Raw genomic sequence first — 144179 nt, 5'->3', positions numbered from 1 at the left:
CCCATCTATATATTATTAGCAGGTGTGGGGATAAATATTTTCAGCAGTCATGCTCTGGCTTTCTTGGAGGTAATAAGGTAAAATAGGAGGATGCCTACACCTAAGCATAATTTTTGGAGCTGAGAAAGATGGGGAGGGGGGGCGGGGAAAGAGACACAAGCACTGGGCAGAAATAAGAGTCCTCTCGCTCAAAACAACATGTGTAGAGCTGATCCCATATTCTTGCTCTGAGCGATGCCATCTGCTTTGGGCGCAAGGACGGGGAGGTGCGTAAGACAGGAATAACGGCGTAATGGCAACAGGAAGCCCGGCCACCCCCAGCATCTCATTTGTGTTCTACACATCCTTTTTTTCCCCACAGTGGTCTTCCTTTTTCCTCCGGGACAGCCGGCGTCCTCAAGCCTTCTCGCCCCTGCGCAGTTTATCAGAACTCCTTCTCAGCTGCGGAACTTACAGCCTCACCCACACTGGGGAATATATGGCGAATAAGCCGCCCGTGGTGGCTTTGCCAAAAAGTGTGCCTTAAAAAAAGTGATGATTTGCTTTTGTGTTTCGATATGTTGATAATTTCAGATGTACAGAAAAGTTGCAACAATACAGCCTATGCTTGGAGTCACCGATTGTTTACGTTCTGCCTCATTTGCTTTCTTCTTCTCCTTCTCCCCTTCTCCTCCTCCCCCTCCTCTTTCTCCCCCTCCTCTTCCTTCTCTTCCTCCTCCTCCCCCTCTTCCTCCTCCTCCTCTTCCTCCTCTTTCTCTTCCTTCTCTTCCTCCTCCTCCTCCTCCTCCCCCTCCTCCTCTTCCTTCTCTTCCTTCTCCTCCTTTTCCCCCTCCTCCCCCTCCTCCCCTCCCCCTCTTCCTCTTCTTTCTCTTCCTTCTCCCCCTCATCTTCCTCCTTCTCTTCCTCCTTCTCCTCCTCTCTCTCTCTCTCTCTCTCTGTCTCTAGCTTATTTGTTAATTTTGGGGGGAAACATTTGAGAGTAAGTTGGTGACATCAACCCCTTTTCCAAATACTTCAGCGTGCATTTCCTAAGAACACAGACACGTTCTTACATATCCAAGGCACAGCGATCAGAATCGGGAAATTTAACGCCGACACAGTGCTATTGTCTAATCCCTGCTCCGCATTCAGATTTCACCATTGTCCCGATGTGCTTTAGAGCTATTTTGTCTCTGCTGATCCAGAATTCGATTCAGGATCATGCATTGCCTTTGGTTGTCATGTAACCCCAACCTCCCTTAAACTGGAACAATCCGTCAGCATTTCCTTGTCTCTTTTGGCCTTAGCATTTTTGCAGAGTACAAACTATTTTGTAGAATGTCCCTCGGCTTGGCTCCGGCTGGTGTTGCCACGTGATCAGATCCTCTGAACGGACCACCACAGAAGCGAGGTTGCGCTTTCCCAGTGCATCATAGCAGGAGGCACACAGCGTTATTTTGTCATAATATCGGTGATGTTAAATTTGATCCCTTTGTTTAAAAGGGTGTCTGCTGGGCTTCTCCATCATATAATTATTATTTTCCCATGGTAATTAATAAGTGCTGTGGGGAGATTCTGTGAAACAATGTAAATATGTCCTTCATCCAATTTCTACTCATGAGATTTAGCATCTGTTGATGATTTTCTAACTCCATTATGCCTTCCACATTTATTGGTTGACATTCTACTCTCAGGGGAAGCTTTCCCCTTTCCCCCTGTTTATTGATAACAGTATACATTCCTAAGACTTTATTATATTCGTTGGATGAGAACCTATTACTGTAGTTATTTATTTTAATCTCAAATTATCCAAGATTTTACCAGTGGGAGCTCCTCCAAGCTGGGTTCTGTGAAGTCCCCTCTATTCTTCGAGCACTTCCTTATTTTCCAGCCTAACAAGATATTTCAGGATCATCTTCTGCTTTCTATGCCGCAGCCCTGGAATCACACATTTCTCCAAGGAACCCAGGTCCCGTCGAATGGAGAATGGGATTTAGAAAACAAGATATGGCACTGGACATATTCGTTGTCCCTGATGTGTCCGTGTTTCTAGAGCCTCTCAGAGAATAGAGCTAAGACAGATAAGCATGTACGTGGACATCCAGGCACACGCACGGACACACACATGTGTACACAGAAGATTGTGATTTGGGCTTAAGCCAAAAGGATGAAGCATTAGTTCAAATTTTGTTCTGTACCACGGTGAATGGAAGACGGCATTTTAAGGAGCAGGACAAGCCTTTTGCACCTGGGAAGGAGTTGGAGGCAAGCGTGACAAATGGAGGCTTTGTCTTTGGAAGTAGGAAGAAGGGAAGGAAGGGCAGGCGCCTGTAAAACTCAGGAGAAAGTTAGAAATCTGATCTCAAAGGACGAAGAAAAACGTGGAGGGATGGTGTGGAAATATTTTAGAAACAAGACTGTGCCGACATCAGAGCGAAGCTGCTGATGAGTTGAAGAAGCCACCTGTGTAGAAGTGAGGTCACATTTCTCCTGAGATAGGAGATCACATATCTTTGTGTGTGTTTATTATTTTCTTTGATTACCTGAGGACAAGTGGTCACCGTGTGTTGCTCAACCCTGTACCCCTGAAGCACTTACTACCTGATAGTTGTTCAAGAAATGTCTGCTAAAAGTTTCTTACTTTGATTTCCATGGAATGTCTAAAGTGTCTTTAATTGGCATGCGTCACTTTTTTCTTTAATGTTTATTTTTGATAGACAGATGGACGGAGACAGAGCATGAACGGGGAAGGAGCAGAGAGAGAGGGAGACACAGAATCCAAAACAGGCTCCAGGCTCTGAGCTTTCAGCACAGAGCCCGATGCGGGTTTGGAACTCACGAACTGCGAGATCATGACTTGAGCCGAAGTTGGCGCTTAACAGACTGAGCCACCCAGGCGCCCCCGGCCCATATAACTTTTGAAGCGACAATTGTAATTTAATTTTATTAGAAACCTTTAGTTTTGTTAATGACAATATATCTAGGAAAAAGAATGATTATAATATCTTAGACCCATGGGCTGCCTTTGGAAAAAGAAACGCACTGAGTGAGACAAATATTAAGTTCTACACTCAAAACACCTTCCCACTGGGGCACCTGGGTGGCTCAGTAAGTTGAGCATCCGACTTTTAATTTCAGCTCAGTTGATGATCCCAGGGTTGTAGGGTGAAGCCCTGCACTGGGCTCTGGGCTGAGTATGGAGCCTGCTTAAGATTCCCTCTCTCCCTCTGCCCCTCAACTCCACTGGTGTGCTCTCTCTCTCTAAAACAAAAACAAAAACAAACACAAACAACAACAACAAACCCATTTTCCCACTTAAAAATAGTCCAGTTGCAGAGGGAGGCTGCCATGCGATCATTGTGCAAGCTGCACAGTGGAGTTCAATGTCATCTGCCCAGTAGCTCATAACTGCATGATCTTGGATAGATTCCATGACCTCTGGAACTCAACTTCCTTTTCTGTAAAATGGAAGCAACAATACCTGACTACTATAGCCTGAATGTGGCTCCCCAAAATTCATACATTGAAATCCTGCTGCCCACATTGATGGTATTAGGAGGCGGGGTCTTTGGGAGGTGCATAGTTCATGAGAGTGGAGCCTTCATGAAGGAGAGTAGTGCCTTAGAAAGATTTTATTTTTAAGTAATCTCTGCACCTGATGCGGGGCTCAAACTTACAACCCTGAGATCAGGAGCTGCATGTTCTACTGACTGAGAAGAGTAGTGCCTTATAAAAGAGACCCAAAAGAGATCCCTAGCCCCTTCCCTGTGAAGACACAGGAAAAAGGAGTTTGCTATGAAATAGAAAGAAAGGTCTCATCAGAATGTGACCATGCTGGAGCCTTGATCTTGGACTTCCCAGTCTCCAGAACAGTGAGGTATAAATCTCTGTTGTTTATTTTTTATTTTTTTTTCAACGTTTTTTTTTTTTTATTTTTGGGACAGAGAGAGACAGAGCATGAATGGGGGAGGGGAAGAGAGAGAGGGAGACGCAGAATCGGAAACAGGCTCCAGGCTCTGAGCCATCAGCCCAGAGCCTGACGCGGGGCTCGAACTTACGGACCGTGAGATCGTGACCTGGCTGAAGTCGGACGCTTAACCGACTGCGCCACCCAGGCGCCCCTATTTTTTATTTTTAAAAATTTTTAAGCTTATTTTTTGAGAGACAGAGAGAGACGGAACATGAGCAGGGGAGGGGCAGAGAGAGAGAGAGAGAGAGTCACAGAGTCCAAAGCAGGCTCCAGGCTCTGAGCTGGCAGCACAGAGCCTGATGTGGGGCTTGAACTCATGAACTGCGAGATCATGACCTGAGCCAAAGTCAGACGCTTAACCAACCAAGCCACCCAGGCACCCCTAAATCTCTGTTGTTTAAAAGCTACCCGGCCAGTGCAGTGTTTTGTCATAGCAACTTGGCAGATTAAGACACACTGATTTATAGGGTAGTTATGGGAATTAAGTGGGCTAATGTGTGTTGGAGATATTGCATGTCTCTTTAACGTCCTCCAGGTTCAGTTGGAAGGGGTGCTGAAGGCGATGGGAGGAAAAGGTAGGGGGTAGATTCTTGGGATGGGCTTGGCCATTGCAAAGGAAACTTGCCCGACTATACAGATGTCCCTAGACATGTTGGAGTCTGTATTTTTCACGTTAGAGGGAATTAGTTTTCTAGGGCTGCCATTGTAAAGTGTCACAAACTAGGTTGTTCAGAATAAAAGAAATGTATTGGCTCACAGTTCTGGAATCCAGAAGTCTGAAATCAAGGTATTGGCAGGGCAATGATCCCTTTGAAGGCTCTAGGAAAGGATCTGTCCCAAGTTTTTCTCCTAGCTTCTGGTCACTGCAGACATTCCTTGGTTTATAGAATGGGTATCTTCTCCCTTTGTCTCTTTACATTGGGCATGTCTGCCTCTGTGTCCAAATTTCCCATTTATGAAGACACTAGTAACATTGGATTAGGACCCACACTCAACATCTCTAAAGACCTAATTTTAAATAAAGTTACATTCTGAGGCATTAAGAGTTAACACTTTAACATCTATTTGTTGGAGGACACAATTCAACCCATAACAGAGGGGAAATGGAAAGTCAAGTCTGATCCAGGTGGCTGGATATTTAAGGCATTTGGAGGTGTGTTCTACATGAGAGAAAGGGTGAATGAAAGGAGGCATGCAAAGCAATAGGCAGCTTTCCGTAGGGAAGATTCTTGCTGTCAATCCAACGTGCTGGATGAAAAATGGCCACAAATTCTCTGGCAGTTCTTTCATGGAGAAGTGAGGTCTGCTGAATCTTGGCTGAACTGTGATTGCTTTGACTAATAGAATATGGCAGAAGTGATGCTCTGTCACTTCCAGATGTAGCCTTTAAGAGGACTGACATTTTTTTTTTTGCTTCCTTCCTTTTGAAGCCCCGAGACATCAGTTAAGAAATCTGACTACCCTGAGGCTACCATGCTGTGAGGAAGCCCAAGCTAGCTTGTGGAGCGTTCATGTGAGAGGAGAGACATAGACAGAGAACAGAAAGATAGCGACTCAACCAGTCTCCCACCATTGTATCCACTAGATGTACAAATTGAGGGTCCAGACTTTATAGAGCCATAATAAGCTTCTTCTCTGTGTCCTGTCTGGATTCTTGACCCAGTATGAGCTATAACAATAAGTTGTTGTTTAAAGCCACATAAGTTGTGTTTAAAACAACATAAGTTGTTGTTTAAAGTCTGGAATAGTTTGCTGAGTAGGAATAGATAACTGGAGCAGCCAGTCACGGATCTCAGAAATGGAGATATTCAGGGGCGCCTGGGTAGCTCAGTTAAGCATCGAACTCGGTTTCGGCTCTCATGGTTTCATGAGTTCAAGTCCCGCAATGGGCTGTCAGCACAGAGCCTGTTTGTAATTCTCTCTCTCTCTCCCTCTCTCTCTGTCCCTCCCCTACTCACACTTTCTCTGTCTCTCTCATAATAAGTAAATAAACTTAAAAAAAAGTGTTTTAAAAAAGAAATGGAGATATCCAGTGGATGTGAAAGTAAAGATGGGGGGTCTGGACGTTGGTTCTTGAGGAAAGGGTCTTGACAGTGTGAGTTTCTCTTTGGACTATGGACTGGGAGGCAAGTCTTTGCTGCTCAAAGCTGGAAGGGTGTGGGTGGAGGGATGGAGGCATGTCTACTGGGCTGGGAAATGGAAGGCCGGGGGGTTTCCTGGGACAGGAGGGGGCTGCAGACCTTACTCTTGCACTTCAGGGAAAATAGAAGGAAGGAGATCTAATGGTGCCCCGGAAACACATGCAGAGGAATGGTTCTTCAGCCTGTCGTTCAAGCTGTCTTTAACCTGGCACCCACCTGCCTTTTCTACATTGCTCTCCAGGGTTGTCTTCACGCATGCCGTGTTTTCTGTATATGACACCCACTTCCTTACTTTGATGCTTTCACTCAAAATGGAATTCCGCTCCCCCCCCCAGCATCACACGTCTGGACCTTGGATTCCTACAAGAGGCCCTTGGAATGCCACATGAAGATCGTCTCTGATCCCTCAGCGTGGAGGTAACCATATACTTTCTGAACTTCTAGGATGCGTTGTCTATACACCGTATGGATAAGAAAGTCTTGCCTTGTCCTTCCTTAGAGCCCAGAGACTTGGAAACAGACCTCATATCACTTCTGAGACTGATCAAATGCTATGACCCTCACATCAATCCAAGGTCAAATAAACCCTCAGAACATTTTATCGAGTTGGTGGTGGGAAGTAAATGTCCCGACATTCAAAAGGCCCTGATATTTTAAAAAATGGAAATATTTTAGAACTCAAACAACTCTCCCATGTCCATACAGCTAGGGAGGATAGTTCTAGGATGCAAACCCAGGGTGTGGGGCTCCAGAGCCAATGCTCTGAAACTCTGTCCTGTCTATCTGGAAAATATCTTATTTTGACCACGGATGATTAAATTAGCTGAACCCGTTAAAAGCGATCACGCCCATTATAAGTTCTATCTGGTTAACCTTGACTTTCATTCATTTGCAAACTACGTGCAAGATGGGTGGGATGGCTCTGCCCTCAAAGATATTATACTTGAATGTGCCTGCAGAGGCCCATGCTGAATCATAGTTCTAATTTCTGGTGTGGGAAAAAAAAAACCCTCATCTGATTCAACCTGCTTTACTGCAGCTGTTAACAGCTTGCCCGTCTCTGAAAATTGGCTGTGTCCATTTTTCCTCTTTGGAGACCCTCTAGACTACCCGGTTTGAGATGCCTGGACCCTATCTCAAGTCTCTCTGCATCACTGCTATTACTGAGGGGTATGGCTGGAAGCAAAAGAGAGACCAGGTAGAGGCTTTAATCTTTCCACAAAACCCATCTGGGGTAGGAGCTCTGCGTCCAGGGGGGAAAGGGAAGATGGAGGTAGACAAGAACAAGTACAGGTGAGAAGTTCAAAGAAAGAGCAGCAAAAACAAATGATTGAAGAAGGGAGCCCAATGAAAGAAAGATTAGAGATGGAGAAAAAATGGAAATAAAACGAAGTAGAGGGTAAGGGAGAAAGCGCTTTGGAAACAAAATGAGAAGACTGAAAGGTAAGCCGACAGGCAACAACAACAACATTGAGAGTCAAGTGTGGTTTATTCATAGCAGTGTTGCCCAAATGTAACTGTCCATTTATTCACTATCTTGACTTCGTGAGATGATGTGCTTGCATCATCCCCAAAATGTTTGCACTTAGATGAATGGATCCTCCCTACAAAATGTTTCCACGTCTCTGGATTTGACTATTCTAGGCACCTCATATAGGTGGAATCATACAGTACTTGTCTTTTTGTGTCCAGGTGATTCACTTCAGATGATATCTTCAAGGTTCATCCACATTTTCACATGTAGCACAATTTTATTCCTTTTTTCTAAAGTTTTTTTAATGTTTATTTATTTCTGAGACAGAGAGAGACAGAGCATGCGTGGGGGAGGGGCAGAGAGAGAGGGAGACACAGAGTCCGAAGCAGGCTCCGGGCTCCGGGCCATCAGCACAGAGCCTGACGCGGGGCTTGAACTCACGGACCGTGAGATCATGACCTGAGCTGAAGTTGGTCGCTCAGCCGACTGAGCCACCCAGGCGTCCCACAATTTTATTCCTTTTTAAGGCTTCACGATATTTCATGTATGTATAGACCACATGTTGTGTATCTATTCATCCAGTCACATACACTTGAGTTGTTTCCACTTTTTGGCTGTTGTCAGTAATGCTGCTGTGAACGTTGCTCTACAGGATGGCTTTCTGCCCTAGTGAAGTGGTACCTTTTAAACTTAGGAAAGAGATGCAAAGTGGGCTTTTAGGAAGCTTTGGTTCTAGAACATTGAAGCTAACTTGGCTTGGGTAAATGAGCCATCTGTGGAATCCAGCCTATTATCAGAGCTTCCTTCACATTTGGGTTTGGAAGCAAAATGCTAGTTCGTAATCAAGTTTTACTGAGTCTCACTTTGCAAGTGTTTTTGTTTCTATCTTCTGAGGTCCTTGCAAGGATGAAAGACAGATGAGTTGAAACAATGTCCTTGGATCTCTAGCCCAACACCATCGTATCATGCCTTTGTCGTATTCCATCGTAGCCCCAACTGCAGGGTCTTTCTGGAGCCAATAACTGCCCTTCTAGAAAGAAAAAGATGATTTTGACATTTACTCTAATATGTATTTTTTCGTAGAAAACAATGGATTGGACCCTGGCCCACCAAATTGGAATTGTGCGTCTACCAGATTTGGCCATTGTGGTGGGGAAAGGTTCTTTATTGGTGTGTGGGGTTTTCTTGTTGTTGTTGTTGTTCCCAGCGTTTCCCAGGATTTGGGTAGTTTATTCAAAAGTAAGGAGGGCCACTCATAATCTAGAGAGCTCCTGTTGAAGTGAATTTTCAAATTTCATCCATCCATAACAACCCAGGAGTGATTCTCTCTTAGGTTGAATTGGGTCTCCCTTCCTGGTACTGCTGCAAATTCTTATATTGAGGTCTTAACCCCCAGGGGACATCTGACTTTCACCTGGCCAGAGCTATCAGGAGCACCCAGCGCTTGAGGATTCTCAAACATGAGCTTGTATCTCTATGTTTATTGGAAAACGCCTAGCCTGCGCCTTCTCTTAAAAATTTTAATATTCTGTGTGACAAAGTGAGAAATACGCACAAAGCACTTCTGTCCACTAACATGTGATAGTTGTCTGAAGAACAAGTAGTTGTACAATTGAGTCGTGAGCTGAACTAGCTGCCTTTTTCATGGAGGCCCATTTTCACTTGAACAAATAACTGAGAGACAAATCACGGTTATTCGGACTTGGGTATTTGGCAGATACATTTTTTTTTTTTTTTGACAATGAACAAAGTGAGTTTGTTATTTCAAGGAAAACAACTGACGGTGTTTGTTGCCAAAGATAAAATTCCAACTTTCAAGAGAAAATTAAAATTTTGGAAAGCTTACATCCATCACCATGTGCCTGGCAGCTTCCCAAACTTTAAAGACGTTTGCTGTTGAGATTAGTGTTGATATTAACAAATACGATTTAAAAGTTTTTGTGTCATGAAATGTGTCAGCATTTGGAATATCTACATAACTTGGTGAACCAATATCTTCTAAATGACCAGTTCGTAGTTTTCTAAAAGTATGCACGGGGGAAAAAAATGTATTCCACGCGCGAGACGTCCGGACGAATTTTAATGTGATAGAGAATGAAAAGCTCACTGACGGTGGTCTCGGATTCCATGTTGCAACGAACCTTTACAGGACTCTACACTTTGTTGCATTTTGGTGTAGTATCTAAAACAGCTATGAAAATACTCCCTCCCTTTTCCAACTACATGTCTGGGTGAGCTGGATTTTGTTCATATGTATGCTTCCATCAAAACAACATATTGCAACAGCTAGAATGCAGAAGCAAATATGAGAACCCATCTGTCTTCTATTAAGCCAGATGATAAAGAGATTTGAAAACAAAATAATGCCACTCTTCTCACTGATCTTCTTGGTTTGGGAAGAGAAAAAAAAGTTACTTTTCACGAAAATATTTTACTCGTGTTAAATTGTAAAACGGGTATCGTTGTTATTTCAAAGGTGATTTCTAAATAGATATTTACAATATTTCTCGGCTCTAATTTTTAATATGGTAAGAGTCAACAGATATAAGCCACATAAGCCAAGGCTCATTGGGGTCCTAAATAATTTTTCGACCCTGTCAGGGGATTCTGGGCTCCAAAAATTTAAGAAGTGTTGGCCTAGGTGACCCAGGACAATGGTTCCCAAAGTAAGGTCAGGGAACTCTTTGTATCAGAGCCATCTGGGTAGCTTGTTGTAAAACGCAGATTCCTGGGTCTTGTCCCAGATTGACTTGGGCTTCTTAAAGGGCCAGCCTGTATTTGTTTTCACATATTGACCTTTCCAAACAAAACGAAACTTGGGTTGAATCAAGTTAGTGTGGCCAGGTTTTCCAAGATCCTATACAACCAAACTGAACATAATACTTGTTCGACCGGAATTCCAAACCTCAGGACTTAACGGCCACCCTTGTGCAAAGGCAGTGACGGGAATTCATTAGAATAATATTTTCTGCAGAGATGACTTAGATATGGAGAGAGAGTGACATATGGCAGTGGCATGCATTTGACACATTTTCTCCAGCTTGTTGTGGAGCCAAATATGTATTCCTTTTCCTTCTTTCTGTTCCAGTATTGAAGCCAACCACTGTGGTGGCCATTTGAGATGAGACGGGGCGGGGTGGGGGGGGATGTGCAATGAGGCCGAGTTAAGCCCAGAAGAGTGGATCTTGGCAACTAAGACACACAGAAGCCAAGCTAAGGAATGTGTTTTTCTGAAAAGCCACATCTGGACCCCTGGTTAACATCCCGACTAATCTTTTGCCTCAGACAACAGGCCAACCACAGAAAAACACAGAATATGGAGATTGGTCCACTCCTTTGATTTGTCACATAGAGTAACATGAATCCAAAGCACTTTCGCCATAGTCATGAAGAAGCGTGTGCATGTATGTGTTGGAGGCGTCAATATTCAACTGGGAAACACGTTTGCTTGTAATCTGCTTCCTGGATCAAACCCAATCTCTTCCTTTATGAACTCTCAAAACAGACAACGCAGCAGGCTCTTGTCGTTGGAATAGCCAAGCAACGGTACCGGCTAGAAGCTAGGGCCTGAAGGTCTGTTGTTGGTCCGTGGTACAGGATTTCTCTTGCTTTTTTCAATGACCGTTTTTGTTATTGCACTGGAGCATGTTTACAGGGCGAAGCTTCTGACATGTGATTCTATCACACTCGATTCACTTGTCCTTTTCCTTTGTCTTACTCATGGATGTTTATCTCCCAGTCCTTCCTCGACCCTACACTCCTGTCCCTGCGTAGACCTCTAAAGTTGGTTTCATTCTGATCAAGGTTTCTCCTCTCAAAGTTCGCCTGCGTCCTGCACAGCACAAAGCGTAAGAGGTTCGGTTGGCTTTATTTTTTCCATAAAGCAAAAAATGTGGCTGGCAAGTCACTTACGTGTTACAGACGCAAGGGACGCGGGCAGGGAACATTGATTTGAGCGAAGAAATCCAGAAAACGGAGTCCATAGCGGCCAAACGTGTTGGAAAGATGAATTAGACTCGTGCAAGCTTAGGATGCGGGTCAGTATAACAGGCTGCGTTTGTGGGTTATTATCATAGTGCTTGCTTCTCCTTTAATACAGTATCCCCTCTGTACTGGCGGGACTGCTGGCCAGAGAATGGTATCTCTGGCTGCTCATGGCTTCCTCCTGCCTTCCCACCCTTGTTACCCCTCCTCTGAGAGGTGCTGTGTGGCCACCCCCCATGCCTCACCACTGCAGAACTGCCTCTGAGCTCCAGAACAGCTTTCCTTCTTCCCTCCAGGTTAAACTTTTACTTAAGGACAATCTCTTCTGGGCCGGACGTTTGGTATGTGTTACTTGACTTGATTCTCACCGCAATCCCATTAGTAGCCCCTTTCTACAAGTAAGGAAAAGTGAGGTTACGACACCTAGTGAGTATCAAAGAATTCTGGGTGTTCATTCCACTGGACGACCCTATCCACACCCACCTGGACACCTTCCCCTTTTGTCATCCCCGAAGTGGATGCAATGAGCTAGCATGATCTAAGCAGCTAGTGAGTGATGAGTTCTCAATGTGCTCCCCACAAGGGTGACTTTGCATTTTTTTTAAATTTAAATTTAAGTTAGTTAGCACACAGCCTAGTATGCTCTGTGGCTTCAGAAGTAAAACCCAATGATTCTTCTCGTACATACGACACCCAGTGCTCATCCCCCAGAGTGCCCTCCTGAATGCCCATGATCCATTTAACCCATCTCTCCGCCCACCTCCCCTCCATCCAGCCTCAGTTTGTTCTCTGTATTTAAGAGTCTCTTATTAATGAAGCAGCAAAAAGAGAAATCAAGGAATCGATCCCATTTACAACTGCACCAAAAACCATAAGGTACCGAGGAATAAATCTAACCAAAGAGGTAGAAGGTCTCCACACGGAAAGCGACAGAAAGCTTATGAAAGAAATAGAAGAAGACATGAAACAATGGAAAAACATTCTATGCTCCTGGATTGGAAGAACACATTGTTAAAATGTCGATGCTACCCAAAGCAATGTACACATTCAGTGCAATCCCTATCAAAGTAACACCAGCATTCTTCCCAGAGCTAGAACAAACGATCCTAAAATTTGTATGGAACCAGAAAAGACCCGGAACAAGCAAAGTAATGTTTAAAAAGAAAACCAAAGCTGGAGGCATCCCAATTCCGGACTTCAAGCTGTATTACAAAGCTGTAATCATCAAGATAGTATGGTACTGGCACAAAAACAGACACATAGATCAATGGAACAGAATTGAGAACCCAGAATTGGACCCACAAACGTATGGCCAACTAATCTTTGACAAAGCAGGAAGAGCATCCAATGGAAAACAGTCTCTTCAGCAAATGGCGCTGGGAACACCGGACAGCGACATGCAGAACAATGGACTTGGACCACTTTCTTAGACCGTACGCAAGAATAAACTCAAGATGGATGAAAGACCTCAATGTGAGACAGGAAACCATCCAAACGGAGAAAACAGGCAGAAGCGTCGTTGACCTCAGCCGCAGCAACTTCGTACTTGACACGACTCCAGAGACAAGGGAAATAAAAGCAACAATGAACCCTCGGGACCTCATCAAGACAACAAGCTTCTGCACGATGACGGAAACAATCAGCAAAACTAAAAGACGTCAGACGGAATGGGTGGCTTTGCACCTTGAAAGAAAGGTCGTAGAGCTGGCAAAGACTGCTGCAGACTTCCGGGGGAGTAGCATATGGTAGGGCACACGTTTGGGGTCCGAAGAAACCTCTCCGGGAAACTGAAGTTGTACCATATAGCAGACGGTCCCAATCCTTGGTCCGTGGCTGGCAAACATTTTATTTGACCCACACGGTGTTTTTAAAAACTTGAATATCTGCCAACATTTCAAAACTAGGCGATTCAACCTAGAAAGCTAGCTTTGTACTTTCTCCTGAAAAATCGGAGGACCTAACACCACCGTATCCATATTCTTCGGTGACGGCAACCTCCTGGAGCTGCCCTCTGGTGAGATCCAAGCTCTCCTGTCATCCCAAGCCCTACAGGTTTTCTGGTCTATTTTGCTCACGTCTGGGCTGCTGTAGGCATCTGAGTCGAAGGCCTCTGAAGTACATGACGGTCTCTTCTGCCCATGGGAGGGGCACCATCCTTGAAGGTTAAGTCTATGAAGACACCTGGAGGCCAAAATACTGTTTGCTTTCTCTTCCATTTTCCTTCCAGAGAGCAGAGAATAAGTACATCAGCCCTCATGTTCCAAGGCTGGGAAATCTCTGACAAAATGAGGGCCCCGTGAAATAAAAAGCGCCCCAGACTTGTGGGCAGGGCTCTGCAGTCTGATGAGGCTGTGTTCTCATTAAGAGTCAGACCTTTGTCTCAATCATAATTAAGGTGCTGAGGCCACGGAGAGCTGGCAGCTAGCTACATTCGCCACTACAATTTAGCTGAGAGAATTGAAAAGTATCCAGGCCCACGAAAATGGCAATAGGCCCATAAAACTCACAGGACCTTACCCACTTTTGTAGGCATTCTTTCTCCCCTAACTTGGTCGTCGCGATGTCCACTCATGGGGAAACCTACTCCCTCTGTTGATCCTTAACTAATCGTAATGCATTTCCAATCGAGGGGGTCACCTAGGAAAAGTCATCACAATTCATGCTGTATTGTAATAATCACAACTGCAATTGTAGCTCAAATTCATCCAACTTCTAGTTTATATCCAGGCGCTGTGCTGAGCTCTTCTAATGCCATATCTCATTTGATCCTTGCAACGATCTCGGAACTAATCATCATTACTCTTCCCTGTCTACGGATAAACAAACTGAGACCAAAGGGGTTGAGCCATTTGCCAAAGGTCGCACAGTTAAAAAGTCTTGGAGTCAGAATTCAGGACCAATTACCAGGGATGGGTACCCTTCCCATGGGCAAAGACGGTCTCCATCTACACTATTAACTTTGGAAATCTTTCATTAAAAACCCACCGTAACTAGAGAAGACATGAGACCAGGCTAATTCTGTCGGCTTCCTTGCGGCAGCCAGTGCCTGATGCTTCTATCCTACTTTGTATTCTTCTTTGCACATGGCTGGTCATCGAGCCGCCAGAGTCCTAATCGTATCTTGGAAATTTCTTTGAGCGCTTTTTGACTGAAGATCGCAAAAGCTGTTCCCATTCTTTGGCTCATTACCACTTGTGCTCAATTTGGCTCTGTGCTCGATCCCAGCGATCAAAGACCTCACCTCACTGCAAGTACACTTCGTTTTATATGCACCACATCAGGAAGCCTTTTCAATCAGAGTTTGATATGTGCTGAGAATTTAGGAGTGAGTGGGAGAACTTGAGCAGATCTGTTGAAGTCGAGACAGTACCAATGATTTCCCCTTTAACGGGAAATGCCTTAAACTTTATATCCATGGAATATGGTGCTCGCGTGTGCCTGGATAATTTTATGTCTCGGAGCGACGTAAACATGGCCGTTATTCTACCAGCCACCGTTCTTCTGTTTTATGTGGGACTTCACAGAATGGAGCAGTTCCATTCTCCTCTTCTCAGAAGGTTGTGATTTTTTTCTCCCCCGCCCAGAAGAAAAATATGGAGTGTGCTGAGTTATGTTTAGGTGGTAGCAAAGAACAAAGGTGCAAATGACAGTTTGAAAAATTTTGGTGTTGAGTGGGCAGCTCTAAAATGTCATAGAAATAAACTCAGCTAGATCTTTGGCTAGAAACCATCAAAATGGATTATCCCTGCTTAGGCTGGCTTCTTATAGCCTGAAACAACGTGGCACAGAAAGGGTATTCAAAGGCATTGCTTGCAGGAAAATTGCTACCCCAAGCGGGGCTTGGGCAGGGTGAGTTTTGGGGGTGGAGGAAAAAGAAACCTCTTTGTATATGGGCCAGAAGTTAAAGAGGAGACGGTGATAAAACCGAGACAGCACTTTTCTGTATCAAAGCCCAGACTTCACCTCTGAATTAGCAAGCAGGTGCCCTGAGCAGGTGGCCTGTGCGGCCACCATCAATCTCTATTGAGCTCTGCAAAGCGTGAGGGGAGTGCGAAGGGTGCCAGAAAGGCCAAGTTTCAGAGTGAGTTAAGGCATGCGGAAAGCACAAAGAACACAAAAAGGGCTCATTTAGTCATACACAAAAGAAATGCAAGGAAGGGAGCTGTTCACCAAACGGGAGCAGGTCACGGGATAAAAGCAAAATGCCCCAACTTTTTTTTTTTTTTTTTTTGCCTTCACAATTGAGAAAAAGGATCTTCAACCTCCCAAATATATAGTCAACAATACACGGAGGGACAAAAGCACCAGAGAATTAGAGAGCTATAAAGAGCTCTTACCCGATAAAATGGATTTAAATTATACCCTGGACACTGAAAGAGGGTGTGAGAGGCTCCCGGAGAATGGGGATGGTCCTATGAGTCTAGTTCCCCGGGAAACAGACTCTGAGTCAGAGACTCACATTAGGGTGTGCCTTCAGGACCAACGCTGGTGAAGAAAGAGGGGAAGCAGAACAGGAAAGAGAGAGAGAAACTGAATGGAGATTCAGTTACAACAAAGACCTGGGTTGATCCCACGGTGGGCTCTGAGGCAAGAGAACCAGGTCTTTACAAACTCACTTCCACCAGTTGACAAATATGAAGATTAACCACCCCCTTCCCCCCACCCAGGAGCGGGAGGTGGCCTTAGGAGAGGTGGCTTCTCTTTAGCAGGGGGCAGTTTCCAGAGAAGGATGCAGCTATAAGCTGTCAATAACCTAACTCCCAGAAGTTGGAGAAATGAGTTCCTTGGTCTTAATGGGGTATCCAGCCGTCCACCGTCAGAGTATCCCGATTTACAAAAGGAAGAGAAATTTAGATTCCAGAAACTATTATACCGGTAGCCTTGATATTGTACCTCAACCAAATTGTAGAAGGATTATCAAATAGATGGTCTTGGGGCCTTTAGAAAAGGAAGTGGGGACCACTAAGAACCTAGGTGGGATTGGGGTGCCTGGGTGGCTCAGTCGGTTGAGTGACTGACTCTTGATTTTGGCTCAGGTCATGATCTCATGGTTCATGAGATCAAGCCCCACATCGGGCTCCATGCTGAGAGTGTGGTACGTGCTTGGGATTCTCTCTTTCTCATCCTATGCCCCTATCCCTCATGTTCTCTCTCTCTCTCTCTCTCTCTCTCTCTCTCACTCAAAATAAATAAACTAAAAAAAAAAGAGAGAGAACCTAGGTAGGATCATTGGGAACAGTGTTACATGCATGAATTTATTATTGTCCATCATGGTGACAGCCCTCCAGACTCCACTTAGCTTTGCCATTTTCAGCATTTTAAGTCAAATGCTTGGCGGAATACATATAAGACACATTTGTCAAATCTGCAGATGACCTAGAGTTTGAAGGCTAGCCAAACCCAAAACACGTCTAACGTATTTTTTTTAAACCGTGTCCAAAACATCAACAGAATGAAATTTAGGAAGAATGAATGTAAAGTAACTCCCTGAGGTCCAAAAGTGCAAGAAGGAACAGATTTGACATAACAGTAGCTCATAATGAAAGGTGACGTTGGCTTTCACATAATTTCAATCAGCGGCGTGACGTGATTGCCAAGAAGGTTAATGCGGTATTGGGATTCACCAAGAGAGATATGATGTCCAAAGCAATTGAAGTAAATCCCAATTTATCAGCAGCTCTATTAGAGAGAGTGCTCTATGAGAGATTAAGTATGTGAGGTTTTTCATGTCTTTAGAGAGAGACCTTCTAAGATCATCACCATGGAGGCAGAAGCAAGGAACCTGCCTCAGAAGGAGTGGTGGCCTTGGAATCCCTGAAAGCAAACTTTCTTATCATGGTGGGACTGAGAACCTTAGAAAAAGGGTGCCAGATAGGCTTTCAGGTGGTGCCTATGATCCCAACCTTCTAGGAGTCACACCTTTCTATGATCCCCTCCCCTTGAATGTAGGCAGGACCTGAGACTTCCCTCTAACTAATAGAACCCTAGCAGAGGTGATGGAATCCAATTCCTGTGGTTGTATTTGGTTATATACCATTCCATCTTGCTAGCGGACTCACTCCCTTCCTCCGTTTCTGACTCTGGAGAAGCAAACCGCCATGTTGTTGGGGTGCCTAGGGAGAGAGCCACGCGGCCTTCAGGAACGGTGGGAAGTCTCTGGGAGTCCAGGGCTGCCTCCAGCTGGCAGCCAGCAAGAACCAAAGCCTGGAATGGATTTGGACAACTTGAGGGAGCCTCTCAATAATAACTGAGCCTTGACCAGCACCTTGATCCGAGCCTGACAGAGGATTCAGCTAAGTCAGGCTCAGACTCCTGACTGATTTCCATAAACTGATACCTTAAGCCGCTACACTCGCAGCAAATTTGCTTCTCTCAGCAATCAGTCAATAATACAGAAGGGAAGGCAGGGTGGAGGAAAGAAAGAGAGGTTGGGTTGGGGGGCTCTGTGTTTGTGAGGTAACAGATGCCCGATCACGTGCCCATACTTGATCCAATCAGTGTGGCCACAGAAGGTGACACTCGGATTGATCAGGCCTGTGTCCTGTAACTACCCTGAACACAGAGTCTCGGAGGGCAGGTAGCGGACCCTGTTAATGCCTTTTCCCTCAGCCCATCTTTAGTCCACTGGTAGCTGAAGTTTTTCAACCTCAAATTCCTGAGCCTTTCTGCTTTTTTTTTTTTTTTTGCCTGAGAGCTTGCTCAGCCTTCCAGTAGGGCAAGCCAGAACTATTAGCCATGTCACACCCCCCCGGGGCCACCTCCAGCTGCTGAGGGATGGGAGTCAACAGATAAATGCTGCAGCCTCCCTCGCCCTTGATGGAACAATTGTGAGGCATGTTTGACACAATTCTTGTGAGGGTCACAGTGGGATTGAGCAAACTACCCATTAACACACCCTTTATTGACTTTCCTCTCTTCCTGTCTCACGTGTGCCTCTGGGACCATCTCCCAAATCAACTACCTACACCCAAGTCCTTGTTTCACAGCCTGCATTTGGAGAAGCCCAAAGTAAGACAGAGGATCAAACCCACTGGCGTCACCTAAATTGACGAGGGGTGGTGTTGAAGAAAAGCAGAGAAAAGGCATTCAGAGCAAACCTGAATACCAGATTTCATGGCAGGATTGATTTCAGGCATTTTGTTGACTTCTCTGTCCCTATTCCATAGGGAATGCCAGCATCAGTGTCCTGTACTTCTAACCCTGGCCATCCCCTTTACTGGAGAAGGCCACTGGCGACTAGAGAGGCCAAGTTAGAGTGCGGGATGGGTTGGAGAAAGCCCATTCTTTCACCTCAAAACACAAGAAGTCAAAATACAGGTTTAGTAGACAGTAGCTCAATGGTATCATCTTTTTATCCTTAAAGGTGAAATTTACAGTTTTCTGAGGTTGAGGCAAATTTTAACAAAGTGTGAAGATAATATTATCTTGCCTACATATACATGCAATCTTATTTTTAATGCTTATTTATTTGTTTTTGAGAGAGAGAGAGCACACACAAGCAGGGGAGGGGCAGAGAGAGAGAGAGAGGACTGAGAGAGGGAGACACAGAATTCACAGCAGGCTCCCGGCTCCGAGCTGTCAGCACAGATCCCGCCCGATGCGGGGGCTTGAACTCACAAGCTGTGAGATCATGACCTGAACCGAAGTCGGATGCTCAACTGACTGAGCCACCCAGGTGCCCCCAGAATATCTTATTTTGATGCCAATAACAAAATTTAGACAACATGTTCATGTTCCCTTGCTTCTATAAAATAATCCAGTGGGATTTAGAATTCAATACTCGGAAGACTGTACTGTTGATTACTAGGCATATTATAGGAGAGATAATATCCATTCTTGCCTTCTTTTACCTACTGGAACCCTGTATTAATGGAAGCAACTATGACCCTGGCTAAATGCTACCATCTGTTACAGATAGGGGCAGCCGATAAGGGGTGCTGATATGATTGGGAAATGTACCTTTCCCCCTCTTCCCCTTTCCTTCCTTTCTGATGCGAGATTGTTGGAGCTCTAGAACCATCTCCAATGATGAGAGAGTCTTAACAAAGGGAGCCGTGTGTTAGGATGAGTTAGAGCCATGTGTTAGAGTCAAGGGACTAAAGGGACGTCGGTCTCTGACATCGGTAGACCTGTTATACCAGTTCTAGAGAGCTTATCATCACACTATAATGTGGGCACGAAATTGGTGTTGCGTCTAAAACATTGTTAGTTGGCTTCCGTGGTAGCTTCAACCAACCTTGATCCTAGCTGCTACATATACCCGCACATAAAGTCAGAAGACAACAGTTGAAAGGCTAGTTTAAAGTTATCAAGAGGGGAAGATGGTTCATTAATATCAGCGATGGGTATGCTTGCACAATGCAAGAATAGTTCCACTGCAAACCGAATTATGATGTGCACAAACATATCCACAAACATAGGCACAGTTGGATAACGCCGTTGTTTGGGAGTATGGTCGAATTCAACAGCAGGATGTTGAGAAAGGGGACCTGTTCTGGACAAAATGTCTGTGTCCCCTCCAAATTTATATGTTGAAGCCCTGGCCCTCAGTGTGATGGCATTCAAAGGTGGGGTCTTTGGCGGGTCATTAGGGTTGGTTGAGGTCATGAGGGTGGGCACCTCGTGATGGGATTCATGCCTTTGCAAGAGACCAGAGTCAGTTCTTTCTCCTTCTGCCATGAAAGGACACAGCAAGAAGGCAGCTTTCAGTAAGCCAGGAAGGGACTTTCATAGGAACTGATCTGCCAGCACCTCGACCTTGGACTTCCCATCCTCCGAAACTGTGAGAAAATAAATGTCTGTTAGTTAAGCCGCCCAGTCTGTGGTCGGGTATAGCAGCCTGAGTTACACCACGAGAATGTGTGTGTTTTCAATTTTTCCCTTCCCCTTGATTATCCGAGACTCAGAGATCTTATATAGCTTGACGTAAACTGAAGCATCTCTTTTAACCCCGTCCCTTTCGAAACGAGAGAGCCAAAGTTGCCCCCTCCAGTCCCTCTGTTACCAAGTTCCACAAACCTTTCTTTGAAACACGGCAGATTTATCTTCTCTTTCTTGTGTCTTCTCCTCACATATCAAACCAGCTCTCACCGCTTCACTTGGGAGAGTCCACTACCCCCTCACTGAACCTCCCTGTCTACGGTCTCCCCTTCCTTCAGTTAATTCTATGCCTTTCTCCTGTGCCAACGATCCTCACAAAACCCTACTTTTGCCCAGCGACTTCCCTTTTAGAGCACCTCCGACAGTCTTCAGTGGGCTAATCAACCCACCACCGTGGGTCCTGCTTTTCCCCAGCTCTAAATTTTATTCTTTCGCGTTCGACTGTGCCCAGAGAAAGCGTTTACATCAATCTTTACTGTTTCAATGGGCTCATTCATCAGTCTCAATAACGGATCCATCAGATTTAGCTGCCCCGCTGCACACTCAGGCATTGGTTTGACTTGCAAACAGGCAGAGGCAGGTTGAGACAGAAAGCAAGGACAAGGAACGGAAGCAGTGTGTGCAAGGACTGCCGCGTCCACAGGGAAATGGGATTCGCCACCTTGCCTTTGATAGCGCTTTGCCGACCCGGTGCTCCTTTCTTCTCTCTGACCATTCAGATTCTGTGACATCCACCCAGAGGAGTCAAGTCCCCTCCTCTCTCTATGACTGTTGGAGGCATTTGGCTGGGGATTTTGTTTTATTTTCCAGCTTCTTATATAGCCTGGTTTGGCAGTAGCATTGTCTGAGATATGCAAGGCCCATCTCTCCCAAATAATGTTTCCAAATAATGAGAACTAGTGGTATGTTGTCGTAGATAGATAGTAGATGATAGATAGATGATAGATAGATAGATAGATAGAGAGAGATGATAGATAGATAGATAGATAGATGATAGATAGATGATAGATTGATAGATAGATGATAGATTGATAGATGATAGATAGATAGATAGATAGAGAGATGATAGATAGATAGATGATGGATAGATGATAGATTGATAGATAGATGATAGATAGATAGATAGATAGATAGATAGACAGATGATAGATTGATAGATGATAGATGGATAGATAGAGAGAGAGATGATAGATAGATAGATGATAGATGATAGATTGATAGATAGATAGATGATAGATTGATAGATGATAGATAGATAGAGAGAGAGATGATAGATAGATAGATAGATAGATAGATAGATAGATGATAGATAGATGATAGATTGATAGATAGATGATAGATAGATAGATGATAGATTGATAGATGATAGATAGAGAGAGAGATGATAGATAGATAGATAGATAGATAGATAGATAGATGATAGATAGATGATAGATTGATAGATGATAGATTGATAGATGATAGATAGATAGATAGATAGATGATAGATTGATAGATGATAGATAGATAGAGAGAGAGAGATGATAGATAGATAGATAGATAGATAGATAGATAGAGAGATGATAGATAGATAGATAGATAGATGATAGATGATAGATAGATAGATAGATAGATAGATGATAGATTGATAGATGATAGATAGAGAGAGAGATGATAGATAGATAGATAGATAGAGAGATGATAGATAGATAGATAGATAGATAGATAGATAGATAGATGATAGATGATAGATAGATAGATAGATAGATAGATGATAGATTGATAGATGATAGATAGATAGATAGATAGATAGATAGATAGAGAGATGATAGATAGATAGATAGATAGATAGATGATAGATGATAGATAGATAGATAGATGATAGATTGATAGATGATAGATAGATAGATAGAGAGAGATGATAGATAGATAGATAGATAGATGATAGATGATAGATTGATAGATAGATGATAGATAGATAGATAGATAGAGAGATGATAGATAGATAGATAGATGATAGATAGATGATAGATTGATAGATAGATGATAGATAGATAGATAGAGATGATAGATAGATAGATAGATGATAGATAGATGATAGATTGATAGATAGATGATAGATAGATGATAGATTGATAGATGATAGATAGATAGATAGAGAGAGAGAGAGATGATAGATAGATAGATGATTGATAGATAGATGATAGATAGATAGATAGATAGATGATAGATTGATAGATGATAGATAGATAGATACATAGATAGATGATAGATAGATAGATGATAGATTGATAGATAGATGATAGATGATAGATACATAGATGATATATATAGATATAGATATATAGATATACATATACATATACATATACATATACATATACATATACATATATTATCACAACAGGGCTTGGCATATAGAAAGTACCAAAGAGATTGAGATTATCTGAATGTAGACAAGATATATTTAACATATACAAATATGTACAGTTGAGAAAATTTTCTTCAATATAACAAATATTCTCTTCAATATAATACAGGTAAATTTGATTTGTATAATATTTTACTAATAAAATTGAACATTCTGTAGTCATTAAAGCTCATTAAAGTCATTAAAGCTATACACTCCCCGGAGGCACCTGAGTGGCTCAGTTGGTTGAGCGTCCGACTTCGGCTCGGGTCATGATCTTACAGTTCGTGAGTTCGAGCCCCATGTCGGACTCTGTGGTGACAGCTTGGAGCCTGGAGCCTGCTTCGGATTCTGTGTCTCCCTCTCTCTCTCTGTTCCTCCCCCACTCACGCTCTCTCTCTCTCTCTCAAAAATAAATGAAGATTAAAAACTAAAAAAAATGTAGACACCCCAATTCTTTAAATCGGCAGAAATTACATCCAACATGTTTCTCACCGTTAGATTGACAGGGACTTAGGGACTCTGATCACACAGATTTCTTTTTCATGAAAATTTACTATATATACACCAGCAGAGCAATTTCAACCTGGATGGTTAATCAGATCATGAAAATAGGCTTGTTATGTAATTATGACAGGTCAGTGGTACTCATTAAGATCAGATTCCGCCTATAATATTACATTTTATAACATCAACAATAGAACATTTTCTCTGCACAACAGAGAAATACAACGTCTGTGAAAGCATATTCCATGGACTGATGATGTTAATGGGTCTTACGTTTAAAAAAGAGGTTCCTTAGTCCAACAAGCTCGGGAAAGCTAAACTGACATCTCGGTGCCTTTTAGATAGTAATGTGCTTTTTGAGTCTCCAAAAAGAAATACGTAGCTACGCCGGCTATCCAAGAACAGGCATCAGACGTGTGGATAATGAAGTCATCTGAGACGCCCCAGCTCTAGCAAACGTCATGTGGAGAAGAATCCAGGAACTCGACCAACAGGTAGAGCCGTGACGGCTTTCTCCAGCCATTCAATCTACTCTAGCTGAGACCTTAGTTATTGTGGAGCAGAGGCGAGACTGCCCCACCGTGCCCTGTCTGAATTCCTGGCCCCAAAGGCTGTGAGATGAATACAGTTGCTGTTTTGTGACACTAAGGTGTAGGCTAATTTGGTAGGCAGCAGCAGATTCCTGGGCAGTTTTGGTGGACATGAGTCCAAACGTGAGGTTTACCTTGATATTTGGCATAAAATGGATGTTCACTAACATGAGTTTCTTTCCTTTTTTTCCTCCAGAAGCCTTCCATCATGTGGCCCACATGCCCATGGTTGACTCTATTCTTATGTAGGTCGTGATGCTGAAAGAGAATAAAGGTGATGACAGGACAAAAGTCAAGATTCCAGATACTGAAAACACTGAAAATGTGGATATCCATGGGGGTGAATATCTGGGCGAAAGGTCTGTCTTAAGATTGACCGGCACTCAGTCATTCCCCACAAGGAATGTAAATTGTCCTCCTCTACTTTCTGGTGTATTTGCAGTGATTTTTAAATATGTCTGCAAAGTTTTTGACTCTCACCACATTGAGAGGTTGGATCTAGATCCCCACCCATTGAAAATAGGTGGGATTTTGTGACTGGGTTGACCAAACAGACTATGACAGAATTAATGTAATGTGACTCTCAAGGCTAGTCATAAAGACGATTCAGTTTCTACCTTGTGAGCTGGAATATTTGCTCTTTTTTTAATGTTTGTTATTTTTGAGGGAGAGAGAGAGAGAGAGGGAGAGAGAGAGAGAACGTGAGCAGGGGAGGGGCAGAGAGAGAAGGAGACACAGAATCTGGATCAGGCTCCAAGCTCCGAGCTGTCAGCACAGAGCCCAATGCGGGACTCAAACCCATGAACCGTGAGATCATGACCCGAATGGAAGTTGGACGCTTAACCAACCGAGCCACCCAGGCGCCCCTGGAGTATTTGCTGCTGAAGCTTTCGGCAACCATCAAGCAGTCTGATAGTTACAACGAAATCCGAACTAGCCCATGTAGAGAGACCACATGGAGAGTCCCAGAGACTCCTGGAAGAGAGATACCTGAACAGCCCCCTCTGTTTCCAATCCAGTCATTGCTCGGCTGCAACCGCATGAGAAAACCAGAGCCAGAACCATTCAGATGAGCTCTTTCCCAACTCTCCTCTAAATTCCCGTCACGCAAAAACCATTAGCAATAATAAAATAATTGTTCCCTTAGGCGGCTAACTTTTGTGGTGGCATGGGCTAATAGCCAATTGGAACTGTATCCTTTCGGGGCACCTGGGTGGCTCAGTCGGTTGGGCGTCCGACTTCGGCTCAGGTCACGATCTCACGGCCCGTGGGTTCGAGCCCCGCGTCGGGCTCTGTGCTGGCAGCTCGGAGCCGGGAGCCTGCTTTGGATTCTGGGTCTTCCTCTTTCTCTGACCCTCCCCTGTTCATGCTCTCTCTCTGTCTCAAAAATAAATAAATGTTAAAAAAAAAGAAAAAAAAAAGAAACTGTATCCTTTCAAATACATTAGTAAAGTGTTAGACTCTTGTTAAATTATGATTACCAGGTGGTGCCCATTTTCCTTTGTGTGTGTGTGATTCTATTAAATTTGGTACTTTTTTTTTTTCTAACCACTCAACTATCTGTGGGCAAATGATATATTTTACCCGTGAGCAGAAAGCTTCCATTCGTTAAGTTAATTCAAACTGCAAAAAACAGTTCTGACCTATGAAATAAAAAGTTACGGTGCGGGGGTGCCTGGGTGGCTTGGTCGGTTAAGCATCTGACTCTTTTTTTGCGTTTTTTTTTTTTTTTAATTTTTGAGAGAGAGAGAGAGAGAGAGCGTGCATGTGAGAGATGGGTAGGGGCAGAGAGAGCAGAGGGCAGTGGGACTGAGGCGCCCCTGACTCTTGGTTTCAGCTGAGGTCCTGATCTCACGTGGGATCGAGGGATCAAGCCCCCACTCTGGGCTCAGTGCCGACAGTACGGAGCCTGCTTGGGGTTCTCTCTCTCTCTCTCTCTCTCTCTCTCTCTCTGCGCCTTTCTTGCTCACCAACACACATGTGCTCTCCCTTCCTCTCTCTCTCTCTCTCTCACACAATAAATAAATCAGCCTGAAAAAAGTTCAAGCGATAATTGCTTTTTACATTTTCAAACGCTCCAATCATTCTGTCTTCCAGTGGGCGCATACTTCCCCTGGGTATTAAGATTTCTGGCAGACCAGAGTCCAGAGTTTGTGGACCCAAGAAAAAGCATTGAGGAGGGCGTTACTCAGACTTCTTTTCTTTGATTCCTATTCAGGAGGACATGAATAAAAGGACTGTTTTTACTCCTCTCTGGGCCATCTCTTATCAGTCTACTCTGTATGGCGAGTGAGACGTGAATATTTTAGAGGGGAAGAAATTTCAAGGAAGGATGCACAAACTCTTAAGGGCTCAGCTAACACAGATCTCCCCTCTTACTATCACATTGAAAACTGCATAGCTTCTCCATAACACTAATCACTGTTTGGCTCATTTGGCAGGGACCCCAAGTCCACAGCCTTGGCAAAACTCAGATTTTTAATTGCTCCTGAGCTGTACTTCCCAATGTGCCTCTCCGCTTTCCGCATGATTGAAAGTGAAAAGACCAGCTGGCTTCTTTACCTGTTTTCACAGAAAATCACCTCCCAACTACGATGACCAAGAGTTCAGCAACTTTGCTGTAGATCTGAAAGGCCGTGGAGGGTTGTGAAGTCACAGAGGACAAGGTGTTCTTTCTCTCCACTGGCTCTCACCCTCTTTCTCCTTATGTCGCTAGATCATCTTCTCTCCTTTTCACATGTACTGGTTTCTTCTCACCCAAAAGCCCTTTTGGATTTTAATTTTTGAAAGTATGCCTTCAAAACTATAAATCAAGGGGCGCCTGGGTGGCTCAGTCGGTTAGGCGTCCGACTTCGGCTCAGGTCACGAGCTCACGGTCCGTGAGTTCGAGCCCCGCGTCGGGCTCTGTGCTGACAGCTCGGAGCCTGGAGCCTGCTTCCGATTCTGTGTCTCCCTCTCTCTCTGCCCCTTCCCCACTCGGGTTCTGTTTCTCTCTGTGTCTCTCAAAACTAAATAAACATTAAAAAAAAATTTAAAACTATAAATCCAACTACAAACTAAAACTTTTGGCGTCTGGAGAGGAATATATAGCCTTAAATGCTTAAGCTGAAAAAGAAGAAAAGAAAAATAATTAACGGGATAAGCATCCGACTTAATAGAGGGTTTATAAAACCAATAGTGAATTCTTTGAAAAGACTCATATATGTGCAAGCTTGTGGTAAGATTGATCAAGAAAAAAAGCAAAAATACAAAAATACTAAGAATGACAAAGGATACAGGGGTGCCTGGGTGACTCAGTCGATTAGGCACCTGACTCTTGATTTCAGCTCAGATCATGATCTTACGATTTCTGAGTTCGAGCCCCACATCAGGCTCCGCACTGACAGTGTGGAGCCTGCTTGGGATTCTCTCTCTCCCTCCCTCTCTGCCCCTTTCTCTCTCTCTGTCTTTCTCTTTCTTTCTCTCAAATTAAATAAATTAAATAAAAACTTTGAAAAAAAGAATGAGAAAGGATACAGGCATTAAAAAGAACTTTGTCCAGGAACCCATGGGGGAGGGGAAGGAAAAAAAAGAAAAGAGAGAGGTTAGAGTGGGAGGGAGCCAAAGCATAAGAGACTCTTAAAAACTGAGAACAAACTGAGGGCTGATGGGGGTGGGAGGGAGGGGAGGGTGGGTGATGGGTATTGAGGAGGGCACCTTTTGGGATGAGCACTGGGTGTTGTATGGCAACCAATTTGACAATAAATTTCATATATTTAGAACAAAACAAAACAAAACAAAATCAGGAAATTATTCTGAATAAAGTATGCATTTTAATTAATAAAAAAAAAGAACTTTGTCCGTACGCTAAAAATTTCAGGCAAAAAATTAAAAATATGACCCAGCAATAGCACTGCTAGGAATTTACCCAAGGGATACAGGAGTGCTGATGCATAGGGGCACTTGTACCCCAATGTTTATAGCAGCACTCTCAACAATAGCCAAATTATGGAAAGAGCCTAAATGTCCATCAACTGATGAGTGGATAAAGAAATTGTGGTTTATATACACAATGGAATACTACGTGGCAATGAGAAAGAACGAAATATGGCCCTTTGTAGCCACGTGGATGGAACTGGAGAGTGTGATCCTAAGTGAAATAAGCCATATAGAGAAAGACAGATACCATATGGTTTCCCTCTTATGTGGATCCTGAGAAACTTAACAGAAACCCATGGGGGAGGGGAAGGAAAAAAAAGAGAGGGAGGGGGCCAAATCATAAGAGACTCTTAAAAACTGGGAACAAACTGAGGGTTGATGGGGGGTGGGAGGGAGAGGAGGGTGGGTGATGGGCATCGAAGAGGGCACCTGTTGGGATGAGCACTGGGTGTTGTATGGAAACCAGTCAGACAATAAATTTCATATTGAAAAAATAAATAAAAATATGTACAAGAAAATTTCAGGAAAATGCTCAAATCCCTAGAAAAATATAAAATTCACTCAAGATGAAATAAAGTGTCTAAAATACTACTTTAAAAACTCCTTTCACAAGGAGGACACGTACAAAGAACATACACATTTGTATAAGTGATTCCAGAAGGGAATTGCCCAACTCTTTTTATGAGACCAGCATAAGCTGGATGTCAAAGCCCACCTTCGACAGCATGAGAAGGGAGAATCATAGGCTATCTGAATGACTGATGTAATGCAAAATACTCAATCAAATACTACCCAATAGGACAGTGTAATGTAAAATAAAAGTAATACATCATGACAATATTGGGTTTATCCCGGCAACGGAAGCTTGGATGAAATAGAAAATCGTCTGAACACACGCAAATGTGTTTAATGAACTTTTAAACAATTCCGAGCAAGGTTCATACTTAATGTAAGAACGGTAAAAGCGTTTCCTTACGGAGCAGGAACAAAAGACAATGGACTGTGTTATCAGAAGTTCTATATCTACAATTGTCATAATGAGCACAGTAAGGAGAGAAATCGAAGACGCGAGGGCTCAAAAACAAGAGATAGTAAACTGCTGTTTTTCAAGAGTGAGATTATTGTCTCTATCGAAAACCCAATGTGTTAGCATTTGTAAAAAGTTGAGCCCGATGCGGGGGAGGGGGGGAGTCGTATTCAAGAATGGATTGCCCTCGACAATAGTTTGTTAATGGATAAACAATATAAAAAGGTGCGAATGGTGACATCCAAAGCATAAAAAGGTGGAGACTCAAAGGGTAGAGTGATCCAAGTTAAGTTGCTGTCAGCTTAAAATAAACCATTATGTCTATAAACAGTGTTATGTAAGCTGCACGGGAACCAAAAAGAGAAAGCCTACAGTAGATACACAGAAGATAAAGAGAAGCGAACTAAAGCATATCACTACAAAAAATCATCAATTCACAGGAGCGCCTGGGTGGCTCAGTCGGTTGAGCGGTGACTTCGGCTCCCGTCGGGACCTCACGGGGGTTCGTGAGTTCGAGCCCCATGTCCCGCTCTGTGCTGACAGCTCGGAGCCTGGAGCCTGCTTCGGATTCCCTGTCTCCCTCTCTCTCTGCCCCTCCCCCACTTGCACTCTGTCTCTCTCTCTCTCAAAAATAAAAGAAACATTACAAGATTTTTAAAAAATCAAGTCACAAAAGAAGACATGAGGAGAGGAAGAGAAGAAAAAGCAGCCAGGGAATAATGAATAAGTGGCATTAATAAGTCCTTACCTATCAATAATTACTTTAAATGCACATAAATGCCTTCAGTTCTCCAAACAAAAGACAAAACTCAGCTATATACTGCCTACAAGAGACTCGCTTCTGTTCTAAGGACACATTTGTTAACGTATCTGAAGGGAGAAATCAGCAGTGGTACAACAGTGTAGGACTTCAGTACCTCACTTTCAACAACGAATGAATCTTCCAGAGAGAAAAGCAATGCAAAGATGTTGGACGTGAACTGTACGTTAAACCGGAAGGACCTAACAGACACACACAGAACATTCCATCCAACGGCAACAGATACACGCTCTTCTCAGAAGCACACATGAAGTATTCGCCAGGATAGGTCATGTTACATCACAAAACAAGCCTTAGCAAATTTGAGAAGATTAAAATCACGCCAAGTATCTTGTCTGACCACAATAATATAAAGCTAGACATAAGTAGCGGGAGGAAGATAAGACAATTGATAAAGATGTGGAAATTAAACACCACGCTCCTAAACAGCCAATGGACCAGGGAAGAAATCAAAAAGAGACTAAAAAAACATCTTGAAAGAAGCGATCACGGAAACAGAGCATACCAATACTTACGGGATGTAGCAAAAGCAGTTCTAAGAAGGAGAGTTATAGTGATAAACACCTACATTAGGAAAAAAGAAAGATCTCAAATCAGTAACCTAACGTTACACCTCAAGGAACTAGAAAAAGAGCAAACTAAGCCCAAAGTTAGCAGAAGGTAGGAAATAACAAAGATCAGAGCAGAAATAAATGAAATGGAGACCAGAGGACAATAAAAAAAAAAAAAGATTAACAACATAAGGGCTTTTTTAAAACACACACACACACACACACACACACAAACCAAATTGACAATGCTCTAGCTAGACTAATTAAAAAAGGGAGAGGACTCCAGCATATAAAATCATAAATGAAAGAGGAGAGATTACAACTAAAATAAATGTGTGTGTCTATAATTAACCAAATCGAGGGTTTCCGGGCCATTACTTTGTTGTTATAAATTTGTATTAGATTAAGAATCTAACAATCCTCCCTGTGAAAAGACACCTTAACCTCTCATTCCTTAACGACCCCCTAGGCCCCCCCCCAGGCCAGTCCCTGAAACAGCTACTCCCCCAAAAAACCCCAGGCCTGATCCCCACCTGTCTTGTCAACAGACCTTAGACCAACCCCTAGCAAAACCCGCAACTGCAAATCCCATTGGAGGGCAACGCATTCCGATGCACCTGCAACTTTTTACTCCTTGGAAATCTTGCCACTGACCCCTCTCTTGATCGATAGTACTATTTTTATCCCCACTGGCCACTCTCTTGATCAATAGTACTATTTTTATCCCCAGCAGCAGGCCAAAGTTCCCTAAAGGTTCTACCTTATAGATTCCCTTATGCGGGCACTTCCTTGAATTCTGACACTATTAAATTTTCGCTAATTCTTCAAACTCTTTCTTCCTGACATCACGTACCCATGATTTTTCTCCTACTTCTATGTAGGGGCATCCTCCTCTGGAGGCCCATCAATAGAGTTTCTCAAGACTCGGTTTGTTTGAGTCCCCTTTTCCCTCTCTCTCTCTCTCTCTCTCTGTAACTCTTCCTATGAGGCAAAGTCATCCACATCCAAGGATGATTGTTATTTTTTTAAACATTTATTTTTATTTTGGAGAGAGAGAGAGCACAAGTGGGGAAGGGGCAGAGGGAGATTGAGAGAGAGAGAGAATCTCAAGCAGTCTCCACCCTCAGCACGGAGCCCGATGCAGGGCTCGATCCCATGACCCTCGGATCACGACCTGTGCCGAAATCAAGAGTTGGACCCTCAAGCTCCTGAGCCACCCAGGTGCCCCCGCAGGTGATTATTAAAAATGGTATAACCCCATCCCAAATCTCCCCTCTAAGATTCAGACCAGTGCATCCAACGTCAGACACCCCAATTCAACGGGTCCACGTTGGACTTTATGCTTTCTCTCCAATGTCTGATCCTCTCTTAGTGCCCCTTACTGTTTTGATTGTTTCCAGTAGGCTCCATGCTGGGTGTGTCAAAGCTCAGGTCAAACTTCATTTCCTGAAGGAAGCCAGGTAGAAATGCTTTTCTACCCGCACCAGAGTACAGGCCAAAGGAGGCCTCCAGGGCAGGAAAGGAAGGCATTTGTAGAACCTTGTTTTCTCATTCTTCCCTACATCTGTTTTATATATTGGTAACTTGGGAGCTCTATTTTCCAAAACTCCCTGCATCTCCTCATATCGCCACAAGGTCACAGCCGTGTTTCCCTGGGAAACACGGGTCCATGGTTTTGCATCATGGCCAACTTGGCAGTTGACAACTGACTCAACTTTGAGATATAAAGGACAAAAAAATCCATCCTTTCCTTGTCCCCATTGATCTTGAGATCAAGGAGCTGTTATTCTTATTAGGCACTAAGGAGCAGAAACCAAGAACTTCCCTTTTTCAGCCCGGATGGACACAGATCTCCAACAGTTCAAGATTGGGTCTAAATTTAGAATTGCTAACATTGGAGTGTTTGCATAGTCCGACAAGTACGCTATTCTCCTGAGTCTAATATTTAAAGCCTACCTATTTGTTTTTCCCATTCACGAATCGCTACAGACTGTGACTGCTAGTCAGCTGGGAGTTCTAATCGTAACTCTTAAAAATGCTCAAGTCATTCTGACTTGGACCCTCTTCACCCAAAGACATAACCAACGTATTTTACTTTAGCAAAACGTACTTACCATTTTCCCCATGCGAGTCTGTCTTACATGTCTCCTGTTTCTCCCCAGAATTTAGTAGTGAAACTGCCATTTATGGGAACACATTTTGCTAGTTGTCCCAGTTTGGAAGAGTCACAGGAGCCACACTGCTAAGTTGTGATGACACATTGGGCTGTGGCTGAACTGCCCCAAACAGGAAAATATAAACTGTAACAATCTACTCCAGAAATGGGAGAATGGGCCACCTCCTTAGATTTGATTAGATATTAATCATGTCAATCATTTAGGGGCCCCCTCCCATTTTTCAATCATTTAGGCACCCCCCCCCCCGTTTTTGCCAGCTTTCTGGAGATGTAATTGACATATGACGTTGTGTGAGTTTAAGGTGTACAATGTCGTGATTTTATATATGTATATATTGCAAAATGATTACCACAATAAGGTGAATTACCTCACCTCCATCACCTCACATAGTTCTGATTTGTGTGTGTGTGTGGTGGGAACTTTTACATTCTGCTTCATTAGCGACTTCCAAATACACAATACGGTATTGTTGTCATGCTGTCCATTACATCCCCTGAACTTAATCACCTTATAACTAGACGTTTGTACCATTTGACTACTTTCATCCATTTCCCCCACTCTACACTCCTCGCCTCTGGCAACCGCCAATCTGTCCTCTGTTTCTAGGAGTTCAAGTGTTTTAGGTTCCACGTATATGCAAGATCATACAGTATTGGTCTGTCTCTGTCTGATTTATTTCCGATTTAGTTCTCTGATTTCTTTAGCATGACGCCCTCAGGTTTCATCCACGCTTTTGCAAATGGCAAGATTTCATGAGTTTTTTTTATGGCTGAATATAAATACAAAGAGTATATCCAGGGGCGCCTGGGTGGCTCAGTCGGTTGAGCGTCCGACTTCGGCCCAGGTCATGATCTTGCAGTTCGTGAGTTCAAGCCCTGCGTCGGGCTCTGTGCTGACGGCCCGGAGCCTGGAGCCTGCTTCGGAGTCTGTGTTTCCCTCTCTCTGTGCCCCTCCCCCGCTCACACTCTGTCTCTCAAAAATAAATGTTTAAAAAAATTAAAAATGAATATATATATATATATATAGTCTTTATCCATTCATCCAGTGATTGATGGACACTCAGGTTGGCTTTTGTAAATAATGCTGCTATGAATATGAGTTTGCAGATATCTCTTTGATATGATGATTTCATTTCCTTTGCATATACACCCAGAAGAGGAATTGCTGGGTCGTAGGGTAGTTCTATTTTTAACTTTTTCAGGACCCTCCGTACTGTTTTCCGCAGTGGCTGCATCAGTCGGCATGCCCACCAGCTCCGCACCAGGGTTCCTTCTCTGTACACCCTCCCGAGCACTTGTTACGTCTTTTTGATAATAGCCGTTCTAACAGGTGTGAGGTGATGTCTCGTTGTGGTTTTGATTTGTATTTCCCTGCCGATGGGTGATGTTGAGCGCATTTTCGTGTCCTTGCTGTGCATTTGAGTAACTTCTTGGTTGTGACAGTTTCTATCGAATTTCTCAGTGAACTCGTTGCATTTCTCAGCTCTTGGATTTCGGTTTGGTTTTTTTTTTTATGGTTTCTATTCCTTTGCTGAGCTTCTCATTATGTCCCTGCATCGTTTTCCTAATTTTGGTGTCTGCCTGTGTGTCATTGTCGTTCGCTGAACGTCTTTATGAGGGTTATTCTGAATTCCTTATCAGAATTCCTTGGCGGTTGATAGATCTCTCTTTCCTCACCGTCAGTTATCGGAGCTTCGTTAGTATCTTTGGCGATGTCACGTTTAGCTGATTTTTTTTCCATGATCTTCGATCCCTTATTCAGATGATCTCTATTCATCTGAATAAGGGGTCTCCTCCTGTATTACAGATTCACCTGGGCGGGGATAGTTCTGCACCACTTGGCTCAGCCTGGCGCCCAGGATGGGTCAGTTGGTGCCATCCTTGGGAAGGCGGAGCTTCCTTTTGGGGGTCTCTATTTGGGCAACACGCCGCAGCCTTGGGTGTGGGGTCTCACACGCTGTGATCCCCAACGGTGCTCTGCGATGAGGCAAGGATTTGCGCCGTGCCCCGGAGTCGGGCTGGGCTGTAGGCTGGGCTTCGTGATCAGGTAGGCCCCTGGTTGTGCTCGGTTGCTGGTCGGGCTCACTGGCCAGATCCTTCGGTCAGGAGGAGCGTCCAGTTGTGTCTTGCAGTTGGGTGGGGCCAAAGACTTGGCTCCACAGTTGGGTGGGGTCACTTTTCCCGGGCTTTTTGTGGTCGTTGTTGTGGGGAGGGGCCGCAAGGAATGCGTCATGACTGGACTGCATCACTGGCTGGGCTCTGGGGCTGGCGGGGGGGGGGGGGGACTGTGGACTAGCTTCTGAGGCCGTCCAGTGTCACTGTTAAGGCTTTCCGGTTATTCAGAGCCAGAGGCTCTATTCTTCACTGTTGGGCTGCACCACCGGCTTCATTTCCTGCCCAAGCATGGCTATCGGATGGGCTCTGTAGCTGCCCAGATTCTTTTGGCAGGTGACACTCCAGGTGGCAGTTGGGGCTTCACGTTGGCTTTCCTGCCCGTGTGGCTCTGAACCAGGCAGAACTGCCCACTATGCTCCCCGGTCATACGGGGGCCACTAGCTCAGCTCTGGGGCAGAGTTGCTGGCCGGAAGCCCTTCTGGAGCACAGCCGGGGCCTTATTGCCATGATGGTGCACGTATCATCCGTCCTGTGCCGGAAGGCTTCGACTTGCTCGTCCATAGATGCTAATGTACTCAGGCCAGATTCACTCACAAAGCCACACAGGCATTCCCGCAACACCACACTGCCAAACACACCAACTTGCGCGTGGTGGGGTGTTGTCCGCGTCTTTTGGTTGACTGCAGTTATTTTAGGGAAGGCCCACCGACAACTTTGCGGCTTGCTACAGCGTAGGGCCTGAATCCATAGGTCATACTCACACGCAGCCTGAAAGGGCACGACTGGATTGGAGAAAAGAACCTGTCCCGATCAAACCGTTAAAGTCCCAAGAGCTTGGCAGAAGAGAGGAAGGAATCATGGGTGGCATCTTCTCAAGACTGGGTTTTCCGCTTGCCGGGTAATCATACACAGGTGAGGGCAATACAAATACATTTTTTCCTGAAAGGTAGGTAAGCTACGGTTACCAACGCCAAGGTAGAAAACAAGACGGGAATTGTTGTGACAAACAAAGAGCCATAAGCAATCGCAGCGCCGCTAAACCCAGAGATCGCGCCAAGCTTCAGGTTATAGGGATGACTCCCTAAGGCCGGAAAGGGTGTGTTATTACTTTAGGTTCAAGTTCTGAGCGCAGTTTTTTCAAAACCAGAAATAACATCCTTTGCAGAATTCAATTTCAACTTGGCAGTGGAGTCACTTTGTTTTCGTGCTGATTCACCCAGAACACGCCGAAGAAAGTACCGGCAACGATGTTCATGAAGTTCTTGATAAGGCAGGAGACGGAGCGAGTGGTCTTTGAGGCTTTTCTGAATGGTTCCTCTAAATTCTTCTTGAATTTGAAAGACGAATCTGCACTCCTTCAGGCTCTGAAGGTCAGGCTAGACCAGTTACGACTTTTCCAGGAAATGAGTCATAGTAGGACCAGGGGACTCATTTCTAGAAGCCGGGAGGGACGTTTCATCCAGAGCCTGTAGGTGGGGTTTTCCCTCACAAAAGACTTCAGGGAGTTCCAGAGGCGTGTGCAAACTTGAGATGGGGATTCTGCCAACTCTCTTAACTCTTGCCTTGGTTTTCCCCACCCGGCGCGGCTGGTCCTTCCCATTCCTTCTCATTCTTCTCTCATTTTCAGCTCACCGTCCAACATTCCTCCCTACAAACTCCAAATCTCAAAACCTGAGAATTCTTAAATAAGCATCATTTAGAATTCTCTCTTCCTGGAAGACATGGGAGGAGGCTGCGACAGCCATGGAGAATTCCTAAGAATCATCGCTGGGTGGCGGCCGGGGGTAGGGGGCTGTGCATTCATAATTCTTTTGAAATTTGTCTTCTCTACAGAGTGAGATGTATAGTTTTTGTGTTAACATTCAGTGAAGCGGCTTCACCTCCTTCCTTCCTTCCTTCACCGAAAATGTATTATGAGCCTACTGTAGGCCAGGTGTGGTGGCTGGGAGATCCCGCGATAGAAGACACAGTCGCTACCCGCGAAGATTTTTATGGCGTGGCGAAGAAGGTAAGGAACATGATAATGATAATTACCCAATTCCTGGAGCCCTGAAAGATGAGTAGTAGTTAATGAGGAGGTGATGTGTATGCGTGTGTGCGCTCTCCTTTCAGTTGTTCAATGTCTCTCCTTCTCATTAGGTTGTGATACTCAACACTGACAACATTGTTTCCAAGCAAAGCCTTGGGCTCAGGAGTCTCCATACGAGGATAGAGCAAACCGATAAGTCATGCTCTCCCCAGAAAAGGGTGAGGAGACGGCGGAGAGATCACAAGGAGGGGAGCTACTGGGATTTTCAAACGTGAGGAACTTCTGGGGTTGCTCAGTTTTACAAAGGCTCAAGTTATCACCCGAAGTCACTTTCTAAAGCTTATGACATGGCAGTAGGATTCTGTAGGCAGAAGAGTGAAGTGGACCAAGCTTTCCTCAGTCTACCTTTTCGTCTCTCTGGCACCCCCAAGTTTTCTTCTCCCTTCCCCCTGCTTTCTTCCTCATGTTCAGGAAAGAAGCAGCAAGTTCAACTCTTCTTTGGGTTGTGTTTTATTGCTTACCCCTCACAGAGACATATGCACGTCAGTAAATGGCAGTGTCTTCATTCAAAGTCGAAATCTGTAACGGAATGTATTTGGAAATCAGAGGTAGGTGGGAGGGAACCCTTCTGGTGTCTTAACCCTTGCCCTGGTAGGCAAACACCTCTTCTGCCCATCCTGCCCATTTCTTGAAGGAATGATCTTGGCACTTAATGGCACTGAGGAGCAAAAGGGAAACCTATCCTACACACCTTCAACTGTAGGTCAGGGTCCATCAAGGTGAATTCCAACGGCTGCCCAAATTCTGTAGCTCTATTGGAATATAGTTGCATCTAGTGTTAGGCAAACTGAGTAAACTTTGCACTAGTTTAGAAATAGCTGATGTCGCGGGACGGATGATCTCTCCAGCTCCAAAGTGCCACAAATTCTATGAATTGTATCCCTATTAAGTTCTAGTTGTGACCTGGGGATAAGGCTAACAGAATAAAGTTAAAAGCTTAAGTTTGTCTTTTTTTCATCTAAGTTTGTATGATGAAGCCATGCACGATAATGTTAAAAAGTCCACCCTCTGATGAAGATACAAAATGTGAACTAAATCTCCCTGCCACTCCTGGTTTCTCTACCCAGAGTGAAACACTGTTAATATTCTCTTGTAGATCTGCTCAGATATTTTCTGCGCATGCACAAAAATCTTAGTCTTTTTAAGAGAAGAATTTTTCCATTATGCAGGACTGCTAGAAACAGACACAATGAATAATATATTTTCTATTTTAGTGTATTTAACTTATTATTCTTTCTACTGTTTCTCGTGTTAAAATTCTTGTTCTTAAAATGATTTTCTTAAAAAACGCATACATATAGGCAGCATAATATTCTCGGATCATTTACATAAACTGGAGAATTTGGGGAACATTCGATTTTTACTGGTAGTTGAGTTCTTTTTCAAAACACACTTACATAACCTCAGATATATTTACACTTAAGTTAAAAGTGAGCAAATTCATGTCAAGCATATATTTTTAATCTGTCTTCAGAAAGGATCACACATGGGGGCGTCTGGGTGGCTCAGTCGGTTAAGCGTCCGACTTTGGCTCAGGTCATGATCTCACGGTTCATGGGTTTGAACCCCGCGACGGGCTCTGTGCTGACAGCTCGGAGCCTGGAGCCTGCTTCAGATTCTGTGTCTCCCTCTCTCTGCCCCTCCCCCATTCGTACTCTGTCCCTCTCACGCTCTCAAAAATAAATGTTGAAAAAAAAATTAAAAAAGAAAGGACCACACACGTCAGGTGGTTTGTATTCAAATGCGGATGTCTCATTCATGGATCCATATTACTTTATAAAATATATAGTTTCCAAAATTCTGTCAGTGTGCCTTCTCGAAACTGTGACTGTTTGACACATTCGTAACTTCCTGGCATGAGGCTTTTTTGAAGGAACCACCCTAGCTCTATTCTAGGTCTTACGAATGACATATTAGATGATATCGGGAAAACACGACAGCATAGTTAATAGCAATTATCAGATAAGATGTGCGTGATTTTTGTTTTGTGGATTTCTAAAGAGAAGAATCCCAGGGAAGTGATTGTTTAGCTTCCTGAAATGCCTTTTAAACAAGGGTTTTTTTTTTTTGTTTTTTTTTGTTTTTTTTGTTTTTTTGTTTTTTTTTTTTTTTTAGCTTTGTGGAAAGCCTAGACGCTGAGCTCTTTATTGTTACTAAATGCTAAACTCTGTACCTCCGGCCAGACCTCCTGCTGCCTGAATTGATCCTATTAACCAGATGGTTGCTAGGTTTCCATTTCAACCTGAAATGACTCCCCTTGAGATGAGGGAGGGGGTATTTTGAGATGAAAACCCCAGCCCCTGGATACAGTTTTTATATCAGCAACAAGGTATGTCCCTGAAGAGAGTGTGAAACAGCTCGTAGGAATGAACAGCGGTTTGTCGCTTTGGCTTTCAGAATGCGTGTAGGCTGTCGGCTGGGGCCCTGGGGGTTTCCCTGCACCCACACGCCCCCTAGATGGCTCCAGCTGGATAGAAAACTCGAAACTTCTCCTTCCAGCATCAAGAGGCAGGTGATGAGCATTTGCTGAGGCGTGTGACACAGAAGAAGCGCTTGAACGTTAGGCGAGGACAGCCACCCTTGTTCTGTTCCCAGTAGGACGTAAAGGGAAAGCCCCACAAAATAGCAAGATCAGACCTGTGGAAACACCGAGCGGCTATAGCTGCAAACCTTATGTAAGTGCCTCTCAGGGATGCACCAAAGGAGAAAAGAGATGGGGAGAGAGAGCAGACTAAGTAAGGGAAGCCTAAGGAAAGGTACTGACATTTTTGTGGGGTGGGGAATAGTACTTGGAATCCGAAGGGATCAGAATGTTAGCATGTTCAAGTAGTGTATTGGATCCAGGAAGACGAGGGGCCAAGTCAACAGTTAGGGAGAACTACAACAGAAGGGGAAAATTTGTCTACAGCGCTTTTTTTGGGGGGGGCGGTTGAAGACAAAGGAATTCGACCTATGATGGCGTATGCTGATTCTGAGGAAAACCTGGAATCATGGTGGGGTAGACTGTTCCGTTGATGGGCTCCAATGAAACACACCTCGCGGCATTCATACCTTGTGTAGTCTTCTTCCGAACGGACTTAGGTTTGCCCATCTGACTGGCTTTGGCCAACGGAACGTGAGCAAGCAAGATGACAAGGAGGCTGGATGAACCCTCTACGTTGGAACTTGCCCTATGGGAAGACTGCATCTTGGGGTGGAAAGAGGACACAGGGAGAGAGACCGTCGGTGGCGAGAGGCCACTTTACATGGTACTGCCCCAGCCAAACTCCCAACGGAATGCAGCTCCCTGAGTGACCTCAGCGATACTATGTAGAGCAAAAGAACCTTCCGGCTAATACCAGCGAACCCACAGGGTTATGAGAATACTGAATTGTCATTTTAAGACACTAAGTTTTGGTGGCTTACGATCCAGCAGCAGATATCTGAAACAAATAGTCATGGGAATGCCCTCCTTTTCCGAAGGGGAACCTGGGACAGAAAACGGCCAAGGAATTTGCCCAAAGTCCTGCAACTAGTTAGCGAAAGAATGGGGACTAGAACTCAGATCTCTTGACCAATCCAGTACCCAAAACACTACTATCGATATCTAACACTCCGTAAAGAATTTCTGCATGCCAGGCACTACGGGAAGCATTTTATATTCACTGGGGCAGATACTACCATTATCCCCACTTTATAAGCCAGGGAACCAACGTTTAGAGAATAATTTGCCTGAAGTCACACAGCAGGTAAATGATAGAGCTTAGGCTTCTAAGCCTGCACTCTGGCTTCACAGATTTGTCTGAAGCAAGTCATTCTTCGCTTCAGATAAATTACAGGTTAAGTCTGAGTAAAATAAAACAGCCTATACAACATTTCATCCACGTCTGTCTTATTCGTCAACTCATTTGAATTAAAAAGGAGTTGATCCCCACTAACTACTGTTGTTGAGGATTAAATCAGCTGGGCCTTGATCCTGTTCAGATATATGGTCTGCCACTTTGGGGATTTGGAAACCAACATTAACACCTTGTCACTATTTAAATGTTTGGCAAAATTCTCTCTTTCTGTAAGTTCATATAGAACTTAAACCCGTGGCTTTTTTTTTTTTTTTTTTTGCAATAAAAGTATCCATATGGTATTTTCTCGGTTACATTTGAATGATTGATATGTTATTTAGCAAGAACTGTTTGCTTCATAAGGAGCCTTAAAAATGCATATCTTTTATGCTTGAAAAATGTTTTTGGCAACTGAAGTAAGGCATTTAAGTATACCTCTTCTATAAAGCCTTTCTTGGCAAATCCTGGTCCTTAATGGCTCACTCCTTTATCCATTCTCCTTGTTCAGTATATATTAAAGCGTTCTGGTGTGAATATACTAGACACAGGGGCACACAAATGAACAAAACAGAGCCCTGGTTTCACAAGTTCAGGGTAATGGCAATATATGTGGACATGTCCCGTAACAAAGGTTCGGGTGAAGTCTTCTTCATTGTTCATGAAGCCAATTTTGATTAAGTGCTGACCTTGGGCCAGATAGAGAGCAGATAGATAGACACAGCTCCTGTCTTCAAGATCCCACAGCCCAACGGGGAAGGCCGCTCATGGTCTGGTAGACACATTGAGAGAAGTGACGGGAACAAAAATGAGGAGGCTGCTGGAATCAGCTGGGGAGAGAGAGCTGGAGAGGGAGTATTGCTAAGAAAGGAAGATGGGGGAAGATCTCGGGCATGGTACCATTTAAACAGCCAGACGTGTGAAGGAGGGGAGAGGGGAGGAGACGCATTACAGAGCCAACTGAAAGTGCAAAGGTGCCGGGGAAGAGGCGGGCCTGGGACTGGGGCCTGGGGAGTTCAAGTACTGGGCAGCGGTAGAGGACGAGCAAGGCAGGGAGCAGATCGCGTAGGCCTTGAAAACCACGGTAAGAATTGTACTGTCAGTGGGATGAACGGCCCAGAGGGGGACGGCATGGGGACGGTGCGATGCCGAGATCAAGGACTCCGGAGCCATGCTGTCTTGGTAGCGAATGCGCTCTCTTGGGTAAGCAACTTAACCTTTCCGTGCCTCATCGTGTTCATCCGTAAAGCGAGAAGAGGAATACATACTGTTGTGAATATTTAAGGCGTCAATAGACACAGGGCGCTTAGGAGTGCACCTGACATGAAGCATTTGGTCTGTTGTAGCAATTCAGCAAGGAAGGGGCCTGATCCGAGGCATGCTTTTTCAAGATCATTCTTCCTGCAGCGTGACGTCGAAATGTCCACCGACTGACGAATGGATCAAGAAGATGTGGTTTGTATACACGAGGGAGTACTACCCGGCAATGAGAAAGAATGACATCTGGCCATTTGCAGCAACGTGGATGGAACTGGAGGGTCTTCTGCTAAAGTGAAATAAGTCAGGCAGAGAAAGCCAGATACCGTATGTTTTCACTCACACGTGGATCCTGAGAAACTTAACGGAAGACCATGGGGGAGGGGAATAGGGGAAAAAAAGTTACAGAGAGGGAAGGAGGCAAACCATAAGAGACTCTTAAAAACGGAGAATAAACTGAGGGTTGATGGGGGGGTGGGAGGGAGGGGAAAGTGGGTGAGGGGCACGGAGGAGGGCGCCTGTTGGGATGAGCACTGGGTGTTGTACGGAAAACAATTTCACAATACATTGTACTTAATTTTAAAAAAGGAAAGAAAAGAGGAGGTTGGGGGAGAAAGAGGAGAGACCTACCTTTGCTATTTATCTGAACTGGAGAGAGGACTTGGACTGGGCTTGGACTCTTAACTGCTCTGCTCTCGTATTAGACCATATTGCGTCTCCAGCCATATGAGGTCACTTGACAGGTAGCTGAAAGGAGATTTACTCAGCATGGTCAGAAATGGACTTTGGTTGAGTTAGAACAAGCCAGACGCATATCCACCAGGAAGGTTAGTGAAAACAGAAAGATCTCTGAGATAGTAAATCATCCAGGGAGATGGGACTGGTATCTAGAACCAGAGGGATGCCTGGGTGGCTCAGTCGGTTAAGCATCTGACTTCAGCTCAGGTCACGATCCCGCGGTCCGTGAGGTCGAGCCCCGCGTCGGGCTCCGGGCCGACAGCTCGGAGCCTGGAGCCTGCTTCGGATTCCCTCTCTCCCTCTCTCTCTCTCTGCCCCTCCTCCTCTCTCTCTCTCTGCCCCTCCTCCGCTTGCACTCTGATTCTCTCTGTCTCAACAATCATAAATAAGCGCTAAAAAAAACTTAGAACCAGAGTGGTCCAGCAGGGGACTAACTGAGCTTCCCACGGACAAGCTGAGGGAATTTGGTAGAAACCAGTGTAGTTCAATGGGTGTCGACTGTGTGTATGGCCACAGTTGGGCAGACGGTTGGCACAATGGGGTATGGCATTACCCTGATGTTCAGCACAATCGTCTTCCCGGTGGGTAACAGGAGTCTATCCTGAATGCACTGACTTCTCGAGTCAGAAGTGAAGGCAGAGGCTCAAGTCTAAACACCGGCAATGACCATTTTACCCATGCTAAAGCGTGACTTTCTTAAGAGTCGGGAAATGATCTTATGTGTATTTTAAAAGCTGGTAGCTTTACTGAGATGTAATTCACAGAACATAAAGTTCAATATTTTAAAATATGAAATTCAGTGGTTTTTATGAAGCATACAGTTTGCGTGGCAGTTTGTCTGGCTTCCTTCACTTAGCATAATGTTTTCAAGATTCATTCACGTTGTAGCAGGTGTCAGAACTTTATTCCTTTCTATGGCCAAATAATATTACATTGTACGCTTATGCCACATTTTGTGTATCCAGTTTTCAGTTGATGGTTTTTTTTCCATTTTTTTTCTTTGAGGGAGAGAGAGAGTGGGAGCGAGTGAGCGAGAGAACAGGGGAGAGGGGCAGAGGGAGAAAGAGAATCTTTCTTATTTTATTTATTTGTGGATTTTATTATTTTATTTTTTTTTATATCAATTATGGACAAGTTAGTAAGTTAGTTAACATATACTGTATACAGCGTGCTTTTGGTTTTGGGAGTAGATTCCCGTGATGCATCACTTAAGTAAAACGCCCAGGGCTCATCCCAAGACGTGCCCTCCTCAGTGCCCATCACCTGTTTTCCCTGCCACCCCCTCGCACCCTCAGTTTGTTCTCTGTATTTAAGAGCCTCTGATGGCTTGCCTCCCTCTCTGTTCGTAACTATTCTTTTTCTTTCCCTTCCCCCGTGGTCTTCTGTTGAATTTCTCAACTTCCACATATGAGTGAAAACATATGATATCTGTCTTTTTTTTGGACTGACTCATTTCGAGAAAGAGAATCTTAAGCAGCCTCCACGCTCAGGGCGAAGCCCCATATGAGGCTCAGTCCCACGACCCTGGGATCATGACCTGAGCCAAAATCAAGAGTCGGGTACCCGACTGACTGAGCCACCCAGGCGCCCCAGGTTTTTTCCAGTTTCGATTTTATGAATGATGCTTCTACGAACATTCATGTCCGAGTTTTTCACGGACATCTGCTTTCCCTTGAGGATACGGCTGAGGATAGAATTTCTGGGTCGTGTGGTAACTGTATGTTTAATTATTGAAAGAACACCTAAACTATTTCCCAAAGGGCCTACGCCCTTTAACATTCCCTCTGTCGATGTGTAAAAGTGTCGATTTCTCCACATCCTCGTCAACACTTATCCGTGTCCATCTTTTTTAGTATAGCCATCCTAGTGCCGTGTTGTTGTTGATTTGTTTGTTTTTGCAGAAAAAAAAACCCACTCCACATTGCTGTATTTCAACCTTTATCGAAAAATGTGGGAAGTATTAAACATGTGTAGTCCTGAGCTTCCTATGCTGACCTCCGATCTCATAGGTAAAGTGGGGAAAGAGGGTCAGAATAGAAGTTCAGAGGTCCTGCCACCCAAGGAGGCTGGGGCCTGCCCCCTTGCCTCTTGGCAAGCAGGATGGGGCGCAACTCGGCTTCCTCCTCCTCACTCCCCTCTTCACTCTCTTCTTCATCAGAAACGTCATTGCTTTTCGCGTTGCCCCGCGATCCACGCAGGCCCGGAACCCGACTCCAGATGGAAGGTTACAGGGGGTTGGAGCTGGACGTCCTCCAACCTGAGCGTGAGTTGGACAACTCAGGACAACTCAGGACAACTTGAGGTTGGCCACCGGGACTGCAGTCTCCTGGCGGTCCTGGTTCCCGGCCATGACTTCTAGGACATTACACTGACCTTTGGCCCCCTTGATGAGGCAGAGCGTGGTCAAAGCCAGCACACGCCCCACATCATCCTCTTCCTCTACCTTGAAGGTGAAAGAGCGGATCTGGCTGGATTGCTGACAGTCCACTTAGGAAAAGGAAAAACTGTCCATGGTGACGGGAGGCCAGACCTGCCCACCACCCTCTACCCTGCCCGGGCATGGGCTCGGCTCTCCTGATTCCAAAATGCTAAGGCGGTGGCAACACCGGCAGCCGTGCTGCAAGCTCGCTGTGATTTTGGTTTACATTTCTTCCCTGATGACTAATGATGTTAAGCAAGTGCTTGTTGGCCATTTGTATATCTTCTTCGGAGAAAGGTCCATTCAATCCTTTGCCCCTGTTTTAACTCATTTAATTGTGTGTGGTTTTTTAAAAAAATTGTTAAATGGTGTTCTTTATTTACTCTGGGCACAAGGCCCTATCAGATATATTATTTGCAAGTATTTTTCCACTTATGTGAATTGTCTTTTCATTTTCTTAAAGACGTCTGTTGATGCGCAAAAGTGTCTAATTTTGATGAAGTCTAATTAACGTATTTTGTCCTTAATTGCTTATGCTTTTGGTGTGGTCTCTAAGAAGACGTTGCCTAACCCGGGGTCATGAGGTTTTACTCCTTTATTTTCTTCCAAGAGTTTTATAGGTTTGGCTCTTACATTTGGGTCTATGATTTCTTTTGAATTATTTTTTGTATATGGTGGGAAGTAGGAGTCTAATTTCTTTCTTTTCTTTCTTTCTTTCTTTCTTTCTTGCTTTCTTTCTTTCTTTCTTCTGTCTTTCTTCTCTCTTTTTTTCTTTCTTCTTTCTTCTCTTTCTTTCTTCTTTCTTTCTTCTCTTTCTTCTTTCTTCTTCCTTCTTCTTTCTTTTGTATTTCTTCTTTCTTTCTTTCTTTCTTTCTTTCTTTCTTTCTTTCTTCTTTCCTCTTTCTTTCTTTCTTCTCTTTCTTCTTTCTTCTTCCTTCTTCCTTCTTTCTTCTCTTTCTTTCTTCTTTTGTCTTTCTTCTTTCTTTCTTCCTTCTGTCTTTCTTCTCTCTTTTTTCTTTCTTTCTTCTCTTTCTTCTTTCTTCTTTCTTTCTTCTTCCCTCTTTCTTCTTTCTTCTCTTTCTTTCTTTCTTCTTTCTTTTGTCTTTCTTCTTTCTTTCTTTCTTTCTTTCTTTCTTTCTTTTTACATGTGGATGTCTAGCTGCCTTAGCACCATTCGTTGAAAAGACTATTCTATCTCTCATTGCATTGTCTTGGCACTCTTGTGAAAAATCAATTAACCATGAGCTCATACTTATCTGTGATTTCTGCTCTACAACTTAGAGTATGGACTGAGCTTTGAAATTTCCTAGTTTAACTCAATTCAGACTTCCATCGTATTTGACCTGACATGACCTTTTAAGTCTGCCACTACTGTACTCATGCTGATCCTTTGTACCACCAAGCTCCGGGACTCCCCCCCCCCCCCATTTACTCCTATCCATCCCCAAAGTTTTGTGTCCCTCTCTGGTGTGCATGTCGACAAAAGGAGCAGAGAGGTGGATGACCTCTGGTGGGGCATTTAAGGTTTACATATGCTTTTCAAGTATAGCAAATGGGTAGAGGGCTAAGCAGGAAATATTTATAGAAAGAAAATAAAAAATACATATGCCATCAGTGATAATAATGGGAGACTTCACTAGCCTATGTTTAATAGTGGCTAGAAAAAAAATAGATGATCAACAAGGAAACGGAAGATACGAACAATACTATAGACGACTTAGAAAAGACATCTTCAGATCACTCCATGGAACCACGGTAGAATGCACATTCTTTTCAAGTGCACACAAAACACAATCCAAGGCAGACCATACGCAGAGCTGTATAACAAGACTCAATAAATTTCAAAGGATTTAAGCCATACGAAGTATGTTCTCTGACCACAAAGGAATGAAATGAGAAACCGACAACACAAATAATTTGTGAAAGTCACAAATACGAAGAAATCAAGTCACGTACTTTTAAATAGCCAATGGGTAAAAGAAGAAATCACAAAATACTTTGAGCTGAATAAAAGTGAAGATCAGAAACAAAATAAGGGTATCTATTCTAACTACTTCCTTCCAACATTGTACTGGAGGGTCTAGTCAGGGCGATTAGATAAGAAAAAGAAATAAAAAGTATCTAGATTAGAAAGGAAGAAGTAAAACCATTTTTATTTTTACATGAACGGATCTTGTATATAGAATATTTTAAGGAATACATACACAGAAAAACTATTAGAATAAAGAAGTTCAGTAAGGTTGTCAGGTATAAGATCAATATACATCAATTAACTGTATTTTTCTAGGAAAGAAAAGAATATCAAAAAAAAATAAAATACTTATGAATAAGTTTAACCAAAAAAGTGCAAAATGTATAGTCTGCAAGCTATAAAACAGGGTCGAAAGACAGGAAAGAAAATGTAAATACATAGAAAGCCATACCGTGTTCATGATTCAAAAAGCCTAATGTTATATGGAGATACTCCCCACGTTGATCTATAGATTTAATGCAATCTCAGTGAAAATCCAAGCTGGCTTCTTTGCCAGCTAATCCTGAAGCTAATCCCAAAATTCATATGGAAATTCAAAGTTCTCATAATAGCCTAAATGATATTTAAAAAAAAGAGCAAAGTTGGAGGACGCATTCTTTCTGATTTCAAAACTTACTACAAAGATACACTAATAAAACCAGTGTAATGTTGGCATAAAGATAGACATATAGATCAATGGAATAGAATTGGAGTCCATAAATAAAGGCTCACACTTATAGTCAATTGATTTTATGTTTTATCTTTATTTTTAAAATGCTTATTTATTTATTTATTTATTTATTTATTTTGAGAATGAGTGTCTGTGTGAGAGAGCAGGGGAGGGGCAGAGACAGAAGGAGAGAGAGAATTCCAAGCAGGCTCTGTGTTGACGTGGGCCTTGATCTCAGAGTGATCATGACGTGAGCTGAAATCAAGAGTCAGATGCTTAACCAACTGAGCCACCCAGGTGCCCTATAGTCAATTGATTTTCCTGAAGAGTGCCAAGTTAATTCCATAGCGTAAGAATCGTCTTCAACAAATGGTTCTGGGACAACTGGATATCCACCTGGAAAAAAAAAAGGGATTTACTACCTCACACCGTATACAAAAAATAATTCAAAAGGTATCATTAACTTAAATATAAGAGCTACAATTAGAAAACGCTTAGAAGAAAATATAGGAGTAAATCTTCATGACTTGGGTTAGGCAAAGACTTCTTAGATATGACACCAAAAGCATGAGAGCAAATCATATGTCTGTTAAGGGACTTGCCCCTGGAATATATAAAATTCTGGAATATATGAAATATAAAATATAATTCAGTAATAAAAGGGCAAGTAACCCAGTTGAACCATGCACAAGGATCTGATTACACATTTCTCCAGGAAGATATACCAATGGCCAATCAACATAAGAAAAATGCCTGACATCATTCAACTTCAAGGAAACACAAGTCAACAACACAGCGAGCTACCAATTCATATCCACGGGGATGGCTAAAAGAAAACAGATGGGCGAGAGTAACTGTTGGTGAAGATGTGGGGAAATCAGAACCCTCATATACTGCTGGTGGGAATGTAAAATATTTCAACCGCTTTGGAAAATGTCTTGCAGTTTTTCCAGAGGTTAAACATAGGGTTACCCCAGGCCCCAGCAATTCCACTCCATTTTTCCGTATGTATTTTCTTGAATAAATATCTAATGACTATTAGATCAATAAGTACATTATAAATATTGTCATTTTCCACAGCAATCTCTTAAGGTGGGTACGGCCAGTATCCTTATATCACTGTGACAAGATTGAGATCCAAGGTTAAGTAACTTGCCTAAAGTCATACAACTGGTAAGTCGTGAGGCTAAAATTTGAACCGAGGTGTCTGACTCCAGACCCCATGCTTTTAACCATAAACTTCACTGCTTCCACATAAAAATAGGTATTTGAAATATGCGTATAATAAAAATCCACAGTCTTCTTGAAAGGCTTCTTGAAAAATTGTCCCTTGTACATGGTAATAAACCACCGGTTTTTAAAATTTTATCCTACGTGTCAGACACCTAAAAAAAAATTTTTTTTTTAATTGTGACATAAACACGTCGGCGTGGATGCTACTTTTGTCTCATTTTGTTAGAGTAGTTAAGCGATTTGCCCAAGATCACACAGCTAGTTAAGTGTCAGCGCTGGGATACAAACACAGCTAATCTGGCTCCAGTGTCCATGTTTTGAACCACTAGGAAATACGTCTCTCAATAAAATCTATTGGGCTTAGGGGAGCCCCAATAATTGCCACCCTTCTCTTCCGTCTGAGCTCGCAGGATGCACACTATGAGATAGAAACGCCAGCTTTGTTGTGGCTAACGCTGTTGGGAGAAATGAAACTTAGGTGGGTTATCTCCCTGTCCCAGGCCTCTCCCACGGAAACTCAAAGCTCTTTGCAGGCAGATACCAGGGAGAGGCCGAAACAGTCACAGCGGCCCAGGTCTCTCTCCCAACCTCACCCACTAGGTAAATCTGACCACGGGCTGGACAGAAGCCAAGGAGTGTGACCACAGGCCCTCAGGAGAGGTCAGCAATTGTAGACAAATTCTACAGTTTGTTCACATTGTAAACCAAGACGTCCTTTTACAAATAGCGAGGCACGGCATCTGCAAAGCTTTCTCTACCCAGAAGGGAGGCAATACAGTGAAAAAGAACCCCAGTTTAGGCATTAGGAGACCTGGTGGCCTGACCCAGCTCTGCCTGTATGACCATGGGCGTTACAGTTCACTCCTCTGAGCCAGTAACTAATTACTCCATCCAAGATTCTGCCAATAACGTACACTCTGCGAGAACAGTTTCAGAACAAAACAAAGCAAGACAAAACAAAACTGTCCACTTACAGAAAAATTAAGACTGTTCTTTCTTTTTTTAAAAAAAGGTTTATTTATTTATTTTGAGAGAGAGAGAGAGAGCATGAGTGAAGGAAGAGCAGAGTGGGGGTGGGGGGAGGGAGAGGGAGAATCCCAAGGAGGCTCCTTATTGTCAGCGTGCAGCCTGACGCGGGGCTCGATCTCACAAACTGTGAGGTCACGACCTGAGCCGAATCATGACCTGATCGTGACCTGGGTCAGATGCTTAACTGACTGAGCCACCCAGGAGCCCCAAGAATCTTCCTTCCTAAGTGATTTCCTTCTTCTGGATTTATTTCTCTAAGCTTACCAACTCTGCCATTAGTTTCTATTATCAAATATTTTAAACAGAATTCACGGGGTCTTTGGTGGTTTTCCTTCCTTTCTCCACTTCCTTTCCTACATCTTGTTATTCTTCTTCCCATGCTTTCTACTTGAGGAAAGTGTTCACGTTGTCTTTTAGGTTTCCCTCATATTGATATATTCCAATCTCCTTCAACCTATACATTCTCCAATAAGCAACAAGGGGAGGAGGAGGGGGCGGGAAGGAAGGAAGGAAGGGAGAAAAAGAAAAGAAAAAATTTAAAGCTACTTTGCATTCTTTTAAAAAAAATGCTTTCTCTGGGGGCACCTGGGTGGCTCAGTCGATTAAGCGTCGGACTGTTGACTTTAGCTCAGGTCATGATCTCACGGTCCGTGAGTTCGAGCCCTGCATCAGGCTCTGTGCGGACAATGCAGAGCCTGCTTGGGATTCTCTCTTCCTCCCTCTCTCTCTCTTTGCTCCTCCCCTTCTTGCTCTCTCTCTCTCTCTCTCTCTCTCTCAAAATTAAAAAAAAATGCTTTCTCTTCTTTTTTTAAGTATAAAGTAAATCACACTCATCATGTGTATATATTTGTCTAATTATGTATTCAAACCCTCTCTCTTGTCATCTAAACTATCGGCTCCATGAGGGCAAAAATAACAATGGTTTGTTCAGTTTTGCATACCTATACCTTGCCTGATGTTGCGCATAAAAGTGAGTAGTTACAAACAAGTTCAGTAATCATTTTAAAGAAACCCAAAGTGTATGGGCTTTCTCATTACAAACAAGTGACGATCTTCATCAATTGTGAGAGTACGATCATTTCTCTCCCGTTTTCTTCTCGGTGAGCATGCAACCTCTTCCCTCTAGCCCTCATGTTGCAAGTTGACTCAATCAATCCAGTAAAATAACTCGCCGATCCAGCTACAAATTACAAAGCCATCGTCTAAATGCATTGATCATGAAATTGATTGACTAGAGTAGCGCCTAAGTTCATCAATAGTGCCACGGAACATAGCACAGGGCTTAATGAAAATGCTTTACCCAAGCGCAGTGACACAACCAGGTCTAGGTACACACTGCCAGCGAATCGGTCCTTTCGGGGGCGTCCGGAGACATTTGAAACGGAAGGAGCTATTTAGATCATCTTAACCTGATAAAGATGAAAAAGGTGCATCTTGTTGGTGTCCAGCTTTTCCAAGTCTTAGAGTTTATTCCTCTGAGATGTTCAACATTTGTTATACTTGAGAAAATTACAAAAGGTAATTCATTGAAAGCTAAACGCTGTCATTGCCTCCTTTTTCTCTCCATACGTGTGTAAACTTCCCAAGAAGCTCTTGATACTCATTTTGGCAGTTAACAACAGGTAAGGGAACCTTTTCTTCCCCCCTAATTTTTGCTGGGAGCAAATAGCAGTAATTCCTTCTGGAACCTCCCCTCTGGAAGCTCCCTAAGACTGGCAGTCGCGATGGGCTGAGATTTTCAGTCCTGCAGTATTTCCACATGTGTTCTATTTATAAGGCTGTTATTTTTTTTTAATTTTATTTTTTAATTTTTTGTGCTTGATGTATAGGAGAGAAGTTAAGTCTCTAACTAACCAAGACATTTTTCCCCCCAAACTTCCAGCAAGTCCTTTGCATCATTTCTTCCTGTGCTGATCCTTCTTTTTGGAGTGCAAACAATGCCTTAGGTAATGCTGCAAACGTTTGGTTCAAGCTGAAGATCCCTTGGTTAAAGTCACATTTGCAGACCTTGAGGGTACTTCATACCAAACCAGTGCATCTCAAAGACTTCCATAGGCCTCCCGGAAGCCCCTATACCAGTTTTTCACCAAGAAGGAGGAAAATGGGTGTGTGAGGAAGTGATAACAACTATGGTGGAAAGAAGAGGCAGAATGTGTGTGTGTGTGTGTGTGTGTGTGTGTACGTACATACTCGTGTACTTGGGTAGTAGGTGCCCAATAGGACTCTGTTCTTTTTCTTCTTATTATTACTATCATCATCATTATTATTATTAGTCACATGTGAAAAAATGTCTTCTTTCTAAAAGGATACAGATCACACAGGTCAAGGGTAATATTGGCCCTACGCTTCAGTGACTGATAGGTCAACTCTTTAATCCATTGTTTTTTTCTGTGTCAATAGCGAAGTATCTGCCAACATAATGGGGAAAATGTCCAAGCAAACATGGTAAGTGCTCCTCATGACAGCTGAGGACATCTGGGTGTTCTATCAAAATTCGACCTCAAACTCTTGGAGTTTGACCTGAAAACAGAAAAATGCAAAGTTTAGATTATATGAATAACAGTATACTTGTTTCTAAAAAGTCCCAGGCGTAACAAACAATTGTTGCAAACAGTCTAATCACTGGATTCTGTTGTATTTGTTCCTCATACGAGAGAACGATGTTTTAAGCAATAGTTGTTTTTTTTTAAATGTTTCCTCATCGAAAAAGAAAGCCCAGAAATGGCTTATTTATTAGCTTTCAACCTACATTGAAATCACAGCTGAAGGAAAGAAAAAAGACTAACTTTCTCTTCCATTAAAATGAGATGGGGGTGTCTGGGTGGCTCAGTTGGTTAAGCGTCTGACTTCGGCTCAGGTCATGATCTTGTGGTTTCATGGGTTCGAGCCCCACGTGGGGCTCTGTGCTGACAGCTCAGAGCCTGGAGCCTGCTTCAGATTCTGTGTCTCCCTCTCTCTCTGCCCCTCCCCGGCTCATGCTCTGTCTCTGTCTCTCAAAAATAAAAAAAAAGTTTAAAAAAATGTAAAAAAATAAAATGAGATAAAAATAGTTAAATGATGAACACAAAACTTACTTATGTTTTAATTTTTCTCTCCCATTTTTATAACTGACTCATGCGAGTTCATTTTTATTTCAACTTCTAATTAAATGAAATAATGTAAATTTCAGTCATAATACAAGTGGGTAAAGCAAGAAAATAAGTAATTCATCTTTCCATGATTGGCTCTGTTACCAGATTAGAGTGGGTTCAAAAATATGTGTATTAACACTTGAATGATAATAGTAATGTATTATTATTATTATTTTATATTATATTTATATTTATATTATATTATATTATTTATATTTATATTTATTATATACTATATATTATATTATGTTTATATTACTTTTTATATTTTATATTATATTTATTTATATTATATGATTATATATTACATTATATTTTTATATTTTATATTTATTTATATTACATTTATATTATTAATAATAATATTATTAATATTCTATATTTATATAGTTCCTCACCTTGATAAAGAATATCTACAAAAAGTCTATAGCTAACACCATACTTAATGGTGAGAAACTAGAGGTATTTCCACTAGGATCAGGTACAATGCAAGGATGTCCCTCCCCATCAGTCCTTTTCAACATTATCCTGGAATTTTTAGTGAATACAATAAGACAAGAAAGGGCATACAGATTGGGAAGGGAAAATAAAACTATCTTTGTTCACAGATGACATGATGGTCAATGTAGAAAATCCTAAAGAATCAACAAAAAACTCTTGGAATTAATAAATGATTCTAGCAAGTGGGAGAATACAAAGTTATTATACAGAAGCCAGTCATTTTCTTATATGCCAACAATGAACAAGTGAAACTTGAAACTAATATCACAATAGCAATATTAGCAGCCCCAAAATGAAATACATAGGTATGAATCCAAAACAATGTGTATAAGATCTATATGATGAAAACTACGAAACTTTGGTGAATGAAATCAATGAAGAACTAAATAAATGAAAAGACAGTCCAGATTCATGGATAGGAAGACTCAATACTATGAAGATGTCAGTTCTTCCCAACTTGATCTATACAGTCAATAGAATCCCAGTAAAAATCCCAGCAAGTTATTTTGTGGCTACCAACGAACTGATTGTAAAGTTTATATGGAGAAGCAAAAGACCTAAAATACCCAACTGAATACTGAAGAATAAAGTTGCAAGACTGCCACTACTCAACTTCAAAACTTACTATAAAACTACAGTAATCAAGACAGAGCGCTATTGGTGAAAGAATATACAAATAGATCTATGGGACAGAATCGAAAAAGCCCAGGAATAGGGCATATAAATATGGTCAACTGATATTTGATAGAGAGCAGTGGCAATACAATGGAGCAAAACTGGTCTTCAACAAATGGCGCTGGGGCAACAGCACATCCACATGTAAAACAATGAATCTAGACCTAGTCTTTACGTCATTCACAACAATTAACTCAAAATGCATTGCAGAACTAAACGTAAAATATGAAGCCTTCAAACTCCCAGAAGAGAAGACAAACCCTAAATGACTTTGGGTGTGGTGATGACTTTTTAGATATAACGCCAAAGACCACGATCCATGAAAGAAATCGTTGATAAGCTGAACTTTACTACAATTAAAAATTTCTGAGTGACAGCACCAAGATGGTGCCACAGGTTGTTCCTGACTTCCTTCCCTATCACTAGAAGAACAACTGACAGCTTTTTAAAAACAAGACACCACTCGGGGAATTGTAGTACGTGGGGGGTGAGGTGAAGCACCTTCCCGTATCACAGAAACCAAGGCAGACTGCATTCGAGGGGTAAAATAAGTAGCTACACATTGGCCACATAACCCCTCCCCCAAACCAGTGCAGCACCATGCAGAGATGTCTCCTCTAAGCCTCCAGTCTCTGTAGGAAAAGGGAGCCCACGTGGACAACTCATCCTCCCAGCGTTGTGAGTTACCCAGCAGTAGGGCTACTCTGATCTTGCACCATGGGGATTGTGGGGAGATCTATGGGGCTCCACCACGGGGCATCTGAGAAAGGGGAACACAGAGACGGGGGGAAGGGGCTCATAACAACCAGCGTGTGGATCTTAGTAGACCGAGTTCATATCTGCTGTGCCCCGAGTAGTAATCCCAACCAGTGGCATTGCTCCTCCACAGAACCAAGGCAGAGACACGTTCTGACCAGGGGATGTGATGGGGTGTGGATTTGCCTGATTTGGATCCTCACATGAAAACTTTTGCCAGCTCAGGAGCCCGACTTGTCCACATGCAAGCAAGAGGCTGAATCACAGTCCCACCTTCTGTGGAGTGTCTTCTGGTCCTATCTTGACCAGAAGGGCTGGTAACAACTCCTGGAAGCTGTGCAGCCCAGAGGCACTCGAGCCAAGAAGTGAGTGGAAAGAGCTGGTAGTTTCTAGAAGGAATCGGCCTTGTTCGATTAGGAAACTTGGAGTGTGGGTCAGCTTGAGTTGAGACAACAAAGAGCTTTACCAGCCTTAGAATGACTTCTCCCACTACACCTGGGCAGGGAATCTAATTTATAGCCTTGCTCATCACGGAATAGAGCCTTCAGCCTGCCTGGCCAGGGAACCTAACTAGAGCATATGGGAAGCTGCATAGTCCATTCAACAGGCCTCTGTACAGTGGCACTTAAACAGAGAGCACATCCCATGGCTTCCTCCACCTGCAGAGCAAAACTGGCGACTTCACTTCACCAGGGAATATAGTACACTCTCTGGCCTGATTTGGGTCCCCAAACAATGAGCTGTACAGACCCTAAGTCTTATCCTACTGCCCCGCCCAGATAAAGAGGCTAGTTCATAGCCCCATCTATTATCAAATATAGTACCCAGCCCCAATCATCTAGTAAGCTTTACTGGAGAAACCAGGCAACTTCAGAGCTAATCCTATATCTTCACTTGGTTAGGGAGCCAAGCCAGCTGTCCTATCTAACTGTTCTCAGCAAGTGGCGCACACCCCATTTCTGTCCTTAGAGCTCAAACACTCGTCTTGCCCCCAAATAGGCCATAATACCAGTCCCGACCTGCCCAAGGACATTACCAGAAGACACATCCAGAAGCCCAAACTGAGCTAACTGGTGAACTGTCTCTTTCCAAGCAAACCGTTAAAGTCTGAAAGAGGAACCTGATTACCCAAGTGCACAGATACCAATGTAAGGAATCAAGGATCATGAAAAATCAGGTAAATATGACACCACCAAAGGAAATTAATAAAGCTCCAATAACTGATCCTAAAGAAATGGAAGTCTATGAGCTCTCAGACAGAGAATTCAGAATAATTCTCTTAAGGAAGTTTAGGGAACTACAAGAAAAAACAAACAGGTAACTGAACAAAATTAAGAAAACAATGCATGAACAGAATGAGAAGTTTGACAAGGAAAAAGCAAGCCACCAAAAAAAACCCATAGAAAAGTTTAAAAATGTAATAACTGAACTGAAAAATTCTATAGAAAGTTTCAAAAGTAGACTCAATCATGTAGAGGACTCAGCAACCTGGAAGATAAGACGCTGGAAATTACCCAGTCAGAAGAGCAAAAAAGAATAAAAGACTGAAAAAGAGTGAAAATACCCTATGAGAATTATGGATCAATGTGAAAAGAAACAATATTTGCATTATGGGAATTCCAGAAGGCGAAGAGAAAGAGAACAGGACAAAAAGTATATTTAAAGGAATAATGACTGAAAATGTCTTGAATCCGTGGAGAAAATGGGCATACAGATGCATGAGGCCCAAAAGACCCCAAATGGGTTGAACCTGAATAGGGCTGCCCCATGACACACTACAATTAAATTATCAAAAGCCAAACACAAAGAAAGAATTTTAAAAGCAGCAAGAAAAAGAGAAGTTACATACAAGGGAGCCCCCATAAGACTATTGGTGGATTTCTTAACAGAAAATCTTCAGGCCTTTTCTCAACAGAAACCCTTCAGGCTAGGAGAGAATGCAATGACATATTCAAAATATTCAAAGAAAATAGCTGTCAGCCAGGAATTCTATACCTGGTGAAGCTGTCCTCCAGAAGCAAAGAAAGGATAAAGACTTTCTCAAACAAAGAAAAGGTAAGAGAGTTCATTACCATCCGACCTGCCTTGCAAAGAAAGATGAAGGGAATTTGGTAGAAGTAAAAGAATGCTAATTGATGTCATAAAAACATTAAAAGGTAGTTAATCTCACTGGTAATGGTAAATATATAGTCATAGTCAGATTAGCAATATGGTCATAGTGGGACATAATTCACTTGCGACTCTAGTTTGAAAGTTAAAAAAATGAATGTAATAAAAATAACCATCATTACGATAATCTATCATTAGTAACACAATATAAAAAGCACATAGATTGTAACTGCAATAACCTAAAATGCGAGGAGGAGACATAAAAGTATAAAGCTTATGAATTCTTTTGAAGTTAAGTAGTTATCAGTTTAATAGGGTGTTCAAGTTTAAGATATTTTGTTAGCCTCACTGTAACCACAAGGGAAAATCCTGTAGCAATTGCACAAAAGGATACAATAAAGAACACAATAAACACAACAAAAGAATACAATAAAGCATACTGATACCAAAAGACATCAAAACAAAAAATCGACACCACGATAAGAAACAAGAAACAACAGGTTTACAAAACAACCAGAAAACAACTAACAAAATGGCAATAGTAAGTCCTTATTTATCGATAATTACTTTAAAAGTAAATGAATTAAATTCTCCAATTAAAAGACATAGAATGGGCAAATGAATAAAGAAGCAAGATTCAACAATATGCTGCCTGCAAGAGACCCAGTTTAGCCATGGACACACACATAGATGAAGAGTGAAAAGATGAAAAAGACATTTCAAGCAAATGGTAACCTCCTCCCACGCCCCTCCCCCCAAGAGCAGAAGTAGGCTATACTTACATCAGACAAAACAGACTTTAGGTTAAAAATAGTGAAAAGAGACAAAAAAGATCATTATATAATGACAAAGGGTCACTATATCAAGAAAACATACCAATTATAAGTATTTATGCACTTAACTGAGAAGCACCTAAATATTTAAACAAAAACTGGCAGAGCTAAAAGGAGAAATAAACAGTAGTACAGTAATAGCTGGAGGCTTTAATGCACCACTCTCAACAATAGATAGATCATCCAGGCAGATAATAAGGAAACAGCAGATTTGAACAACACTACAGACCAAAAGGACCTAATAGATATACACAGAGCATTTTAGGCAACAGCAGCAGAATAGACCTTCTTCTCAAGTGCACACAGAACATTTGATAGGATAGACCATATGTTAGATCAAGTGCACGCAGAACATTTGCTAGGATAGACCATATGTTAGACCACAAAACAAGTCTTAGCAAACTCAAGATTGAAATCACATCTAATATCTTCTCTGAGCAACATGGCGTGAAATCAATAACAAGAGGAAAACTGGAAAATTCACAACACATAGAACTTAAACAATGCTCTTCTGAACGAAGACGAAATTAGAGTGGAAATGAAAGTTTCTTGAGACAAATGAAAATGGAAACACAACATACTAGAACTTGTGGGATGCAACAAACGCAGTTCTAAGAGGAAAGTTGATAGCAATAAATGCTTACATTAAGAAGCAAGAAAGATCCTCAATAAGTAACCTAACTCTATGCCTTAACGAACTAGAAAAAGAACAAACTGAGGCCAAAGCTACCGGAAGAAAGGGAATAATAAAGATTAGGGAGGAAATAAATGAAAGAGAGGGCAGAGAAACAATAGAAAAGACTAACCAAACCAAAAGGTGGTTCTTTAAAAAGATCAACAAAATTGACAAACCTTTAGTTAGGTTAAGTTAGCACAAAAGAGAAAGACCCAAACCAACAAGGTTATAAATGAAAAAGGAGACATTACAACTGATATCACAGAAATTTAAAGGATCATAGGAGGTTGTTCCGAAAAACTCTCCACCAAAAAACTGGACCACCAAAAGAAGTGAAAGTAACCGTAACAACATACAACTTACCAAGACTGAATCATGAAGAAATAGAAAATCCAAATCAATCAATTACCAGTAAGGAGATTGGATCCATCATCAAAAACCTCCCAGTGAAGAAAATCCTAGGACCAGATGGTTTCCCTGGTGAATTTTACCAAACATTTAAAAAAGAACACCAGGTCTTCTCAAACCCTTCCAAAGGAAAAAAAAAAAAATGAAAGAGAAGGGAACCTTCCTAACCTCATTTTAGGAGGCCAGGATTATCCTGATACAAAACCCAGAAAAGGACACTACTAGAAAAGAAAACTACAGGTCAATATCACTGATGAATATAGACGCAAAACTTCTCAATAAAATACAAGCATATCGAATTTAGCAGCACATAAAAAGGATCAAACACCATGATGAGTGAAATTTATCCCTGGGATGCCAAAGATGGTTCAACATATGCAAATAAGTCCGAATGATACATCGCATAAATAGAATGAAAGAAAAGAATTATATGATCATCTCAATAGATGCGGAAAAAGTATTTGACAAAATTCAAAATCCATTCTTGGTAAAAACTCTTAGCAATTTAGGTACAGAAGGAACATATCTTAAAACATAAAGGCCACGTATGAAAAGTCCATGGCTAACAACATACTCAATAGTGAAAGGTCCAAAGCTTTTCTTCTAAGAAGATGAACAAGACACGCGTGCCCATTCTCACCACTGTTATTCAATACAGTACTAATAGCCTGGAACAATGAGGCCAGGGAAAGAAATAAAGGGTACTAGAATTAGGAAAGAGGAAGTAAAGTTGTCTGTTTGCAGATGATATGATTTGACATATAGAAAATCCTACTAGGAAACTGTTAGATCCATTCAATACAATTGCAGGATACAAAATCAACAAACAAAAATCAGTCGCATTTCTATACGTTAATGACGTATTATCTGAAAAAGTAGTAAAGGAATCAGTCCCATTTATAGCAGCATCAAAAAGAATAAAATGCTTAGGAGTAAATTTAAGGAGGTGAAAGATCTCCCCTCTGAAAACTATAAGACACTGATTAAAGAAATTGAAGACACAAATAAATGGAAAAATACCTTGTGTTCATGAATGGAAAGAATTAATATTGTTAAAATGTCAATACTACCGAAAGCCATCTATGGATCCAATGCGATTTCTATCAAGATTCCAATGGCATTTTTTACAGATGTAGAAAAAACAATTCTAAAATTTACATGACATCACAAAAGACCCTGAATATTCAAAGAAATACTGAGAAAGAACAAAGCAGTAGGCACCGCACTTTCCGATTTCAAGCTATACTGTAAAGTTATAATCAAAGCAGTATGGAACTGGCATAAAACCAAAGAGACCGGTGGAACAGAATAAAGAGTCCAGAAATAAGCCCAAGGATATACAGTCAACTAATAGCTGACTAGGGAGCCAGGAATTCTCAATGGAGAAAAATAGTCTTTTCAGGAAAAGGTGCTAGGATAATTGGATATTCACATGTAAAAGAATGAAACACTCACAAAAAATAACACGAACAATGGATTAAGAACTTAAATGTAAGACCTGAAACTATGAAACTCCTAGAAGAAAACACAGGAATACACCTTGTCAGGGATCTTAGTAATGATTTTTTGGATATGACGCCTAAAACACAAGCAACAGAAGCAAAAATAAGTAAGTGTGACGACATCAGACTAAAAACTACACAGCAAAAGAAACCATCAACAAAGGGAAAAGACAACCTACAAAATGGGAAAAGTATATGCAAACCATGTATCTGATAAGGGGTTAATATCCAAAATATATAACGAACTCAGACTCATTGTGGTTTTGATTTGCATTTCCCTGATGATGAGTGAGGCTGAGCATCTTTTTATATGTCTGTTGGCCATCTGTGTGTCTTCTTTGGAAAAATGTCTAGTTGGGGCCTCTGCCCATTTTTAATTGCATTATTTGGTTTATTTTTGGTATTGAGTTGCATCGGTTCTTTATATATTTTGAATAGTAACCCCTTATAGATATGTCCTTTGCAAACATCTTTTCCCATTCAGTAGGTTGTCTCTTTTGTTTTGTTGATGGTTTCCTTCATTGTGCAAAAGCTTTTTATTTTAATGTGGTTCCAATTGTTGACTTTTGCTTTTGTTTCCCTTGCCGTAGGAGACATATCTGGAAAACATGTTGCTATGGCGATGTCAAAGGAATTATTGCCTGTGCTCTCTTCGAGGAAATTTATGGTCTCAGGTCTCACATTTAGATATTTAACCCATTCTGAGTTTATTTTTGTGTACAGTATAAGAAAGTGGTTCTTCTGCATGTAGCTGTCCAGTTTTCCCAGCACCACTTATTGAAGAGACTTAGCGACCGTTTACAGATTCATTGACCATAAATGCATGGGTTTTATTTCTGGGCTCTCTATTCTGTTCCATCGATCCACGTGTCTATTTTTATGCAATGGAATATTACTCAGCCATAAAACAACGATGAGATCTTGCCATGTGCAATAATCTGGATGGACCTAGAGGTCAGTGAAATAAGAGAAAGACAAATACGATATGGTTTCACTTGCATGTAGAAAGTAAGAAAGAACAAATGAATACACAAATAAAACGCAGAATCAGACCTATACATGTAGAAAACAAACTGGTGACTGCCACAAGGGGGGGGGTGAGGGGTGGGCAAAATGGGTGAAGAAGTAGGAGATAAGGCTTCCAGTTATGAAATAAATAAGTCATAGGAATAAAAGGCACAGCCTGGGGAATAGAGTCAGTGGTACTGTGATAATGTCGCATGGTGACAGATGGTCACTATGCTTGTGGTGAGCACAGCATAACGTATAGAGTTGCTTAACATCACGTTGTATACCTGCAATGAATGTAACATTGTATGTCGATTCAAATTTAAAAAAGAACTCAAAAAAAAAGAACTCAGACAACTTGCTAGCAAATAATAAAATAGTAGTGATAACAACAACCCGATGTAAAAAATGGGCCAGAGACCCAAACAGACGTTTGTCCAAAGAAGATACACGAAAAGCCAAAGGTACGTGAAAAGATGCTCGGCATCACCAGTCCTTAGGGAAATTGACACGAACAGCACCATGAGAAATCATCTCGCGCCAGTTACAGCGGCCATCATCGAAAAGATTGGAGGTAACCAATGTTGACGTGGATGTGGAGAAAAGGGAGCCCTTGCGAACTGTTGGGGGGAATGCAAACTGGTGAAGCCATTACGGAAAACAGTATGGAGAATCATCAAAACATGAAAAATAGAACTACCATATGATTCAGCAATTTCACCTCTGGGACTATGTCCAAAAGAAATGAAGGCATTAACTCAGAAAGGTATCTGCACCCCTCTGTCCATCACAGCATTATTTACAATAACCAGGACATGGATGGATGAACGGATGAAGAAGTTGTGGGAGATAGGTTAGACAGAGAAAGACAAATCATGCATGATCTCACTTGCATGTGGAAAAAAACAAATACACAAACTCATAGAAAAAGAGATGAGAATTGTAGTTACCAGAGGCAGAGGGTGGGGGGAAGTGAAGGAAGGTGGTCAAAGGGTACAAACTTCCGGTTATAAGATAAATACTAGGGAGGGTCACCTGGGTGGCTCAGTCGGTTGAGCGTCTGACTTCAGCTCAGGTCATGATCTCACAGTTTGTGGGTTGGAGCCCCGTGTGGGGCTCTGTGCTGACAGCTCGGCGCCTGGAGCCTGCTTCGGATTCTGTGTCTCCCTCTCTCTCTCTGCCCCTCCCCCGCTCACACTCTGTCTCTCTCTGTCTCTCAAAAGTAAATAAACATTACAAAAAATTTTTAAAAGTAAGTACTGGGGATGTAACATACAGCGTGAAGACTGTAGCCAACCCTACTGTGTGATATACTGGACAGTTGTTATGAGAGTAAATCCTAAGAGTTTTCATCACAGGGAGAAACTATTTTCCTATTTTTCCTTTTTATTGCATGTAGGTTAGAAGATGGATGTTAGCTGAAGCTATCACGGTAATCATTTCACAACATATGTAAATCAGACCATCATATTGTATATCTGAACCTCAGGCAGCAGTGTATGTCGATTGTTTCTCAACAAAACTGGAAAGAAAAGATACTTGTAGTAACATGTTTATAACAAGCTACGTACAAACTTCATCAACAGCAGTGTTATGTCAGTGAATGGAAGAGATACACATTCTGTAATGCGTGTAGAGAAGTGTCTAAAAACACTTGTAATAGGGATGTTTCTAACAAGCTACCTGAAAGCTGCCTTCAGAACAGTGTTATTTCAGAGACGGGAACTCATACTCATTCCTTAATGTATGTAGTGAAGTGTAAAAATCTATCTTATTGAAGATTTTTAAGCGCCCACAGTTTTAAGCTGTGCTCGGCACAGTGTTATTTCAGTGAATGGAAGTGATCCCCACTCAGTGATGCAGGTAGTGAAGCGTTAAACAACGCTTGAGATGAACATGTTTTTAACAAGCTAAAAACAAAAAAATAAAAAATAAATAAAAACTCTCTGCTCTGCCAAAGACAATGTCAAGACAATGAGAAGATCAGCCACAGTGTGTGTGTGTGTGTGTGTGTGTGTGTGTGTGTGGGCGGGGGGGGGGGGTAGAATATAATTTATATTTGAGAGAGAGCACAAGTGGGGTAGGGTTAGAGAGACAGAGGCACAGAATCCAAAGCAGGCTCCGGGCTCTGAGCTGTCAGCACAGAGCCCAACGCGGGGCTCGAACCCCAATCCGTGAGATCATGAACTGAGCCGAAGTTGGGTGCTCAACCGACTGAGCCACCCAGGTGCCCCCCAGGAGAAAATATTTTTAAAAAAACACTTCTGATAAAGGGCTATTATCCAAAATGTACAACGATCTCTTAAAACTCAACAATAGGGGCGTCTGGGTGACTCAGTTGGTTAAGCATCTGACTTCCGCCCAGGTCATGATCTCGAGGTTCAAGCCCTACGTTGGGCTCCTCTCTGACAGTGCAGAGCCTGCTTGGGATTCTGTCTATCCCTCTCTCTCTGCCCCGGTCATGCTTTCGCTCTCTCTCTCTCTCTCAAAATAAGTAAATAAAGTTAAAAAAAAAACCCTCAACTATAAAAACAGACAATTAAAAAACGGGTAAAAGATTTTTATGGACACATTTTTATGGTCAAAAAGCAGTTGCAGAGAGCAGGCAAGCATATGGAAATATACCCCACATCCTATATCATCAGGGACATGTAAATTAAAACAATTGTGCTACTCCTGCATGCCTTTAGGAATGTAAAAAATCTGGAACACTGATCACTAAATGCTAGTGAGGAAGTAGAACAGTAGGGAACACTTATTCGTTGCTGATGAGAATACACAGTGGTACAGCCATTTTGGAAGACACTTTGGCAGCTCTTTATCAAAGCGAAATATTCTTTTACTATATGAGCCAGCAACTGTACTCCTTGATGCTTACCCGAAGGAGTTGAAAACTCACGTTCTCACAAAAACCGGCACACAGACGTTCACAGCGGCTTTATTCACAGTTGCCAAACTTTGGGGACACCCAAGATGCCCTTCGGTAGGTGAACGGATAAATAATCTGTGGCACATTCAGACAATGGAATATTAGGGCTAAAAAAGAAATGAGCTCTCAAGCCATGAAAACACATGGAAGGACCTTCAGTGCACGTTACTAAGTGGGAGAAGCCAAACTGAAAAGGCTGCCTAACGTATGGTTCCAACTGCATGACCTCTTGGAAAAGGCGAAACTACGGAGACAATCTAGAGATCGGTGATTGCCAGGCTTCAGGGGTGAGAGAGCGTTAAATATACTCCGTGTGGTACTGTAATAATGGATAGATGTCATCATACATTTGTCCAAACCCATACAATGTACAGCACCAGGAGTGAACCGGAAAGTAAACAATGGGCTTGGAGTGATGACGGTGCCTCCATGTAGGTTCCTCAGTTGTAACAAACGCATCATTCTCGTGGGGGATGCTGGTAATGGGGGAGGCTGTGGGTGTATGGAGGCAGGGAAGGGGGTACATGGGAAATCTCTGTGATGTCACCTCAATGTTTCTATGAACCTAAAACTGCTTTAAAAGTTTGATTTAAAGAAGATTTAGGGGCGCCTGGGTGGCTCCGGCGGTCGAGCGTCCGACTTCAGCTCAGGTCACGGTCTCGAGGTTCATGAGTTCGAGCCCCATGTCGGGCTCTATGCTGATGGCTCGGAGCCTGGAGCCCGCTTCGGATTCTGTGTCCCCCTCTCTCTCTGCCCCTACCCTCTTTCTCTCTCTCTCTCTCTCAAAAATACATAAAATGTTTAAAAAAATCCTTTTTAAAATTTAAAAAACGTTTTTGTCAGTCATTATGCTTCTCCACTCAGTGATGACCCTGTGGCAGGCGGCCCTCACCTCCTGACTCTCCCAGAGCTACCCACCAGCTCTTCCCAGCCCAATCAGATCCTTTCGCACCATTTCTCTCCCGTTGTGCGTATGTGCCTACGTGTGCGTGCACGCATGCATGCTCTTGCACAACGGAAGTAGAGGATTGCTGGCTACGAGAGGCGCCTTTCCTTTTCTCCCGTTGCCCGATCACCTGGCACGGCCATAGACGTCAACCAGACCCCGTGAAAAAGCTGCCGCGCCCTGGCACCAACACGCACCCGAACCCTCACCAGCTCGCAACCAAATCGCTTGGGGGCTCCGGTTGAAGTGACGGCGGTACCAGATCTGGAGCCTGGGAATCTGTATTTCAGCCAGATTCCCCAGGGGCGTTGAATGCGCGTGGACGCTTGAAAGTGGATGTTTCAAACGTGGTATGTTGCTCATAGTCAATTTTCAACAGTACGCGTTGCCCGAAGGAGTATATCGTTAGTATTTCAAACTTCATGTGTGGCGGTATTATTCTTTGAGAATATGCTTTAGAAAAGGATAATGAGTGAATGCGTTTAGGCTTTTAGACAAGCTCGAAAGGCAACATTCCCTAAGTTAATAGTCCTTTAAACAGACTTAATCGAAAATGCATCGCGTCTTGCTATGGACTGACTTGTGTACCCCCCCCCAGTTCCTGTGTTGCAGCCCTCCACCCTCAGTGTTGGGGTGTGGGAAGTGGAGACTTTGGAAGATAATTAGGGTTAGATGAGATCATGACGGTGGGGCCCTCCCGATGGGGTTAGTGTTCTTATAAGAGGAGACGACAGAGAACTTGCCTTCTCTCTCTCTGCCAAAGGAAGACAAGCCAGCAGTCCAAGTCTATCATACTTTATTTCATCCACTTATCCTGTGATTCGTTCATTTTGAGACAATTTATTGAGGGCTTGCTATGGGCTGGGCCCCAACTTAAGTGGTGGTAAACAGAGGTGAATCAGATGTATGTGCTCCCTGCCTTTAGGGAGCTCCCGGCCCCATCAGGAGCCAGTAAGGTAATACACAGATATGTAATCATAAATCATGAAATAGGAAGAAGGAAAGCAGGAAGGCCTCACTGTGACACTGATATTTTAGCTCATTTCTGAAGGATAAGTGCATGACATTTTCTAAAGGAGAAATGACTTTGAACTGAAAGACACCTCGGCAGAATGCTTATCATGTACCATCTAGATCCCCTTTCACTGAAGGACTTATTGTCCCAACTTCTGGGAGTGCTAAGGGCAGACAAGCTCTCTCTAAAAAACAGCCTGCACAGGGGCGCCTGGGTGGCTCAGTCGGTTGAGCGTCTGACTTCGGCTCAGGTCATGATCTCGCGGTCCGTGGGTTCGAACCCCGCGTCGGGCTCCGTGCTGACAGCTCAGAGCCTGGATGGAGCCTGCTTCAGATTCTGTGTCTCCCTCTCCCTCCGCCCCTCCCCCACTCACACTCTGTCTCTCTCTGTCTCTCAAAAATGAATACACTTAAAAAAAAAAAAAAAAGATCCTGCACAGTAAACTCCATCTCACGGTCTGTTTCCTGGGCAGCTCAAACTACCATACCCGTGTGTGATTTTTTAATTCTAGTGTACTGGAGACCTCTGAAAAATCTTTAAATAAGGCCTACTCCAATGCCTCCTTCCAATCATTAAAAAACATCAGAAAAACCGAAACCAGGGGACATCTGACCGAAATAACCATTACTCTTCAAATGTGTCAAGGTCATGAAAGAGAAGGAAAGAGTGAAGAACTTTTATAGATGGGGGGAGATTAAGCAGAACCAGCAACCAAATGCAATGTGAGATCCTGCATAGGATCCTGAAAGAGAAAGAAAAAAAAAAAAAAGACAGTGGGAAAACTACTAAAATTAGAATAAAGCATGTAGTTTAGTTAGTATTATTGTGCCTATGCGAATTTCCTGGTTTTAATAAGTGTGCCGTGGTTATATAAGATGCGAACGTTACGGAAACCTGATTGAGGGATACAAGGAACTCTCTGGTACTACTTATACACCTTTCCAATAAGCCTAAATTAGTTACACTTAAAAAACATAAAACAAATGTTATCCAGGCCGCTGTGTGGAGAATGGGTTGCAGGGAAAGCAAAAGTGAGAGAAGACAGACCCGTTGATAGAGTATCATAACGGTAGTAGCAACAGACAGTAGTAACAGTAGGTGTTAACTTTGACCATAGCAGCTAGTGGAGGGGGATTTAAGGGGGAAAAAAGAAGTCAACCGTGTCAACCACACCGAATCTTTTCTGTCGCAGACTTCTAGTCTGAAGCACGTACAGAGTGAGAGAGAAATGTAGTTTAATGCTACATCAGGCTTGGAGTTTTGACTCAACCGGGACTGAACACTCTAATTTCTCAACGTAGACTGCCCCATAGAGCATCTTGAGGTCTGTCCAGTCATGGTCAAGAGTCTTAGGCTGCTGGAAGTTTTCAAGCCTAGGAAGTAGGGACAAGGCTGTCAAGACAATTCCGTGAAGGTTTCAGATGGAACGTATTACGCGTATAAGGGACATATTTAATGCACACACATAGCTCAATGATAATTACAAAATAAACTTCTGTTTACCTACTACCTAGCTTGGTTCTCAACCTTTGTTGCCTACCAGAATCAAGTGGAGAGCTAATAGAGAAGAAAGAGGTTCAAGTTCATGGAAGCAGGATAGGGCTCAGCCTTTGACCGAGTTTTCCTCCTGATTTTGACGCAGATCAAAGTTTAAGAACTGCTGAGCTAGAATATTACCAATACTTTTCAAGGCTTCTGTATACCTCTCCCTAGTCACATCCCACTCCTTCCAGATTCAACTATTGTCTTCAAGCTTTGTTAATCATTCCCTCATTGTTCATTATTGGTTTTTCATTTGCACTCATTCAGGTATCCCTAAAAATATTTTGCTCAGGGTTGCTCAGTCGGTTAAGCGTCCGACTCTTGATTTCAACTCCGGTCATGATCTCACGGTCATGTGTTCGAGCCCCGCCTTGGTCTCTGGGATGACAGTGCAGAGCCCGTTTGGGATTCTCTCTCTCTCTCTCTCTCTCTCTGCCCCTCCCCTGCTCACTTAGTTTTGCCCATTTTCAAGCTTTATTTAGTTATAAGCACAGTATATGTTTTCTTCTGTGACTTGCTTTTTATTTGTCACATTATGTTCTTGAAATTCATCCATTTTGACGCACGTAGCTACCATTTGTTTGTGGTCATTGGTGCATAGTATTCCATTGTATAAATATGTCACAATTAATTATCCATTGTCCTGATGTTGAATATTTAAGTTGTCTTAAGTAACTACATATTGAGAACTTCGCTGGCTGCTTGGGAAGTGTTAGGACCTAATGAAGGGTAGCATCTCTGCCCTCCGTTACTCCCTTGCTGTCCTCTCCTCATCCACATTTTTGGTCCCCAACTGCCACCAAGGAATGACAAGGAGCCCCTTTCACCCAAGGGCTAATGGAAGCTGAATGGAGAACCTGAACTATCATCCTCACTCACCGGAATGGTATCAGAAAATACATGTTTATTTTCATTCGAGTACTTCCCACTGATGCTAGACTATGTATTTATCTCTTTTATCTGTCCCCAACACTAGAATGTAAACTCTATGAAGCTTAAGAACTTTATATTGCTTATTGGTGAATTCTTAGATCCTACAGCTTGCCTGGGGAAAATCACCCTAAATCTGTGTTTATTGAATGAATGGATGGATGGATGAATGAATAAGATAATATCATTTAATTTTTATTAGGGGTCTATAAGCCACCTATTGTGCATAGAATATTCTTTGAAAGGTCTTTAAATGTAAATGTAAGTTTTGCGAGTTATGGAATCGCCCAGATTTCGTACAAGCGTGCAACAGGTTTATTCTACTTTACTCTTTATTCGACTTCCACCAGTGGCTCCGCTAAGGAAAGGATGGAGAAAAGAGAGCTTGGATTGGTGTTGTCGATGTTTCTCTTGACTGTTGGGTACCTTCCATGAAGTGCATTGGTGGAAGCTACCTCGCTATACCTTTCTGTTACCTTTAAGCTTTCTGGCAGACCTCTGTTAATAACACCTCTCATCTTCTGCTTCTAGGGGGTTTCCCATAATCTCTATTCTTGTGGGGTCTTTTTTTTTTTTTTTACCCCAGCAGGTAGCTTTTTTGGGTGGAGTCCTTTCAAGGATCCCCTTCATGGCAAGGACTTGACTTTGCTCGCCCAAAGGTGGCAGTACGGTTTGACCCAGTACTGATGCTCCTCTCCATGCCATGCCCTCAAGATCTACTCTACCAGGATCGATATCAGTTATCTACTGTTGCATACAGACTTAGTGGGTTAAAACACTCCAGATCTTAGTAGATGGAAACAACAACCACTTTATTTGCTCAAAATTCTGTGGGTCAGTAATTTGGAAGAGGCTCAGATCAATGGTTTTTCTACTGGTTCGCCTTGGGGTAACACATAAAGCTGAAGATCACATTAGTGGCCATCTAGCCTCATATATATATTCTGAAGATCGGAGATGGGGTGAGTAACTGAAGGACCAGTTAGCCTACATCTTAGCAAACCTTGGAGGACTGTGCCTAATGGAGGCCTTGTACTCAACTTTGGACAAAATCATTCCATACCTTTTCATGTAACCTGTTACCCAAACTTTTCCTGGGCTGGATACATATATATGATTTATCTCTATATAAATAATCCATACTGAAGGATGTGCAGTCCTCCCACCCTAGAGATCCTAAATCTTATCCTTGAAATAAGCGAGAGCATCAGCGAGCCGTAAATCTACATGTTGGCGCTCTGCCGTTGGCCTACACAGACGCATGTGTGATTTAAAAAAAAAAAAATTAAAGCGAAGAGTTAACCATTCTATTTCCTCTCAGAACACTGCTTCACCCACAGGAAATGATGCCCCTGGCGCTTGCTTCTGCTGAACACCGAGAAGGCTTTATCTCACAAACACCGGAAGATTTGTAACAGGCCAAGTGTTTCATCTTGTTCTGGACATTAAAAAGTACAGAAATGCTTTCCCTTCTCTAGCAATTGTTCAAGGTCACGACGGTTTGCAGTTCCCGCATCATCTGATCCTTCTAGACTTCTGCTTTTTTCCTTTCTTCCTTTCCTACTTTCCCCTCCTTTTTTTTTTTTCAATGTTTATTTATTTTGGGACAGAGAGAGACAGAGCCTGAATGGGGGAGGGGCAGAGAGAGAGGGAGACACAGAATCGGAAAAGGCTCCAGGCTCTGAGCCATCAGCCCAGAGCCCGACGCGGGGCTCGAACTCACAGACTGCGAGATTGTGACCTGGCTGAAGTCGGACGCTTAACCGACTGCGCCACCCAGGCGCCCCTACTTTCCCCTCCTTAACCTCAGCATTGTCGTGACCAGAGGCAGAGGGAGGCGGGGGCGGGGGGAGTGGAGGAAGGTGATCAAAGGTACAAACTTTCAGTTATAAGAGAATGTAACAGGGATGTAACATACAGCATGACGGCTGTAGCCAACCCTACTGTGTGATATTACCAGGCAGTTGTTACGAGAGTGAATCCCAAGAGTTTCCATCACAGGGAGAAAATAGTTTCCTTTTTCTCCTTTTTACTGTACGTAGGTTAGAAGACGGATGTTAGCTGAAGCTGTCATGGCAATCATTTCACAACATACGTAAATCGAATATGTAAATATTGTGCATCTGAAAGTTATGCGGTAACGTGTGTCAATTGGCAAAAATCTCAATTTCTTCACCTTTTTTACTTTTTATCTTGTTTTATCACTCATGGCTTCATAAACGGCAACAATTTTTTTTTCTTTCAACCAAGAAGATGTACATAAAGAAATCATAAAAAGACTACTCTCCTCGGAGTGTGGTCCACGGGTCATCAGCATCACCTGGGAGTGTTAGAAAATGCAGAATCTCAGGCCTCGCCCCAGATCTACTGAATTAAAATCTACCTTTAACAAAATCCCCCGGTGATCCAAGTACACATTCAAGTTGGAAAAGCACTGTGCTGAGGCACTCCCTCTGTTTGGTGCCTTGGAATCCTCAACAGTAAATTGTAGCAAGGGCGCCTGGGTGGCTCAGTGGGTTGAGCGTCCGACTTTGGCTCAGGTCATGATGTCGCGGTCTGTGAGTTCAAACCCCGCGTCGGGCTCTGTGCTGACAGCTCGGAGCCTGGAGCCTGCTTCCGATTCTGTGTCTCCCTCTCTGTCTCTCTCTCTGTCAAAAATAAATAAACATTAATTTTTTTTTTTTAATTGCAGCACGGTCACATCGAGGGGTGCAGATTTCATACTCATGAATTTCTGTTTGCTTCTTCGTTCTCAGGACTTTCTATCTTCAAAATGTGAGAGCCCTGCTAAGTCCCTAAGACCACGTTCCTGGGAGCCCTGAACAGAATTCTGAGAATGTTCTACCGTCTGTGGGGTAGGTAGCACAAGTTGTTTGGCTACCAAGAGTATGGTGCTTTAGCCATGAAACTTTTTGTTAACAACTTTCAAATAGACTGTCTGTCAAGCCACACAGATTTAAAATGGTAAATAATAATAGAGGACAAGAGAAACTGGGAGCAATGAGGGAGAAAGATGCAGGAGAGTTGTTCAGATAAGAAAGGCTATAAAATAGAAAGTTCTCACAGCAGGAACTTGACGTGAATTGACACCAGATTGATTCCTGATCCTCAACGCCATGCATTACAATTTCTAAGTGATGTGTCTGAATGATGTGATGCTGTTTTTGAAGCTAAGTCGTGGGAACATCAATCTTATAACTTTTGTAAGGTCCAATTTGGGGGGTGGGGTGGACTAGGAAAGGATAGTAAATGTCTTATCACTGATCTCCACTGTCTTCAAAATACATAAAGCAATTTCACCTTTAAAACTGCAGGCTCAAAAGTAAGTAAATAAATGGATGAATAAATAAAAACGCAGGCTCAACATTAATTTCGGAGTCATCTTTCTTCGACACGAACAGTGTCTAATGGGGGCACATTACTTTTACTCATCTTTGGAACTACATTAAATACCCACAGAACTGAAGAATGAGTACAAGCCTCCTTCCCTCTTCTAAATTTTAGGCAGAGATCTTTGGTAGACCCTTCTTTGGAAAGCACACTTCTGGCCAAACCACTGGAAGAATGACCCTGTGACTCAGCATTTTGTCTCTGTGAGCAGCATCTTGGTGTACCTATGGCGAAGGGGTCACACATTCAAGAAACCATCGAATAACTCAAATATATAAAATTAAAAACTGATCTCGGCTCCCAGGCTTCAATGCACCTTGTCTTTCTTGTCTTCCATACATATCTGTTCGGTGTCTACTATGGGCCAGGTACTACATTTTGAGCTGGAGAGGGAGGGACAAATAAAATAGTCCCTGGCCAAAGACTCCTATTCTCAGCGGCCATTTTAACAGATTTTTCATAATGAAGAACAAAAGACCATGTTTTCTGGGGGTGAATGAGTTGTTGAAGAACGTCCATCCTTCCAAATAGAATCTAGTTTTTCTCCGTGGCCTTGAAGATTCCAAAACTTAAGGAGAGGGTCTCCGTCGTCATGCTGACATGTCCAACCAGATGGAAACCTAACAATGAGAACACCAAGCTCTTCAAAAGGGATGTGGGATAACATGTAGAGTAAGAGAACAGTCTTGAAGACATGGCAAGAGACTATTACATGCAAGCAGTATTGATTTTAGCCATCCCTTACATATGGAAAGGCCTGTCCTAAGGTTCTTACTTAAGAAGCCTGACATACAGGCCCATTACATTGACCTAAACCACAGTCATCAGAGATAAAGGTGTCATAGAGCCCTGTATTATGAGTCAGTGTGCAACCGGAAGGTGACTTGTGGGGCCATTACGTGCCTTACCCTTTTAGAAGAAACTTGAGATCTGCAGGGAGTTGGGGGTCAGCCTGATGATGGTTCAATAAAGGTTTTCACCTGAGGCCACAGGATCTCCAAGGAAGAATGGAGTAGAGAGCCAGAGCCACGCAGGATTACTGAGATTCCGAAAGTCAGGAGGGATGTACAGGGCTGGCACGATCAAAAGAGCCCAGAGATAAATCACGGGAGTAGAGGCTGAGACTGAGGATCTAGAACGATGATTAGAAATAGATGCTGGGGGCTGTGGCTGGCTTTTAGAATCTTCAGCAGTCTGAAACCATAGGGTCAGGAACATAACTGGACTCGATGCTTGTTGGGAAACGTGACCCCACTCTGGATGAATGGTGTCCCCTGCAAATTCATGTTACAGCCCCAAGCCCCAAGGTGACTGTATTTAGAGTCAGGAAGCAATTAAAGTTAAATCAGTTCATAAGGGTGGGGCCCTGATCTGATGGGATTAGTGTTCTTATAAGAAGAGGCACCAGAGAGTTCCTTCTTTTCTCTTTGCCATGTAAAAATACAGCAAGATGGCAGCCATCCGCAAGTCAGGAAGAGAGCCCTCACTATCAAGTGAGTCAAATGGCACCTTGATCTTGGACTCCTGGCCCCCAGAACCACGAGAAATATGTGTCCGTTGTTTAAGCCACCCAGTTTGTGGTATTTTGTCAGAACAACCTGAGCTAACACAGACCCCATTACAGATGCCATCCAAATGCCTGTTCATCACCAACAAAAACATAAAGAGCATAGTAGTAGAGGAAGAGCTGGCATTGATCAATGGAAGAGAAAGGAAAATCCAGAAATCGATCTGATCACAGATAACATAAAGGAGGCATCCAAAATATTGCAATCCAGATAAGTGGTGGGCAACGTAGAAAAAGAACAACTTAGAAGTGAATGTCACAGAATTCACCAAAATAAATTATAAGCATATGGGCAAGTTACGTAGAAGAGTATTCGAGTATCTTTCAGGTTTCTGGAGGAGAGTTAACTTTAAAAACTTTAAAGCCTTCGAAGGAAGCACAAGAGGAAAGATAGAGTCAATCATACAAACATCAAGACCATCGTTTTGAAAAGCAAGATCAAACAGCAAGCCACATACTGAGAAGAATGCTTTGGGTAATGATTTGCAGGGATGTGAGTTTTAAACCCCCCCACCTCCAAAAGTAGAAATTGACCAGAATATAAAATATGCAGATATCAATAGAAGATTGGGACAAAGAAAATTCACACAAAAATTCCCTACTTTAGAAAATACAAATAAGATGAAAGTCTCAACTTTGGTTCCATTTAAAGACGGGCAAATAAAAATCAAACAGAATGGGGCACCTGGGTGGCTCAGTCGGTTGAGCGTCTGACTTCAGCTGAGGTCACGATCTCATGAACTTTGTGAGTTTGAGCCCCATGTCGGGCTCGCCGCGGTCAGTGCAGAGCCCGCTGCGGATCCTCTGCCCGCCCCCCCCGCCCCACTGCTCCTCTCCCGCTCATGCTCTCTCTCTATCAGAAATAAACATTAAAAAAATCAAATAGAATATTTACACAAAAGCCTGCACATGATATTTACAGTAGCGTCATTCATGAATGCCAAACGTACAAGCAACCAAAATGTTCTTCAGCAGGTGAATGGATAAAATAAACTATGGTGCATCCGGGTAATGGAATATTATTCAGTATTAAAAAGAAACAAGCAGCCAGGCCATGAAAAGACATGGAGAAAATCTTAAATACATGTTACTAATGGAAGAAGCCAATCTGAACAGGCTACATACTGTCTGATTCCAACTGTAGGACATTCTGGTAAAGGCAAAACCATGGAGACCGTAAAAGATCAGTGGTTGCCTGGGATTGGAGAGGAGGAAAGGATAAATAGGCAGAGTGCAGAGGATTTTTAGGATAGTGAAACTGCTCTGTATGATTCTCTGATGGTGGATACATGTCATGATACGTTTGTCCAAATCCCTAGAATGTACGATATCAAGAGCGGCTCCCCGATGGAAACCATGGACGCTGGGCGATAATGACAGGTCAACGCAGATTCATCAATTGTAATAAATGTACCACTCTACTGTGGGATGTTGATAAGGGGGGGAGGCTATGCATGTGTGGGGCAGCGGGTATATAGAAAATTTTCCTCTTCATTTTACAGTGAACCTGTTCTAAAAAAAAAATAATAAAGCCTTTAAAATTAAAAAAAAAATCAAATAGGTGATGGCATAGAATACTAAATGAGGCCACGTCTCATCTACTAAATGGGCCCAAAGCATGATGATTAAGATAATCATGTGCAGGAGTGCTGAGGAGAATGTGGCAGATCTGGAAGGTACTTGACGCTGAAAGGTTGTCATTTGATTAACGGTACTTTCAGAAAGCGATTTGACAAGACAGGTCAATTGCCATAAAAGCACTCATATTCTATTAGGGATTTATCTTAAGGAAACGATCGAAAGAGAAAGTGAACGCTGTAGAGGTGAAGAAATTTTTGACACGATTTGCTTAATGTTGAAAAATAGGGAGCAATCTAGCTGTTTAATGGCAGAGAAATTACGCCATAGCCACTTTATTGGATGTCATCTTAGCACTAAGAATTATAACGTTGAAAGTAGGCACTTACACGATAAGATATGTAAAGGTGAGTAAAAAGCCCCCACTTGCACACACTTTGGGACTATGTAAAAACGTGGGGCCACGAACAGAGGCTGGGAAGAAATGCACAGAATTGGACAGCGCCCTCGTTGTAGGATGGTGAGATGTTCGATGGGTTTTCTTCATCGTTTTGCCAAACTTTCTGCAACGCTTTTATATGGCCTTTCAGTGGCAAGGAGAGAATAAGACACGATCTGCCTCGTTGGGGTAATATTGTGAGCATTCTATTCTATAAAAAGAAGAAACGACTGGGAAATGAAGAAAGGAAAAAATAGTTGCAGTAAGAAATTCTCAGTGACAAAAACAACCCAGGGGGACATGGACAAAATGGTGCTAATGCTATTCCTTTCTAGTGCAAAAGACTCTCCTAGTGTTTTCTTTCTTTCTCTTCTGTGTTTGGAATGAGCTTCATTCTGGAGTCAATGTCAATTTCCTTCCTTCCTGTGAAATAGAAGATACTCTGAAATAAAAGTAGTTTTATAGCCCTAGAGCAACAACGCTTCAGGAATCAAGGCCAACCTCCACTTACATTCACTATAGAGTAGACCCTTTGAGTTTTGATAATTCAAAAAGACAAAACCCCACCCAAACCCTCATAATGGAAATGGTTTTCTTGCATTTTAGTTTTTAGAGAATGAGACGTATTACACATTTTTTCGTCCTTTCCCAAGATGTATTCTATTTTTTATATTAAATGTAATTTATTGTCAAATTGGCTTCTATGCAACACCCAGTGCTCATCCCAACAGGTGCCCTCCTCCGTGCCCGTCACCCACTTTCCCCTCCCCCCCCACCATCAACCCTCAGTTTGTTCTCAGTGTTTAAGAGTCTCTTACGGTTTGCCATATTACACATTTTTAAGAGACTATCAGGTATTTTAGGAATGATCCCCAGAGACTGAATATTCAATCCAATGTTATGCCTTCTCTCCAGTGGCGGTTGGATATTGTTGCTAGAATATCCAGAATTTTTAACAGACATTACAGGAAACCTGGGGCTTTCTGGGCAGCATTTATGAATTTTAAGGGGACCGAAATAACCCATTTTTCTGGGAAGCACTCGCTTAGGTAGAATGGACTCTTCTTAATGATGTGTTAATGAGGCGGTGGCAAAGGCCTGATGCTGTGGCCGCCTGCTACTCCCCCTCTGGGGCTTTCATTCAGGAGAACGCTCCTGCAGTCAAGTTCCTTGAATTCCTCCACTCCTTCCCTCTTTGGGGCTTGACCTCTGTGCACATACACGCGTCCTGATGTATACACCAGACCCCTCCCTGTCGCAGGCACAATCAACCCAAGCTGGGGTGTGGCCCATACCTGGTTTCAGCACTTGTTGTTCGACCTCTAAAACACCATCCCCTGAAACACCAAATTGCACATTTGCTTTGTGCAGTTAACGCCCTACTGACGTCTAATGACAAAACCCAGAGACGTTTCCATCCTGCGAGACATGTGTTCTCCATTATGGAAGGATCGACTTGGGGATTCGGAACGGGACCTTTTTCTGTTTTCTGATCACCCTGCCTCCTGCACCGGGGTTAAGATTTGAGCACAAAGGGAAACCCTTCCACCTGGCCTGCTCTCAAATGTTGCACCCGCTGCGAAGGTAGTATTTTTGGAGTAACTTTTTGTAAGCGAATTGTTTACTTTGATTTGGTTTCAAGTTCCACGTATAAGTGTAAGGATCTCTCTTACGTTCTTCACTCAGATTCACCGATTGATTACATTTTGCACCATCTGTTTTACTCTCTCTCTCTCTCTTTAAAAATGTTTATTTTTCAGAGAGAGAGAGAGAGACAGACAGAGCGTGAGCAGGGGAAGGGCAGAGAGAGAGGGAGACACAGAACCCGAAGCAGGCTCCAGGCTTCGAGCTGTCAGCACAGAGCCCTATGCGGGGCTCAAATCCATGAACTGCGAGATCATGACCTGAGCTGAGGTCGGCCGCTTAACTGACTGAGCCACCCAGGCGCCCCTCTCTCTCTTTCTTTCTACGTGCATGTGCATATATGCTTTTTTCTCTTAATTTTTTTAATGTTTATTTATTTTTGAGAGACAGAGACAGAGCATGAGTGGCAGAGGGGGAGAGAGAGAGGGAGACACAGAACTCATAACAGGCTCCAGGCTCCACACTGTCAGCACAGAGCCTGACGTGGGGCTCGAACCCACGAACTGTGAGATCCTGACTTGAACCGAAGTCGGATACTTAAGCGACTGAGTCACCCGGGTGTCCCTATGTGTTTTGTTTCTGGTTTTTTGTTTTCTGAACTGAACACTCTAAAATGAAAGTAAGCTGGCAACATCAAGCCCCATTACTGAATACTTCACTGTACGTTTCCTGAGATCAAGGACATTCTCTTAAATAACCACAGTACTATAGTCAAAATCCTCCTCCTCCTCCTCCTTTTCTCCTTCTTCCCCTCTCACTTCTTTTCTCCACCCTTCCCTCTCTTTGGGTATCACAGGCTTATAAATTTTTACTTATTTCCTGCTACAGTAAAATACAGCAATTTTCTCATTCATGCCCAAATTGTCAAATTGCTTTATCCTACAATATATTTCAACCAAATTGATAGTATTGACAATAAATCTACGGAGTAAAGTTTAAGATATATATATATCTTATATATATGGAAATGGTTTTCTTGCATTTTAGTTTTTAGAGAATGTATCATATATATATATATGTATCATATATATATATATATATATATATATATATATATATAGCAGCTCTTTTTACCTTTAGAATATATGCCACTAAATATATAGCATATTGGAGTCAGAGAACAGTGCTCATAAGTTGCTTGAAAGGATTTATGGTTTTTTTCCCTGTGTGATTATATTATCAAGTTTTTTAATGTTTGTTTATTTTTGAGAGAGAGAGAGAGAGTGAAAATGGGGGAAAGGTGGAGGGGGGGGAGGATGCAGACGATCTAAAGCGGGCTCTGCACTGACAGCAGCAAGCCCCAGGTGGGACTTGAACTCACAAACCTGAGATCATGACCTGAGCCAAGTCAGACCCTCAACTGACTGAGCCACCCAGGTACACTATCTATTCTTTGATATACAGCAAGGTTCATCAGTTTCTGCTTATGGTCCATATTAGGATTTGATTTTTTTTTTTTTTTGCTTTTTTTGATGTAATTTTAGTCTTGAATATGTAAGATATTAATAGATTTCAAAAGCGAGAACTGCACAGTCATCCTCAAACAAGTCTCAGTCCCATCTTGATACCTTTCTCTCCGTTCATACCTCCATAGTAGCAATTTTTATGTTTCTGATGGTCCTTCCTGCATTTTTTTTTGTTTTGCAAATATTAAGCGCATGTACATGTAACTATACATATGGGGTTATATATTGTTTTATGTTATATATATATATATATATATACACAATATACACAATGTAAATAATGTGTATGTGTGTAGACACACGTTGTTATACCTATGTGTGTGGCAGGTGGTATTTTCCCCCTTCTTTCGTACACAAAATGTAGCCGACCGTAGACTGTTCTATACCTTGATTCTTTTTTTTTTTTTTTTTTTTTTGCTTAATACATCTTGGGAAGTACTCAGGTTGTTTTTTTAAGTTTATTTATTTATTTTGCGAGAGAAAGATTGAGAGAGAGAGAGAACGAGTAGGGGAGGAGCAGAGAGAGAGATCTGGGGCTTGAACTCACGAACCAGTGAGATCATGACCTGTGCTGAAATCAAGACCTGGACGCTTAACTGACTGAGCCATCCAGGTGCCCCGGAAAGTACTCAGTTTCGGTTCATGGAGTTTGTCTCCATTCCTTCTTTATAGCTGTATCGTACTCCATTGTGGGGCTAGTTTGTTCGACCACTCTACAGGAACAGAGATGCATTATTTTCAGTCATGTGATAAATAATACATGACTAATAAACTTAGGAATATATTGTGTTAGTCTTGTGGAGGTATATTTTCAGTACAGCTGAGTAAAAGAGTATGTATGTATTTAATTCCATTCCATATTGCCAAAATCCCACCAAAGTGTTTGTGCCGTTTTGCACTTCCTGTCATTAATGATGAGTGTGCATATGCTTGGTCACAATCTTGCAACAGAGCGTTTGGTCAAGCATTTCATTAAAAAAAAATTTTTTTAAGTATGCTTTGCACCCAGTGCAGAGCCCAACAAGGGGCTTGAACTCGCAACCCTGAGGTCGAAAACTGAGCTGAGATCAAGAGTTGGATGCTTAACCGAATGAGTCACCCAGGTGCCCCAAACATTTCATTTATGCCAATTAATAAGCATAAAGGATCTTTGGGTAGTAGTAATTTATATTTCTGAGTGATTTTAAGCATATTTTCCTATGTGTAAGGGCCGTTTTATGTTTCTCCCTGCAATTTCTCTGTCACATCTTTTTCTCGTTTTTCTGTTGGGCTTTTGGTATCTTTCTTCTCAATTTGAAAAAAGTTCATATATTTATTTATTTTCCTATTTTTATTTTATTGTGGTAAGGACACTTAATATGAGATTTTAACCTCTTTACAAAATTTTAAGTGTACAATATATTGTTTACTATATGTACAATATTATACAGTAGATCTTTATTTTATTTAAATTTTTAAATGTTTATTTATTTTTGAGAGTGAGAAAGAGCATGAGCTGGGGAGGGGCAGAGAGAGAGGGAGACGCAGAATCTGAATCAGGCTCCAGGCTCCAAGCTGTCAGCACAGAGCCCGACGTGGGGCTCGAACTCACGAACCGTGAGATCATGACCTGAGCCGAAGTCGGACGCTTAACCGACTGAGCCACCCAGGCGCCCCTGTTGCATAGATCTTTCGAATTTATTCATCTTGCTTAACTGAAATGTTATACCCATTGATTACTAACTCCTTATTTCCCCCTTTCTCCAGCCTCTGGCAACCACCATTTCATTCCTTGATTTTATGAAGTTGACTATTTTAGATACCTCAAATAAATGGAATCAGGCAATATTTGTTTTTCTCCCACTAGCTCATTTCTCTTAGCATAATGTCCTCAGTGTTCCTCCATGTTGTCACATATTGTGGCATTTCCTTTTTTTCAAAGACCGAATAGTATTCCGTTGTATGTATATACCATATATTTTTTAAGTGATTTCTCTGTTCATCGACATTTAGGTTTCCACATCTTGGTTACGGTAAACAATGTTTGAATGAACATAAGAGTGCTAATATCTGTTTGAGATCCTAATGTCATTTCTTCTGGATAAGTACCCTGAAAGAGGATTGCTGGATTATATGGTAGTTCTAGTTTTATATTTTTTGAGGAACCTTCATACTATTTTCCAAAAAGCCTGCACTATTTTTCACTTCCACCAACATTGTGTGCAAGGGTTTCAAGTTCTCCACATACTTGCCAACATTTGCTGCCTTGTGTTTTTTTTTTTAAATAATAGCCACCCTGACAGTTGTGACCTTATTGTGGTTTTGATTTACATTCCGCTGATAATTAGTGATGTTGAGCATGTTTTTTTCATATTCCTGTTGGCCATTTGTATGTCTTCTTTGGAAGAATGTCTATTCAAGTCCTTAGGCCATTTTTAAATTGGGTTATTAGTTTTTTTACAATTGAGTTGAAGGAGTTCGTTATGTTTTGGATATCAACTCCTTCTCAGATGTGTACTTCGTAAATATTTTCTTCCATTTTGTAGGTTGCCTTTTCACTCTTGATTTTTTTTTCCTTTGCTGTGAAGAAACTTTTTAGTTTAATGTGTGTGTGTGTGTGTGTGTGTGTGTGTGTGTGTGTGTGTGTTTTGGCCTGTGCTTTTGGTGTCTTATCCATGACACTGATGCCAAGACCAATGTCATGAAGCATTTCAACCTATGTTTTCTTCTAGGAGTTTTACAGTTTGGGGTCTTACATTTAAACCTATAATTTATTTTATTGATACCTGTGTATGGTGTAAAATAAAGGCTTAATTTCATTATTTTGCATGTGGATATCTCACTTTCCCAACACCATTTGTTGAAGAGACTTTTTCCTCCATTGTGTATTCTTGGCTTCCTTGTCAAAGACCAGTTGACTATATATATGGGAATTTATTTCTTCGCTCTTTATTCTGTTCCATTGGTCGATACATCTGTCTTTATGTTAGTCTCATACATACTGTTTTGATTATTATAGCTTGCTAATATATTTTGAAATCAGGAAGGATGATGCCTCCAGCTTTGTTCTTCTTTCTCAAGGTTGATTTGGCCATTCATGGTCTTTGTGGTTCCACATAAATTCTAGAAATATTTTCTGTTTCTGTGAAAAAAAAATGCCATTAGAATTTTGATAGGTGTTGCATTAAATCTGTAGAAAACTTTGAGTGATATGGAAATTTTAACAATATTAATTCTTTCATTCCTTGAACATAGAATGTCATTTCATTTGATTTTGTATTGTTTAATTGTTGTCATCAATGTTTTGTAGTTTTTAGCATACAAGTATTTGATCTCTTTAGTTAAGTTTATTTCCAAGTGCTTAATGCTTTTTGGTGCTATTGTAAATGGATTCTTTCCTAACTTCTTTTTCAGACAATTCATTGTTGGTGTGTAGAAATGCAACAGATTTTTGGATATGATTTTGTGTCCTGCAACTTTACTAGAATTCGTTTCCTAGGTATAATGTTTTTTTAATGAAGTTTTTTTTAGGGTATTCTATTTATAGAATCCCTTAACTGATTGACCCACCCAGGCCCCCCTACTTATGTTTTATAAGAAAATTTAATTTTCATTTTTGTGTAGTACAATTTATCTATCTTCTCTTTTCACTCCTTTATTTTTTTAAAATGTTTATTCATTTTTCAGAGAGAGAGAGAGAGAGACAGAGCGGGAGTGGGGGAGGGGCAGAGAGAGGGGGAGACACAGAATCTGAAGCAGGCTCCAGGCTCCGAGCTATCAGCCCAGAGCCCGACGTGAGGCTCGGACCCATGACCCACGAGACCATGACCTGAGCCGAAGTCGGACCCTCAACTGACTGAGCCACCCAGGCGCCCCATCATTCCTTCTTGATTTTAAGGCCTATGTCCAAAAGCTTTCTCCACTTCTGTATTATAAAGGAATTTATCCATGCTTTATTTTAGTACTTAAATTGTCCATGTGTTTTTGTTTTTAAAATACATTTTCAATTTTAGCCTCAAAATGTCTATCGAACTGAATTTCCCTTTAATAGCCATCGGATTTCCTGTCTTGAGCTCCCCAGAAGCAGACCCTACGTTGAGGATTCATAAGTATGTGATTTATGTAAAAAGGGCTCCCAGAAGAAATTAGGAAGGAAGTGGGGGAAGCAGGACAGAGAAGGGGAAGAAGCCAAGGCAGAGTGAAACGTCAGGCAAGGTGATCCCTCAAGGGAACTTTATGGTTAAGTTACGCCTCCAAGATGTCCCGACTTGCGGCAAGGAAGCTGAGCTTTCGTATTGCCCCATCCATCAGTCACTGGCTTAAAGCTGTCCCAGGCAAAGAAAGCAGGTCATCAGAAGAGCCGCAGATGTGGCCTTTGGAAGCAAATGCACATCCAAACCAGGAGGGGGTGGGGTGCAGAAACAGTAAGAGAAATCTGAAGGGATCTGAGTAGGAGCCATGCTTTCGCCACAGCTGGCAAAACCTAAAAAGCTTTTAGGTTGTGGGAGGGGCATGGCCGGTGTTGAGAAGGAAAGAGAGAGAGGAAAAAAACAAACAAACAAAACCAGAGAAGCAATCATCTCTGGTCTCAGCAATCCTGTTAATTGTGACATTTTCTGAGGGTTCCCCAGGAGCCTGTCCGCGACCTCCTCCTGCTGGCCGATCATCTGGAAATCCGAGGGCAGACTGCTGACCCTGACCGAGGGTCCCTTCCAGCCAGAAGAACTCATGAACACACTTCTAGGTTTTCAGTGAGATGAACCCATGAAGTCTCCCTGGAGACCAAGGAGGTCATTGGAGGCCACTGACCAAAATGGGAGCTTTTCCAGCACCCACTCCCCTTCTATCCTTGCGCTGATTGAAAGATTAAGCCTCGAAGTCAAATATGGGAAAATTGATTGGATACGTGACTTTAAACAAGTTTCTGCGTGCCCCCATTGTCCGTTTCTTCATATGAAAAAGAGCGATAACGCCTACATTGTGAAGTGAGGGTAGTAATGAAAGAAAATAAATATATAAAACCCTTGGTATGGCTTCTGACACACATTATTATTATCACTCGTGATTGTCATTCTCCCTGGATATTTCTCACACTGTTGCCTTCCCTCCAATCCTTTCCCCCAAGGTCCCTCATTCTCCTCTAAATAACCTCTCTTGTATCCTCAACCACTTCGCAGAGCACTGTCTCTGGGCTCTCTCCAGAGCACAACGTCTTTCCTGAAATTTCCAAGCTGCTTCTATGGGAAAGGCTGATTCTTCCACACCCGCTTACCATATGCTGTGGCTTGATCAGGTGTCCTAACACTCCCAACACGACTGGCAGATATTATTCCTCCATCCTGGGGCAAGAAATCCTCCTTTATTAAGATTTGTGCCAGGGGTGCCTGGGTGGCTCAGTCGGTTGAGTGTCTGACTTCGGCTCAGGTCATGATCTCACTGTTCGTGAGTTCGAGCCCCGCATCGGGCTCTGGGCTGACGGCTCGGAGCCCGGAGCCTGCTTCGGATTCTGTGTCTCCCTCTCTCTCTGCCCCTCCCATGCTCCTGCTCTGTCTCCCTCTCTCTCTCTGTCTCTCTCCTCTCAAAAATAAATAAACATTCAAAAAAAGATTTATGTTAACTCTGTATACTTCCTTGATCCCTCCCCTCTTTGTGTTATCTTTGAACCTCTCACCTGTTCCTCTGTATTCATTAAAAGCCTGGATGCCTGCTGCCTCCTTTCTTCTCCTCCCGTGTCCTGTCTTCACGCTCTCCATGAGAAGCCATCCAGCATCCTGGCCTCAGGGCCGTTTTCAAAAACGTCTTCAACACCAACGGTCGTCTCCTGTCACTGCCTCAGTGACCCACTTTGATTGTCGTACCCTAGACCTCAGATCACTTGGAACAGCTCTGCCTCTAAACTCATATTCTAATGTACCATTATGGACCTTATTCTTTTATGCTTCCAGCCTTTTCTCTCCCTTCAGCTCTTTAACCTCACACACAGAGACATCAAAGCCATTTTATGACCAGTCCATCAGCCCTGTTGGCTTTACTTTCTCATCTATCCAACCTTGATTCCACTCTACTCAACCACTGCACCCTTGAACTCAGAACCAAGCCCATCATCTTTTCACCACATCTCTCCTACAGTCTTCAACCTTAGATCAACCTTACCATCTTCCTTTGCTGCTCCCATATCTGGGCAGCTGAACGCCACTCCAGAAAATCACATCCTTGAATGGATTAGGACCGCCATGGATGTATGGCCTCCAGTCTCTCCTAGACCCTCAACGTCCCTTATTAATTTGTTACCTACTTTCTGACCAGTTTCTCCTCTTGTCTCTCTGAGTGGTTGCTCCACTAAATTCAAGTACTCCATCACTTCGGTGCAGATGGCCTTACCTCCGATTTCACCCAGAACATCAAGTCTATCAGGTATTGAACTTGTGTAATTTCCCGCCACACCGATGAGTCATTTTTATCTGCACCTACTTTCAGATTTGGTCACTGATGCTCATGAAGGAGAAAGTAGGCTGTAGAGGTTGTCCTTTCTCTTGCTCAAGGCAATTCCCTCCATAGCCCCCTCATCTATGGATTCAAGGCATTATTCTGCTCATTACCATCATTCTTCTCTATTTTCAACTTAGCTCCTTTCTGAGGGACTTTTCTGTGGCTTCTCAATCTTCCAATAACACTATATCCTCCCTCCTCTTACACTAGCCTTCTCTGTTCCAGTCTTTTCACAGCCCAAATGCTAACAAACAATATTCTAGACTTCCCTTCTTTCTCACTTCCTGTATATGCTCCAACCTGCCCTAGCCAGGTTTCAGCCTCCACATTTCACACGGACTGATCTGCCCAAAGATACCAGAGGCCTCATGACTGCCAAATCCGTGGACTGTTTTTCAAACCTATGTCACGAACTCCGCAACATGAAACACTACTTGTATGGGGTGCCTGGGTGGCTCGGTCGGTTAAGCGTCCGACTTCGGCTCAGGTCATGATCTCACGGTCCGTGAGTTCGAGCCCCGCGTTGGGCTCTGTGCTGACAGCTCAGAGCCTGGAGCCTGTTTCAGATTCTGTGTCTCCCTCTCTCTCTGCCCCTCCCCTGTTCATGCTCTGTCTCTCTCTGTCTCAAAAATAAACATTAAAAAAAAATTAAAAAAAAATAAACACTACTTGTATTAAATCTCTCTCCTCCCTTGGCTTCTACTGTACCACTCTTCTTCTGTTCACTTACTTTCATCATTTTCCCTCCTTTATTAAAGTATTTTCACAGGCTCTCCTTCCCTTACACTTTCTTTATTTTTTCTTTAATTTTAAACATTATTTTCTTTATTTTTTTTTATAAAATAAAGTTTGGGGTTACGGACAGTCAACAACTCATACTCTTTTTAAAAATATAATTTATACCTTACACTTTAATATTGGAGAAGGCCAAAGATTTTCTTCTCTTCTCTCTATGCTCTTCCCAAAAGATCTCATCATAGCCAGGACTTCAGTTACTGTCTTCATGTATACTCACATCCCAAATATACAGCTCCATTCAGGCCTCTTTCCTAAGCTCTAGAACATATATCTAATTACTTACAGATGAGTATCTTGAATGTCTCACAGGTACCCTAAACTCATCACGCTCAAAGTCAAACTCATGCTTTATCTTAAAATCTGATTTTCTACAGACTCAACGCAATCCTTAAGAAAATTGCAGTGTCTTTTTTTTTGTAGAAATGGAAAAGCCAATATTCAAACAAATAATATTGCAAGGGATCCCCAATAACTAAAACAACCTGGAAAATGAACAAAGTTGGAAAACTCACATTTCCCAATTTCAAACGTTACTACAAAGTTATAATAATCGAAACAACGTGATATATATAAACCAATGGAATAGAATTGAGAGTCCAGAAATAACTCCCCAATCAATTGGTCCCCATCTATGGCTAACTGATTTTCACTAAGGGTTCCCAAACCATTCAATGGAAAAATAATAGTCTCTTCAATAAATGGTTCTGGAGGGGCGCCTGGGTGACTCAGTCGGTTAAGCATCTGACTTTGGCTCAGGTCGTGAGGTCGCAGTTCATGGGTTCAAGCCCCACATCGGGTTCTGTGCCGACAGCTTGGAGCCTAGAGCCTGCTTCAGATTCTGTGTCTCCCTCTCTCTCTGACCCTCCCCCACTCACGCTCTGTCTCTGTCTCTCTCAAAAATAAATAGACATTTAAAAAAATTTAAAATAAATAAGTAAATGGTTCTGGGACAACTGGATATCTACATGCAAAAGAATGAAGTTGGACACCTACCTCACACCATATGCAAAAGTTATCTCAAAATGAATGAAAAACCTAAATATAATAGTTAAAACCATAAACTTTCTATTAAAAATATAGGGGTAAGTCTTTATGACTTAGGATTTGTACAATGGAATCTTAGATATGACATCAAAATAGCATGAGCAACAACAGAAAAACAGATAGATTGGACTTCTTCAGAACGAAAAACTTTTGCGCAACAAATAATACTATCAAGAGAGTGAAAAGACAAGCCGCAGAATGAAAGGAAGGATTTACAAATTATATATATATATATGATTAAGGTCTAGTATTTAGAATATATAAAGAACTCTCACCACTCAAGAACTATAGGATAGACATCCCAATTAAAAAATGAGCAAAGGACTTAAATACACATTTCTCCAAAGAAGATAAACAACTTGCTAATAAGCATATGAAAAAATGCTCAACACCACCAGTCATTGGAGAAATGCAAATGAAAACCACGATGAGATTTCAGTTCACATCACTAGGATGGCTATAACAACAACAACAAAAGGAAAATAATAAGTGTTGGTAATGATATAGAGAAATTGTAACTCTTATACATTGTTGGCGGGAACGTAAAATGATGCAGTCACTGTGGAAAGCATTTCGGCAGTTCTTTCTAATGTTAAACAGAGTTACCATATAATTCAGCAATTCCTCTCCTAGGTGCGTACCCAAAAGAACTGAAAACGGGTATATGAAAATACATGTTCATTAAGCGATGAATGGATAAATTGCGCTATATACATGCAGTGGAATATTAGCCATTAAAAGGAATGAAATACCGATACATACTACTATGTAGATGAATCTCAAAAGAATTGTGTTAAGTAGAAATAGCCAGACACAGTAGTTCACATACTGTACGATCCCATTTGCATGAAATAACGCCAAACAGGTAAATCCGTAGCGAAAAAACACAGATTGGGGGTTTCCCAGGGGCTGGGAAATGAGGGAATGGAGCGAAACTGCTTCATTGGTACAGGATTTCAGTTTGGAGTGACGGAAATGCTTTGGATTTAGATATAGGTGGTGGTTGCTCGGTTACTTTTCTGTTACGTGAGTTTCACCTAGGTCAATTTTTTTTTTAATTTTTTTTAACGTTTTTATTTATTTTTGAGACAGAGAGAGACAGAGCATGAATGGGGGAGGGGCAGAGAGAGGGGGAGACACAGAATCGGAAGCAGGTTCCAGGCTCTGAGCCATCAGCCCAGAGCCCGACGCGGGGCTCGAACTCACGGACCACGAGATCGTGACCTGAGCTGAAGTCGGACGCTCAACCGACTGAGCCACCCAGGCGCCCCTCGGTCAATTTTTAAAAATCTGCTTTTCCTGCTATACTTCTCCCTCCAAGCTCAATTCACCCATTCATCCCAGTCAGAAGTCTGGACATAACTCTGACTCTTTCATTTTCCCCATTGCGAACATCCTATTAATGACGCCGTCCATTTGGCTCTGGATTCACTGAATTTCTTGAATTTTTTTCCTATACTCTATCTCAGTTTAGAGTCAGTTTAGGCCCCTCAGTTTAGGCCATATGCTAGTGCAATCGTGTCCCAACTGGATTCGTTGTCTTTAAACTTACACCCTTTAACCTTTCATCCTTCCACCACACAACAAGAATTATGTAGAATAGTTACTCTCAAATCTTAGAGTGTGTCAGAATTATATAGAGTGCTTGTTAAAACATAAATTGGTGGACCCTATGCTCAGATGTTCTGATTTGGTAGGTCTGATTCAGAGGAGCCCCAGAAGGTGCATTTCGAACAAGGTTTTATGTGATGCTTATAATTCTGGCCCAGAGGACTACACTTTGAGAATCTCTAATATATGACTTTATTGATTGATTACTCTCTAGTTTAAAATCCCCCTTGTTGTTATCCTAAGAGACTCCAGGGTCTGGCCCTTGTGAATCTCTCCAGCTTCAGTTTTATCTAGGGCCCATCTGTACCATATCCATGTTAACTTCAGCACCTTCTCTTCCATAAAGCTATACCATTTAGGGGCTCTTTAGAAGCACCTGCAACTGACTTGGGTTTATTTAGGAAAAAAAAAGGAAATTTATTAGAAGTGCATCACAGATATAATTGCAAGGTTGGAGTACCAGATTCAGAAATAGACAGACGTCAGGACAGATCCAGGATCTAGGGAGCAGGAATTAGAATATGACCATCTGGCCCAAGAGGTAGTTTTGGAATAAGCCAACTGTATCTGTTTTTCCATCCTTGAATTTCTCAAGATGAAAAACCCATGGAGAAACCCTGTATTCCAGCCTGGGTTATATACAGTCCTCTTGGTCAGGGAAGACACAGTCGCCTTAGACCCATAGTCACGCTGACACAGCACACAGTGGAGAAAGGTAATTCCCCAGAAGGAAATCAGGCTGTGGTTACCCGATTAGTGTGAATGAATACTCAAGGGACACAAAACCAAAAATACCCACTACTATTTCCTTCTTTGTGCCCTATTGTGTATTGTGTAAACTTCTATATTACTTAAGACTTCTAGTTATTTTTGTGTATGTGTCTTTCCACCCTACTAGACAATGAGTTCCTTGGCAATGGGAACCATGTTTCTTTTTTTTATGTCTAGAACTTAGCATCACATGTGACATCAAGCAGGTGCCCAACAAATGTTTGTTGAATGGATAAAGAAATGAACAGAGAAATGAAACTGAATGGATCGAGGGCACAGGTGAATTACAGATGAGAGAGGAGACCAAGCACCAAAAGGAGAGGAAAAAAAAGAAGAGTACAGTGGTTTGGGTGGTTCCTCAGAAGCGGGAAACACACAGAAAAAGAAGAAAAGTCACCTTGAGCAAGAAGAAATTTGCTGTTTCCTCCCAGGACCAGAGATGTTCAGAAAAGAAGAAGAAGAAGAAGAAGAAGAAGAAGAAGAAGAAGAAGAATAGAACTTTTTAAAAAATATAATTTATTGTCAAATTGGTTTCCATACAACACCCAGTGCGCATCCCAACAAGTGCCCTCCTCCATGCCCATCACCCACTTTCCCCTCTCCCCCATGCCCCCATCAATCCTTAGTTTAACCGTTTCATTGAGGCATGACTGCCTTACAACGAACTTCACATATTTACAGTGCACAATTTTGGGGCGCCTGGGTGGCTCAGTCGGTTGGGTGGCCGACTTCGGCTCAGGCCATGACCTCATGGCTCCTGGGTTCGAGCTCCATATGGGGCTCTGTGCTGACAGCTCAGAGCCTGGAGCCTGATTCAGATTCTGTCTCTCTCGCTCTCTCTTTGCCCCTCCCCTACTCGCATTCTGTCTCTCTCTCTCTCTCAAAAATAAACATTAAAAAATTAAAAAAAAATTGAAGCGTACAATTTCATGTTTTGACACATATATTAGCTCTTGAATCACCACAATGAAGATAATTAGCATGTCCATCACACTGAAAGGTTTCTTCACGCTTCGTTATTATCCCTCCCTCCAATCACTCCCAGTGAATCTCGTCTATGGTATTTTCTGTTGCTACTAGTTAGTTTACGTTTTCTAGTAGGTTGTATAAAACTAATCATAGGGTACATGTGGTTTTTTTTTTGTTTTTTTTTTTGGTCTCACGTCTTTCACTTAGTGCAATTATTTTGAGATTCATCCATGCTGTTGTGTGTATAAATAGTTCACCCTATTTCATCGCTGAGTAGTATTCTGATGTACTGATATATCATAATTCATATATATATTCACTGTTAATGGACATTTGAGTTATTTCCAATTGGGGACTATTACAAATAAAGTTGTTGGGAGCATTCGTGTACAAGTCTTTGTATAGACATATGTATTCTTTTCTCTTCGATAAATAATCAAGTGTGGAATGGCCAGTTCCTATGGTGGATATATATAACTTAAAAAAAATTTCTAAGAATGCCGCTTCTGACATGACAACATCATAGGCTTTGTGGATATGCTTCTCAGTTAAACTGGTAAAAATTAGTTTGAAAACAACCATTTAAAGTCTCTGAGAATTGTTCTCAGGACATATGAGAAATGAAGAAATGTTTTTCAAGAAAATCTACACAAACTCAGTGAGAACTGCAAGACTCTATGGCATTTGAACCAACACCTATGCCCATCTTCCCCCCTCCCAGCTCAGTGAGGTGGAAACTATGCTCCAGATGTGTGCGCCTAACAACAGAAGCAAAAAATGGACAGAATTAAAGGGAGACTGCAATAAACTACCTTTGACAAGGAATGGAACCACCGAGCAGGAAATCAACAAGGAAATAGATGACTTGGAAAACGCTATAATTCCTACAGCTTTGTAACAGAACTTGAAGTCTAGAACTGTGATAACTCTAGCTTTGCTCTTCCTCTTCAAAACTGCTTGGGCAATTCGGGGTCTTTTGCGGTGCCATATAACTTTTAGGATTTTTTGTTGTTACCAAATGTTGGTGTTTTGATAGGGATGCATTAAATCTGTAGATTGCTTTGGGTAGTGTAACCATTCCAACGATATCGGCAGTTATGCACAATGGAACATTATTCATCCATAAAAAAGAATGAAATCTTGTCATTTGCAATGGCATGGATGGAGCTAGAAGTTCACGCCAAGCGAAAGAAGTCAGCCAAAGAAAGACAAATACCACCTGGTCTCACTCATATGTGGCATTTAAGAAACAAATGAGTGAAGGAAGAAAGAGAGAGGCAAACCAAGAAACAAACTCTTAACTATAGAGAAAAAAATGATGGTTATCAGAGGGGAGGTGAGTGGAGAGATGGGTTAAATCAGTGATGAGGATTAAGGAAGGCACTTGCTGTGATGAGCACCGGGTGTTGTATGGACGTGCTGAATCACTATATTGTACACCTGAATCTAATATAACACTATTAATTATATTGGAATTTAAAATAAAAAAGAACAACACTGTAAACCAACTATACCTAACAGACATCTGTAGAAAACTCCACCTCAAGACAACAGAATACACATTCTTCTCACATGCACATGGAACATTTTCCAAGCTAGACTATAAAACAAACCTAATTACGTTTAAAAGGATAGAAATAATACGAAGTATGTTCTCAGACCACAAGGGAATAAAATTTAAAAACCAGTAGTAGGGTAACTTGCAAAAAGATGGAAATTAAACAGCACTCACATAAATCTCACATAAACGACCAATAGTTCACAGAAGAAATCCCAAAGAAAATTAGAAAATAATCTAACATGGGTGAAAATTAATAACTTTCTGCCTGAAGGCATTGGAAAAAAGAAGAACAAACTAAACCTAAAGTGAGAAGAAGGAAGGAAAAAATTATTAGGGCAGAAATTAATGAAATAGAAAATATAAAAAAATAAAGAAAATCAGTGCAGCCAAGGACTGGTCTTTTGGAAAGAGTGAGCTTTAATAAAATTAATAAAATTGACAAATGTTTAGCAAGGATTACAATGAACAATTATATGAAAATAAATTAGGCAACACGACTTAAATGAAATGGCTACATTTCTAGAAAACTCACGAACCACCGAATGTGACTCAAGAAAAGCTAGACAATTTGAGTGGACTTACGGCGGTTAAAAGATTGAATTAGTCATCAAAAAACTACCTAAAAGAAAAGGCCAGGCCCAGACAGCTGCACTGGTGAATTCTACCAAACAGTTAAAGCAAACGTATAGCAGTTCTTTACAAAGTCTTCCAAAAGAAAGAGAGGAAGAACACTTCCCAACCTTGGTACCAAAACCAGAAGAATATATCACAAGGAAACGGCAGACCCATACATCTTATGAATATACATGTAAAAATCCACAACAAAATAGCAGGAGACCAAACTCCGCTACATATAAGAAGGATTATGCAACATAACCAAATGGGATGCCAAAGTGGAAAGTTGGTTTAAAATCCAAAACATCAATTAATATCATATAGCAAAGAACAAATGATCGCTTCAATAGAAGCAGAAAAAGCATTTGAGAAAACACAATACCCATTAGAAATAGAGGGGAGCTTATTCTGATAGAGGGGATCTCACACCTGTTGTTCGGGTTTGAGTTTGGTATGTTCTTTATAGACTTTGGATACTAGCCCTTTATCCGATATGTCATTTGCAAATATCTTTTCCCATTCCGTCGGTTGCCTTTTAGTTTTGTTGATTGTTTCCTTTGCCGTGTAGAAGCTTTTTATCTTGTTGAGGTCCCAATAGTTTATTATTGCTTTTAATTCCCTTGCCTTTGCAGATGTGTTGAGCAAGAAATTGTTGCAGCTGAGGTCAAAGAGGCTGTTGCTCGCTGTCTCCTCTAGGGTTTTGATGGTGCCCCGTTTCACATTTAGGCCTTTCATCCATTTGGGGTTTATTTTTGTGTATACTTTTTGATTTATTAAGTCTTCTCTAATTTCTCTTGATGATGGTTTATACGTTTCAGTGTGCCGGTCTCACATATATTTTGTCACGTTTATCCCCAAGTATTTTCTTTTTTTTTATTTTTTTTTATTTTTTTTTCAACGTTTATTTATTTTTGGGACAGAGACAGAGCATGAACGGGGGAGGGGCAGAGAGAGAGGGAGACACAGAATCAGAAACAGGCTCCAGGCTCTGAGCCATCAGCCCAGAGCCTGACGCGGGGCTCGAACTCACGGACCGCGAGATCGTGACCTGGCTGAAGTCGGACGCTTAACCGACTGCGCCACCCAGGCGCCCCAAATATATTTATTTATTTTTGAGAGAGAGACAGAGTGTAAGCAGGGGAGGAGCAGAGAGAGAGGGAGACACAGAATCCGAAGCAGGCTCCAGGCTCCGAGCCATCAGCCCAGTGCCTGACGCAGGGCTCGAACTCACGGACCGCGAGATCGTGACCTGGCTGAAGTCGGACGCTTAACCGACTGCGCCACCCAGGCACCCCAGTCCCCAAGTATTTTCTATATCTTATTGTGAATGGTATTGTTTTTGAGTTTCAGTTGCTGATTTTTGTTGCTTGCCTACAGGAATGCTGTTGATTTTTGCGCATTAATATAAAATCCTGTCACCTTGCTAAGCCATTTATGCATTCATGCCGCATTTTTATTTATAGGATTTTATTCACGGATGACATATTGCTTGCAAATACAGTTAAACTTTTCAGTATGGATGTTCAGTTTTTTTTTTAATTTTTTTTTCAACATTTATTTATTTTTGGGACAGAGAGAGACAGAGCGTGAACGGGGGAGGGGCAGAGAGAGAGGGAGACACAGAATGGGAAACAGGCTCCAGGCTCTGAGCCATCAGCCCAGAGCCTGATGCGGGGCTCGAACTCACGGACCGCGAGATCGTGACCTGGCTGAAGTCAGACGCTTAACCGACTGCGCCACCCAGGCGCCCCTGGATGTTCAGTTTTAAGGTGAATACATGTTTAGGATTGATGTGTTCTCTTGATGAACTGACCCACTTACAAGCTTACTGTCTTTATCCCTAGTAATGTTACTTTTTCTGAAATCTACTTTGATATGAATGTATCTTCAGCTTTATTTTGATTAGTGTTATCATGGTCTGCCATTTCACACTTTGAATTTTTAAGCTATTTATAGGCAAAGCATAGTTTGATCCTGATTTTTTAAACCTAATCTGAGCCTTTATGAAGTTTTAATGGGAGTGTCAAGATCATTTATATTTTATTTGATTATTGATTGTGTTTAAGTCAAACATCTATTTATTTTCTTCGAACTGTTCTTTGTTCAGCTCTCTTTTTCGCCTTCTTTTGGGTTGATTTTTTTTGTGATTCTGTTTTATCTCCTTTGTTGAATTATTGACTATAATGCTTTGTTTTGTTATTTTGGTGGCTGCTCTAGGTTTTATAATGTACATCCTTACGTTATACTAGTCTAGCCTCAAATGCTACACTTCACGGGTAGTATAACAGCCTTTCTGTTACATATATATTCCTTTTTCCCTTCCAGTCATTGTGCATTTTGGGGGGCATCTATCTTATGTTTATATATGTTATAAACCCTCCAAGATATTGTTATTTTTGTTATAAACCAAGGTTTGGTAAGCCATAGCCCATGAGTCAAGTCCAGACCACCATCTGTTTTTGTAAATAAAGTTTTATTGGAAAATAGTGACATGTACTCATTTGCATATTGCTTATGGCTGTTTTCATGCAAAAACAGCAACATTAAGTAGTTGTGACAGAGACCATATAAGCTACCAAGCGTAAAATACTTTGGACTGGGCTCTGTACAGAAAAAGATTTCCGATTCCTGCTTTAGACCATCAATAATATCTTAAAAGGGATTTAAGATGGGGCGCCTGGGTGGCTCAGTCGGTTGAGCGGCCGACTTCAGCTCAGGTCACGATCTCACGGTCCATGAGTTCGAGCCCTGCATTGGGCTCTGTGCTGACAGCTCAGAGCCTGGAGCCTGTTTTCAGATTCTGTGTCTCCCTGTCTTTCTGACCCTCCCCCGTTCATGCTCTGTCTCTCTCTGTCTCAAAAATAAATAAACGTTAAAAATTAAAAAAAAAGGGATTTAAGCAATGAGAACTTATTTTTAATATTCATCCATGTAGTTATTATTTCCGCTGATCTTCCTGACTTTGTGTAGATCCAGATGTACATCTCAAATCATTTTCCTTCTTCTTGAAGGAATTTACTTTTTAGAGCACAGCTTTTATGTGTGTGAAAATGCCTTTATTTTGCGTTGAGTTTGAAATATATTTTCACTGGGAAAGAATTCTACGTGGACAGTTGTTTTTCTTTCAATGCTTTGAATATGTCGTGCCTTTGTTCCTCTGGACTTAATGTGTTTTTTTCTCTGGGTACTTTTTAGATTTCTTTTCTTTATCAGTTGTTTTGTGAAATTTATTATGCGCCTCGATGTAATTTTCTCTCTGTTATTTGTGTTAGGGATTTGTTGAACTTTTAAAATATGTTCACCTATAGTTTGCATCAAAAATTTTTTTGCTATTATTTTTTCAGGGTCTTTTTTCCTCCTCCTTTCCCCCAAATCCTCTCCTTCGAGGACTCCAATTTCACATACATTAGGCTGCTAGAAATTGTTGTACAACCCATTAACGTTCTATTATTTTTCCCATCTTCTTGGACGTTTTTTATTGCTATGTGTTCAAGGTCAGAACTAGACATTCTGCAATGTCTAATCTGCCATTAATTCTATACAGTGCCTAGAAATTGTAGTCTTTTTATCTCTAGAATTAAAAGCCCAGCTGATGTCTTTGTTTTATCTCCCATTTTCAACATGTCCAATCTGTCATCTAGCTTCTTGAACATTTGTTAACACGTTAAATGTCTTTGTCTACTAAGCTCTATCATTTCTGGACTTCTCTTGATTGATTCATTCGTCTTCTCACTGTGAGTGGTGTTTTTTTTTTTTCCCCAGTCTCTTTGCATCTTTGGTAACATTTGATTGAAATAAGGACGTCTGGCAGAGGCCCACACCCACGACGGCTGGAGAGAGGGTAGTGTATCTATTACCTATGCCACACTAATGGGTAACACCCCAAACTTAGTGGCCGCAATAATGTGTAACAAACACCCCAAACTTAGTGGCTGAAATTAGCCAGCCTTTATTCTCACGGATCTATGGATCAGTTAAATTGGCTCTGCTGATGCAGGCTGGGCTCCACTTGATGGTTCGCCTTCATTTTCTCATGGCTAGGGCAGCTCTGCCCTCTAACTGTATGTCTTTAAGTCAACTGGCGTGGCTCTACTCTGTATGTGTTCATTCTGGGACCCAGGATAAAGAGGGAGACACAGAATCCGAAGCAGGCTCCAGGCTCTGAGCCGTCAGCACAGAGCCCGACGCGGGGCTCGAACCCACAAACCATGAGATCATGACCTGAGCCGAAGTCGGACACTCAACCGACTGAGCCACCCAGGGGCCCCTCAACCAGCCATGTTCTTATGCATATCTGCTTTCCTAGCCAAGGCACCTCCATTCGGAGGCCTCTTTATTAGGGACCTTTGGCTAGTGCATCTCTCTGTCACCTCTACTGAGAATATTTTTTCAGGGATTCTAAAGAATATTTTATCCACTCTACCTCAATATTCAGTACTTTCCACTCTTAGCCTTTCCTTCTCTTTCTTCCCCTCACCTCCAGATCCATTAATGGAAGGAGGTTTTTTTGCTGGGGGCTCCCTCAGCAATGAGATGATTCCTCCCATCCAATGATGTATCTGACCTTCACCTGGTGCTCTTTCATGGTGGAAAATGGAACACTGGGGAAACTAACACTTTCTACTGTTTAGTCTCTTGCTTATAATACCACAGTAAGTGATTAAATGCTTGGCTGTTATTTCCTTTGGGCTTGTTATCTTTTTTTAAAAATCTTTTTAACATTTATTTATTGTATTATTGAGAGAGAGAGAGAGAGAGAGAAAGAGAAAGAGACAGAGAGTGAGTGCGGGAAGGGCAGAGAAAGAGGGGGGCACAGGATCCGAAGCAGGCTCCAGGCTCCGAGCCATCAGCACAGAGCCCGACACGGGGCTAGGACTCACAGACCGCGAGATCATGATCTGAGCCGAAGTCGGTCGCTCAACCGACTGAGCCACCCAGGCGCCCCTTTGGGCTTGTTAACTGACTACCTGGAAGCTCAGATTTTTTTTCCAGTTCGGCTCAGCTCTTCACAGAAACATGCAAAGGCTCTTAAGGTCTGGGCTCAGGATTGACTCAGCATCACTTCAGCCCACGTTGGCCAAAGCAAGACATGACTGAATCTAAAATCAAAGGCCACAGAAAGCACGAGGATAGGAAGGGTGAAGAATTGATTTCCACGATTCGGTCTACCATAGGTGGCATAGGGGCAAATTTCTTGCCCCCAGAAGGTTAGACAACCTCTTGGCTCAGCCCAACATCCTCAATTCAGGTGGCTAGTGATGTTTCTGGGCCATATGTACAGATAAGTTGTCACCCTAGAGAGCCGTCCGTAAGTGGCAGAACCCTGATCACCAACCTTGTATTAGGTCACTTACCTAACATTCAACAAGTATTTATTGAGCACATGCTATGAGCCAGAAACTGTCACTGGGAGTGACACCAAACCAGGAGCAACAGAGTTGCTGCCCTGAGAGAACGCAACCGAAATTTAAATGTAAGAAAACAGACATAACAATGATTTCAGACGTTATAAGCGTGACAAATAACGTGCTGAATCAAAGACTAGCTGAAAGTCTCCACCAGCTAAGGTGGCTGAGAACAGCACGATCTCAGGTGAGTTGTTTTAAGCACAGCCAGAATTCCTGCAGGGAGGCTCAAGAAGGGACGAAGAGATTATGGGATTATCTAAGATTATCCATCATGGGAAGAAGCGGACCTTGTAGCAGGATCCAGGGTTTCCCTTTGTTTTCAGGGAAAACCTCGCTTTTTACTATTTTTTTTGTAACTGCGTCAGAACGGCTCATCCTAATATATACAGAAGATCCCTCTTCTCTAGGAAGAAAATCTCTGGGGGGGTGGGGCGGGAAACCACACCATGAATTATGTTTCTGGAGAAGAATGGCCTTCGTCTTTGAGTAAGGGGGAATCTACCTTTTTTACATTAAGGAAAAACTGGGCCTCATATTTAGTGGGCCATCAAAGCATCTCTCGGGGCGCCTGGGTGGCGCAGTCGGTTAAGCGTCCGACCTCAGCCAGGTCACGATCTCGCGGTCCGGGAGTTCGAGCCCCGCGTCGGGCTCTGGGCTGATGGCTCAGAGCCTGGAGCCTGTTTCCGATTCTGTGTCTCCCTCTCTCTCTGCCCCTCCCCCGTTCATGCTCTGTCTCTCTCTGTCCCCAAAATAAATAAACGTTGGAAAAAAAAAAAAGCATCTCTCAGTAGCTGTCAAGAGGAATCATAATGAGAAGAAGAGAGTAGGGACTATGGGGAGCGGTAAACGATGCGTGAGTGGGAAGCAAGAAAGTCTGGGAGGAGACTGAGAAGAAGATCCCGAGCAGGGAGAAAATTTCAAGAGTGGGACCATTGTGTGGGAGACACAGAGAGAAAGCTGGCTGAGAAGGTGACATCCCAGGATGCATTTGGGGCCAGAGACTTTGGTATCTGACTGCCTACGTGTGGGGAGGGAAAATATTGTCCAGGTAACTCTCGGGCTTTCCAGATTTGTAGCTGAAACAATGGGGCCACCTAAATATTATTCCTGGCACAGATCAGGTGAAGAAATCACGGATTCCGAGTCACTTCCTCGTCTGTATACATCCTTTAAGAATCTAGATCGATTGGCCCAATCCTGTTAATAATTTCTTGATTCACTTTCTGCGTTAAGTCACGCAGTGGAGCCCGCTCTGTAGAAATCACGTGGAGATTTGGTTGCCGGCGTCACAAAGCTCTACAATGTTTCAAAAAACCACTTACTCTGCAAACCTTCCCTGGGCCTTCCTTTCCTCGTCTGTACAATGAATGGCACAGGGAAGGTATATGTGGAGGGTTGCATTGTCCGTGCTTTGAGGGGGGTGGGCAAAATGACCACTACCCCCAAGGTTCTGACATTCTAGCAAGTTTGCTCCAGATCCAATGTACCTTCCATTTCCATCATGATTAGTTTGAATAAAATTAGATAGTTTAATGAATGATATTATTGTGCTTTCTTCCCCTTTGAGCACAAAGTATAACTTTTGAAGCCCACATCAACGGTGAAGTGTTCCTTGTTCTTTTTGTAGTCTCTATTCTCCATCCCCTTTGTCTGTGATCAAATCAGGGATCCTTCCATTCCACAGCCTGATTCATTATTTCAGCTGTATTTTCAATGCTCTCTCATTACCCCTCTTCTGTGTCCACCCACAACTCCACCTACAGGGTCTATAATGTGCCTTCTATCTACTGTAGCTTAATAAAAGGGAAATTATGCTAATTTTATTCCAACTTTAGAAAAGTAAAACCTGTACCATTATTCTTCTGCCCCTCTTTCCCTTTTATTTATTCATTTCAAAAGAAAAAGTGTCTAATCATCTGAGAAAATTGTACTTGCACAATGTTCACCACTTTCCTATTTAATTAAGTAGATTTTTCCAATTGAGTTTGGATAGATTAAGAAAGCCAGTCTTCGAGTAGCCAGGTTCTGATGCAATTAGGGGCTGGGTCCAAGGCAACTTCAGCGTCAGCTAATAATTTTGGTGCCGGGGAGGTAGCCTGGAAGGTCTGTTGCATGTGCTGCATTGGGGGTGAGGGGCACCATTTCTGGAGGCAGAAGTCCAAGGCTTGGTGCATAATCGAGACCTGAGCGTCAAGCAGACTGCTTGCACATTAAATACAGCCATTAATAGGCAAGGGATCTGTGTCTGCAAATGCCTACAGGTGCAAAAGTTTACCTTCAAATTCTTCTTCAAGAAGAATTTCTTTGTAGCACAGACCAGCTTTGTTGAAAAGATCCTTGAGTAAGGATACAGAGAGGGAGGATTGAGTTTCCGAGGCCCAGAGTCCGTCAAGGAGGAGAGGCGAACTACGCACTATTTGGGCCAAGTCTGGGGAAGGAGAGCTAGCCAGCGGGGGAAATCTCAACGACAAGTCTCGGAGCAGAGGTGGTTCTGTTTGGGAGTATTCACGTGGAACACTGGGTGTCATCTAACCCGCTTCTTCCCTGTGGCCCCCCCAAAATCTTCCATAACACCTAGGATATAGTCGGTATGATTGGCTTTCTTGCAGAGAGGGATTAAGGGGCCAAGACTTCATCAAGTTCCGCTCAGGAAAAAAATCATGCTCAAGACTCCTGGATGAAAGCTGCATCTGACATCAAGATTTTACAGAGACGTCTTTTTCCTTCCCGGGACACGTGTTTTATCATTGTCAAGGCACTTCAGGAGTCTCGATGTGTGCATAATGTTACGTTGGGGGGGGGGGGCTGTGTGATTGGGTCAGATTAACAGAGATTTGTGTCTCCAGGTTGCCAGAACAAACAAGCGATTGTATTCCACTCTGAGAAAAAGTTCATCACATCAGCTACGGTAACTCATCACGTAACTGAATATTCAACTGAAAGTTTGACATTTTCACAAATTACATAAATCATCTTTGTGTTTCTTAACACATTTAGATCTCAGAACAATTCAAATCTTTCGTTTTCTGGATGAAAAAAAACCCAAAAAACAAAAAACAAACCAATAAAGCTTGCCCCAGAGCAAGCAGTTGGCTATTGGCAAAGCAGGGTTAGACTCTGAGGTCCTTGGACTCAGGTATCCTCTTAATTTGTGTAAATAGATGCAGCCAGCATTAAGTAGAAAACACCTTTACAGATGGGACTTACATGAACTGAACTTTACAAGCCCACTTTTCAAAAGACGCAGAGATAAAGGGTAGGAGGAAGAAAGATTTGGAAGATTTTGCGTGTTTCTACCCCCGTTCTAGCCACAACGAGTAGGCCATGGCATAAACTGTGGGGTTAGAATTTTTTTCTCTTTGCCTGTCTCAGACGCGGCTTAATATCTCATGACGGGAGCATCTTAGCCCATTGAGTGTAATCATGTCTTTAAAGATATAGATTTTTATAAATAACAGGATCACTAAAATCATAGCGCCGCTTCATTTGATTTTAAAATGTAAAAACAATGACATAACTCTCATTGTTGGAGGAAGGGCTATCTGTGTTGTTGAGCTTAGTGAGTCAGTCCTCTGTAACTTCTTTCAAGAAAATGAATGAAGGAATGAATTACTTAAAAAAATTTTTTTAATGTTTATTTATTTTTTTTTTATTAAAAATTTTTTTCAATGTTTTTTTTATTTATTTTTGGGACAGAGAGAGACAGAGCATGAACGGGGGAGGGGCAGAGAGAGAGGGAGACACAGAATCGGAAACAGGCTCCAGGCTCTGAGCCATCAGCCCAGAGCCCGAAGCGGGGCTCGAACTCACGGACCGCGAGATCGTGACCTGGCTGAAGTCGGACGCTTAACCGACTGCGCCATCCAGGCGCCCCCTAACATTGTGTAAGTTTAAGGGGTGCACTGTGAGGATTTCGTATTCCTATATATTGCAAAATGCTTACCACGGTAAGGGCAGTTAACACATCCTTTGCCTCCCATAAGTACCATTTGGTTGTTTCTGTTCTTGTTGTTGTTAGGGAGAGAACATTTAAGAATCAGTCTCTTAGCAACTTTCAAGTATACAAGGCAGTTTTGTTAACTATAGTCCCATGCTTACGGGACATCCCCAGAACGTACTCCTCTTATAACTTCAAGTGTGCATGCTCCGGTCAACATCTCTTCATTCCCCCCAACCTAACCTGCCTCCCCCCTGCTCCTGGTAAACACTGGAGTTGGGCTTTGTTAGATTCCACATATAAGTGAGATCTTACAGTATGTGTCCTCCTCTGTCTGACTTACCGCACTTAGCATAATGTCCTCACGGTTCACCCATGTTGTTGAAAATGACGAGATTTCCTTCATGTTTATAGCTGAATAGCATTTCATTAAATAGATATAATACATGCGTGTAAGATATAATATATTTTTTACCCATTCATCCATCAGTGGACACTTAGGTTGTTTTCATACCTCGGCTGTTGTCAATAATGCTGCAATGACCCTAGGGAATTTCTGGATTGACTTGGTAGTTCTATGATTAATTTTTTTTTTTTAGGAAACTCCGTACTGTTTTACTCAATGATTGTACAAATTTACATTTCTGCTCTTGAGTTTTAGGAGTTCCTTCTATATTTTGGATATTAACTCCTTTCAGGTATATATCTATTTCAGTCTTCAAATATTTTCTCCAATTCTGTACGTTGCCTTTTCACTCTATTGATTGTTTCGTTTTGGTGTGTGCAGAAGCTTTTTAATTTGATATCTTCCCACGTGTTTATTTTTGCTTTCGATGAATGTATTTAAATTCTAGTTAGTTGATCCACAGTGCAATATAGGTTTCAGGAGTATAATTCAGTGATTCATCACTTACATACGATACCCAGTGTTCATCACAAGTGCCCTCCTTAATGCCCATCACCCATCTAGCCCATCCCCACTCACCTCCCTCTGTCAACCCTCAGTTTGTTCTCTATCGTTAAGAATCTCTTGTGGTTTGGGGCACCTGGGTGGCTCAGTCGGTTAAGTGTCCAACTTCCGCTCAGGTCATGATCTCATGGTTCGTGAATTTGAGCCCCGCATCGGGCTCTGTGCTGACAGCTCGGAGCCTGGAGCTTGCTTTGGATTCTGTGTCTCCCGTTCTCTCTCTGCCCCTCCTCCGCTCACAATCTGTCTCTCTCTCAAAAATTAATAAACGTAAAAAAAGAAGAAATTTAAAAAAAGAGTCTCTTGTGGCTTGCTTCCCTTTCTTCTTCCCCCCCCTTCCCTTATGTTCATCTGTCACTTCTCTCAAATTCCACATATGAGTGAAATCATGTGATGTTTGTCTGATTTACTTATTTCGCTTAGCATAATAAGTTCTAGTTCCATCCACGTTGTTGCAAGTGGCAAGATTTCATTCTTTTTGTTGGCTAATATTCCATTGCATATCTATACCACATCTTCTTTATCCATTCATCAGTCGATGGACATTTGGGCTTTCTCCATAGTTTGGCTATTGTTGATAGTGCTGCTATAAACATCGGGGTGCATGTACCCCTTCGAATCTGTACTTTTGTACCCTTTGGATAAATACCTAATAGTGCAACTGCTGGATTGTAGGGTAGATCTATTTTTAGTTTTTTGAGGAACCTCCAGACTGTTCTCCGGAGTGGCTGCACCAGTTTGCATTCCCACCAACAATGTAAGAGGATCCCCCTTCTTCACCTTTCTCACCAACACCTGTTGTTTCCTGCGTTGTTAATTTTAGCCATTCTTACAATGTGTGAGGTGCTATCTCATCATGGTTTTGATTTGTATTTCTCTGATGATGAGTGATGTTGAGCATCTTTTCCTGTGTCTGTTAGCCATGTGGATTTTACAATAGACAATTGCAAAATTGTCTATTCATGTCTTCTGCCCATTTTTAACTGGATTGTTTGTTGTTTTTTTTTTAAGAGGGGGTTGAGGTTGAGAAGTTCTTTATAGATGTTGGATACTAACCATTTATTAGATATGTCATTTGCAAACATCTTCCCCCATTCCATAGGCTGCCTTTTAGTTTTGTTGATTGTTTTCTTTGCTGTGCAGAAGGTTTTTATCTTGATGAAGTCCAAAGAGTTCATGTTTGTTTTTGTCTCCCTTGTCTTGGGTGATGTGTCTAGTAAGAAGTTGCTACGGCCAAGGTCAAAGAGATTGCTGCCTGTGTTCTCCTCTAGGATTTTGATGTTTTCTTGCCTCATATTTAGGTCTTTCATCCAGTTTCATTCTTTTGCCTGTTGCTGTCCAGTTTTCCCAACACCATTCGTTGAAGGGACTTTTTTTCCATTGGATATTCTTTCCTACTTTGTCAAAGATGAGTTGACCATGTAGTTGTGGGCCCATTTATGGGTTCTCTATTCTGTTCCATGGATCTATGTGTCGGTTTTTGTGCCACTACCGTCCTGTGTTGATAAGCACAGCTTTGTAATATGGCTTGAAATCTGGACTCATGATGCCTCCAGTTTTGTTTTCCTTTTTCAGGATTGCTTTGGCAATTCAGGGACTTTTGTGGTTCCATACACATTTTAGGATTGTTTGTTCTAGCTCTGTGAAGAATGCTGGTGGTATTTTGATAGGGATCATATTAAATGTGTAGATTGCTTTGGGTAGTATCGACATTTTAACAATATTTGTTCTTCCTATCCAGGAGCATGGGATCTTTTTCCATTTTTTTGTGTCGTCTTCAATTTCTTTCACAAGGTTTCTATAGTTTTCACAGTACAGATCTTTTACCCCTTTAGTTAGGCTTATTCCTAGGCGTCTTATTGTTTTTGGTGCCCTTGTAAATGGGATTAATTCCTTGATTTCTTTTTCTGCTGCTTCGTTACTGGTGTATAGAAATGCAACCGATTTCTGCATGCTGATTTTATATCCCGTGACTTTGCTGAATTTGTGTGTTAGTTCTAGCAATTTTTCGGTGGAGTCTTTTGGGTTTTCTACATAGAATATCATGTCATCTGCAAATAGTGAAAGTTTGACTTCTTCCTTGCCAATTTGGATGCCCTGTGTTTCTTTTTGTTGCCTGATTGCTGAGGCTGAGACTTTAATGTGATACACCACATTAATAAAAGAAAGGATAGAAACCATATGATTCTCTCAACAGATGCAGAAAGAGCATTTGATGAAATACAGCACACATTCTTGATAAAAAAAAAAAACCCTCAACAAAGTCGGGATCTCTGGGACATACCTCAACATCATAAAGGCCATATGTGAGAAGCCCACAGCTAATATGCTCAATGGGAAAATCTGAAAGCCTTTCCCCTATGGTGAGGAGCAAGACAAGGATGGCCACTCTCACCATTACGATTTTTGTTCTTGTTGCTTATGCTTTTGATGTCCTACCCCCAAATCATTGCCAAAACCAGTCTCGAGGGGCCTTTTCCATATGTTTTCTGAAGGAGCTTTACAGTTCCAAATCTTACATTTAAGTCTTTAATCCGTTGCAAGTGGATTTTGTGTTTGGTCCAACATAAGGGTCCAATCTCATTCTTTTGTGTGTGGGTACCCAGTTTTATTGAACAGATCGCTCCTTTCTCACTGGGTATTTAGCACCTTTTGTCCAAGATGAGTTGACTATATATGTACTGGTTTATTTCTAGGCTCTTTATTCTGTTCTATTGGTCTATGTGTCTGTTTTTATGGCAGTAACACACTGTTTTGATTACCGTAGCTTTGTACTATAGTTTGAAATAAGGAGGTGTGATGTCTCTAGTTTTGTTCTTTTGTTTCAAGATCGCTTTGGTCATTTGACATCTATTGTGGTTCCATATGAATTTTAATATTATTTCTCCACTTCTGTGGAAGACGCCACTGGAATTTTGATCGAGATTGTATTGGATCTGTGGATCACGTTAGGTAGTATGGGTATTTTAACAATATTAATTTTTCTAATCTTTGCACATAAAATATCTTTCCATTTATTTGTGTCTTTTTCAATTTCTTTCAATGAAGTCTTATAGGTTTCAGTATAAGGATCTTTCACCTCCTTGGTTAAATGTGTTCCCAAGTATTTTATTCTTTTCAATGCAGTTGTAAACGGCATTGCTTTCTTAATTTCTTTCTAGATAGCTTATCATTAGTGTATAGAAACATAACTGACTTTTGTGCGTTAATTTTGTATCCTGCAACTTTACTAAATTTGTTTATTCTAACATTTTTTTTTTTGGTGTGGTTTTTAGTGTTTTCTATGTCTAAGACCATGTCGTGTGCTAACAGAGACGATTTAACTTCTTCCTTCCTGATGCTGGCTAGGACTTCCAGTACTATGTTGAATAAAAGTGTGAGGCTGAAACATCTTGTCTTTTTCCTGATTTTAAAGGAAAAGCTTTCAAGCTTTTATTACCGAGTATGATGGTAACTGTGGCCTTGTCATGCATGGCCTTTATTTTGTTGAGGCCATGAGGATTCATTCAAATTTAGAGGTTCAATGTCCCCAGTTTCGTCAGGTCTTCCCATACATCCCCATTCCAATTTTCAGGATCTCATTCCTTTTCAATCAATGCCCTCACTTTGATGTCAGGCACCCTGGGAAGTTATGAATTCGATTCATGTTGTAGTGCCACAACTCATACATTGGGCTACAGGCTGGAGACCTCCGGAAGAGAGGCAGTCGGAGTTCAAAGGCAGTCTGCTGGCAGAATTTCTTCTTGCTCAGGACAGTTTTTGTTCTAATAAGGCCTTCGGCTGATTGGATGAGATCCACCCACATTATGGAGAGTAACCTGCTTTATATAAAGGTCATCAACGTAACTATTACGCCCATTCAAAAAACACTTTCACAGAAACATTCCGAACAATGCTTGACCAAATATCTGGGTGCGATGGCTCAACCAAGTTGACACGTATAATTAACTATCACATTGGTCTTTTTGGTTTCCAGTAGTTAGTTTTGGTTTCTCTGTGTTCTCTCGTAGTTCTTTGAGCATCTTTAGATCGATTGTTTTAAATCCTTTCTTGGGCAATTCCTGGACCTCAACTTCTTCGGGATCAGTTACTGGAAGGTTATTATGTTCCTCTGGTCGTGTCATGTTTCCCTAATTCTCCGTGATCCTTAGAGCTTTGCACAGATATCTACACATTTGAAGAAGCAGTAACCTTCTCCAGATGTCATGGGTTGACTTCATTAAGGGACGACTTCAGGTGGGGGCGTGCTGAAGCGTGCTGTGACCCTGGGTCTGGTGGTATAAGGCACCAAGTACAAGGGCATGTGGCAGCACCAGCTCTGGGGAAAATCTGGTGGCTCGTCCACTCGGGCCACTGACAACTGCATGGTCCTTGGCAGGCCCTGCAGGGGATACACAAAGGCTACAAGAGCTGCTGGGGTCTTCAGCCATCCCTCCAGGCCCAGTAGCTAGGGACCCCGACAAGCAGTGGTAGTAGCCAGAGTTGGCGGTGTGCACATCCTTAGCTGTAGGTGCCTAAGAGTGGCAGCATCCAATTGTGAACACACACGTTGTGAGGCGTTCCAGGGCAGGTGGCAAGGGACAGGGCCGCCTACAGGTGCACTGATGGCTGCGGAGGCCCCGGGTGTCAGCGTTAGTGATGTGCACTAATGTGGCTGCTGAGTCCGGCCATGCTAGCACAACAATGGAGGCTGGGGACGGGGTTCGTGCCAGGGGCGTGCAAGTACCTAACTGGAGGGGCCCGATTTGGCCCCAGAAGCAGCTGCGGGTCCCCTGCTTGTTGGCATGCTGTCCTGTGGCTGCAGGCCTCCCTCCGAGTGTGCTCGGTCTGGCAATAGAGGCTGGTCGTTGGTGACAGGCCCGCAGCATGCGGGTACACAGCGGCCCAGCCTAGCCCAGAGCACGCATCCAGCAGTGTGGGTCTTCCACACAGGGTCTAGGCTGGTGTCCTGCTCTTATGCAGGGAGATGGCGTGATGAGGGACTCAGGCAGCTGGTAGCAGGGAATATAAATGCCCGTGGGGGCCGAAGCCAATGTAGTCTGCAGCAGGGGGGCGGCGGGGGGGTTTCGTCAGTGGCAAAACCTGCTGGGCTTGCCTACATAGCTGGTCACTGGGAACCCCAGTTGCTCCCAGTGAGTCCCTGCTCTTGGGAACCCCACCTTTTCTTCCTTGTTCCTTGTTCTTCCTAGCCATCCCTATACACACCAGCTTTTCTAGTCCCTGGGTCGGGGAAAACCAAAGTGGAGCCCTCTCGCAGGGCCTTCCAAGGCTGGGGAAGACGATCGGTCACACCAGTCTTTCTTTCCCCACCAGGGAAGCTCTTTCTAGCTGGGAATTTCCTCTTGACCCTGAGCAGTGCTGGGGGGGCAGCTTGCGGTAGGGGATGATGGACGCAGAGCGAAGCTGTCTTCCTTCCCTTTTGTGTGTGGGTGCTCTCGAGTTTTTTTAGTTCTACTCTGTCGGTCCGTTCCATCTACGTTGCCGAATTTATGTGCATAAAGTTGTTTGTAATGCAGGCATGCCTCGTTTTATTGCGCTTCGCTTTGTTGCGCCTCACGGACACTGCATTTTTACAAATTGGAGGCCCGTGGCAATCCTGTGTTGAGTGAGTCCACTGGCACCATTGACCCGCTTCGTGTCTCCGTGTCACATCTTGATAATTCTTTCAATGTCTCCAAGTGTTTCATGATTATTGTATTTGTTAAGCTTGTCTGTGATCAACAGTCTTTGATGTTACTGTTGTAATTGTTTGGGGATCCCATGAACCACACCCACATACGACGGCAAATTTAACACCCAAATGCGTGTGTTCGGACTGTTCCCCTGACCAGCCATTTCCTATATTTCTTTCTCCTCGGGCATCCCTCTCCTTTGAGACACAGCAATGTTGAAATCAGGCCTGTTAGTAACCCTCCAACAGCCTCCAAGTGTTCAAGTGAAAGGAAGAGTTGTACGTCCCACTTCAAATGAAACACATAGACATGATGCAGCTTGCTGAGGAAAGCATGTTGCAAGCTGGGATAGGCCAAAAGCCGGTCTCTCGTGTCAAACAGCCAAGCTGTGAGTGCAAAGAAAATGTTCTTGAAGGAAACTGAAAGTGGCCCTCCAGTGAACACACAAATATGAAAGAAAGGGAAATCGCCTTCTTGCTGGTAGGGAGAAAGTTTTAGAGGTCCAGATGGAAGATCAAATTAGCCACCACATTCTGTCAGACCAAGACTTAATTCAGAGCAGGATGACAGCACATCTGTTTACAACATCGTTTACTGAATGTTTTTAAGCTCACTTTCGGGACCTACTCAGAAAAAAAAAAGCTTCCTTGAAAAGTATTACTATTCATGGACAATGCACCTGGCCACCCAAGAGCTCTGATGGAGCTGTACAATGAGACTAATGTTGTTTTCGTGAATGCTAACACAAAATCCCTCCTGCAACCCATGGATCAAAGAGTAGCTTGACTTTCAAAACTTCTTATTTAAGAAATGCGTCCCGGGGCGCCTGGGTGGCTCAGTCGGTTAAGCGTCCGACTTCGGCTCAGGTCATGATCTCGCGGTCTGTGAGTTCGAGCCCCGCGTCAGGCTCTGTGCTGATGGCTCAGAGCCTGGAGCCTGTTTCGGATTCTGTGTCTCCCTCTCTCTCTGACCCTCCCCCGTTCATGCTCTGTCTCTCTCTGTCTCAAAAATAAATAAACGTTAAAAAAAATTAAAAAAAAAAAAGAAATGCGTCCCATAAGGCTGTGGCTGCCATGGATTGTGATTCCTCTGTACAAAGGAAATCAAAAACCCTCTGGAAAGGATTCACCATTCTCGATGTCATTAAGAACATTTGTGACTCACGGGAAGAGGTCAAAATGTAACCATGAGCAGGAGCTTAGAAGTTGACACAACCCTCATGGATGACTCTGAAGGGTTCAACGCTTCAGTGGAGGAAGTAACTGCAGATGTGTGGGGGGGGAACAGTAAGAGAACTAGAATTAGACGTGGAGGCTGAAGATGGGACTGAATTGCAGAAATCTCATGATCAAACTTTATGGGGTGAGGAGTTACTTTGTATGGATGAGCGAAGAAAGTGGTTTCTTGAGACGGAATCTACTCCTGATGAAGATGCTGTGAAGACCGTTGAAGTGACCACAAAGGATTATATTACACAAACGTAGTTGATAAAGCAGTGGCAGGGTTTGAGAGGGTTGACTCCAATTTTGGAAGAATTTCTACTGTGGGTAAAATGCTATCAAATAGCATTTCACACTACAGAGAAATCATTTTGAGAAGAAGGATCCATTGATACAGAAAACTTCATGGTCTTCACCCTGATCAGCAACCATCAACATTGAAGCAAGACCCTCCACCAGAAAATGATTATGACTCACTGAAAGCTCAGATGAAGGTTAGCATTTTTTAGCAGTAAAGTATTTTTTAAGTTTTATTTTATTTATTTTGAGAGAGAGAGAGACAGCGAGCACATGCAAGTGGGGGAGGGGCAGAGAGAGAGGGAGATAGAAAATTCCAAGTGGCCTCTTCCAAGTGGCCCCAGGTGGGGCTTGATCTCATGAACCATGAGCTCATGACCTGAGCCTAAATCAAGAGTCAGACGCTTAACCAACTGAGCCACCCAGGTGCCCCAGCAGTAAGTATTTTTAAACATTTAAAAAAAAATTATTTATTTTTTAAAAAAATTTTTTTTTCAACGTTTTTATTTATTTTTTGGGACAGAGAGACAGAGCATGAACGGGGGAGGGGCAGAGAGAGAGAGAGAGACACAGAATCGGAAACAGGCTCCAGGCTCTGAGCCATCAGCCCAGAGCCCGACGTGGGGCTCGAACTCACGGACCGTGAGATCGTGACCTGGCTGAAGTCGGACGCTTAACCGACTGCGCCATCCAGGCCCCCCAAAAAATTATTTATTTTTAAGAGAGAGAGACAGACAGAGAGTGTGAATTGGGGTGGGGGGCAGAGAGAGAGGGAGACACAGAATCCGAAGAAGGCTCCAGGCTCTGAACGGTCAGCATAGAGCCGTTCAAGCAGGGCTTGAACTCACAGAGTACAAGATCACGATCTGAGCCGAAGTCTGACACTTAACTGACAGAGCCACCCAGACACACCAAGCAGTAAAGTATTTTTAAATTAAGGTATGTGTATTTTGTTTTTAGACATTATCCTATTGCCCACTTAGTAGACTACAGTATAATGTAAACATAACTTTTATATGCACTGGGAAACCAAAAATTTATTTGACTTACTTTATTATTATGTTTACTTTAGTATGGTGGTCTGGAACCCGCAATATCTCTGAGGATGCCTGTGTCACTTTAGTATCCTTATGAATGGCTGCAAGTTATATCCAGTTTTATTCCCATTTTTGGTGATAGGGTCTTCTCTCTTTGTATTTATAACTCTTGCTAGAGATTTGTCACCTTTACTGATCTTTCTTGCTTTTTGTTTCATTGATCTTTTTTCTCTTTTGTTCTCTTGTTTTCAATTTCCTTGAGTTTTGCTACCTGTATTACTTATTATTTCTTTCCTTCTACTTGTTTTGCTCTTCTTTTTTTTTAGTTTCTTTAGGTAGGAAATTACATTATTGATTTGAGACCTCCTTTCTATGTAAGCAATTAGTGCTATTAATTTCCCTCTCAATACTGCTTTAGTTGCATCGTACAAATCTTGATATGTTGTATTTTCATTTAATCCTGTGAATTTTTAGATTTCCTTTGATATTTCTTCTTTAACCCATGGGTTATTAGTGTTTTGTTTAATTTCCAACTGTTTAGAAATTTTCCTGTTATCTTTCTGTTATTGGTTTTTATTTTATTTTACTTTAAAAAAATTTTAATGTTTATTTATTCTTGAGAGAGAGATAATGTGAGCAGGGGATAGGCAGAGAGAGAGGGAGACACAGAATCTAAAGCAGGCTCCAGGCTCTGAGCTGTCAGCACAGAGCTCAATGAGGGGTTCGAACTCACGAACTGTGAGATCATGACCTGAGCTGAAGTCGGATGCTTAACCGACTGAGCCACCCAGGTGCCCCTCTTTCTGTTATTAGCTTTTAGTGTGATTCCATTATGGCCAGAAAGTATACACTGTATGATTTCAATATTTAAAAATTTGTTAAGGTTTGTTTGGTGATTCAGAATATGGTTTATCTTAATAAATATTTTATAGGCACTTGAAAAGAACTTGTGTTCTACTATTGTGGGGTGAAGTATTCTATAAATGTGAATTAGATCCTGTTGGCTGATGGCAGCATTGAGTTCTATATTCTTGCTTATTTCCATCTATTTGTTAAGAAAGGGCTTTTGACCTCTCTAGCTATGATTGTGGTTTTGTGTATTTATCCATTCAGTTCCACCAATGTTTGTCTCTTACACTGTAGTAAATACCCTTTGTTTATTTCTAGTATTGGTTATTCCTTTTTTCTTTAATTTATGGATGGTCTCATCAGAGGTCTATAAATCTGGTGTTTTCAAAGGACCACCCTTTTGTTTTGTTGATCTCTATATTTTTTCTGTTTCATTATTTTTCCTTTTTTAAATTTATTTTTGCTTATTTTCCTGAGATCAATTTTCAGATTTCTTTTTCAATTATATGCATTTACAGGTCTAAATTTTACTCTACATCTTGTTTCACCTAGTTTTTATTTCTTTTTATGTTGTTGGGTTCTTTTGGTAACAGCTTTGTTGAGATATAACTCAACTACCACACCATTCATACATTTTATTTTTATTTTTATTCTTTTGACCTCTTTATACCCACGTATACCAATTTTATTTATTATTTATTTATTTATTTATTTTAATGTTTATTTTTGAGAGAGAGAGAGAGAGAGAGAGAGAGAGGCTGAGCGTGAGCAGGGGAGGGGCCGAGAGAGAGGGAGACACAGAATCCGAAGCAGGCTCCAGGCTCCAAGCTGCCAGCACAGAGCCCGATGTGGGGCTCGAACCCACCAACCTCGAGATCATGACCTGAGCCGAAGTCGGACGCTCAACCCACTGAGCCACCCAGGCGCCCCTAATTTTTTTTAATTAATAGAACTCGTTGTCAGATTGGCTAACATACAGTGTGTAAAATGTGCTCTTGGTTGTGGGGGTAGATTCCCGTGGTTCGTCGCTTACATACAGCACCCAGTGCTCATTTTAAGGTGTACAAGTCAATGTTTCTTAGTATTGTCACGGAGACGTGCAACCATCTCGACAGTCAGCTTTAGAACATTTTTATGACCTCAAAAAGAAGTTCTATGCTCTTTAGCTCTCACTTCCACCTCCATAGCCCCCCACTCTCTGCAACCATTAATCTCCTTTCTGTCTCATTAGATTTGCCTGTTTGGGAAGGTCCATATAAATGAAGTATATGTGGTCTTTGGTGAGTGTTTTATTTTATGTAGCATGTTTTCAAGGTTCATCCATGGTGAAGCATGTATCAGCACATTTTTATGGCCTCAATATCCCACTAGATGGGCATACTTCACTATGTTTAGCTATTATTCATTCATGTGGGTTGCTTCTACTCTTTGACGCTTAGGAACAATGCTACTATGAACATTCATAGATGTCTTCATGTGGAAATATATTTTCATTTCTTTTGAGTATGTAGCTAGGCATTGAGTAAAATAGTAACTCTGTGTTAACTTCTTGAGAAACTGCCGGACTATTTTTTGCGGAGGCTGTTCCATTTTGCATTCTTATCAGCAGGGCATGAGAGGTCCAGTTTTTCCAAATCCTCACTAACATTTGTTATTTTCCGTATGAAAACAATTATACCTATCCTGACGAGTGTGAGGTTATAGCTCACTGTGGTTTTGAACTGGATTACCCTGAGGACGAGTGATGTTAAGTAAGCATGTGTTTGTCAGCCATTTGTATGTCTTCTTTGTGAGAGCATCTATTCATATCTTGCGCCCATTTTAAAGTTCAGTTATTTTGCCTTTTATTGTTGAATTGTAAACCTTCCTTATATATTCTATTTTTTTTAACGTTTATTTACTTTTGAGACAGAGAGAGACAGAGCATGAACAGGGGAGTGTCAGAGAGAGAGGGAGACACAGAATCGGAAATAGGCTCCAGGCTCTGAGCTGTCAGCACAGAGCCTGATGTGAGGCTCGAACTCACGGACCGTGAGATCATGACCTGGGCCGAAGTCGGACGCTTAACCGACTGAGCCACCCAGGCGCCCCTTTCCTTATATATTCTAGATACAAGTCCTTTACAAGATATATGATTTACAACGATTTCATGGTTTGCCTTATTCCTTTCCTGGTGGCGTTTTTTGAGTCAAAAAAGCCCGGCAAACCCCTTTTCTTAATTTTGATGAGGTCCATTTTATCTATTTTTTCCTTTGGTTTCTCATGCTTTTGATGTTAGACCAAAGAAGGCTTTGCTAAATCCGAGGTCACGAAGATTTACCCCTACCTTTTTTCTAAGAGGCTTATGGTTTTAGTTCTCGAATTTACCTTATGATCCATTTCAAGTGAATATCTAGATATGGTGTAAAAAACGTGGATGGAGCTGGAGGGGATTATGCCAAGTGAAATAAGTCAGTCAGGGAAAGACAGATATCATGTGATTTCACTCTTATGTGGAATTTGAGAAACTTAACACATGATCATAGGAGAAAGGAAGGAAAAACAAAAGAAAAACAGAGAGGAAGGCAAACCATAAGAGACTCTTAAGTACAGAGAACAAACTGAGGGCTGATGGGGGTGGGGGGTTGGGGGAGATGGGGAAAATGGGTGACGGGCATTAAGGAGGGCACTTGTTGGGATGAGTACTGGATGTTATATTTAAGTGACGAACCACTAGATTCTACTCCTGAAGCCAAGACTACGCTGTATGTTAGCTAACTTGAGAATAAATAAATTAATTAACTAATGAATTAATTAAGAGATCTAAATCCATTCTTTTGCATGTGGATAGTCATTTTTCCCCACACCATTTGTTGAAAAGACTATTCTTTCCTGAATAGTGTTGGCACACTTGTCAAAATAAATTGATTACGGATATATTTGTTTATTTCTGGACTTTATTCTATGGAATTCTATTCTATTGTTCTTGATGTCTGTTCTTACATCAGTACCACACTGTCTTGACTACTGTAGCTTTCTGGTAACTTTTGAACTTGGGAAATGGGAACTGTGAGTCTTCCAATTTTGTTCTTCTTTGTCAACAGTACTTTGGCTATTTTCAGTCCCTCGAGTTTCCATATGAATTTGGAGATCAGCTTCTCAATTTGTACCAAGAAGCCCAGTGAGATTCGACAGAAATTGAACTGAATTGATGGATCAGTTTGGAGACTCTTGCCATCTTGACAATATTGCCTTTTAATCCATGAAGCTGGGATGTCTTTCCGCTTATTAAGACCTTTAAAACATTTCTTTCCACAATATTTTGTAGTTTTCAGGGGGTAGGTTTCACACTTCTTCCGCTGCAGTTACTCTTTTTGATGCTACTGTAAATGAAGTTGTGTTCTTAATTTTATTTTTGGATTTTCCACTACAAATATATAGAAATCCAAGGAACTTCTGTGTATTGATTTTGTATCCGGCAACACGTTGAACGTGTTAGTTTTCCTAACTTTGTAGTGAATTTCTTGATATTTTCTATTTATAAAATCATGTCATCTGTGAATAAAGAGCGTTTTACGTCTTCTTTTCCAATCTGGATGCCTATTGTCATTTTGCTGACTAAATGTCCTGACTAAAATCTTCAGTAGATTAAGGGAGTTCCCTTCTATTCCTAGGTCATTGAGTGTTTTTATCATGAAAGAGTATTGTAATTAATCAACTGCTTTTCTCAGTCTATTGAGGTAATCATATGGTTTTGGCTTTTATTCTATTGATGTGGTTTATTATATTAATTTATTTTAAGATAGTAAACCAACCATGCATTCCTGAGATAAGTCCTGCTTAGTCATGGTGCATACTTTTTTCATATATCGATGGATTCTGTTGGTTAATATTCTGTTGAGAATGTTTACATTGATATCCATAATAAATATTGGTCTATAATTTTCTTTTTTAAAGAATATTATCTCAGTCTAGTTTTGGTATCAGGGTGAGTATTGCCCCAATGGAATGAGTTAGGAAGCGTTTGTAAAGAATTGGTATTAATTGATTTAAGCTACTGCTCATTAGGATTTTCTGTCACTCATGGCTAAAGTGAATCCGAACTCATGTAATGTGTGCTTACTTACCTTCTTGAGTATCTCTGACTTCATTCTAAAATGGCCAACATTAGAAACAAAACCCAGGAAAAGTTGTCTTCCCCCGCCTTCAATAGAACCCTTGGTATCAGAACGTTGCAGCCTCCTCATCCATTCTCTTCATTGGACTTTGGGTTTGTTAGCAGCAGAAATTATCTGTAACCAGCAATTTGAAATAATGTCTCCAAAGAGGTGGGAACAATGCCAGGCTCTTCTTGCCAGCCTCCCTTTCCCTTGAGTCTTCACTTCCTTTTTTTTCTTGACTAGATCTTAGGTTAGCTCAGGCAAACCCTGGGATGTACCCAGAACGCTGAAGATTGACGACCAAGCTTTTATCAGGTCCAACTGAAGCATAAAGTGGTGGGCTCAGGGCTCAAGGTTCAACATCTGGCTCTGTCACTTACCAGCTGGATAATCCCGAGCAAGTTCCTTAAACTCTCTAAGCCTGTTTTCTCATCTGTGTAAAAAAAAAAAAAAAAAAAAAAAAAAAAAAAAAAAAAAAAATGGTGGCAGTAATGCTCATATCATAGAGTTCTTGTGAGAATTAAATTATAAGTAAATATAAGTTAAATGCCTGCCACATAGTAGGTGCTCAATAAATTGTAGCCAGTACAAGTAATAATTGGAATAATAATATCACGTGGATCTGCCCCCATTCTGACTAACTTCCAGCTGGATAAAGGTAGCAGGATTCATCAGAGGGCCGTCTTCTTTCTTCAAAGTGTTGTGACAGTAAAGAAAATAATTCTGGGGCGCCTGGGTGGCTCAGTCAGTTAAGCATCCGACTTCGGCTCAGATCATGATGTCGTGGTCCGTGGGTTCGAGCCCCGCATTGGGCTCTGAGCTGATGGCTCGGAGCCTGGAGCCTGCTTTGGATTCTGGGTCTTCATCTCTCTCTGCTGCTCCCCCGTTCACAGTCTGTTTCTCTCTGTCTGTCAAAAATAAACAAACATTGGGGCACCTGGGTGGCTCAGTCGGTTAAGCGGCGGACTTCAGCTCAGGTCACGATCTCGCAGTCCGTGAGTTCGAGCCCCGCGGCGGGCTCTGTGCTGACGGCTCAGAGCCTGGAGCCTGTTTCGGATTCTGTGTCTCCCTCTCTCTGACCCTCCCCCATTCATGCTCTGTCCCTCTCTGTCTCAAAAATAAATAAATGTTAAAAAAAATAAAATAAAAAATAAAGAAACATTAATACATCTATCTATATCTATAGATATATTAAATACAATAATTCTACCCCCAGGGATACTAAGTCGCGTTATTTACCTGGCTTTGCAGCACTTAGTATTGAAGGTAAACCCGAATTGGGGCGCCTGGGTGGCGCAGTCGGTTAAGCGTCCGACTTCAGCCAGGTCACGATCTCGCGGTCCGTGAGTTCGAGCCCCGCGTCGGGCTCTGGGATGATGGACCAGAGCCTGGAGCCTGTTTCCGATTCTGTGTCTCCCTCTCTCTCTGCCCAAAATGCTCCATGTCTCGGAGAGCATGTCTCCGTTCATGCTCTGTCTCTCTCTGTCCCAAAAATAAAATAAAAAACGTTGAAAAAAAACCCCGAATTATTTTAGGCGAACATTGTCCGATCACTCGACTTCCAAAACTAAGCTTCCCAAAGAAAAGGGTAACTTATAAAGAAAGTGGGAGGTACAGACGGGCTTGAACATCAAATACGTTTTACACCACCATATTTTTATTCATTAAGTGCAAGTGGATGAAAAAACACACCACACAGGTCGATTTCCTTTGAATACACGGAGGTTTCCTAATTAAAGGACAGTCTTCGTAAAACTCCGTTTGTTGCTCTGCCCAAACCAAAGCGTTTGCAAAGCGCTATGCCGTCCTCGGATTCTCTGAAACACACGATTCCCATCCAGTATTAATCTAGCCCATCGCAAAGTGCTATGTCTTTGTGACTGTTCCCCCAAACGTGTGAAGAAAAAGCTACCAAGACACAAAAGGCCGTAAGTGTATTTGATAAAGTGCTTTCAAATTCCAGGTCAAAAAAATAAATTTCTTAATCATATCTCATACTAGGACTACGAAGCAAGTGGCAGCACTCGTATTTCAATTAATCTTGACAACATCCTTGAGAAACAAGTACTCGGATTACCTCTCTTTTCAAGACGTGGAAATTGAGCCTTAGAGAGATTAGGTAGAATTGGAAGAACCAGGTCTTGAACCGAGGTGAGCAAAGCCTCAGCTCTCAGTCACTCGAGTCTCTCTACGAAACGTGACTGTTTCAGTTTGATGAAGGTATTTCGGACCGCTTTTCACATAGAAAGGCCAAACGAAACTGGTTCTGTCTAGGTTGTCCGTCTATGAAAATTCCCCTCTCGGCAGGCTGGTGTTCTCCATTAAGTCATGCAGTTGAGGAGGTCTGCTTCCGTGCCTCCCACTGGTCCCCAAGTTCTCGGACCCCCTCCTCCACGCCCCTGCGTTATTTGGCTCAAGTCAGTGAATGGGAAATTTGCCAAATTTACCAAAGTATTTAAAAAAAAAAAAGGATTGATGTAACCATTTCAACATGTATAGCAACTCCAAATGGCTGGGGTGGTTGTATCAGCTTTTGGAGATGTTTGTGCGGAGCAAGTTACTGGCACCAAGATGTAACTGAGTCTGGTTTTGGTTATTCTGCCGCTATTTTGCAGAAAATAGCTTTCATCATGGGTGAAATTTAATGTATTCTAGATTCTTCAATACTCTGGCTGTAAGTGACCTTTCACATTGAGGATTACTTATATATTTCAAATTACAAGTGCTGCACATGTCTCAAATATTAAGGATTTCAGAAAAAAGGTAGAGGGATTTGCTTCACAAACGTTATTTTAAATTCATCCCCTGGTATTTTGTAATTACTGTAATTCGTGGATTTTTTTTAAACTGACTAGATAAAATGAATATTTGCATGTGTTTTAGACAGTGTCAAGAATTGAGAAGTGTTTGGGATTTCAGTCGACTTGTAATCTAATGATTTAGTTGGATACAGTTTCATGGATGCCAATAGAAGACACAAGACTCTTAGGTCAGAAGTGAAGGACAACCTATTACTCAAAGAAACAGAAGTAGCTAGGCTGTGAGCATCTTTTGTGCAAGTTCCCTGAGCCCCATTTCTCACAGGGTGATGGGTAGGGGGCCAGGTGATACCCCCACACACACACAGTGGGTTGCGTGACAGAAGAATTCTGAGCTTAGGGAACTCGAATCTTCTTAGATGGAAAGTAACCATTCCTGCCCTTTGCTTACGAGGGAGACATTGTTCACTACACAACTATCTTTGAAAAGATAGCCCGGACCGAAGGACGGTCTCGTCTTGCTTATAAGATGCTTATCTTGCCTACAAGATGTACAGAAACACATGGGAAATTGTCTCCTGGTAGGCAAGTGAAAAGTGCTCGTCTTCCAAAATGTGAATCACACAAGAAAATGGGGTTCAAACCGACTTAGACCGGCAAGTTTACCACAAAATGGCTGTGGGAAAATGGCTGCGGGGAATGAAAAGCAAAACCTAAGCTAAACGACATTAAGTAAAATAAAACTTTGAAAAATCTTCAGTGGCTTGTGAACGATCTTATTCAACCTAGGTTTCTGTAAGTTTTATGCTAGTCAACGGAAACGATTTTTTGGTGAATCAATAATGCCACATTGGCACTTTGTCACGTTGGCCATTGGGCAAGTTGAATTGATTTCTGGCAAATAAATCTTTGTTTGAATTGGCCTGTATCTTAGGTCCACATTCAAGGTCCTATTCCCTATTAGATCTAATCGCAACTGGCTATAAGCTAAGGTGCTAACAAAAAAGGACATAGTTTATTTCTTTCCCAAGAATGTCTGCACTTGAACAGAAAACTTGACACCCTGGCCAATTTGACCCTTTGACAAAATGACTGGCAATTCCCAGAGTAACTAATGTATATTGTCAAATTTTCTAGCTCCAGTATGCCTATAAATTGATGAATGCCAACCCAAAATGGGCACGTAATAACACCTGGCAATCTTACCGAAAATTACACATTTCTTTCCTAAAATGGCTTTCCCACTGCCCACAAGGATATTTCACACTTTATCCACTCTTCAAATCCCCTATGTCTCCTTCTCCCCTAAAAGAACTGTGTTATGATTTTTGTGGACTCTAGCCACTTTTGCTTTCATGGGTCCCTTCCTTTATTAGAAAAGAAAAGAAAAGAAAAGAAAAGAAAAGAAAAGAAAAGAAAAGAAAAGAAAGCAAGCTAAAAATTATGTTTTACCACTGAGCTGGTATAAAGCCAAATATAATCCAAGCTCGATTCATCATTGTATATTCACAGTTGTTATATTCATTTTTTCTTCTGATTTCAAGAGAAATTAAAATTAAAGCATTTTAATGGGCCCTTAAAAGTATTGTGTGTCCTTAAACAGGCACTGTGACTGACTAACTACCATGTCTCATGGATAAGTCAAGTTTGATCCCCAGTATTTCTTCATCTGATGACCTTGCTTTTTACTTTATTTAGAATATAGGTCAAAGATTCCTCATCTTGCCATGCAAAGCTTGGGAGTGAAACCTGGGCGGGAGACGTGGGCTGGGGGTCGTCTCTATAGAAAAGGGTGTCTCAACCTCGGCGCCATTGAGAATTTGGAGTGGGATTCCTCGTTGGGGGGGGGTGGGGACTGTCCTGTACATTGAAGGGTGTAAAAACGGCATCTCTGCTCTCTATCCTGTACACACCAGAAGCGTCTCCCCAGTCGCGGCGACCGAAAATGTCTGCAGATATTGCCAAATGTCCCCTGGGGGGCAAAATAGCCCCTGGTTGAGAACCACTGCCATACAGGTAGAGATTGGAATGACGGCAGTAGATGAATCATCCTCGGGAAAGCGTTTAGAATAATACAAGAAAATAGCAGTGAAAGCCAGCGTGGAAAGGAGGCGCAAAAGAAAAGAAACCACCAGGGAACACTGCCTTGCTTGTGACCTGGGGTAGGCCTCGAGGAATGAGAAAGATTCAAATGGGTGCGTCCTCCTCATGCCATAGCTGAGCAAGGGATTCACAGAACCGCCTCCTGGGTCTATCTCAAAGACGGAAAAGTCCCCCCCTAACAGGAGCATTCGATGCATCCCTGTCTAAAGACAAAGAGGTGGCCTGGGCAGTCTCAGAATTTGCATAAGCCCCTGAGGTTCTGAGATAGTTCTCATCACTATATACAGGGATACTGCAGGGCACCTGGGTGGCTCAGTCGGTTAAGTGTCCGACTTCGGCTCAGGTCATGATCTCGCGGTGCGTGAGTTCGAGACCCGCGTCAGGCTCTGTGCTGACAGCTCAGAGCCTGGAGCCTATTTTGGATTCTGTGTCTCCCTCTCTCTCTGCCCCTCCCCCGTTCATGTGCTGTCTCTGTCTGTCTCAAAAATAAATAAACGTTAAAAAAAAAATTTAAACAGGGGTACTGCGAAGATACTATGAAGCCATAGGATTTTTTTTTTTAATTGAAGGTCAGATCTGCGACCTCTGTGGGCCCCATGGAGTTGTGTCAGACACAACTGTTCCTTGCCAAATTCTGTTTCCTCACAAGGTGTAACCCCCCCCCCCCAACTAACCCCACCCTGGGCAACTTCATTTCAGCACCTGCTTCTTAGAGAATCCAGCCAATACAGGAGTATAGACTAATTGTTCTTTCCACAGTACGGAAACTATTTAAGGTGTATATTATCCTCAGTTCCCACCCCAGTTGGGGTCCATAATCTTGTGTGTGTGCGTGAACCCATGCCAAAGAGAATGTCTACAGAATGCGCTATTTTATTTTATTTTTATTTTATTTTATTTTATTTTATTTTATTTTATTTTATTTTTCAATGTTGCCTTTCGTTTGAAAGCAGGATGTGGCGTTTTAAAGACCTGTAGCACACGGATGCTTTCAACAGGAGGGATGGTAGCTCCTCCCTTTCACATTTTTCTATTCCTCATGGTATTTTTCCCACATGAAGAATGTTTAACCTCGCTTCGGTTCACCTCTCCTCGTGAGATGCCTAAACCCGCGGCTGACATCCGAGGAAGGCTGGGCTTGCAGTGACCGAACCAGACTCTTCTGTGGTCCCGCTAGGGTCCCAGTGTCGGTTCCCTTGAGAAAGGGTAATTTATCAGTGGTACTACAAACAGGATCGTCACGTTCCCTGTAAAACCTTGATATACTTGGGAATCCTGTGGTTCTGAATCTTATCGTTGTAAATACCAACAAGTATGTTAGTCAAAGGGTGCTCTGTCTGGTAGACTGCCTTGAATTTCATTGGCAATTGTTAAAATACGATTTCAGTGGTGCAGTAGACAGAATTCTAAGATGGCGTCCATGCTCACACCCTGTATAATCCCCTCCCCTTTAGGGCAAGGAGAACTGGTGACTTCTTTCTTTTTTTTTTTTATTTTTTAATGTTTATTCATTTTTGAAAGAGAGAGAGAGACAGACAGAGCATGGGTGGGGGGAGGGCAAAGAGAGAGGGAGACACAGACTCCGAAGCGGGCTCCAGGCTCTGAGCTGTCAGCACAGGGCCCGACGCGGGGCTCGAACCCACGGACCGCGAGATCATGACCGGAGCCAAAGTTGGACGCCTCACCAACTGAGCCACCCAGGCGCCCTATTGGTGATTTGCTTCTAACCAACAGAATATGGCAAAGATGCTGAGATGTCTCTTCTGTAATTGCCTGGCAATTTATATACAAGCCTCTGAGCAGACTTGCTTTCCATTCTCCTGATGACCTTGAAGAAGAAAGCTGCCATGAGTCGTACAGCCACAAGGAAATGAATCCTTCCAACAACCCAAGGGAACCTGGTAACATCACCTTCCCCAGTCAAACATCTGATGAGGACAGAGCAGGGCTGACACCTTAACTGTAGCGTTTTCAGACCCTAAGCAGAAGACCCAGCTAAGTGGTGACCAGACTCCTGACTTACTAGAGCTGTAAGATAATAAATGCATATCATTTAAGCTTCTAAATTTGTGGAAGTTTGTTCCACAGCAATAGAAAACTAGTACACACTGTTTATTTAAAATTTTTCTTGCTTTTTTCTTTATTACCTCTGTCAGTGTTTATTGGAGGTTGTAAATCTTGGGGGTTTTTTTTATCTGTTTGAGAGGAAGCCTTTAACATTTTTATGGAAAAGCATACTATTTTAATACATTTTTTCCCTTAAACTAGCAACAAAGACTGCAAAATATTCAAACCCTTAACTATTCCAAAACTCTCCTAAATGTTTCGTTTGCATTCAATGATGAAAAGCGAGGTGAAAAAGAACCGACCCCCTTAAAAAACAAATCTAAGCAAGACAAAACAGACTTTGGCAAATGGCTGATTGTAATCCAAGCCATCAAATATTTGGGTAGTGTATTTTCACTGAATTGGCTATTAAATGATATTTCCTAAAGGAAAAAAGGACAATTGAAATGTCTCAACCTTTACAATGACTGCACTGGCGATTGTTATGTGAGTCACTGAGCTTGGGACTTCAGTGATACAGAGAAGATAATCAATGATGAGAGAAATGTCTTTGAGCTGGTTTCATCATTTGTATCCCTCAAGGACACAGAATCATTTTCTAGAGTGATCTTTTGGTGAGTTTATTTTATTATTCCAGATGATGTGTAATGAACACATTTCAGTATCTCTTTACCTAATGTAAAGTCCTCTTCTAGTGTTTGCCAGGAAATTTTTCCAAATTTCAGTGAAAGAACAAATATGACCTTTCGGCGAGTAGCGGAAAGGGACACGATGGATCGTGTAGTTCAAACTAAAGAGGTTTGATATGAATTGCAAATGTCCTGCAATATCTTTTTTTTTTTAATTTTTAAAAATGTTTTATTTATTTTTGAGACAGAGAGAGACAGAGCATGAGCAGGGGAGGGGCAGAGAGAGAGGGAGACACAGAATCTGAAGCAGGCTCCGGGCTCCGAGCCGTCAACACGGAGCCCAAGGCGGGGCTCGAACCCACAAACCGTGAGATCATGACCTGAGCCGAAGTCGGGCACTTAACCGACTGAGCCACCCAGGCGCCCCTGCAATATCTTTATAAGTCTATATGACTGAAAGTCTTATCTCCTTAGTCTCTTTTTTCTTTTCTTTCTTTTTGATAGAAAGTAGATGGCTCACTAGACTCACTCAGAGAAAGTATGTTGACATGCCTATAATTGTAAAAGCCCTGGCGGGGGGCGGGGGGGAGGTAATGTGTATCAGTTAATGTTATTGTTTTTATGGTACTTGAGACGTATCCTTCCTTATCAAGAGAAGCGTATATGCTTTAGAAAGCTTTTTCAAAGTAAGAGAAAATTGCGAAGCAAAGACGCTATTGCACCAAAGAATGTCTTAGAATACAAACTATTTTAGAAACACTCTAAGGTGGTAGCGTGGGGAAAACCAAGAAAAAGAGGAAACGTAAACTGGTGAAGACTTCTCAAATGATAGAGAGGTTTGAAGATTCTGGAGATAATCCAGAAGAGAGAAGACATTAAAAGAAAAGAGGGGAGCCTGGGTGGCTCAGTCGGTTGGGCGGCCGACTTCAGCTCAGGTCATGATCTCACGGGTAGTGGGTTCGAGCCCCGCGTCAGGCTCTGTGCTGATGGCTCGGAGCCTGGAACCTGCTTCGGATTCTGTGTCTCCCTCTCTCTCTGCCCCTCCCTCATCCTCTCTCTCTCTCTCTCAAGAATAAATATTTAAAAAAAAAAAAGCAAAAGAAAGTCATATATATGACTTTTCTACCGCTAAAAAAGTTGTGTTTTTGTTTTAAACTGGAGAAGAAATTAACAAATTGTTTATAGTGTGTAGGTAAAAAAAAATCAGCTATATCCTCCTCTCATGGATAATGACAGCAACAATTCAATACCCATTGTTCAGGTTCCAAGGGGCAATCTGTGGTGTTGGTGCCCAGGGGCAGTAACAGTGGGGGCCGTTCTGGAGCCATTTTGAAGTGCCATTGACTATGGTTCCTGCCCTTCTATCTTCTAGGCTGAGTCTCTTGTCCTCTCAGATGGATACTGACACGTCTCATATCTGTCAGAAGTCTGCTGTTGAACCAGCTATGGTGAATTCTCACATTTGCAACCAAGAAACCTGACTGATATGGATCCCTTTCCAAACACAACAGCTATGAAACCCTAGGTACAAGGGGCTGCATCTACAGAGACCTTTTCTAAAATTTTTGTTGCAATTTTATTGCAGCCAAAATAAGAAGAAATAGTGCCTTGGGGAAGTTGTTTGCAGCTTGGTATTTTACTAAAAAAATTGGGAAATTGAAACACACGCACGAGTATACTAGGATAAGATAAATGGAATGCTAGGTTTTGTTTTATTAGATGTAGAAAGATTTATTTTCAGAAATAGTCATATATAATACAGTGGAAGTAAGAAACACCAGTGGTATAAATGAAATTGCTGAATCACGGTGATGGATATTTCATTTACTTTATGTGGTTGACATTTTTTTTTTAGGTTTATTTATTTAAGTAATCTCTGCACCCAACATGGAGCTCAAACTCATGACCCTGAGATCAAAAATTGCATGTCTTTCCAACTGAAACAGCCAGTGGCCACAAAATTTTTCTTTTCCTTTCCTTTCCTTTCTTTTCCTTTCCTTTCCTTTCCTTTCCTTTCCTTTCCTTTCCTTTCCTTTCCTTTCCTTTCCTCTTTTTGAGAGACAGAGAGAGAGAGGGTGCATGCAAGCTGGTTGGGGGGAGGGTAGGTGAGAGGAAGAGAGAGAGAGAGAGAGAGAGAGAGAGAGAGAGAGAATCTTAGGCAGGCTCCATGCCCAGAGTTCAGCCCAATGCAGGGGCTTGATTTCACAATCCTGAGATCATGACCTGAGCCAAAATTAAGAATCAGATGCTTAGCTGACTGAGCCACCCAGGCAGCCCTGAAATTTTTCTTAGTAAAAAGTTGAAAATTGGGGCACCTGGGTGGCTCAGTTGGTTAAGCATTGGACTTTGGCTCAGGTCATGATCTCATGTTTCATGGGTTCAAGCCCCGCATTGGGCTTTCTGCTGTAGCGCAGAGCCTGCTTCGGATCCTCTGTCTCCCCCTCTCTCTACTCCTTCCCCTGCTCATATGTCGTGTGCACACACACTCTCTCTCTCAAAGATAAATAACCATTAAAAAATTATTTTTAAACAGTTTAAGGGGAACCTGGGTGGCTCAGTCAGTTAAGAGTCCAACTCTTGATTTCGGCTCAGGTCAGGATATCATGGTTGGTGAGATCGAGCCCTGTGTTGGGCTCCGTGCTGTTAGCAGAGCTTGGGATTTTCTCCCTCCCTCTCTCTCTGCCCCTCCCCTGCTTGCACACACCCTCTCTCTGTCTCAAAATAAATAAACCTAAGAACTAAAATTATTTTAAAAAGTTTAAAATAAAAAAAATCACGAATTAGCGAGTTAGCAGTAGTTGGGGAAAATATATGCTTCCTTATTTACCTTTAAAATGAAGAAGTCAGACAAGGCTACACAGTGTTTAGAGATGTGGATATCCGTGTTTGCCAAGCAATAGAACTGAGAAATTTTTGTAAACCTAAGAGATAAGGACAGACTTCCAGCTTATGCGTCTGCCTTTCAGGCCATTTTGACCCAGGCTTTTCAGGAATAGTGCAATCCACCAGTCCACCAATCTTTTTTTCTCAGTTTTAAGGAGAAATAATCGACACACGTAGAAGTTTAAGGTGTCCAGCATAATGGTTTGATGTGTATATATTGTGAAATGATCACCACAGCAGATTCAGCTGACGTCCGTCTTCTCATATAGATACGATAAAAAGAAAAGAAAGAAAACGCTTGTCCCTGTGATAAGAACCCTCAGGATTCACTCTCACAACAACTGTCCTATATCACCCACGGCAGTGTTAGCTGTAGTTACCAGGTGGTACATCACATCTCCAGTACTTACGTATCTTATAACTGGAAGTCTGTACCTTTTGACCACCTTCCTCCAGTTTCCCGACTCCCCACCCTCCACCTCTGGTAACCACAGCCGCAAGTCTGATCTTTTTTTTTCCCCTCTGGGTTTTATTTTTCATTTTTTTATTTTTTTATTTTTTATTTTTTTTATTTTTTTATTTTTTATTATTTTTTTAACTTTTATTTTTTTATTTTTTATTTATTTTTATTTTTATTTTTTATTTATTTTTTAATTTTTTAAATTTTTAAATTTTTAATTTTTTAATTTTTTATTTATTTTTTATTTTTTATTTATTTTTATTTTTTATTTATTTTTTATTTTTTTATTTTTTATTTTTTATTTATTTTTATTTTTTAAATTTTTTTTTAACGTTTATTTATTTTTGAGACAGAGACAGAGCATGTATGGGTTTTATTTTAGATTTCACACGTAAGCGAGATAATATAGTATTTGTCCTTCTCTGCCCGACTTATTTCACTTAGCATAATGCTTTCAAGTCCCATGCATGTTGTTGCAAATGGCAGGATTTCCTCATTTCTTACGGCTGAATAATATTCTATTCTATACCGCAAAGATCTTTATTAGTGCCTGCCATACGTCGGCATTGTTCTAGGTACTTGGGACACATCAAGAAATCAAAGATCCTTGCCCCTAACTGAAGTGTTTTCTATATTTTATTACACACAATCTCAAAGATTTTTTTACACGTATCTCCAGTCCATAAGCCTAATCACCTAATTACTACATTTTTATTTCTTTATTTTTTTAATTTTATTTTTTATTTTTTTAAATTTGCATCCAAATTAGTTAGCATCTAGTGCAACCATGATTTCAGGAGTAGATGCCTTAGTGCCCCTGACCCATTTAGCCCGTCCCCCCTCCCACAACCCCTCCTGCAACCCTCTGTCTGTTCTCCATATTTATGAGTCTTCTGTTTTGTCCTCCTCCCTGTTTTTATATTATTTTTGTGTCCCTTCCCTTATGTTCATCTGTTTTGTCTCTTAAAGTCCTCATATGACTGAAGTCATACCTAATTAATAAACTTTAAAATTGTCTCCTATGTCTATGGTTTAGGACCGGAAGATTTCATAGTTGAAAAGAAGCTTAGATTTCATAAAATACTACTCCTCATTTTATTACAACTGATATAATACTTCGGCTTTGTAGAGCCTTCTATTTTATTTTTTAATGTTTATTTATTTTGAAAGAGAGATAGAGAGCGAGTGGGGGAGGGGCAGAGAGAGAGAGAGAGGGAGACAGAGAATCCCAAGCAGCCTCCACACCATCAGTGCAGAGCCTGATGCGGGGCTGGAACTCATGAACGGTGAGATCACGACCGGAGCCAAAACCCAGAGTTGGATGCTTAACCGACTAAGCCATCCAGGCGCCCCTGTTGAGCTTTTTGCAAGTTATGACATACCTTCCTGAGACCCAAAGAGGATAAATGACTTGCCAAATCTATATGACCACTAGTAGCCGAACAAAGGTCTTGGCAATTTGCATGTGGGTACTCTTTCTGCTCTACCAAATTTCGCTTGCTTGAATGTAGTGGTTGGAAGAACTGGAACCTAAAAATCCTATTATTTGTACATCCTCAGTCTGCCTCTTCCTCTTGCCTCCATTGCTGTCTGTCCCCTTTCTTCTTCCTCTCTCATTGGCTCTAACCCAACCCTACAAATGACTAAGGGATACCTTTCTCTTTGTCACTGACATCCTCGTGCGCCTGCCATTCCTCAGCCATTGTTTGGCTAGGCTCTCCTAATTCAGAGCCTTTAATTTTCTCAGATGACATCCTGTCTTCATTATTCTAAATAATTTGTCGGAGGTGGGGGTGCCTGGGTGACTCAGTCATTTAAACGTCCTACTCTTGATTTCGGTTCAGGTCATGATCTCACTGTTCATGAGATTGAGCTCTTTGTTGGGTTCTGCACTGACAGCACAGAGCCTTCTTGGGATTCTCTCCTTCTCTCTCTCTCTCTTCCCCTCCACACCTCCAGAATAAATAAATAAACTTAAAAAAATGAATGTCTTTTAATAAGTAAATAAGTGGCCAGAATACTGTAATACATCTTTCACTTATCTACACATTTCAGATGTCTATGGACCCAATAATGAGCAAAGAATGGGGGCCTCAAGGCTCACAATTCTACTGTTGCATTGAATGACCTCCAGGGTCTCTCCTACTTCTTAGCCCATTGGGTATGGCCCCATCTCTTGCAGCCCCAAAGGGCATTCTGTTTCTGTCTTCACTGTGTTATGCCTACTCGTAAGTATATGTTCATCACATCGCTAGTGTCATAAGATCCCTTAGAAAATCTTGGAGGTTCAGGCTATATCACAAGCGCTTCCAAGTGTTGGTTTGTAACATAATCTAACTATTCAGTTACTATTAGCCACCTGATAACTCTCTCTCCTTCTCCTTCTCCCCCTCCCCCTCCTCTTCCTCCTCCTTCTCCCCTTCCTCCCCCTCCTTCTCCCCTTCCTCCCCCTCCTTCTCCCCTTCCTCCCCCTCCGCCTCCCCTTCCTCCCCCTCCGCCTCCCCTTCCTCCCCCTCCGCCCCCTCCCCCTCCCCTCCTCCCCCTCCTCCCCCTCCCCTCCTCCCCCTCCTCCCCCTCCCCTCCTCCCCCTCCCCTCCTCCCCCTCCTCCTTTTCCTTTTCCTCCTCCCCCTCCTCCTTTTCCTTTTCCTTTTCCTCCTCCTTTTCCTCCTCCTTCTCCTCCTTCTTCTTGTTCTTCTTCTCCTCCTCCCCCACCCCCTCTCCCCCTCATCCCCTTCCTCCCCCTCCACCCCCCTCCTCCCCCTCCTCCCCCTCCCCTCCTCTCCCTCCCCCTCCCCCTCCTCCCCCTCCCCCTCCCCCTCCTCCCCTCCCCCTCCTCCCCCTCCCCCTCCCCCTCCTCCCCCTCCCCCTCCCCCTCCTCCCCTTCCCCTTCCCCCCTCCTCCCCCTCCCCCTCCTCCCCTCCCCCTCCCCTTCCCCCTCCTCCCCCTCCCCCTCCTCCCCTTCCCCTTCCCCCTCCTCCCCCTCCCCCTCCTCCCCTTCCCCTTCCCCCTCCTCCCCCTCCCCCTCCTCCCCCTCCTCCCCCTCCCCCTCCTCCCCCTCCTCCCCCTCTTCCCCCTCCCCCTCCTCCCCCTCCTCCCCCTCCTCCCCCTCTTCCCCCTTCTCCTCCTCCCCCTCTTCCCCTCCCCCTCTTCCCCCTTCTCCTCCTCCCCCTCTTCCCCTCCCCATCTTCCCCCTCCCCCTCCCCTCTTCCCCCTCCTCCTCCCCCTCCTCCCCCTCCTCCCCCCACTCCCCCTCCTCCCCCTCCTCCTCCTCCCCTTTCTCCTCCTCCCCCTCCCCCTTCTCCTCCTCCCCCTCCTCTTCCCCCTCCTCCTCCCCCTTCTCCCCCTCCTCCTCCCCCTTCTCCCCCTCCCCCTTCTCCCCCTCCTCCTCCTCCCCCCTCCTCCTCCGCCTCCTCCTCCTCCTTCTTCTCCTCCTCCTCCTCCTTCTTCTCTTCTCTCTCTCTCTGTTTCTTTCTCTGCCCTGTCAATTTGAAGTGCCCAGGTTATGTATTGCAGTGCAAAAAAAAAAAAAAAAAAACGCCCACAAAAACATAGGAGCTTAAAAACCTTTCTTGTTATCTCTCATTGTCTTGGGGGTTGATGGAACTCACCTAGGTGGTTTTGAGTTCTCTCAGATCGGTGAAGTTAGGTGGTGCCTGGATTCATCAGAAAGCTCAACTGGGCTGGAAATCTAAGATGGCTTCCTTAGTCACATGTCTAGCGTATCAGCTGGGGTGTCTGAAACAGCTAGGGGTCTGCGGGGAATTTCTGTCTCCCAGCCGCCCCCTCATGTCGACACTTGAGCTACCTGAAACATAGTGGTATTGAGGTAGTCAGACTTCTTACATGGCAGCTGGCACCTTTCACAGTGAGTGTTCCAAGAGACCCAAGTGGAAGCTGCGAGCCTTCCTTTGGCTTCAAAAGGAAAGGACTACACCCCGGTGTGAATGCCAGGACGTGAGCTTCACTGTGGGGGGGATGGGAGCATCTTTGGTGACTGGCTACCGCAGGAGGGCAAGTGGAATCCACAGCTTAAAAGTCCAGTTGGCTGTCCGTCCACCTGGCTGGCAGGACTCTATTTTTGAAACAGATATCATTGCCTGCAGTACGGCCCTCGGTTTTTTTTTTTTTTTTTGGTGAGGCATGGCGGACCCAGGGTTCCTTTTAATTCAACAAAAGAGAAAAAAAGAGAACAGCTTTGAACTCGGATCTCTTTAAACTCTATTTCCTCCTCGGACTTGGCTCTGTCGGGGGGGCTGGAGGCAGACTTGCACCACGCTAGAGCTGACGAGCCCAAACAGGTGAGCCCGTCTTGCATGATTCGCTCTGGTAGGAGCGATGCCTGCTCGCGCTCCGGGCTGCTGAGCTACCTGCTCCCTTTCACACGCGTAGGCTCGCCCACAGCCTGACGCACACCCTGCGCCCTTCCAGAAATGGCGGCGCGCACGCGTGCGCGGCGGCGTCCAAACGCTTCGCTCTCCAACGAGAGACATCTTGTGAAGTCTCTGGCGGCACGCTGGCTGGCCAAGCCACCCGGCTGGCACGCTCCTCCCGCGTCGAGTTATGGCACTGGCACCTCTGCTCTGGAGAGTTTCGAAATTTCGATTTGCGCACCCTGTGAGATGTGAGTCATTCCGCTCGCAAGGGAGGAGGCGGCCGCCATCTGCTAGTCATGAGCAGATGGCAAATACCCTGCACTGCGAATTTCCATCCTCATTTCACAATATTTAAGTAAACACATTTTGTAACCATTTTTTCTTCAGAGTTCCTTAGTGCTTCAGATGGAATTTTTTTTTCCTTGGTAAACAATATAGAAAAGCCACCTTCCCTCCTCGAAACAATTGTATTACTAAAGTGACACTGAAGGCAACCACAGCAAAGTGCTGTCTGCGGAATGACCGGAGCCAAAAGAATACACATCTGAATTGAACGGTGAAGCCCCACGCTATTTCCGACCCACCGAGCTATGTTGCCAGGTCTCTGAGCAGTCATTCCATCATGCGCAGCTCCATGGTGACCTCTGCCGTCTGCCTGCAAGAATCCTTAAAACATCTCCCATGAAACGCAACCAGTTGCCCAATGCGAAGCCACAGGAAGGAAGGAAATTGAGGAAAAGAGAGGAGCGATGCTTTGCCCTTAAATCATCAGAGACAGGTCACACCCACAAAACAACCGGGAACCCGGGCCGGGTCTAACTTTGTGTTTGCTTCAAGCTGCACCACGCGGCGCACCGGGCAACGCACCGAGAAACTAACAAACGTCGACAACGACAAAACTCGTCCCACGGGAAGAGAAAACTGAGGTCAGGGGGAGAAGGGCATTACAGATGGGCTCCGCCTGAGGGTCGGCGTTCGAAGGAGTTTCAGGTCTGGCCCTGGGCATCATCCTAAAAGCCAGAAGACGAAGAAAAGCAGTAGGGTGGATTGCCGAGGCCTTGCTATCGTGGAGAAGGGAGACTATCGTTCCCCCGGCGGAATCATTGCTCTTGGCGTGAAATGCTCGTGGGGCTTTGGTGGCACGTGCCAGGGGGTAGAAGGGATGCTCCTCGGAATTTGTGCCGTTGCCGCCAGAGCAGACGAAGTAGGGCTGCGTCAACTTTCATGAGAATCAAGATAAAAGCCATCCTGTTGACAAGCAGAGAAAGTGAGAAACGGACCTGCTGGCGGCCAGACCGTGATGTTCTCCACTAACATAAACAAGGCCACTCCATGATCATATTTGGAACAAGATGAAGATAAAGCCACTCGGCAATCACAAAAATGACTAAACATCCTCCTTCTCTGACTAACATGAGTGACTGCTGTTCCTTTACCAACGACAACTCCTGCCTTGTTTGTTCACGGAGAAGACGATCAAGGTACCAAACTCCTGAATCCCCCCCCCCCCCCGTTTCTTGAAAGCGGCCAATCCAGAACGGCCCCCGCTGCCCTGATCCCTCCTAGGAATTACTCTAAGTAAACCCAATCCCAATAAGAGGCCCCTGCCCACTCCCCCCTTTCTAAGGTGCTCCAGGTTTCATCTGGTCCGTGTTCTCTCTTGCTCCAGTGAACTCAACAGTGAGGAGTGCGTTCCCTGGAGCTCTTTCGTTACTGAGCCTTAACAGCACTGGGCACTACACAGTGAAGGTGATTCTGAGAGGGCCTCAGCTTAGTATTTTGGCTGGTATTTTCGATCCAGGACAGCATACAGAGTGTCTCATGGAGGTTGAAGAATGGCTTTTCACTTGGACAACCTCCTCTAAATGTCCCTTTGCTTGTCTAGGCTTTTTTCTTTAATTTTTTTTTTCAACGTTTATTTATTTTTGGGACAGAGAGAGACAGAGCATGAACGGGGGAGGGGCAGAGAGAGAGGGAGACACAGAATCGGAAACAGGCTCCAGGCTCTGAGCCATCAGCCCAGAGCCCGACGCGGGGCTCGAACTCCCGGACCGCGAGATCGTGACCTGGCTGAAGTCGGACACTCAACCGACTGTGCCACCCAGGCGCCCCTTGTCTAGGCTTTTAATGCGAGGTCGCTTCCAGATAGTTGAGGCTCATACTCTGTCTCTCTGAAAGTCTGGGAGAAGGAGCTGGGGTTCTGTTCCTGGGTGAGAGCAAAGCAACGTGGTTTGAGTAATCCCTGATGAATCTCTAAACAAGACGAATATTTTTCCGTGGTAGCAGATGCTGTCCTTTTTCTGCCCAGGGCCCTCTTATTCCTTCTACCTTTCTTATGAATTCCTTTGGTTCTAACAGCCCACACCAAACCTGGACACAGGTCGTCCCTGTCGTATTTCCCCACTGTCTCCCCTGGGGGCAGATCCATAAGTCATTTGCACAGAATCTTCATCTCAAGCTTTGCTTCTGCAGAACTCGACCTATGACATTCATCTAGCCCTCACTGTATCACTACGGAGTAGGAATTCTAATTTCTCAGACGAAGAAAGAAAGGCTCAGGGAGGTTGTGAGACCGGCTCAAGGTCACACAGCTAGTCAGCAGTGGGCTAGACCTAAAACCTTCAAGATTAGAGTACCCCCCTTTTTTTTAATATGCCTCACTTCCTCTCCTTTGAGGCCCTGTATCTGGCCTTACCTCCCACCTGTGGGCACACCAAGGGAAGGTTCTGATGCATGGGGCAGGCAGCAAAAACCCAAATGTCCTTTGCCAAGCATCTGAGGCTTAATAGAATGTTAATGCTGCCATCTGGGGCATAGTTTTTTTGTCCACAGTATGTGGACATGTTTCCTCTGACCTCTGGACAGATCACCCCATGCTGCTTATGGTAGATAATCCTCCGTCCCTTATAACCTACCACTTCTCCCAGCTTTCACGAGATAGACATCAAAGTGACAGCCCTCGGAGAATGCACAACTTCTGTCCCCTTCATCATACAGAAGGGTCACCACTGCGTCCTGGGTGGCCTTTCCTCCGGTCACCTCGGAAAAGTGGAAGTCACCCTTAAGAACACCCCCTTGCAGAGTGACTTTCATTGTGAGGCTACCTTTTCAAATCAGGGTGCACTTGTGGAAGGAATACTACCTACGACTTCACAACCACTCACTGCGGGGGTCACCCTTAGCCTTGGACTTCCTCTCACCTCTCACAGACACTCCTGAAGGGAAGGTGTCAGGGATGACAGCATCTGGCCCCCACGTTCCATGGCCAGCATCACCCAGAAGGCTGAGTTGTTAGCAGAAGCTAGGAGAGTTCAGAGAATCTCAGAACCGGAGGGAGTTTTAATCCCAACTCAATCCTGCTGTGATGCAGGGGCAGGCATCACCTCAGCAGCAGACCCGCCATGCGGCTGGGTTGCTATGACCAAATCTGTTCACTGGCCACGAAACTCGCCAGTGGGCCTGGGAGATTTTCCTCTCCCCTCACCAAGCACTGGGGGAAGGTTGAGTAAACGGGAAAGTTACAGAACACAGAACACGATGAGTGCGTGCATGTGTGTGCATATATACACACACACACTCAAGCATACTAAGACAAGATGGGTTGGAATACATAATTAAGGACACTAAGGTGTCCCTGAGCCTTAATCGTAACCACCACACTACTTTACTACCTCTGCAGGATTTTCATCAAGAGAGCTTATGTCTACCTTTACATGAAGATTCGGGGTTGGTCCTATTGGGGGGGGGGGTAGGTGACTAAGCATAGCGACTTTGAGAGTCGTCAGGGTCTGCACCAGTGCCTGAAACTCCATCCTTAGCTTCCATCTTTCGCGTTAAGATTCTGCTTCCATCAACACCTCAGAGCCCTCCGAGAGTTGGTTTATTTTTAGCAAACACACAGCCAGATCCAGAGAAATAATAACTATTCAGGTTTGGGGGTAGAAGGTTTATATTTTGGGGAGGACCCTGGTCAGAAAGTAAGGGGAGGGCAGCGTGAGAGGTCGAGGACTAGATGGAGGGCAGAGGGCAATGCCATCAGACTTGCTACATGACAGGGCCCCCCATATGGTACCTCCTCTCCGGGTAGTGTCTGTATAGCCATGAAAAGTTTTAAGAGAATGTCCTGTGGCCAAAACTATGCAACCTGACCTGGAATCATATGTGAGGGAAACCGAACTGCCCTTCTGGAAGCAACAGAAGCATCTTCCCTCCTGGAACCCCCAAGCCTCTCTTCCCTCCACGAGTCCTTGGCTGGATCTCAAGGCCAAACCACAGGTGAAGCTTTCTGTGTGGCACAAGGCCAAGGCCAGCCTGTCCAGTCACTCTTCAGTCAACCTTCCCCAGATTCATTAGCCCTCATGCCTCTGCTGTTCAGCTCCAAAGTAAAAGGCCAACCCAAATGATTATTTAGCCCAAATTTACTGCACAAAAATTTAGATGTGAGGTCCACGGTTTAGGCTCAGCTGTGACAAACAAAGATTCATGGACAAAGTAGCCTCTAGTCTTATCTGTTACGTTTATCACTCTCTGAAAATCCAAAATGGAGATGATCTGGCTCTCATCCCTGGAACACAAGCCAAAGCCTTAAACCCTTAAACTTGGGTGAGAGAGGGGAGAAGGGGGAGGGAGGAGTCTACAGAAGCTTACTTCTTTATCACCCTACGAAGTTTGTACAGAAAATGAGTCTTTCGTAATATGGACGGCCAGAGATTCAAGAATTTGTGTTAGATGATACAGAATCAAGTAGCCCAAGAGAAAGGCTGTGGGTGGGTGGGTGGGTGGGTGTGCGTGCATGCATTGCATTATTAGACCACTGCAATCAATATTAGTCAGAAAACCTACCACAACCTTAGATTAAGTCATGTGGACTTAATCTAGTCATTTTTTCTCTCTGGCCTCTGTTTCCACATTCTTAACAAGGAGGTAATACCTACCCCATCGACCTCAAAATTAAATGGAATGACTCCCCTCAAGGCTTGAAACATGCTGGGGTTTCCATAAATAAGGGTAAGGCAAGACTACTGGGATATCTCTGGGAATAAGTGACTAATTGGCTAAAGGAAAAGAAACCCCAAAGAATTAAAAGCAACTTAATTCAATCGCAAAAGGTACTAATGTGAACGGCAAATATTTGCTGAGCACTTACTCTGTGCCAGGCGTTTCGTTGAGAGTGCTCTAAACATTATCTTATTTAATATTCACAACAAATCCATGAGCCAAAGGCTATTACCCTCTCCATGTGACATGTTTAGAAACTGAGGCATAGAGCGATTAACTAACATGCCCAATATCACACAGCTAATGAGTAATAGAGCCAGGGCTTGGACCGATGCTTCCAGATCAGGAACTGTTTCTGCACAGATCCTTAAGACTTCTGCAAGCATCTGTAGGAGTAAGAACCCTAGCTAATAACAACAAAAGCCATTATTATTCTTACACCATATTATATAGTGCTGGGTGCTTCATTCATTATCTCATTAACACGCTAGCAAAAAATGTAAGCTTAGCAAGGTACACAATTCCGGGGAAGGGTTGTATCTGGCTCTACCGCTTACCAAGGATGTGGCCTTGGGCAAGTTAATTAACCTGTGCCTCTCTTTCCTAATGTGCAAAATGAAGATAAAAATGGTGCCTACTCCCTATGGTTCCAGTGGATTAAATGAGTTAGTATTTGCAAAGCCCTTAGGAGAACGCTTGGAATGTAGCTGATGCTGTGCGTGTTCGGTTACCTGAATACACTAAACAAATCAACGAATAAAAATTGCTCAACTCAAAGCTGAAAATCGTATGTGTGGTCAGTTTATATCCATGTGCTGCCGGTAGGAAGAATGCAGAATTCTCTAAGAAGAAAGAGTGTGTGTGGAGCTAATTATAGGCAGCGTGTTGGCTCGAAGGTCAGCCTCCCGGCTCGCTCCCCTTCCTCCCCCCAGCGGACCCAGTAATGGCCTCCGCTCATTGGTCTCCTCCAGGGCCATGGGCCAGAGAAGGCTGCTCTCCTGTCTCCAGTTCTCCAAACTGTACAAAACCAACTACTGTCAGCTCAGCCTTCACCTCACTTGCTGTCTGTTCCCTGCCAGCATCCACCTCTGTTCCAAATCGGGAGCTAGAATAAGCCCTATGTATAGATGCCTTCAGAGAAGAGTCTGTGGCAGGTTGAAGAGGAAGAGGAGTGGGCGTGTTGGAAGTGACTGAGGCAGTAGCTTCAATCAGCTGGGGCGTCAGCAAGTGCAAAAGAAAAGAAAACCACCCAGGTCGCCACCGCTAGAGAGGGGCAACTGAGGGATGGTTCAGGGAAATGAGAAACCAAGGGAGACAGGAGGTACCACCAAAGGGATGACGGACCAGAGGAAAACCACTCCCAAATGTTTCGCAGATCCCTTTCTGCATGTCCATATGCATCACTCCTTCATATAGAGCTCCCTGTTAGGTCATCGAATCCCCCCCAGGCAGGGGGAACACCCAGATTCCCTGGAGAATCGTTAGCTGCGGGCCATGCCCACACTCAGGGCTTGCCAAAAACATTCCCGCAAAGTGCCGCTCTCAAAAGCCTCTTCCGGTACAAGTTCCCTAGCACACCCACTGTAATGGAAGGGAAAGTAAAGACTCTGACAAAATATTATTGAAAAGAAAATTTTACCCCCCCCCCACACACACACACATACACCCTATCGTCACCAAAAGTCAACCGAAAACACAGATGGAGGTCTTTAAAAAGATGCTTCTCCAACTGCTCACCCTCTCTGCTGCCTTCCTCAAAATGAGTTCTGGTGCATTTAACTTCCATCCCCCTATCCAGAACTCCCTCCTTGATCTCTATACCCCAGCACTCAGAGGGAACCTTCTTTCTGCCCGGGCGTTGCCCTCCTCCTTGGCATTGCTTTCCCTGAACGGTTCCTGCCCCAGAACTTCCCATCACTCCTAGCCTCAGTGAGGAGGCCGGTTGGGTTTCCATTCGAGAAGTCTTGCGTTGAAAGCTGGGACCTCTGGAGACGCCATCATCTTTATCTCAAAGGATATGGCCAGGGATAAGTGGGATGGATTGTCGCTATCCTTAGCATGTAGCTGGTGCCCAAGCTTCAGAGCCTGTCTCTTCTCTGAGGACACTATTTAGCTGATGGTAATAGAATGGGTTGTTGCCATCCTTCTCAGCTTTGAGTCTTATCTTGGACGTTAACTACCTACGTGACTTCACGGCCGTGACCTTCAGTTTCTTCGTCTATTAAATCGGAATTTAAAATCTCCACATTATTGGATGAGCGAAGATTAAATAAGCACTTGCTACACAGTAGGGACTCCGTAGTAATTGTCATACCCTCAACCTTTAATGTCCTGCCCGGACCCTTGTTGGCATTCCATGATGCTTGACACAGAAGGAAGCTAGAGATGGCTATGAGGGTTTGCTGGAACCTTACCAGAGTCATGTCTCATGGGCCGTAGGCCAGCCTGTTTCTAACAGAGAATATGTCTATGTTGCCCCCAAGGATGTGGCTACTTTTCTGTTCCCCAATGAGGCCATTGTCCAGAGACGGGAACTAGAGCATTCCTCTGCTCTGATTTCCAGGAACGGTGAATGACACCGGGAGTGATTAGCTGAAACCAAGGAGAGGTCTTTGGGCTCTACCTGCAGAAGATTCATCTCGAAAAAGAAAGACCTGTTTCCACAACCGTTTCTGCTTTATACATGCCTTTTTCAAATGCCTTCTATTTGGGGAAAACCTTTCAGCTTTCAGCCTTTTCCCCTCCGGGCTTCTGACCTCTCACCTACTTTGAATGATTCACTCAGGCTATTCATTGCCCTGGAATGTTGGCTTTGGCAAGGGACCGCAAGTCTCTTAAAATAAACACAACTGCGCTTTCATCCCACAGAGATCACTGCTGGCTGCATATTTCACACACTGTATGGCAGGATATGTTAAATTAAAATCATAATCTCCCAAGTGAAATCCAGGGCCTGGTTAAGCCACGCGAGAATTACTCATGCATTTCCTTCCAAAGAAGTGTATGAGTAAGATCTTCAGCCATTAAGTCTCCCAGGTAATAGTCTCATCCCCTCCCAACTATCCTAGCCCACAGTAAATGAAACCCATCCAGAAGGAGGTCATTCGCAAAGGAAGAAGTCAAGGCCAACACCCTGTGAAATAGGTGGGTCCTAGAGAGGTGAGTTGGAATTACTTTGTCAGTTCTTTCAAGCGCATCTCGAAGTTCCCCTCCAATCCTGCCAAGACAATATACCCAACCCATATGGATTAAACACTCTGTTCAGCATGATGTTAAATGCTCTGGGCAGTTCAAAGGAATGTATGACACTGAGCTTTCAGGAGCTTAAAGGGTTGTGGGTGATCGATAAGATTAACATGCCAAAAATAGTAACAAAGGCCGGGTGCAAGGCAGTAGTGATGGGAAGAAGCAAAGGCCTTTCTCCAAGGGGAGTCTGGGGCGTGACTTCTCCCAGCTGTGTGACGGCAGAATAAACCTTTGGTTTCCAGAGTATCTCGTAGGTTTCTCGCCTACGCAGTGGAGGATATTACACTAACCTTCCTGAGCTCACAGAGTGGTCGTCATGACAGATAAAGAAGATAAAGCCGCCGTGTATAAGACCACCCATTATGGCTTATGATAAAACAAGCGGGCCAACTTAAGAAGTAAGTTCAACAAAGGTTGTTATCTGGGGTTGCCTTTATTTTTCTTTATGTTCAATCGGTTTCAAATCTGGGGTTGCCTTTATTATTATTGGGGGGAGGGGGTTGCCTTTAAATGCTAGTGAACACATAAGCTCCCAGCCCATAAGCTTCTTGAGGACCAAGAGTGTTCCGTTTTCACTCTGGGAGGTAGGTCTGACCTTGCTTCGTGTCTGATACGTAGTCAGTACTTTGTATATCTTTTGTTAAACAATTCCTAAGTACAGCGAAGTTAAATTTGTTTTCGGTACAGTGATGAGAGGCCCTGCCTTTCAGGCCTCCCAAGTGTCCTTCGTGTTTATATTATTTAGAGAATGTGAAAGAGGTGAAACCCTGATGCCTTTAAAAGAGGCTTTTTCCCCCTGTGAGCTCTCTTGAGTTATCGCTGATAGCATATCCCTGGGCACCGTTAAAACGGGCTTTTCTGGCCAGAACCAAGTCACAGAAAAGAGTTTTCCTTCACCCGAAAAACCCCCAATGGGAAGAGCTCAGCATCGTGGCTAAAACAAGACTGAAAATGCATCCGGCTTCGCGTGGCTGAAGATACTCATCCCCCGGCACACAAGTTAGTTGAGTAGTAGTCTCAGGCTACAAAGACGTTCCTTGCTCCCCGCTCATGGGCACCTGCCCAGGCAAGCTAGAGACAGGGGGACAACTGCCCATCGTGCAATGAGACCCATCATCTTGCTTAAGAAAACAACAACGTCAAAATATTCATAGGGTTAACACGGCTCTTTTCCCTTCTCCTAAATGGAATGTGCTTCTCTTTCCGCTGGGCCGTTATAAAAGGAAATGACAGGCTTTAGACAAACAGGAAAACGTAAAATACCTTAGAACGGAATGATTTTCCCATTAGGAAGCATTACCTTCCCCGAGCGACACACGAAGCAGCAAGACCTTTCCCCAGAGACTGGCAAGCAAAAATGCGGGCCCTCTGGGGTGACATCGTGTTACGATCGGCTTGCAGCTGAGAGAGCTCACGGTACAAGCAGGCATTTGTGGGGCACACTGTGGTAGGAACCGAGACTCAGGGCGTCCCCACTTTCCTACTTATGTGCATCCTGCACCTGTCACCGTACATCGAGAGTTGATATCGTTCTCATTTCCTGGGTCCGGGGACTCACGTCCCTGTGTGTGTATTTGTCCGTCCCACTTTTGCGATGTGGCCGTGAGATCAGAAGTTTTTGTTCTTCTTCCTTTAAAGTTCCACAGTACTTTCCTACCCCTAGTCCTGTTTGCAAAAGTACTGTCAGGTGGACCTAGGGGAACCATCATATGGGTCAGGTCTCACCAGGAAACAGAAGCTGCCTCATAAGATTCAAAGGAAGAGCTTTCATGAAGGGGCCACCCACTGGGCTTGGAGAACAAACGAGGGATATTGAGGCACCCAGAGATTAGGACAGCAGGAAGCCCTTGCCATCTGTAGGCCTGAGGGGAAGACGGGAAAGAAAAAACAGAATCCTGTGGGGGGCTGCTACATGGAGAAGGGAGGGACCTTCCAGGGGGAGGTGTGGTCATAGAAGGATCTCAGCTGCCGTCAGAGAAAGAGGGAGCAGGAGGCATACCTCTACGTGTTCTCCTTCTGGCCTCCTGTCTCGCGTCTCTGCCTCCCATGGACCACGCCCAACCAGAGCCTGGGGTAAGGGAGTCTAGTGATGTAGTCCGTGGGGAGCCTCTTCTCAGATCAAGGAGCATGGCAGAGAAGGGTAGAGAATGGAATAGGGGCTGGGAGGAATGGTGACAGAGAATAACCCTCCCACCACACCCACCACCGTGTTCTAGTAGGGCTTAAAACCTGTTCTAGGGCGGTCGTCAAAGAGAAGCAAGAAAAGAGCTCTATCAGTCCTTGCTTGTTAAGATTATAAACGGAAGGAAAGGGGGAAAATAGGGAGGGAGAGGCGAAAATAACTGATGTTGAAAGGGAAGGAAGAATAAACAAGGAGAGCTGAAGTAATTGTTTGGAAAGTGTGTATTTTTATGGAGCTTTTAAATCTCTGATAATAGTCAGTGAAATTCTTCAGGGGGTGCATGTGGCGGTGGGGGAGGCGGGGGAGAGGGCTCATTAAGCAAATTGAAGCCATTACATTTCAACTCCACTTTTCCCAGGAATTCAGAATCCCTTTGAAAGCAGTCAAACCTTCAAAATTGCCTGAGATCAGTTCTGGTTTGCTGAAGATTCTGTGTTCGTTACTGACCGTATCAGCCACTGGCCAAAGAAGTAAGGTTCCTTTGCAGTTCTAAGAGCCTGGATATATACTTATTTTACAAGTAATGAAGTGAAAGGGAATGAGTCCAGCATTTCCTTTCCAGCAGTCAAAAATAGAATAATTGGGGAAGGGGAGGTTTAAGCATAATTATCTTAAGCTCCTTTAAATCACTTCACTCTTTGCAGAACAGCTTGAAGACATATCCAGGCTTGTTTGCATGATGCTGCTAGAATATTACCGTTCTTTCCTATGAATCCCTGAATTCTCTCAACATCCCCTTGCCAGGGAAACTCTAGGCATTTATCAGGAGTCATCTTGTGTGATTACCACACTCATCTTCCTTCACTTCCACTAGCTTACGTTAGGAGACACCTGCTAACAGCCTCCAGAGTATCTGATACTTCCCCAGGAACATTCCTCTCACCGTACGATGATTGTTTGCTCAACCTGCTGACATCTCCATCACACTGTGGGCTCCCTAAGGGCTGGGCTGTATCTGTCTTGCTCCCCACTGTGCATAATGTCTGGCACATAGCACAATAAGAGCTCCAAATAGTTTGTGAATAAATGGAATGAGTGTCTTTGCCCTCTCTCCGAGGGCTTAAGTCGCTGGAGGTCAACAATCCAGCTATGCTAACCAAGTTTCCTTGATTCATCTCGGGTCACTAGCTCAAACCTATCAAGAAAGAAACAGGCGTTTCTGTGCAGCTAACACAGAGGTGCTCACAAATCCATTTATTTGTTTCACAAATATTTATGGAACGCCCTCTATGGGCCAGGCTTGTGCTAGGTGCTAGAATAGAACCGCGAGCAAAACTAGACAAGGCCACTGCCCTCCCGGAGCATAGAGTTTTAGGAGACAGATGTTAACAAATAATTATGCGAACGAGAAATCAGAAATGTGAAGTAAACTATTAAACTTGCGAAATTTAGACAGTTAAATGATGCCAAGCGTTGTGTGGATGTAAACATCTAGAAATCTTTATGTTCTAATGGGGGGGACTGTTGTAGACTGGTACATTCTGGAAACACCTGGAATTGTATGATCAACGTAACTGTATGCATGCCGTATGGTCCAGTAATTCCCCCCAACAAATTGTTGTATGGGCCCAAAGGATATGGATAAATAGACAGATACATATTCATTTCAATATTACTTGTGGTGTTGAAGAGTTAGACACAAACTAGTGTCCAACTAGAAGGAAGAATAGGAAAAATCTAAGAGATATATTCCATGAAGATACCCAATGGTTGGAAGCTAGATCAGAGCAAACTGTGGTTGATGTGTGAAATATGGCCCACCTCCTATTGTTTGGGATTTTTGTAAATAAAATTTTATTGCAACATGATCGAGTCCATTTTTTTGTGCATTGTCTAGGGCTGTTTTCACACGACAGCAGTAAAGTTGGGCTACAGCGGACGATATATGGCGTGCAAAGTTGAAAATATTTAATATCTGACTCTTTACAGAAAATGCTTGCTGATCTTTGGACTAGATACACATGAAGAGATATGGACAGATCTTAAAAACATACTGCTGGGTTTAAAAACTAAAAAACAGAATGCTATATATCACTGATTTTCAAACTTGGCTGCATATGGGGATCATCTGGGGTAATTTAAAACTTGTGATGCCTGGGTCTTACCCTCAACAGATTCTGATTTTTTTATATGGGCTACAAGTTGGGTGTCAGATTAAAGTAACACAGGTGATTGCAAAGGGCAGCCAAATTCGAGAACCCCTCAGGGGTGTGTGTGTGTGTGCGCACGCGCGTGTGTGTGTCACAATATTTTCTTGATTGCACACGCAAAATGTGAACACGAACCAA

General features: G+C 42.8%; 1 long non-coding RNA gene, 1 other non-coding gene and 1 pseudogene across 2 annotated transcripts; 2 read left to right on the top strand and 1 right to left on the bottom strand.

Annotated features, from left to right (window-relative positions):
- Window positions 1–44423: 44423 nt before the first annotated feature.
- Window positions 44424–107100, bottom strand: LOC101089082 (annotated as a pseudogene).
- TRNAR-UCG lies at window positions 66480–66564 on the top strand. The gene has a single exon. It is a non-coding gene; the product is annotated as a tRNA-Arg (tRNA).
- A 31675-nt stretch (window positions 107101–138775) lies between the features above and the next one.
- LOC123383492 lies at window positions 138776–143699 on the top strand. Its single transcript, XR_006593246.1, has 2 exons — window positions 138776–140107; window positions 142250–143699. It is a non-coding gene; the product is annotated as an uncharacterized LOC123383492 (long non-coding RNA).
- Window positions 143700–144179: the final 480 nt, after the last annotated feature.

The sequence above is a fragment of the Felis catus genome, chromosome X (assembly GCF_018350175.1).
Source record: "Felis catus isolate Fca126 chromosome X, F.catus_Fca126_mat1.0, whole genome shotgun sequence".
NCBI lineage: Eukaryota > Metazoa > Chordata > Mammalia > Carnivora > Felidae > Felis > Felis catus.
This window is presented reverse-complemented; position numbering and strand designations above follow the sequence as displayed.